The sequence below is a fragment of the Thermobia domestica genome, chromosome 7 (assembly GCF_964235325.1).
Source record: "Thermobia domestica chromosome 7, izTheDome1.hap1.1, whole genome shotgun sequence".
Classification (NCBI taxonomy): Eukaryota; Metazoa; Arthropoda; class Insecta; order Zygentoma; family Lepismatidae; genus Thermobia; species Thermobia domestica.
In genome coordinates, this window is record NC_137460.1 from 55,171,026 (window position 1) to 55,315,204 (window position 144,179).

A 144,179-nucleotide genomic window follows, 5' to 3' on the forward strand; every position below is an offset into this window, starting at 1 on the left:
AACTTGCAGTAGTTCAAACCAGAAAAAGTCAGTATAGAGTGATTGTTTTATAAATAAGATTTGCTAGGTTCTAATCATGAAAGCTCTGACATGAAAAGAATTGTAAACTGTTCTTTCGAAAAACTCCTTTAGAGATTCTACTTCTTTCGTTGAAATATAATTTATACAAACATAAGAGAAAGTAAGTTGTCTCCCATTTAGACCTCTAAACTTTTTGGTTCGGTAGCTTAGAAATTTCTGGTAGTAGTCAAAGAATTCTTGGTAGCGCCGGAAATTGAACTCAGGATTTCCTCAATTCGTACTCAGGCACATTCACCACTAGACCAGCGAGGCGGTCATATAGTGGCGATCACAATGAGAGCTTCGGATTTATTCTCCCAACCCGTCTGGTCAGCGTGGGAGCAGTAGACCAAGTCCTCCCTCCGGGGATAGGCCTCATCCCATATTAGATCGAATATAGCTGTGGTTTATTTATTATTATTTATTTGTGTTATAAACGTCTTCTCATGAAACATTTCAACATAGTGTTACGAACACAAAAACACACTAGCTATATATTTTCACAATAGCATGCAAATTGTTTGCAAATTTTTTTGTTAAAATTATTGAAATTATTATGAATATTTTGTAACGATGTAAGACATATATTTGTGTTCAATAATAACAATAATAACAATAATAATAATAATAATAATAATAATAATAATAATAATAATAATAATAATAATAATAATAATAATAATAATAATAATAATAATAATAATAATATAGTCTTGCCTATTTTACGACGCTTATTTGCAGAAGTATCGTTTTCTGTGCTTATCTCTTCCTCTTTCAATATTTCATCCGAATCATCATATCCGTTGTTATTCGGCAGGTACTCTTCATCTGAAGAAATATCAAGGCATTCAGCGTCAGACTCGGCCTCACTTATGTCATTGAAATTTGCAAGTATTTCATCCAGTGTCATCAGTTTCTTGCTCAGAATGAGTGTTTGAAATAGCACACCAGTCCGAAAATAATGAGATTCTCCTAATCAACAGACTTTCTAAAGTATTACTAACTCCAACTAAACTGACAAAATTGCTGAGAAGCTGCTCTTGAAAAAGAGGTGGAATGGGAGATTGTTAGAAGAAAGAACGGTCGCAAGATAAAAACGCTAGCCTGCAGTGTTGCTACAATGACACAAAATATCACTAACAAAAGAGTTGGGTCAAAATTGACCCACGCCGCCGTTCTAGTATAATTGTTTGTTATTTCAAAAAGCAAAGTGTGGATAAGACTGATACTTAGTACAAATATTTCTTCAAGAGAACGAGTAAAAGTCACAAAAATTCGATCCGATTCGTAAGAAAATAGAAAAGTTGTAAAAACGTAAAGTTTGAAATGGGTCAAAAATGACCCAGCCGCCGTTCTAGTGTTAAGATACACTAGAAAAATGGGGCACATACTGGTGTTGGGGCACGGAAAACCTTGTTCACATGGCTCATGACACAAGACGGTTATGTGTGCATCTCTCGAACTGCCCATAAACAGGCAAAGCAACAACACTGATTGTTCCTTAATATGTCATATGATCACTTCGAATAGCCAACAAAGCCTCGCACCTGCGTGGCATGGCTTCAATCAGATTATCGATGAGTTCTTGGGGGATGTTGTGCCACTCATCCAGAAGAGCGACTTCCAGCTCTGGAATGGTTGTTGGATTCGTCTGCCAAGCATATCCCAGACATGCACAACTGGAACGAGATCCGGAGAGCATGCTAGCCACTTCATCCGAGCGATACCCTCAGCATCTCATCCACTAACCGAGTTCTGTGAGGACAAGTATTGTCATCCATAAAAAGGAACGAATCACCAATGGCACCAGCATAAGGAAGAACAAGAGTTTTCATGATGTCATCCCTATATCTGAGAGCCGTCAAAGAGCCATTTCGGATGATGTGGAGCTCAGTACGCTCACCAATGTTGATTCCTGTCTACACCATCAGTCCACCACTATGATACTGGGATCTTTCTCGCACAAACATGGAATTGTGTCGTGTTCCACACTCTCTCCAGATGAAAACACGTCGATTATTAGGCTCTACACTGAATCGAGACTCGTCACAGAACAAAACATTTCCCCATTCATTGTGTCCCCACTCACGATGTTTCTCCGCCTACGCTCTTCGATCAACACGGTGTCGTGCAGTTAATGGGACACACACCATAGGCCTACGTGCGTAGAGACCACCTTCTCGAAGGCGATTGCGGACCGTTTGAGTAGATATTATGCGTCCTGTTGTTGTTCGGAAGGCTCGCGGTAGCAGAGTTGTATTCTGGTTTCGACGGGCTGTTAACAACAGATAACGATCGTCTCTGGCTTTAGTTGCTAGTGGACGGACCTGTCCTTGTCTTCTTCGAACACTTCCAGTTGTTTGAAATCGATTCCACAATCGGGAAATCACACTTTGTGCCACTCCTATGGCATGTGCCACCTCCCGCCATGACTGACCAGCTTCCAACCTCATTAGGGGCCGCGGTGGCTCAGTGGTAGAGCGTTCACCTCTGGTGTTTGGGGTCCCGGGTTCGATTCCAGCCTCTGCCAAGTGAACTTTGTGGTGTACAAACACCGTGTGCGTGGGTTTTCTCGGGGTTGTCCCGTTTCCTCCCACTTTCTTCATTCCACCCTTTCACTCATCTCTCATCATCACCGTCTCCTTTAGCCTAACCGGCATAACCGTGGGACGTTGAAACTTAAAGATTTTTCCCGGTCCGCATACAATTATAGCTGAATTTGCATATCATCGCTAATGGAGTTGTCACCATTGATTTCAGCGACTGCGAAAACTATGGATTTGAAACTAATATCGGTCATTTTGGATTACTTTTACTTGTCTCGGTATCCGATCCCCCCGGTGACCCCCGGCCCGAATAGGGTGAATTTGTAAGTTAATGTGATCAGAGTTTTCAGCGACCGCGAAAACTACGAATTCGACAGTAATATCGGCCATTTTCTACCACTTTTACATGTCCCTGTAAGCGCCCCCTGAGACCTCCTGGTCCGAATTAAAAAAAAAAAAAAGATTCGTCTTGATCTGGGGCCTGGGCCAGGGTAGAGCGTTCGGACTAAAATTTGGTAACTCTCAGTCCACTCGTCTGGTCCCCAGGCCGCATACAAACAGACAAACACAAACAAACTATTTATTTTATATATATATTAGACTAGATAGATTCTTGCAAATTATGCCAGATTTTCATATTATCTTTCCGAACTAATTTTAAAGACCCGCTCCTACTTATCTTTATATATATATACGCAGTATCTCTATATTTATATCTATCCATATCTATATATGTATATAACAAACGTAGGAATTACACCCTCAATAACGCTCCTGGAGGACCCCTTTTTCAAAAAAAAAAAATGCTGGGGAAACACTTGTAGAAACTTCATTTTTCGTGCCAGACGATTACCGAGACCTGGTGAACGAAAAAAAAATAGCTATCGAATTAAAAAAATAGTTCTCCATAATAGTATTCACTGAGAATATTGTTATAAAATTTAAATTTTATGGGTAAATCAGTAGACTTTGAATACATCCACATCGTATCCACTAAGTTGCGAAATTGTGTACCTCCAGACATGGGCGGCCGAAGAAAATTTTCTAGGGGGGCATCTTCAATGTTTGCTATGTTAGTCTGGCATTTAATGTGCATGATTTGTTATATTACGTATACATTTTCGTGAGCCAGGGAGGTTCATTCTTATCAAACACGGAGATTATGAAGGAGCAGATCTACTGCACAAAATATAATAAAAACATCTCTTTCGGATTTCTATTATCCCGCAGTCCAACCCCGAGACGGAAACATAAGAGATAGGCTTTTTGTTTTTAAACAAGATAACGTGCCTAGCGAATGCTTTACATTCTGAAGATTATATTAGTGAAAATTAAACGAATATAATTTTACAACTTAATATACATATCACTAAATGTTGAGCTCCCCGTTGCTATGTGGTTAGCGTATGCGCCTTTCTCGAACGAGGTTTGATTCATGGTAGGAGCTCATGTGTTTCAAATCCGACTTTAAACTGTACGTTCACGTCTTGTAGAGCTTTGCTCCTGAAAACGACGCTAAACTATAATCTAATTTAATATTACTAAATATTAAAAAATAATGACTTACCAAGGTGACGTCAATTTGGCAGTCATCAAATCCATTTTATACTTTCACTTAATCCAGTGGATATTAATATAACAATTACAAGACACACGTCATCATCTTCTCATGTATCTGCATTATTTGATTCATCCATAGATTTGTTATTTGTACGCATCATTCATTTTTGCATTTTCGGGAGGGTTCAGGGTTCTTTCTTCATTTAAAGAGTCGGTTCTCTGTATTGGAAAGAGAATCAGGGGAAGAAATATATATAAAACATGCCGCTTCCGACGCAGCACTGAAGCATTTCTTTTAGCGGTCATACCCCCCTCCGATCTCAAGTTGTAAAGTGAGAAGGGACAGAAACATCCCAGACACTCAGGGTTCAGTTGACAATAATAAAACTATGGGTAAGTAAACATCTTGTACAGAGTCACGTTTTGCTTATTTTTGAACATTTCTGTGAATTCAACAATACAACAGCGGAAATACTAACTGGTTTTATTACTCCAACCATCGCTTCAACTAAAGGTAATTCCCAACGCTCAGTGAGCCATCTAAATTTTCGTTCTTTTTCTGTTCTCCAGAGGAAAGAATGAGATTTTGCCAAGATGCTAAAGTCAAGATGCTAGATGCTAGATGGGAGTGAATTATGCTAGATCTAGCACCAAGATGCTAGATATGGCTTCACTGGCGGGCTTCGATATCTACAGAACTATCTGCCAAAGCATACAAAAAAGCACAAAGCACAATAGTTTCGATAACATCTGTGTAGTCCTTCGGTAGGCTACACATCCGGTAAGAAGCTCAATCCAAAGAGTAGTTTGCACTGCACCCGTAGCCGGCTAACAAAAGACTCGTAGCCGGCTTGTATAGATAATTGAGTTCAAATTTTCAAGTATCCATTTACTGAATGCCCATGTCGTGTATGCATGCATTATTTAATAAGTAAATAAAGTACACACACAATTAATTATGTCAGTGATAAACGGTGTTTATTGAAAAAAAAAACCTCTCCAAACAATGAAGATTAATCTTAGACTGGAGAAATGGTTATCCTTCGTTTTCATTATAATTTGGCCATGAAACAAACGCCTGACAGATATACAACCCCTATATACAAGTATGTGATGTTGGAATATATAACTCGTAGGGTATGATGCTTTACTTTTCAAAAATTTCAGTACTTCTAGTGAAATGAAATCTTTAGTTTTACGTCTTACGGTTATGCCGGTTAGGCTAAAGGAGACGGTGATGATGAGAAATGAATGAAATGGTGGAATGAATAAAGTGGGAGGAAACGGGAGAACCCCAAGAAAACCCACGAGCATGGTGTTTGTCCACCACAAAGTCCACACGGCGCGATCTGGGATCAAACCAGGGACCCCATGCACCGGAGGTGAACGTCCTACCACTGAGCCACCGCAGCCCCACAGTACTTCTTGTGTACCCCTATAAATGCAATAAAGAACTAATGGCCATTTTTTTTACAAAAATATTCAATTAGAACTGGACAATTTACATAAAATTTGGAATCGACAAATGAAAACGGCACGTTTCTAGCACTTGTGGGTTCGAGGTCTCATTGTTGAAAGGATTGGAGACAAACATATAAACTTTTCTGTGAGGAGAAACATATACGCGTAAATCTAGTATTTTAATATATAGATAATAATTGGAATAATTTTATTTTCGAGTGCTATTTTTTAATATTCGCAATATTGAAATTTTTGAACTTAAATTTTTCCCGTGTTTGAAAAAAAAAAGATATCATTACTAGTAAAATTAATCTAATACAAACATATTTATTTTTTTCAAATTTTCCAGAAAATCGAAAAAAACGTTTTTTTAAAAAAAAACAGGTTCAAAATTTCCGGAAATTTGACAAAACTAGTTCAGATACACTTGTACTTTGCCCAGCATTAAACTCTGATCTTAGTTCCGACGCAGTTCGCCGCCTGTTCTGTTTTACCAATCTGCCCAGACTAGAACGTTCGACATCTGTAATGAGGTGGGGGCACCCAACCCCTCGACATTTGGACGTCTTTTCCCCTTGGTTTCGCCACTTGGTGAAGACAATTACCACAGCACTCCTCGAACACCTGACAAGTCCTGCAGTTTCCGAAATACTCGTGCCGAGTGTTTCTGAGCGAGCACTTTCTTCAAAATAATATTAAAAATTATAGAAAAATTTTCGAGACATTCGAGTCGAGTCGAGATTTTTAGCAGCTGTCTCGACTCGACTCGAAAATTCGAGTCGAGAAATACGTTTGTCTCGACTCGTCTCGAATTTTACAAAGTGTGTTTCGACTCGAATCTCGACTCGAATTCGAGTCTAGTCGAGTCGAGATTCAAGACATGTCTCGACTCGTGCGCATCCCTAGCACATACTATTGACAGCAGCTCCAGAAGGGGCACACTCGAAATAAAAAGGCTTTAGTTCCGGCAAGGAACTGAATTTTCCTTCTCTAAACTGAATGAACTTAAAAACTTTTGAATATCAAAATATAAAAGTGTAAAAGGTAAACGGCTTGCAAGGCTTAGGCTTTCTATTGATGAACTAGCCTTTAGACTTCTGCATCTAAACTGATTGTTGAGCAATAGTGATTACGAAGTGAGGAAAGAAGCAGAGGCGGTATGCTTTCATAAAAATTATGCTTGACCATATCGGCGATCTAAATGTGGAAGAATACGGATGGTACCTTTACCTAAACATCGTATTTACAATAACATGGCGATCCAACGCGGCCTTAAGTGGGTTAAAACAAGAAAATAAATATATGTTCATATGTTTTTCGTCTCGTTTGCAAGGCTTTGTAGGCAATCTCATCTCTTCTCTAGTATCTAATATTTAATGATTCTTTCCAACTTCATTTCCATTTTCAAAAAGTTCCTCTGGTCTCGGCTCGTGCTCAATACTAATTTCCTTGTATAGTTGTAAACACAGAATTCTAGACAAAATGAAAAGAATAATTTTGAATTTGTTGGATTAAGCACATCGAAAAAAAAAATTTAATAAAAGAGAAATTAACTTTTCAAAGCAGTAGCAACGAAATCTTTGATAGTGCAAACATATTTGTTGACTCAATGCTAACATCGTACTTATTACTGTGTAAAATCTTTCTTTTTTCTACCTGCAAATTACAATATAAATAAGTTATTTTTACCGGTATGCCATACCGGCCGATTTTCTAACTTTCGGATGCACAACCGGCTCATACCGCCTCACTTTAAGCACTGATTAGGCCTTTAAATGAAATGAAATGAAATCTTTGAGTTTTACGTCCTACGATTATGCCGGTTAGGCTAAAGGAGACTGTTAGGCCTTTAAAATTTTTAGGTGAGCGTTGTCCCGCTTAGGAACTTGAATGTGTAAAATTGAACCTAACACCTTTGGAAGGTTCCAGCATTATTAACGAATTAAATCATGAATATAGAAAAAAAATGGAGCTATTTACGACAAAATGCTTTTTTTATTATTTTTGTTTGTTTCCTTGTTTGTTTCATTCTCATGGTTGTACTTTTTTTTTAAAAAAAAAAATAAGAGCCACATATAAAATATTGCATACCCGTAGCGATAATGTTTATTGTTCCATTCACTGAGTGTTTCCTTAACATCCTCCCGATAACTCACATATTGACAAATGGTACCAGTAATGCATTTTCCTCGCCGTGCGCATGCGTATACAAACTTGAGTAACTCGAGCTGCACCATTATCGTGCTAACCATTGGACCATTGGTATGTCCATTCAAGTTGCTCATTGCAACAGTATCGTATGCAAGCGGTCCCATGGTGTAATGGTTAGCACTCTGGGCTCTGAATCCAGCGATCCGAGTTCAAATCTCGGTGGGACCTTGTTTTTTTTATAAGCCATAAACTAATAATTCTAATATGGATCTATTCCTTTACTAACATAATACTAATTTAATACTTAGACGTTCTTTTCATTTATTATTATTATATTATTATTATTTTAAATTTTACGCTTGTTCAGTACTATAAGACTTTTAAATGTGGAAAATTGGGGTAATGTGGATCACCTAAGGAAAATTTTATGTCAAAAGGAAACATTTTTTAATTTAATGTCAGCTATTACATTTTGATATGAACCTTATTTTCTCTTGTGTACACGTAAGATACGATTACTTACCAACCTTAGCCAACAGAAAAACAAATGATACGTAGAACACAAGAAACTATATTGATCCGCACTTCTCGCATCTTAAAATGATAGGATCATTAATTACAAATAGATAATGAATATAAATAAAATAAATAGTTTATTTTATAATTATAGTGACATGATTCATCTTAATATATTAGATAAAGTTCAGGTTATCGTAACAAATAAACCCGATTGTCTTATTTTAATTCTTAAATATGTACTAGCTGAACCTGCTCTGTTTACTCAGCGCATCGTTCTGTTATGACCATCAATCTCCTTCCCACTGTGCATCTCTCCTTACTCACACAAGTAAAGGATAGGAGACTCACAAAGGAAGTGAATTGGCATGTATAAATATTGGAGTGAGCTTGTAGCATATTTGTAAAGTAACACGATATCAAGTGAATTTCTAATAAATCCATATCCGTCCGAGTACGCCTCATTGCATATCTTGATGCCTTTGAAGTTGCCAGCATGCAATGGGTTTTGTAATTTAAGCAAAGCGCCTGAAACGTCCGTCAACCCGCCACACGCAACTTCTCTACTGGTTGCCTAACACCGCAGTTTCACCCTGCAAGAATGTTAATTTTATGGGCTTAAAACGGCTCCTAAAATGTTGCATAGAACAATAACGACACGGTTTTTGAAAATTTGAATGAGAACTGGACAGTCTATACAAAATTTGGAATCGACCAGCGAAAACGGCACATTCTAGTACTTTTGGTTTCCGAGATCTCATTGTCGGAAGGATTGGAGACAAACATATAAACCTAGCATTATAATACAGAGATTCATTTGAAAATCTACAGTAAAGAATCATTTTATTGGTATGATCAGTGATTCCCACGAGATGACCCCAAACAATGACTTCCAGAAAATAGTATATTTTGCGCGTAAATAATTAAAAAAAAAAAAAAACGAGAATAATGAAATACTAACAGTTAATAGAAAGTAAATGAAAAATGAAATGTTTCAATTTAACGTCTTACGGTTATGCCCTTTAGGCTAAGGAAGACGGATGATTAAAGCAAGTGAATGATGATGGAAGAATTAGTGGAATGAAATGTGGGAGGAAACGGGAGTAACCCGAGAAAACCCACGAACACGATGTTAAAATGAAATGAAAGCTTTGAGTTTTACGTCCCACGGTTATGCCGGTTAGGCTAAAGGAGACGGTGATGATGAGAGATGAGTGAAATAGTGGAATGAAGAAAGTGGGAGGAAACGGGAGAACCCCGAGAAAACCCACGAGCACGGTGTTTGTCCACCACAAAGTTCACATGGCAGGGGCTGGGATCGAACCCGGGACCCCAAGCACCAGAGGTGAACGCTCTACCACTGAGCCACCGCGCCCCCCACGAACACGATGTTGTTCACCACAAACTTACTTGGCCGGGAATCGAAGAAGAGACCCCACGCACCAGAGGTAAGTGCGCTACCATTGAGCCACTGTTGTGTGTTCTGATTGTTGACAGGTCCTGAGACTAATGTGTTGTTTTCTTCTTCTTCCTCCTCTTTTTAGGTTTGGGCCTGAAAATATTTCTTACACGTTTTTCAATCTTCGACTTCCTTTTTTTTAACTCCCAATATTTTCTATTTTTCAAATTGTCGATCAGTCGTATTCTTCTTCCTACTCTTCGCTTTCCATCAATCTTTTTGTATATGGCGGTATGAAGACAATTTCTTCGCAAGATGTGCCCAATTCAATTGGCTTTTCTACGAAGGATGCTGGCTAAAAGCGTCCTCTTCTCGTATCCGTTTTAAAACATCTTCGTTTGTTACTCTCTCCGTCCATTTTTTCTTCTCCATCTTCCTCCAACACCACATTTCGAAGTTCTCTAAATATTTCTTCTGTAACTTAACGTAATGTCGAAGTCTCTGAACCATACAATCCAATACTCTCTATGTATAGCATTTAGCCAGCGTCTTCCTTAGTCCAATATTAAGTCTGCTACTTAAGAGTGATCTTTTCTTGTTGAATTTCTCTTTGGCCGTGACAATTCTTGACCTGATCTCTTCAGTTCATAAGCGTTTCTGGTCAAAATACTTCACACTTCAAAGATATTTGCAATGATCGACCTCTTCAAGTTCTTTTCGTTCTACTCTGAGCCGTAAGGGCGCGTTTCCACGGAATATTCTCATGACTCGATTGTTCGATGTTGATTTCCATTCCATATTGTTTCCAGGTGTCAACTGTTTCTCTTGGCCTAATTACCACCCATGTTGTCTATCACAGGTTCATATGCTCTAAAGTCAAAGTTGAGATCACTCGCATCAAAGGTGAGTGCTTTACTATTTAGCGACTGTGTTTCTTCTAATGAAAATGGATGTAGTTCATTCTGACTTTCAACTTTGAACATATTGGCTTGAAGAGCTCATGGCCAGAGATGAGTTTTCCCATTCATCTGAACAGTGTACCTTCCAGGCAAAGCCCCCTTCTCACCCTCAGAGTTACGATAAATTAAACTGGAATTACACGTCACTTTTGTTTAGGCCACGTCCTTTAGCAATCACGTCTCAGTGTAGCTCTTCTCATGATTTGATTTTGCCTCACCCCTGAACAATATTTTCTGGAAGAAAGCCTGCATCTGAATGCAAATATGTTACAAAATAACACGTTTGTTTTTTGTTTTTTTTCTGCAGGATACTGTAACTTTATACATCAGTTAAGACATTATAATTAAGGTAATTTCTGCTTCTTTAATTTCTTTAAAGAATAGGAAAACAAAATACAACATTATAATCATAAATACAGTTTTATATTATTTGTGATTATCTTCAGTGTGTTATGAAAAAAAAATAATAATAATAGAAGTTAGTTTTGAACTTTTGTAGCTAACATGTAAGATCTACTGTTTTTAAATAAATCACATCCCATTCAATTGCATCATTAACAGTCAAAGAGAAACCTCCTACATCCTTTAAAAGAAAGAGAGAGACATTCTTTTGTTTAATAATTTTATAAGCAATTATAAGACTAAAGAGACTGGATAGTTTCGAAATGTTGGTATGAAGAAGTTTGTAGAAAATAAGCTGGGTCGAACGGGAAATGAATGGGTCTGATAGGGGATAAAACAATAATTTTACATGTAACTAAAGAGTAGAAGAGAAACTAGGTGGGACATTGAATAAGAAGGATATATATATATATATATATATATATATATATATATAACAAGAAGGACATGATAGAATGTACAGTGGAAGAAAAAAGTGGGAGAGTGAAGGAAGCTATGCGGTATGTGGATGCCTTGTAGTTTGCGACAAGTGTTCTGCCAGTAATGTTAAAAATATGTATGATGATGACGGCGTGATGGGATTCTGTTTTTCTGCTATAATTTTCTCTTAAAGATATCCGATTTACGGCACTTGTCGACATGAAGAAAGGCTAGGGAATTATGTGGGAGGTGTAATGATAGAGCATTGAGTTTTATCCCATGGTATATGGGATTTTGATAAACATATCTATGTTCCTGCGTTTTCTTGGGGTTCTCTTTTCTTCCACTTTCTCGTTCCGTCAATTATTTCATCATTCATTAATTTAAATTTATCATCCCTCTTTTTCCTTGTAAGAATAAACGACACCATGAGTAATTGTACGGGCGTCTCTGGCGGGGGACGAGGTGGACGCGTCCCCTCCCCAATATTTTGAAGTACAAGATATTCAATATTTTATTCTAATTTAATTTATTTACTCATGACAGTATAACATTATTATATTTATTTAGAATATAATATTCGGGCTGTGGAACGATTATTACAGAGTTCTTGATATACCTCAAGGTAAGCAGAAAGGTGACAAATGGAATCGAAGATAATAAACAGGTTGGACTAGGTAGTACCATTTAAATCACTTTCTATGATGTCCCCCTCCCCCCAAATTTCACATGCCAGAGACGCCAGTGAGTAATTGGTAATGTATCAGACCATTGTCAGCCCATGATTGGCCCGCAATTATATATTCGTCCCACTATCTGCATGCTTTTAGAAGAGGGTTAAAAAAAATCATTTCAATTATATGAAAGCCTAATTGGTTTCTAAGAGAGTGACTCTACTTTGTAAGGTCGAGAAGCTTAAATACGAAATAGGCATCCAAACGAGATGAGTTTGAGTCTTGGTTTTCTTCCACATTTAACGTCTAGTGTTTGGTACTGTATGTAACCTCATTGTCTGATGCATAGAACAACACACATGCGCTTTCTTGCTCTCCATCGACTTCCTTGCTTCCTGAAATAGCTTTAAAGTAAATTTAGAGTTCCACTGACTACGACGCCAAACTACAGAAGAAAAGAGTGGCAACGAAAGAAAGCGTGCACATGTGTAGTGAATTCTGTGACCAGCCTTGCAAGCACACATGTCTGACACAGAGAAAGAAGGGTTTTTCAAAGCATACTACGATCAAATACGGGCTTCCGTCACCGAATCCGAATTAAAATCATTTGCTGAATTAAAGACCGATGAAGACCGATTTTCGTTCGTTTTTAATTTGCCTAAAATTCATGAGATCGAAATAAAACGCTTCTTCAAAGAGAAAAATAAGGAACTAGCAAAAAGTTTGAAAGAAGATGGGAACAGTGCATTTCAAGCTGGAGATTATAGAAAAGCTCTTCACCTATATTCGAAAAGTATTATTCAAACACCAACGGACAAAGGTAAGAATTGTGATGTGCCTACATTTTTCTTTTTTTCTTTTTTCTTTCTTTTCATTTCTTTTTTTTACAAACTGAAAATCTACCAAGAAAATGCATAGCTTAATTGTGTTTTGCTTTCGTTATATTTACTCTGTTAAGATACTCATATGGTATGTCTCTAAACCCGTTCATGAAGAAAGCACTATATATAATTATGTTCACGTACGTGTTTTTCAAAAGACACATCCTACTTGTATTTTGAAGAATATAATAAGGAAGTGTAGAGCAGGAGCGCACCCACAGGAGTCTACAGGTCGGGACTTCCCCAAAAAACTTCCTAACTTAACGTATATTTGTACACTTATAAAACTATAATTGTTTAACAGTGAATGATTGATGTAGCATGACATGAACATTTGATTTTACTCTATCTGTACACTTTAAGAGAAATCTTTAAGTTTTACACCGCACGGTTATGCCGGCTAGGCCAAAGGAGACGGCAATGATGAGAAATGAATGAAATAGTGGAATGAAGAAAGTGGGAGAAAACGGAAGAACCCTGAGAAAACCCATGTAGACTTGGTGCGAGCTGAGATCGAACCAAGGACCCCATTCATCAGAGGTGAAAGCTCTACCACTGAGCCACAGCGGCCCCCTATCTCCCTAATAGCACAAGATGTGCCAGGCATGTGCCATTTAGGTGTCCCAGCTACTTTTTAGGTACCCGACATTTGGCACATATGATATTCATGTGCTAAGTATGTGCTTCAGCTACCTATAGTTTTAGGTACTTGTTACACCTAATTGATATTTGCAACTATGTACCACAAATATAGCATTTATATACCGGACTCAGTTTCGCACTCTAACAGTCATTTGTTTTCATGTCGTCACTTGGGACATATATCTGTCATGTTCTAGGTACGTCCTTACTGTTTCAGATACTCTAACAGCACAAGATGTGCTAGGCATGCGCCATTTACGTGTTCTAAATTCATCTCCCACATTTGATGCATTTGTTCTTTTTCTAAGCGATTGTGTACTAGAAGCAACAAACGCATCAACTTGATTAGATGGCAACTGTCGCCGATCATTTGAAAATGAATATGGAAGAAACATGAAATAAAGTAAATAGCCACTCGTAATTTTGTTATAAAATTACATGGCAAGCAGATTTTATCTGATCCCAAACGGTTATCGTCGAATATACGCGGTTAAAGGAGCACTCTGATTAGCCAAATTTAAAAGACCTCAACAATTTATCCCTCTACAAGCGACGTTCTCTTCGTCACCTCCGTGGTTAAGTCGGAAAAGCACGCGGTTAGTAATCCAAAGATTGGTGGTTCGCGCCCTCCCTGGGGTACATTTTTTTTAACTTGTTTTAAGTGTTTTCTAGACTCACCTTAATGTAAATACATTACGCATATAGACGATTTAACATATTTTGGGGGAGTAATTTTGTGGTTCATTGACGCTTACGGCATGGGGAACATAGTAGGACGTTCTCCAGGTACATGTCAGGCATGTGCCTAGGGGCGGATATAGACTGTGACTATCACTTGCCATTCATGTGATTTCTCGCTCAGAGGTGCATAAGGCACATACTGGACACATTCCCGTGTACAATACCTGAGAGAACATGATAGGGAAGTGCCTGCTATCAAGGGCGCCGATCCTGCCCCCCCCCCAAAGCTCATGTGGGCCCCCCTACTGTATTTATGGATATACAATATTTGGCATAATTTGAATACAATTTGTCTTAACATCCTCATATATATGCGTCTGAGTGTCCCCCCCATTTACAGAGAAATCGGTGCCCTTGCCTGCTATGTAATTGCGGTGTTAGGGCTGTACTCTTTCTCTCATAAAAGAAAAGGAAAAAAAATAGTTCCAAGTTTTTTTCTGTAAACATAGGAACAAGTATTTTACAATGACTTATCGGGTACAGAATACTACAAGACCAAAACTCGTTCAATACTACACAGACGTAGTGGCTTATAATTTTTGACCACCACCCACCAACAAAAATTTCTGGTCGCGAACCTGGTGTGAGTACGTACAATTACCCTTTTGTGTACGCCATTACATAATAAACCTTCTTTAGTTTCTAAATAACACATTTTAACTCCATATAAACTAAATTTTGCTAAGACAAAGATATTCTCAAAAATAATCTATTAGAAAATGTTGTTCCTAACCAATGTGGTTTGACACCTAATCCTTATAGCACTACTATGCAATCTGTACATCTTACGCTTGAAAGGTTCCGTACAGGAAAAAGATAATAGTTCAACAAATAAGATTCCATAAGGGCTGCGGTGGCACAGTGGTAGAGCGTTCGCCTCTGGCGCGTGGGATACCTGGTTCGATCCCAGCTCCCATAAAATGGGCTTCTGGGTTTTATCCAGGTTCTCTCACTTTCGTCATTTCACCATTATCATCCATCTCATCATTACCATTTCTCTTAGCCTTGATGTATAATTGTGGGACGTCAAATTAGGAAAAAAGTTTCCATAAGACCAGCATGGAGCTTTGAACTGAAATAGGCTATGTCTTCAATAACTTGTCATTCAATGAAGTGGTCGCCTTCATGACTTGTCATGTTTAAATTACTGTTGAAAGCAACTGAATGATAGATGTAATATTCTAACTTTAACTTTTTTTTAATAACTTGGATTATTTTTCTTCTTTATTCTTTATTGATTTTGCTCTGCTAATAGTACTTATTCTAGATATACAGTCAGCGACAAAAGTTTTTTCCGTTAGTTAAATTTACTTTGGGAATAATCTTGGTATGGCTGGAAGTAAAAAAAAAAAAAAAAAAAAAAAAAAAAAAAACTTCTTTTTAATTGACTGCCAAGGTGATTTGAGGGTACTGGTCCCTGGAGGCCATAAATTTCTTCTGACCTTTTGCTAGATTATGGATAGACATATCACATTTTTGTAGCGATATTTTGTTTCTCCCGAAAATGTACCAATGGGAGCCGAGCACCATATGTGATGCTCATGGTCTCACAGTAATTTGTGACAATGAGCATCATATATGATACTCAAGAACTTGGATAGTTTAGTAATTTGTGATATCAAGCATGAGCATCATATATGGTGCTCAGGCCCCACAGAGAAATAAGGTGAGCACCACATATGAGCATGGCAGTCAACCTGTTAATTTACTGAAAACTGAACTCAAATTGTTTTTCCATTCCGAAGTTATTTACAAAACTAATTGAATCAAATGGGAGAATTATTTCGCTGGCTGTACAAGCAGGCCCGCTGCTAGGGCTGGGCAGCAAAGCCCTGCAAACCCAGGCCCGAAGACGGCCCCGCCCCGCCTGGCTGGATCTGTATTCTGTGCTCGGCTCGAAACGACCCGGCCCGGGCCCGGTCCGAATCTCGAGCCGGGCGGAGAACGGGCCGGGCTCTCACCGGCCTGAGAACAACCAAGTCTGATAAGTAAAGTCAAGCCTTCAATATGCAATGGAAAATGAGAAATGTGCCGTCATAACATTACAATATCTATTTGTCCTTCTCGAACGAGAAATGCGTGTGAAAGTTTACCCAAGGTTTGCTTTCTATGTCCTTCTTCTGTCTGTCTATTTGTAATCTGTGCTTGCTCTGTCCAGCCATGTTTATTATACAGTACAATAAAGCTCATGGATAAAAGCCTTATACTACACTCATTAGTGCGTTACGATTAACAGAGAAGATACGTAAAACTGCTATACCGTATGTAATACTAATACTACAACTACTACTGCTACTACTACTATTACTAATACGATTACGAATACTAGTGCTAATTCCACTATTACTGCCACTGCTACTACTATTACTACTACTACTACTACTACTCATTACTATACTAATACGACAGCAATTACCACTACTGCTATTACTAGTAATACGAACACAAAAAAATGAAAATGAAAGTTTTGAGTTTTACGTCCCACGGTTATGCCGGTCAGGCTAAAGGAGACGGTGATGATGAGAAATGAATGACATGGTGGAATGAATAAAGTGGGAGGAAACGGGAGAACCCCGAGGAAACCCCCACACGGTATTTATCCACCACAAATTCACTTGGCGCGAGCTTGGATCGAACCTGGGACCACATGCACCAGAGGTGAACGCTCTACCACTGAGCCACGTTCCAGGAACACCTAAGCGACCCTAACGTCTTGGTGATTTATTTGAACATTATATTTTTTTTAATCATATTTGTAGCATCATACTATAAACAATACAGGAACATGTAACACCATTTGGTAATATCTGCCATGCTAATTGAACATTACTACAAATTGCGCTGATCTCATGAACACGCCAGTTCACGGTTTCATCCTCCTTGGTCTAATGGTAGCGTTCTAAATTCTACTTAGTAGGTCAAGAACTCATACGTTCTTCAAGGATCATACGATCTTCATCATGAGACCACCCCGAAAACTCCCACGCACACGGTGTTTGTCCACCACCAAGCAAGCAGTGATTGATCCGACGACTTCTAGCAGGTATACGGACAAAATCTCGCGGCCGAAACATCGCCGCCCAAAATCTCGCCGGCCAAAACCTCGCGGGACAAAATCTCGCCGGGCCAAAACCTCGCGTGGCCAAAACCTCGCCGCCCAAAACCTCGCGGGACAAAATCTCGCCGAGCCAAAACCTCGCGTGGCCAAAACCTCGCGGGACAAAATCTCGCCGGGCCAAAACCTCGCCGCCCAAAACCTCGCGGGACAAAATCTCGCCGGGCCAAAACCTCGCCGCCCAAAATCCCGCCGTGCCAAAACCTCGCCGCGAATGAAACTTTTCTTTAAAATTTACCCAATGTATTTCCTAATATGCAATTCCACGTTACAAATAATAATAATAATAATAATAATAATAATAATAATAATAATAATAATAATAATAATAATAATAATAATAATAATAATAATAATAATAATATACAAAACATCGTGTGCGTGGGCTTTCTCGGGTTATTCCCGTTTCCTCCCACTTTCTTTATTCGATCATTTCCTTCATCCTGGTCATCTACGTCTCCTTTAACCTATAGGACATAATCAAGGGACGTCGTAAAAACTCATATATTGTTTCATATTTTCATAAATATTATTAGATTTTTGTTAAAATTTTAAGTTTTTGGATGTTCCAAAGTTCACGAAACTAACCTCGTTAGTTGTCATTACTTTCCTTATGCAGACTTTCTTTCCCTATAACCAGTTTAAAAACATCCTGTCGCCCTACCTTCACATTGAAATCCTCTAATACAGAAATAGAATTTTCACATGGTATCGCGGGACTTGGTCAAATACCCGTGATACTTCTTCTGAAACAGCGTCTTTTATACCGTCATCCTTATCATCTGTTGGAACATTTACATTTTGGTCAGGCGAGATTATGGGTATGGCGATATTTTGGGGCGCGAGGTTTTGGCCCGGCGAGATTTTGGCCCGCGAGGTTTTGGGTGGCGAGGTTTTGGCCAGGCGAGGTTTTCGCCCCGCGAGATTTTGGCCCGCGACGTTTTGGGCGGCGAGGTTTTGGCCAGGCGGGGTTTTGGCCCGGCAAGATTTTGGGCCGCGAGGTTTTGGGCGGCGAGGTTTTGGCCAGGCGAGGTTTCGGCCTGGCGAGATTTTGGGCGGCGAGGTTTTGGGAGGCGAGGTTTTGGCCAGGCGAGGTTTTGGTCCGCGAGGTTGTCGCCGCGAGGTTCTGGCCGCGAGATTTTGTACCCAAACCCTTCTAGCACCAGATGTGAGTGCTTTACCTACTGAGCAACCGTTGCCCCTCGCAGATCAAACATCGGTTCACATTCTATCCAGACCGGCCATAATAACTAATATTTCTCCTATTTTTTCTGTACTTAGAAGGTAAATTCTGTACCACCAGACATGTCAATTCTGATGCGAACTCGTAGCAGTTGTAGTAATATTAGCAGTGCTTGTAGTAGTAATAGTAGAAGAAGTAATAGTAGTAGATGTGTAATAGTAGTAGTAGTACAGTACTTTACAGTCTTGAATAAAGAGCCAGTTTCCCAAACACATTACGATTAACATAGGCTGACAACATAAGTTTCCGATCCGTCTTTCACAGTGTCCGGGCCGGCCCGGTTCAGCCCGGAAATGCACGTGCTCGGTTCGTCCCTATAGTATTTGTGTCCGACTCGGAATGTGCCCGGCTCGGTTCGGTCGGGTTAGGGACCGGTCCAGTTTGATATACTTAAAACGGGCAGGACAGAGCCGGGCCGAGTCGGGTAATCCGCCGGGCCAAACGGGCACGCCCGGCCCGTACAGGGTTCTGCTGGACAGTCGGCACATATTCTTCTGCTACCAATTTTAGCCCTCCACTGAAACTTTCAGTTATTTATTTAGACAAGTAAAAAATAAGCTGTCAAAAAGTTCTTATAGTTTATTTTGTTGCAAGCAAAGAAAAAAACACAATCCGATTTGGTTGTGGAGCGAAAGAGCAAATTCATTTAAAGAGTTTAGTATTTTTGACATTCTCCGAGAAAAGGCGACTTTTTTTTTTAAGCGTGATTAATTCGTTGTCGTGGAAAAGTTTCTGTTTTCATCCACTTAACACTTTCTTGCATATCTGAAGAGGGAATTGCTTTAGTTATTTCTTCTTTTCAAAAATGTAAGTAACAACGCATTTATTGTGCTACTCTGACTGCTCCGGGTTTCCTTCTTTCTGGCGAGAACCACGCCACTTACTGAAGTGAAACTGATATTAAAGGTATCCTCATTAAGGTGCTTATTTTGATACTAGCAAGATGACAGCACATAGTATGGCTAATGAGATATATAACCTTGTCATTAACACTTAAATTTTAATTTCAGTTCAACTAAAATATGGTCCAAATGTAGGAGATGTATTAGTCGATAAATCGAATCGAGCTCAACAAGTTAGCCTGCTCGAGGGTAAACTTTCACATGTGGATTTCGCGAAATTAAATAAAACGAACTTTTGTGGTACTAATAAGGATAATTAACTTATTTATTTATTTACTGTGAATGTAGCAAGATACACTGTTAACTAGCAGATTATTGCTTGTCATTTCCTATCGGTATAACCATACTATTTACACATATACTACTTGTAAATAAATATACGTCGATTTTATACTACTTAAAAATATTTCAGTTTCTTAAAAGATAATTTTATTCTTTACCCAACAGGAACTCGTGATTTAGCAGTTGTAGTAGCTAATAGATCTGCTACTCTGTTCCACATGAAGGAATATGACCTGTCTTTGGCTGATATACAAGAAGCGTTATCACTGGACTATCCTCCGGAGCTGCATCATAAACTATACGACCGACGGGCTCGTTGTTTAATGGGCATAAAACAATACAAGGATGCTCAGAACAGTTTTCAGAAGGCAATATCAGCGTTAGATTGTGCCAAACTTTCTATAGAGAAAAAGAAACAATGGCAAATAGACATTCAGAAAATACTTCAGATGATGGAGAAAGCAAAGGAGGTGACAAACGGTTAGTTATTATTTATTTAATAGAAATATAAAAATTCTCTTACTTATGAAGCACAATAGAATTCTTAGACTAGATATATATATTTTCTGTGTTAAAATAATTGGCGTAACTAGGATATTTTGTTAATTGGAAGAACTACCAGTTTCTTGGCTGTGGTCCAACGGTATTCTAGAGGAAACAGGAATGCTCTAGAGGGATGGTAAAACTGTAGCGTAGATAATAAATTAATGTTGCATTGATCGATAGATACTTAAACTCTATTAAATATTTATTATCACATTCACTCTATCATTAAAAGTACCACGTCACGTCAATGTCTTTACTGATAACAGTTCCCATCGTCCCATCCATTTTGTATAACATATGGCATAGTCATCTGTGGGGTATGTTTCAGAAGAAAAATAGCACATCCCAAGGATGATCTACTGCTGAAATGGGTTCCACGAAGAGCATGCTTGAGGTTAGGAACATCCAGAGATAACTCGGGGGCTAAATCTGATGAGTTGGATGGGTGTAGCATAAGTTCAAAACCGTGGACAGCCAAGGATGAAGTTACAATATTAGCACGGTGTGGTGGTGCACTGTCCATGTGAAGAATGAAATTATCGTTTGCCATTTGTGGCCGTTTCTCGAAGTCAATTTCACGAAGTATCCCAAAGTGTATAAAATTACTTTACTCGTCCGTAATTGTATGACCTTCCAGAATAGGACCAGACAACATCACTTTCTAGAAATCCCAGAAGATGGCGTACAAACCTTTTCATTGGATGCCACCTGATGATTTTTGTGTATGGAGGGAGGAGGCGAATCTGTTTATATAGCATCGACTTCCCTTTTGTTTCTGGGTTGAATAATTGAATCAGTAAGTCTCCTTGTCACAACACTTTCCAAGAAATTGCGTCTCTTTTTTGTGAAGTGTGTTAATTTGCAACACTTGGTCTCTTTTTATCGTCATTTGTGGAACAAAGCGAGAAGAAACTTTCCTTAAGCCCACTTCATTTGGAATTATTCGTTCTGCTGTTTTCATTGTTAGCCCAGTGTATCACGAATCTCCTGCATCGTTATACGCCTATCTTTCGTTACGAAATTTTCAACACGAGCAATGTTAGCCTCAGCTGATGCTGTTTTTGGACATCCAGCACTCTGCTCATCTTTCACACTCGTTCGCCCTGATTTGAACTCACGCACCAATTTCCTAACAGTGTTTTCTGTATGAGGACTATCACCATACACACCCTCCAATTGGCAATGAATATTGGCTGCACAACATCCAGCTGCGGTAAGGAATTCCACTATCACCCGTTGCTCTTCTACTGAAAATTCCACGTTCCCGGGCAGCATCAGAAACATGTCTTACTCGTTCAGGCAGTGTGACTCAACTGCTATCACCTAGTAAACAAAAGCTGCACTGCTTAGAGAGCAGTGGACGAAGGATGAAGGTTTCCGACGCTGTAGTTGCTTTGCTGAAATTACAAAAAATATGGACTTTAGAGCAAAATGTCACGTACTTTTAGTGAGAAGCTTGCATATTCGAGTTCTATCATATATACACTAATATTGGTCTTTTGACAATTCCAAAATTTAAGGGGTTGGACAATGTACCCATCCCGAATTTTAAGAGAGGTGCGTCAATGCATCTATGTCAGGGGCGTAAATAAGGGCCCCGCAAACCCCGCATTACGGGGGGACCTCAAGCCATTAGGGGGCCCCAAATCATCAAGTGGGACATAGAGAAGGGGCCCCACTCTACGCTGTTTGCGGGGAGGCCCCCAAGCCATTAGTTACGCCACTTATCCATGTCCTATGAAAGGGGAATGGACCCCCTATACTCAACTATATAAAGTGATAAAGTTTCATTCAAGAGGATACAAGAAGTAAAAAACCTCTCAAATTTGAATTTTAGGCAACTTTTTACCCATAAAAGGAAAACGAGATAGATCACCCAACCCTACAGAAGTACATACTATACTACCATACCAAGTCTTTAGTTTTTCTCAAATTTAAGAAGTGGTCCTACGCATCTTTCAAGAAATTTGAGAGGATCACCAACTAGTCATTGTCAACATTTAGAGAGTGTGGTTTCTGGTACTTCTAGACGATGACTCCTGTGTCTGGGACCATGGATCATCAGTCAGGACCCAGGGGCATACAAGTGTTCTTAAGTAACCGCAGTATTACTTTTACTACTTGCGGTTTTACAATATTGATTTCAAAATGTTGTAATATCGTGTTTGTTTCGAAGTTTTCTATCTTCATACCTACGAGGTACTTATCCTATGTCATTAAACCTAAAAGAAATGTATAGTCTAAGGAGATCAATCAGTAACGGTTTGAATCAATACAGCAAACAATATTTTTGCACTTTTGTGTTTCGTTACGCTCCGCAACTTTTTCGAAGCCTGGTATGGAATGTGTCCCTATGAGACAGTAATTTTCGAGCATATGTGGTATTCAGGTATCTGACCCTGAAGTCACGTAAGGGCCACTTAGATTACTAAACAACATTTTCCCGATTTTTTTTTTTTTTTTTTTTTTTTTTTTTTAATCTTGAGGCGTATAGATCATGTGGTATAATCGAAAACGTGATTGATTCTAACACAATGATGTATGAACTTTCAATACAAGGTAATTAGAATAGGAGCAGTAACTTCTTAAGTGAAAGCGATTTTAAAGGGGTTAATGAATATTAAAAGTTTTGCTGAAAAGCAATACATTACATCGATAATCTTCTCACCTTCTCTGGTTAATTACTCTAATGCGTTGTTTCTAGTTTGTTCTTTAATAAATTTATTTTACTTATACGCTTTCTTTCCTCAAGTTCCTAGACAATCAAAAAATGAGCCCACAGTGCCACTGGTAACAGGAGGACGAAACTCGCAATACCCTTCGTCATGTTCTATGATTAATATCGCAGAAGCCGAAGGACAAGGAAGATATGCAGAGGCAAAATCCAAAATACGAACTGGTGATGTTTTAGTTGTGGAAAACCCGTATGCTGCTGTACTTCTTCCAGAAAAGTACGGAACGCATTGTTTTACCTGTTTTAAAAGGTTTGTATCCTTTATTTTGCTTAGTGTACGTCATGTGTTTGTGCATGGCGAACTCTACTAAGGAGTTGAAGCATGTCCTCCAATCTTGAAACCTTCATTTAACTCATTTTCGACGTCAACAATGAAAGTTTGCATAGTGACGAAAGTCGGGTGACAATACAATATTCTGTTGTTGCGTTTACATATTTAAAAACAAAATAGATCTCTTGTTTGGTTTTAAGGATAAAAATATAAGACTTTTCTTATACAAATAGGTTTGCTCTTGAGTAAAGCGGGATTATCTAGTGCACAGGGGTTAATATTTGTAAGTTCACAAAATTTCAGATTTATTTCACGATTTTTCGTAACACATTTGAAAATATAATAAAATATTTTTAGAAAACATGGATTCTTTTTTTTTTAAAAAATAAACAAAATCAAACAAATTGAACTAAAAATGATTCTTTTTAAAAAAGAAAATTCCCTATTTGTTTACTTTAAAAAACATGGGAGTGCTCTCAAACACAACCACTTGGTTTACATAAGAATTGGAGAATTCTTAATGGATTATAATGACAACGCACTTTCATGCTTATTTTAAAGTCATGTATAATTCGAATTGTTATAATAATTTTCTTGAAAATAGAATTACTTTTTTATTTCTCTTTAAGAGAGCGCTTCTTTGAAATATTTTCTTTTCTTTTTTACTATCCAATACGTTTCTACTTTGTCGATTTTCTGCTAATGTTTTCTAATCGCTTTTTTAAATTATTATTTCACTTAATTTTCTGCATTTCTACATCCAAAATTCAAGTCCTTTCAAAATGTCTCTTTCTCTCTCGCTCTCTCTCTTTAACCGTTCTTCTGAACTAACCTTGTTTCTGCTCCCTATGTATCAAGAAACTTGATTAGTACTTTTCACAATTCAATAATCAAGTGTCTCAGAAATAATATTTTCTTCCTAAAAGCTTCTTTTGCAATTTCCATTTCTCTTTTGTCTTCATTTCACACTTCATTTTTTTAAAACTTGCTATACATCGATAATTAATTAGTTATTTAAATTTTCCTTCTTAAAAAATCCTGCAATTAATATGGATTCCTTCCACTGAAGAACTCACCATTAATCTCGGTTTTAAAGCAAGAAAATTGCACTGGCGGCTTTGAAGGGAACTTATATCGGTAAAAGTTAAACTTTCGCCACTACAAACGAAGGGAAGAAATTGTGCCTTATGCACTAACTCGTGTATACAACAATTAATACATTAGGTAAGTTTTGTCCTCTGAGTTTGAAGCTGTAAAAGTTTAACTTTTAAAATGTAACTTCTCTGACGAGCCGCCACAGAATGGTTGAAAATGTATAGTATTGAAAAATGATGCAAGTATGTAGTGTTGCACAATCAGTTGTATTTTTTTTTTTTTTTCAAATGGAACTATATCAAATTGTTACATATTTCAAATCTACATGTAAATCTAAAACTTACAATATCACACGTATCATGCAGAGTTAGAAACTAAGGACACTGTGGTATCGTTAATACACAAATTTTGATTGCCTCTACAGCAATAACAACGCAAGTAAGATACACGAGCAACACAAATCCAAAGCACTTTAGTGTCTAATATTATGATCATGTTATAATGGAATTCAGATGAATACGAGCAGACTTAGAAAGGATTGAAAATTGTTTTCGATTAATTTTGCATATCAGCCCCTTTCAACCTTCTAGAAATGGTAATAATAGCTGAATGTGGACTTAATTGACATCGGGAATGTTACTATTCATCTCAGAGGCCCTGAAAACTAGGGATCAACATTCATTAATAATGACCATTTTTTTATTATTTTAACATTCTCCCTTCCCACATCCCCCTAGAGAAGCTAAGAGAGGTCAACGTCACTGAAGGATGAATTTGAACTTAAATGGCATCGAGACTGTCACCAATGAACTTAATAACCCCGAAATCTATTGATTCGACACTAATATTGGTTGTTTTCGATTATTTTACATGTCACCCTTCTCCTCTCTCAGGAGTGGTGAGCTTGAACTTTAAACGGCATCGAAAGTGTCACAATACATCTTAGCGACCTCGAAAACTATGAATTAGACACATTTTCTATCATTATATACAGTGTTCGAAATGGGGGGGGGGGGAAAGCAGAGACGGCATGTTTTATTACGATTTTGACTCGACATACCAGCTATCTAAATATTGAAATACAGTGAGGGTATGTTGCCTAAAAGATCGCGTTTATATTTACATAATGACCGAAAATCATTGGAAAGCTTCTCTGTAGTTGCGGGGGCAGACATGGAGAGACTGATTTCCCGCCAACAATTTTCTAAAAAGAAATATATATATATTTCCTTATATTGTATTTTAGAGAATTATACACGAAAACTTCAAAAACCAGGTTTCTATATTAACAATTTCTGCGGAAAAACTCAGGAATCCCCACTCAACTGAGGAGTATTCCAAACCCCCGGAAGATCTGCCGTCACAGCAGACAATTCCTAAATCCACCCATGTTCAAAACATGACATATATATGCATTAAGGCAAGAAGATACACACACACATATACGAAAGAAACAATTCAATATGGCATATCAAAACATAAACTAGATGATCTTGTTTGTTTCGTGTTTCAGAGTTATGCTGGAACATACGCATACACGTTAGGATTGGGAATTAGATTTCTGGTCTTTCGGCACCCAAAGGTGTCCAAACTCGTGAGGTCGAAATGAGTTTGTGAGCGTGAGGTTGAGTGAGGTTAGGTTAAAGTGGTCACCTCTGTCGGCACCTATGACCATGTTAACCCGTCACGTATGAGGGATGACGTCCCTGTCGATCACACTACCCGCGGAATTGGGAAGGAAGAAAGGATTGGGGAAGAAAGGAAGCGGTCTGAGACCATTATGTTAGAAATATATATGAAAGAGTAGATTATGAAGATATTATAAATATAATTGAGTTTATATTTTTTTCTTCTAAAATACTATTTTTTCCGTAGCTTGGGAGTTCCCATTCCTTGTCCAAACTGCAGTGGAATTGCATTCTGCAGTTCTAGCTGTCGAGATAATGCCATGAAATCACACCACAAGCATGAATGCAGTTTGTTGGAGTTACTCCGAGCTTCTGGGATATCCATCACCTGTTACTTGGCCCTGAGAATATTGTCCCAATCAAATTTGCAACATTTTCTGAATTTGAGAGCCCAACTTGAGGAATCGCCGCCTAAAATATATAACCCTGAAGATTACAGAACAGTATACCATTTGGTAAGACATGAAGATCGAAGACAACCCGAAGATTATTTTCACAGAACCCTTATGGCGACTTTTCTGTTCAAATGCCTCAAAATGACAGATTTCTTCGAAAATTCCACAGAAAATTTAACAGGTAGGTTACACTTTCCTCATTCTTAGAATTGAAGGAGGCGATGTATATTTAACTCCTTGCTGAAGTTAGGTTTGTCTGTTGCACACTTGTTGGGCTGTATTCAGTCGTTCTTATTTGTATTGCATGGTATTTATTTTCATCTTTTATCATACAAATTATCAGAAAATGAACATATGCGCTGAACACGTCAGAAAGCATTGTATGTATACAGGTTTATACATTTAATCTTGCGTATACAATATTTGATACTTAGCTTAAATAGAAACAGTTTTCCACTATTCTAATTTAGATATAAAAATATACATCTTGTGAATATTAACTTACAAATCATTTAAATGTTTTTGAACTGCATACATTTTTATAACTTAATGTTGCTATTGATTATCTATTGAGAGATATTCTTCTACCGAATAGAAACAATGATCAAGAAGATAACACTTAACTGCCCTATGGAAACCTGGTTCAAGCTAAGGGCATGATTCATGAGAATTAAGATCACGCCATTAACAAAAAGGAATTATCATCGGTCTTCAAACCAGAATTCACTTGCACCAAAAGTGATTGTTCTTATTAAAATATTCTAGTATTCTTACGAAGTTCATCAATAGCACCTCCTAGTATAGCACAGATGAGCAATAAGGTAAAACACTCATTTTAAAATGTAAATACGACTGTCATATTATCCTGCATTTTAGCATTTCCAAACTGTTGTAATATGCATTACGAGAGTGACGCTAGACTTTTCCTAGGTGATCATAGATGCATCATGAAATGCTCCTTAACACAATCTTTAATAATACAATAAAAAATCTCTAATAAATAAATCTGTACTGGTAATGTATTGTATGTGTAATAGTGAGATGTATGCCATTTTCATTTCATTTCAGAAAAATCAATATTAAACTAGAAAGAAATAAAATTATGAAAATTAGTCTACCTTTATGAAAAATCTAATTTATGATAGAATCTCAGCAATTATATTCTATGTAAATTTATTATGAGGGTAATATTGCTAATCTCTTACTTTAGTGTATGTGAAAGGAATATCGCACGGAAAAAAGTAATATCTTCATCTTATGATCATATTGTTGTAGCTGGAGCACAATGGAATTTTGTTAAATTATATAATCAATTTTAACTTTATTAAAATGGACGTGTCTAATTTTGAGTAGTTCACAGCAAACACTTATCACCATTTCTGTCAAAGAGAGATGATTTTTGGTTGAAGGTTTATGTTAAGAGTTACCGGTATTCATTTCTAGAAAAAAAACATTCAACCCGGCTCAGGAGTAATCTGTATTGTGTGTCTATTATCGTGCTTGTAACTATTCGCTCTTCAGTTTCTGTTATATATATATATATATATATATATATATATATATATATATATATATATATATATATATATATATATATATATATATAAAGTCAATTTGGGTCGAGGCACGGAATGTGGATATGGAATAACTAAAACTTATCATTTGCCCTCCCCGCTGGCCTACTGACTAGTGCGCCTTTTGTGCAAATGGCCTCGGGTTCGATTTCCACTGGAAGAGCTTTAAAATTTGGATGCATTACGATGGTTTGGATTTCGCCTTGAACTTCGTGTCCACGTTTCATATAGCCCCGGTGCTAAAAAGGGACGCTAAATTATAACACTTTTGATTTGGGTGTATATAATTAAAAAAAAGAAATAATACAGATTATTTCAAGTTTTTGACGAATTCGACCGCTAGGTAACAACACGCGTGAACATGCCCAAGACGTTATTGTGGTTAATTTGAAAGTACCCTTTAGTGGGGTAGAACAGTCAGAAAATATTTCACATCTGGCTACCGACATGCCATTTGAAATATAGTTAGTGTATGAATACCTGAACCTAAAAAAACCCAAGACACAAATTTTTCTACACCTTCTACCTCCTATATGACGTCATCAAAATGGCTGTCAAAAAACAATAAAAAATAATGAAGTGATTATTTAGAATATGAATTCCAGCGTTCTTTCCTTTCATGCAACTCACAATGAGATGTAAACATTATTGATTACAACATTTAATGTGACAATGACACAGATCCTCACACAATCACCTATAAAACCCAATATGACTACCTGATTTTAAAAACATAAGCTCAAAACATATGAACTAATTTTATTCTAATCTTATTTTTGTGAAGTTCTGAAGTTAGTATCACTAAGAAGTAAATATTCAGAGGTGAAATATTCTCTGTTGTACCCCACAACATCCACACGTGAATGCGGCAACCATTATGTATGTTATTGCAAAAGGAAATCACGCGCAAAGCAAATGACAATATATGGTAGAGAGCTAATTAATTTCTAAAATAGATTGGCAACAACAAAATTTTAATAGGTATAATTATATATACCTTTTTGTCTTATTAGATCTTAAATTGTGTTATGTAAAATGTGCTTTTGAGCAAGTACATATCCGGAAAAATACAGTGATCAAAAAGTTGTGCTTATGATGGGAGCCCTACACATTGAAATGATGGTACTCAAAAGCCTTGGAAAATTGCTGAATAAAAGTGATTGGACTAAAGTATTGATAAGTGTTAACATTGCAAGTTCTGGTATTGCAGAGTCATATCTGTTCGGTGGTCATGTTAAAGAGAGCAAGATATGCTTATGGAGTTACCCTTTGTGCCTCGTTTTGTTTGCAAAAGAAATACCAGAATTATTGTGGTACAACTTCTGAAGAAACAACAAATGATATTGAATCCTGAATCAAAGAAAGAACTGCTGAGTCTGTGATATTTCGACATTAGAATTTGGTTATGGGACTAGAATTACTTCTCTTACAACTTGTGTTCAATATCCCTACCTCTGATTTTACACTTTTTGTCAAAACTTTGAAAGACTTGTGTCAGTGGACCTTTGCTCTAGATGCAATTCATTATTCCAGATGGTTGCCTGTTTTCGTGAGTACAAGAAATTCCAGTAAGACGTCCTCATGTCCACAAAGGAGCACCATTTTCAGCAATATCGGAAAACCGATTTCATGATCAGAATAATAAGTTTGTAAAAGGACTATCTGGAACCATTAAATTCTTGATAATGAAAGTGCCATATTGCAGTGTGGATGGTAGTAGGCTCTCATACAACCCAAATGATACCAGAATTTGAGGATATAGTCTGGTTGCGTTTTCGAGTAAGCGCTTCATAGGATTAACATAATGAAGATACAGTTTCATTCAATAAATAATCCTTAATAATGTTAATGAAGTGATATCAGTTTGATATAATTCCGTCTCAAAAAAGAATGGAAATCCCTTTGATGACGACGAATTAGTTATGGTCAGGAGCGTCATTTAGGGAGGGCAGGAGGGGGCAATTGCCCCCCCCCCAAGAGTTTGAGAAATGCATATGCTTTAATAGATTGTCTACTAATATACTAGTACAGAACGTGAGATTCTTATGTCAGTGGTGCTCTTGCCTCTCCCAAGCGAAGTCTGAAATGACGCCCCTGGTTATGGTACAAAAGTTCTTCTGAGTGAGGAGGTAATAAAAGCTGTGAAAGAAATTCATGAAGTAGATATTAAACTATGTAATGATTATATATTACACTGTCTTACACAATGTCAGGTTTCAATCCACGAAATTATATCTAGAAATCAGTCTTGAGAAGTAACGTAACGCAAGTAACGTTTCTTAGTAACGCGTTACATTTTTTCCAAAGTAACTGTAACGGTAACGCGTTACAAATTTTTAAGTAACGTACCTAGTTTGCGTTACTTTTTCGCGTTACATTTCGGATGAGTAACTACAATATATGTATATATATATTTTTTTTTTCGGAAACAAATGTTTCTTTCCTGTAAGTGAATTTCTCAGAATGGAACAATGGAGCATGAACGATGTCAGTGACCGACAATTCCTGCACTGTTCGCCTTTTTCCGTTTCGCCTTATGACCTCTAGCAATGAAATTAGCATGTAAAACCTGTTATCACTTTTCATCTTAATGCAAGGCGGAATGGGAAATCTCGATGCGCATTTTCCCGTTTCGCCTTACGAACTTTACGTTGGTAGGCTTGCAAATACATTCATAGATACAATTTGATTTGTTTATTTACATAACAAAATATAGTGCCACTTGCTGCTTTTGGAAGATGAGGACAGCTTCAGGGAAATCACGTGTACTGATTGCAAGCACCTGGAAGATTTTGTCTTAGATTTTGACAGCTCCAAATCAATACATTCAGTGAGTGAACTACGAGTGCAATGGTACTGGTAGTCTATTTTACTTTGAATGGTGTTGTTTTTATAAAGATGGAGAACGAAAACATTTTATCGTTCGAACATTTGAAAGAATACTTTTTCTTAAAAGCTGAAGATGATGGTGAACAGCAGTGGCGTATTTAGGGGTGGAGCTTCCGGGCTTAAGCCCCCCTGAAATCTTACTTACTATAGTAAAATATATTAAAAAAACTTGCAGAATTTTCACATTTTCAGGCAAAGTCCCACCGAAACAAAATCGTAAGTACGCCGCTGCTGAGCAGAATTTAAAAGTAAAGTGGTGCCCCGGCGGGAAATATTTATCAACAATTAGGGTGTCATAATGAACGACATTCAGTAAGGGTTTAATATGAATAAACGGTGTTCTGATGAGCAGGCCTGCTTTATTGATGTAATGTTGATAGTATGTAATATTAAGGTTCTTTTAGATCAGTTTGCATATCCTAAATTCCCGTTGATTATAGAGTTTGAAACAACTAGCTTTAAAAAGCATGTATCGATTTTAGAGTTATTGGCAATTTTGATTCACCCGTTCATGTGTTCTCATTTCGTCAGTTGTAGTGTAATGTTTCTCTATATTCTGTATTTGTAATTTTACATAGCAACATTGTTATTATTATATAATTAGTTTAGCAGAATAATAATAAGCAACTATTTTTTCTAACGCATAAGGATGAGCACGAGTCAAGCTAAAACTCGACTCGAATCCAAGTCGAGTTTCCAGTGGAGTCAAAAGTAATATTCTCGAGTCGAGTTCCGAGCCGATTCACTGTTTTTGGCGTCGAGTTTCGAGTCGAGTCGAGTTTGATAAGTGGCTCGCTCGTTTTAACTCGTTTTGAAATCATGGGCTGATTACACTGGAAAGCGAAAGCCATGAGAAATGTAAGCTAAGCAGTAATATGGAATACTTTTAGTGTTGCTCACGAGAGTGGACACTGCTCGCATCTCGTCTCGTCTCGATAGCGAGACTACAAGAGATCTTTTATAACAAGCTTAGCTCGGCTCGGCTTAACTAAGCCGATGGCTCGAGCCGGCTCGCTTGGGGTGAACCATCGGCTCGAGCTGGCTTGGTTGGGATAAGCCATCTGCTCGGTTCGACTCACCTGAGCGAAGGGCTCTAGCCGACTCGGTTGGGTGAGTTGTTGGCTCAGCTTACTTCTCGGTTTGAGTCGATAGTGAATGAGCTGTGAGCCGATCTGCTAGAGTCGTTGACAATTCTAAACCCGGGCCGAGCAGTTTTGAAGATATTTGGCCAGTGCCCTATAACTTTTCACAACGTTTGGATCGAGCCCGAATACTCAACCTAGATCCTCAACCCAAATTCAGAAGCTCGTGAACAATGTCCTTTACTCCTAGACTTCACGACTACCGAGATTGGCAATCAACTACTTTTTTAGTATTCATATATAAACCGCCTATCTTTCATGTTTATACAGTGTTATAATAATAATAATAATAATAATAATAATAATAATAATAATAATAATAATAATAATAATAATAATAATAATATAAGAAGAAGAAGAAGAAGAAGTTGTAGTAGTAGTAGTACCATTGATAATAATTATATTGTCTATGTAAGATACTTGAAGAGAGTACTCGAAACTATACACCAGATTTGACTAGACTCGACTCGAAACTCGACCTGAATTCGAATCGAGTTGGAGGAAATTTTTCAAGCCGAGTTCTCGGGTCGAGCTCAAAGATGTCTGTTTCTAGTCGAATCGAGTTTCAAAGAAAACTTACTCGAATTCACTCGTGCCCATCCCTACGAGTAACGCAGTATGGCATTTTAGTCAATGTTACATTACATTAAAATGTTCATATAGTTGTCAAGTAAAAATTTGTCCTTGCATTTACATAAATCGGTTCAGAACGTGCAATACTACTACTACTACTACTACTACTACTACTACTACTACTACTACTACTAATAATAATAATAATAATAATAATAATAATAATAATAATAGCGGTAGTAATAGCAGTACGGAAAACTGAAATAATATTTTTTCCACATATTCAAAGTTTCGGAACTAAAAGTAACGAGTTACTTTCGAATTAAAGTAACAGTTACTTTTTTGAGGCAAGTAACGCGTTACATTTTAAGAGAAAGTAAAGTAACTTATAACGCGTTACAGTTTTACAAGTAATTTACCCAACACTGCTAGAAATAATATTGACATTTCTGGTGTAGCAAAGAAGGGAAAGAACAAAAAAGTTTAAATCAACCCAGCTTATTACCAGACGAATATTTTGGAGCCACTATACCACCTATACCGCATATTATTTCATCTCAAAGTACCATCACATTTTGCGTAGTTATTCAGGATAAGGCGTTCTCTCATCTGGCGAAATCGACGGTGATGCACATGGAGCAGATGGCACGTAAAACAAGTATTCATGTAATCCCTTTTACAAACATTCCTGTGAAATCCACCATAGATTTTTGAGTTACCAGTACACAGCCATGCACACTCGAAAGTCTTTGGAAAGCTTGTCAAAGGGAATGGAACAGACTTGATCAAACTGTCATTGAACGCAGTCTCCTTTAGTGGATGTGGGGTGATAGCTAAGAGACAGTGCATGCATGTTGAGCACAGCCACTGGTGATGTCGCAGTATTCTTAAAGTGTGTCAAGTTCGTTAGTATAAGTATGAAACGACCTTCTGTGTTAACAATAAGATTTACACGTTTCAAAGTTCTTGACGTCTATTTAGTTATCTTTGTGCGAACAAATGTTTCACCATGGACAGCCCTAGAATAAAATAGCTAATTTAATTTATAGAATTATTCACTAATTTACAAATAATAATAAATACTCTGTGGAATAATATTTTCATATCTAACAAGTATATTTCTTTTTATGAAGGTCCACTATCACAGGAGGAACTCTTCATCGGTGGATTATTATTGCGGCATCTTCAATTACTTCAGTTCAATGCTCATGAAATATCTGAGTTGCAATTTAAGAAAAAGAACTCTTTGCAGGACGCAACTTCTGTGTTCTTAGGTGGAGCAGTATTTCCTACCCTCGCATTGTTCAACCATGCTTGTGATCCAGGTGTTGTGAGGTTAGAGAAAATTTTAATTAATTAGCTTATAAAAGTACCTAGATTTTATTCAGTGCAAATATACTCCCTCATTTAAGCTTTTCCAAAGCAGTATCGCATCGCAGTTTTTTACGCTAAGTCATAGAAATGCGAAATAAATGGAAAATTCGATAGCAAAATTGCAACAAATCTATGATTATAAACATGTTATTTCACAATTCCTGTTACACCATTTAAGAAGTGATTTGCTGTACTTTGAAAACAAGTTAATGTGCAGAGAAGTCGAAATTTGATTTTTTCTGAGTAGTAACTATGCAAAATATGGGAAAATCGACTTTGAGATCGCAAAGCACAAATATTATTGGTTTTACAGGAAGTGCTGTGTAAAATATTAATGGAATTCGCGCTTGAATCAGTCAGTAGTATTTACTTTAAAATGTTAAGAATGGTGCGTAAGAAATCTTTGATATTAATTTTTATCTTTGCTCGAGGGATTATTAAAAATTCTCTGCTTACTATGAAGATACTGCAGTCTATAGTCTTAAATTATTATTGGTTAGTTTACATGATATTACTTCCTTTAAAATTTATTTGTTTGAGTCATATGTCTTACAGTTCTGTCCTTTAAGTTAAAGGAAATGATAATGAAATAGTTTAACTTGCGTTCTCGGCATCAAACGGCAGGACGAAGCTACCAGAAAACTATGTCACCTTTTTCAAATTCAACTTACGTCTCATGTTTATTAATGATATATTCTATTGAAGTCGAATACATGTAAGAAGTTCCACAACTGTGAGACGAGTTAAAGATGCCCACAAGAGGATCATGACGCAAAGTGTCGCCGAAATTTTATTTATTATTATTATTTACAAACAAATGGTCTTACTTGGTGAGTATTCAAGTAAAAGAAAAAAAACAAAAACAGAGTAAATTCCTGGATATATTGTTTCAGTATCTCAAAATTCCAAACTTCTGACTGGGCATGAAAAATTTTCCGCTTGTTTTCTCTAGTTTTACGCCATGAATTCTTAATTTTCATCATCATCATAATTCTTACAGTAGACTGCAGAACGTAAGATTTTAAAATAAATCTTTTTATCAATCATTAATAGAACCAATAGCTAACATAAAATTAATTTAAAGATCTTCATTGTGATCACTCTGTTTCTTGGAATCAATTAACAGCGAAAACGTCTAAGTCTATGGTATCCAAATCTTGCACTCATACTACTTATTGAGGGACTAGTTTATATTACTGAAAATCTTATTTCGCGGGAGGGAATTAACTACGATTTTCACGCAATGGGGTGAATGTAATCTTCAAGGTAAAAGTATATTTAGCAAGTTTTCGACTTTAGCGTATAAGGTTCAGAAGTGTGAACACATACAGAGGTGCGTACACACATATATAGTCGAAAAAAAAAATCTTCCTTGTCTGTGTTTATTCATTTAGATTCCTCTTTAGTTTTACTATCTTGTTCAAAGTAGTGCTGCCCATGCCAATGTAAAAATTCCCACGCTTGTATAAATTTGTAATCGCGCTTTTCATACTACAGTAAAAGCTCCTTATTCGCGTTTTCACTATTCGCGGATTAAAAAAATGCGACTCAATTCCTATATTCGCGGCTAAAGATCTCTTTATTCGCAGATCTAATCAGTACGTACATACATAATAATAAAAAGGATTCCAATAGGTATCCAACCCAATATCCTTTGTAAACGCCGTCAAATGGACTAATAAAATGTAAAATAGACCTATTTGCCTAAAGTATGTTGTTAAATGATATCGCCGCTGTATTTGTTCGGACTTTGACATAAGCCGCCTTCGCCGTGATCGGTGTTTTTGAGAATGTAAACAAACAGAATGAAAGCAACCTTATTACTCAATGAATAAAGTATATTTTTTAATGCCGCCACATTATTAGACGTTCCGTCCTTTGGTAAGAGCCGCTTTGCGTGTTTTATTGTTTCGTCTTTCCATTCGTTACAAAAATTGTGATTGAGTAACACGTCTCTACCGCTGTCTTCCTAATTTATACAGTAATGTCAACTTTAAAAAATGAGAAACTAGTTTCGACACGAAAAAAATCTGTTACCGCTTAAAGTGAAAATAGAAATGCTTGATCGTTTACGCCTTGGAGAGTCGTTTGCATCCATATCACGCTCATTCAATGTCAACGAATCAACTGTACGATCGATAAAAAAATCTGAAGATAAAATAAGGTCGTCTGTAGCTTCAACTTCACTGTCAGCGAAAATTGTTCGTGATCCAGCAATAGATAAAAATGGAAGTGGCGTTGTCATTATGGATCGAAGACCGCAACCAAAAAAGGGTGCCCCTGAGTGGTCCAATGGTCCGGGAGAAGGCAAAGCGTCTTTACGCTCATTTTAAAGAACCTGATGGTAGTTGTAGTGGTGAATGGAGGATTTCAAGCATCGGAAGGTTGGTTCAATAAATTTAAGGAGAGACAATCATTGCATAACATTAAAATCGTTGTAGAAGCTGCATCTGCAGGCAATGCTGCAGCAGAACGATATCCAGAAGAATTTGCAAACTTAGTAGCTGATGGAGGATACAAACCTGAGCAAGTATTTAATGCAGACGAAACTGCACTGTTTTGGAAAAGAATGCCAAACAAAACATTCATTTCTAAAAGCGAAAAGTCTGCTCCTAGATTTACGGCAGCAAAGGGTAGAGTCACACTGCTGCTATGTTCTAATGCATCTGTAGATTGTGTCATTAAACCACTGATGCTTTACAGATCGTTAACTCCTCGGGCTTTAAAAAATCAAAACAAGGACGACCTGCCAGTGTTTTGGCGTGCTAATAAGAAAGCGTGGGTTACAAGCGCTATTTTTTGTGACTGGTTCCGGAATTGTTTTGTTTCTGAAGTTGAAACTTATTTTTTTTTTAAAAAAAAAACAGAATTTAGACTTTAAAGCAGTTCTAGTTTTGGACAATGCACCAGGTCATCCTCGCAAACTTGAAACTATGCATCCAAATATAAAAGCGACGTTTTTACCTCCCAACACGACGGCTTTGCTTCAACCTATGGACCCAGGAATAATCCAGGCCTTTAAGCTCTATTACATTAGACGAACCTTCAAAATCGTATTGGATAATATGGAATGTAATCCTGATATGAATGATATGGAATGCTGGAAGAAATTTGACATAGCAAAATGCATCGTAAATATAAAAGAATCACTGGAAGAACTGAAGCCACACACATTGAAGTCATGCTGGAAAAAACTGTGGCCTGCTCTGACTGCGGAAAATGACGAAGAATGTGTGCAAATTCAAACTTTGCAAACATAGCAGAAATTGCGAATGGAATAGGGCGAGATGGGTTCGAACAGATAGAATCAAGTGACATTCAGGAATTGCTTGAATCACAAGATGAAGATTTGACTGAAACCGACTTGGAGGAAATAAATTCACAGCCCATTGAAGAAGAGGCTTCAACAAGCACTGGAAACGTGACATTTAATTTGAAAAATCTTAGTGAAGATTTAAGAATGGCAAATGAGCTTTGTGATTTCTTTATGAAAATTGATCCGTCTATGGAACGGTCTTATTTTTAAGAGGCAAATTGCTAATGCCACTGCTGAATATCAGTCTGAATGGAAGGAGCTTTTAAAAACTGCCAAGCAAGAAAAAATTACAAAATTCTTCAAACCATTGCCTAAGCCTGAAGATAATAATTAATCAATATGGTCAAAAACTTCAATTACAGTAAATTGATTTTTTATGTTTTTTTTTTTTTTTTTTTTTTATTTTGCCACCTAGGAACGTATCCCCTATAAATTACCATTCCGTATTCACGGTTTCTGTATTCGCGGCATATTTATGGAACATATACCCCGCGAATAAAGAGCTTTTACTGTAATTCGAGTAAGCACATACGTCCACTGGATCAAGAAGAAAATGGAACATATATTTATTTGTCTCAGGTACTCAGGTAACACCACAATTCATGTATAATTTTAATTTTTAATGCAGATATGATTAAGAAATAATTAGCAAAAATTAAAAGAAACAAGTTTTAAAAAAAGTTGACGAAATAATGCAAGCAATGCAATTTCAGCCAGGTAATTATAAACGTGTTCGAATGCGGTGCGAATTATGTTACTTAATCACTCTTTACACTCCTACAGCTAAACTGCTTGATCACCTTAAAGTTCACACTTTTTGAATAGATCTTCGCGCTCTTTCTCAAGAGGAAGAGGCAGATACGTGAGGCTAGCATCTAAGCACTACATTTGATTCTTCTCTTGGTTTAACAACTACTTTTTATTTGACTTTTTCTTTTTTAAGTATTTCTTTAATTCTATACTTTTGTGTACCCAATAATACGGTATATATTTTGTAATACAATGCGTTCAAAATGTAGCGAAGATACATATAGAAACATTCCACTACAGTATATGTTGGAAATGGCTATCTTACCTTGAAGGAACATATTAATCCTTGCATACATTTTTGCGAACACTCGAAATAAAGATTGACGATTGATAAATTGTATGTACCTTGTATGTGATAGCGTCCCTCAGTATTTTGATAGTTTTAGGTCGATTCTGATACTGTTCAACAAATACTGTTGAATCTCTTTTCAAGGAATAGTTTCATATGTTCTCTAATACTTGTCACAGGAATACTAATTTAATGTAACATACCTGTCACAGGAACGAAACAGTGTTCAACCAAAAAAATATTTGTTGGACCATTGTTAACAACAATACCTGTATTAGTCAATACTCGAGAACTCTGACCGACCTTTGAGAACAACTAATTCAATGTAACAAGAAAAGTCTCTATTGTACAGTATGTGTCTCTATTGAGCTCAAGGTTAAAGTCTAGCTCCGTTTCTGTCTGTGTCGGACTGTCCGACACAGACAGATCGGACATCTGCACAACGTAACATACTCAAGAAGAAAAGGGATTATTTCAATCTTTTTTCAGCATAACAAGTACATACATCCACCAAGGAGCGAAGCACTGTAGTTATGTACTTTTATTTTTAAGTTTTTCTTTTTAAATCTTGGTAAGGAACCAATTTAAGAAAAAAAAAAAGTGTTTAAATGTGGTTAAGCAATGTTTGTAATATCATACACTCAAGGAATTTCTTTTTTATGATCAATAATAATCTGAGATATTGTATAAACAAATTTATATCCCAGATTTGGTAATTTTTCTCGTAACCCGATGAATGGATATATTTAATAATGGTATAAAAAACGCAATTAAAAATTTTCCCAAGCATTGGCGCTTTTACCATTGGCATGAGTTCGAAAGTGAGGACACATATGATCCCTTTGTGATTTAACCAATAATTATTATGAGAATATTATTTTTAGGTATTTCCTTGGAACAACTGTTGTGGTGCGTGCAATTAAAAATATGGAAAAAGGTGAAATGGTTGCTGAAAATTACGGGCCAATTTTTACTCAGACTGATCGAGATGAAAGGAAACTCACCTTACAGAACCAATACTGGTTTGATTGTTCTTGCAAAGCTTGTGAAGAAGACTGGCCAAAATTTTCTGATATGACTAACGATCATTTGAGATTTCGATGTACAGGTAAAAACTGTAGAAATGTTCTCTACGTTAACGTTGATATCTTGGATTGTATGGTCCCGTGCACTATATGTAAACACGTTACCAATATTCTAAAAGGGCTCAAACAACTACAAGACACGGAAGCTATGTTTCAAAGAGCAACTAAAGAAATGGAATCTGGGAATGTCAGTAGAGCAATGAAAATGTTTATTGAAGTCTTAGAAATATTAGACCAAATACTTGCTCCACCATTTAAGGATTACCATCTTTGTCAGCAAGGTATAAGAAGATGCATGCTAACACTGGGTAACCGAAGTATAAAACCTGAATAAGTTGGTTTCGTTTCTTGTATATACATGTTAGAAATAAACATTATGTAATCTAGAAATAAACATTACGAAGTTTTTAAATGTTTTCTTTATCATTTTATAACTGCTATAGTCTTAATTCTGCAGTGATGTTGCTTGTCATGATTACCTCGCCCTAATTCCTCTATTGAAGCGAAAACTTCTATTTTCGCTTTCAATATTGATAGTAATAGAGAAGAAACTTTTTCGCAACAACTTTGATATTTTGTAGCATTAATTAATTATCACGATTTTCGCATTTATTTTTTTAATGCAGCACCTTTTTACATATATATATATATATATATATATATATATATATATATATATGGTACTTTATATTTTTGGTAGTAAGCTGTATCTAATACCAAAATGAGGAAGTATCTTGATTAGGTTCACATTCTAGCTAATGTACACCCTCCATTCCAAAAGAAACCGAACTTTTGAAAACAAATAGTACCACTAGTGCCATCTGTTGTAATATTTTACCGGTAGATGGCGTAGTCCCTCATTGACAACTGGTATAAATGTCATGACATTTGGATGCACGGCAACAAAGTTATTGCGTTTCAACTGTCAGTGTGTTGTGTACATCGGTCGGAAAATGAGTTTCAAACAACGAGCTGCAATTGAGTTTTGTGTTAAACTGGGTAAAACTTTGTGTTAAACTGTAAAACTAGTGAAACGCACCAAAAGCTACAAAATGCATATGGTGATGAGTGTCTATCCCGTACGCAAGTTTACATACGAGTGGTTCAGGCGATTCAAATCGGGTAAAGAGACGCTGGATGATGACGAAAGATCAGGCCATCCCAGAACCGGATTATCGGAAGAAAACATCGAAAAAGTGCGTAAATTCATCAAACATAACAAAAAATCGTCGGTGAAAGTTATTGAAATGGAATTAGGCATTCCTCAAACAACCGCATACCGCACTTTGACCGAAGTTTTGGGCCTTAAGAAGGTTAATTCGCGATTTGTACCACACAAACTCACCGAAGACCAAAGAGTTGATCGAATTGCGCATTGCAAAGACATCGTTAAAAGTGCTCGGCAGGAAACCGCTTCCGATTAGAGTAGAGCTTCAACGGAGAATATGTAGCATGTTCAGAGAATGAGTTCATTCGTAGCTAAGCAGATGGCGTGGGAGAGCTGGGTTCGATTTCTAGCGAGGGCTCCTGTAGTTCGCTCTACCACCACGTAAAGCTGTCTCATATAGCCTCGCAACTGAAAAGGATGCTAAACTCAATCAACTTCTTTTTCTGGGGACGCTAAAGCGATTGCAAAAAGCTACTTCTTGATATATTTTACTGTTCTTGATCTACGGAAACCAGTACTGAAACCGAAATAGTAAATTTGAACCACTTCCGGTTTCGGTAGAGTTACGGACAGTCATGTTGTCTTGAGACGCTGAATACTTTGAAAAAAAAAGAAAGAATCGCTTCTCGCAATGTTACCTTTTTCGTTCTATTCTATGGCAATAAACACTGGGACCAGAATTAGTTAATTTTAACCATTTCCGGTTTGAACAGAGGGTTTACCGAGGAGACGGAACCTATTTTTTGTGACGCTGAATCTTACCGATTTTACTCTGATACCTGTCGACAAATGGACAGACGGACAAAGCTGTTCTATGAGACACTTGTGCATAGCACTCGTATTGGAAGTCTAAAAAGACAAGCTAGTTTTTTGGTACAGATTTTGTAATTCGAGAATAGGAGCTCGAATCTCTATTGAAACCGGAAGTAGTAAAAATTTACTACAATTTTCGTTTTCAATTCTGTTCTTAGGACAAAACTGTGATACATCGCGAAAGGATTTATCAATGAATTTATGAACTTCTTTGTCCAAGGAAAGAACTCACGTTCAGCTTTACTACCTCTATAAAAACCTCAAGCAGCAGAAATTTTATAATTTTCGGTTTCAATACAGATCCCAATATATCAAAAACGATAACAGATACCAAGAAACTGCCATTGTGATATGAATTTAAGTTCTGAAGTACAATTCAATCTCAACTTTAACCCCGGTATTAAAACTGGAAGTTATATATATATATATATATATATATATATATATATATATATATATATATATATATATATATATATATATATATATATATATATATATATAAAATCTTAAGCTTCGGATTTTAATATTGGATTTTCATACCCCAAAAGTAACCAGAAACAGTTTTCTGAAATTCAGCGGCCTAAGAATTGGTTCTCTTTCTCCTGTTGTCAGTCACTTGAAACCAGAACTGATAAATCCATCACATATGACTGTAATATTGGATCCCTATAGTTTGGAAGTCTAACGCAGTTTCACAATGTGAAACTTTCTTGTTATGAAAGTCTAACAGTTTCACAATATGAGACTCACTTGTAATTGAAGTCTAACGTAGTTTAACAATGTGCAACTCACTTGTTATATAATAGTTTGTATGAAGGATATTTATCATCTTCGAGTAACCATTTGATGTGATTACTTACTTTGACTCACTTTCGAATTCTAAACAAATTGTACCGAGAGTTCTTAACTGTTATTTGTACTCTTAAATATCAAGATTAAGAAGTATTTTTATAAGAGATCTCCTAACTATTAGTTAAGAGACAATTTATTTACACTGCATCATACTGCTTTCACATACTTGGTTAAAAAATTACACCAATCCAGACTACAAAACAAAAAAATAAATAAATATTATATTTCTTTCACATCATTTAATGAAATCTGGTTTTATCATAAAATTTATTATTAAATGCTAGGTAAAACATTAATATAGTGTTTGTACGAATATGCTGTTGCGCTTATAAACTTTACTTTTTTTTTTTACACAATCATCCTTATATCCAACAAATGTTCACAGACACTTACGAACACAATTAAAATATATATATTTGCTATTTCTCTGTCAACCAGGTTTTTCGACTTCCGTGTATTTAAATATCGCTATTAAGAAATGCAGAGCAGTTACCAACACAAATTGCAACGAACATACGGGAATAAATTGGTATACAGTGCTTGAAATATTAATGAATGGTTCAAAATGATGATATTAAATCATGAAAGTGTTACCTTAGGAACAGTTAATAATCCATCTCCGTTGGGTACGTAAGTAATGATGTTTAAATTAAACAAAATGGTCCCACTACATTGCAAAAACAAAACATAAGTACAAAAATACCACATCACATTCACTAACAGTGCTGGCTAATATACGTATAAAAAAAAATATACGGAATATCTAGTAGTTAGGATATTATGTACATTAATACGTGTTTTCGTTCAGTGATTTACGTTCGAAAATTTTTTTTCGGTTGACATAAACTCATACTGTCAAATATGAATCAAATAAATTACATCAGATAATGCAAATTGCAACACAATTCTCTTAAGTAAAAAATAAGATAAAACAACGAAGTGCTGCTCTTTCTATTTATCGCCAAGAACCTAATGAAGACAATTTATATACGTTTATATGTTGTGCGAATATTATTTCGTATATATTCTTATATATTTTATATCATCTTAAAAATTGGTTGCATAAATTATATTTACTGTTATTAATAAAAAACGCTTAACGTTTCAGGTAATAGATTTTCCTCGGAAAAAAAAATCGTTACATACATTTAATTAAAACCTTTAAATTTGGGGAAATTTATTTGCTCAAAGTTAAATGTATGCATAACAACATTCTTTGTAATTCAATTCAGCCATCAGACTTTTTTCCTGTACTTTTTTCTTTTTTAAAAAATGTATTTCAAGTACAACATAGTACAAAATTAATCTATTACTAAAATACACATCAAATTCATTTGTATTTCGTTAGATTGACAATATGTTGGCTTTTAAATTAAATACTGTCAAGAAAGGAAAAAAAGAAACACTTGGATAACAGAAATATTGCCAGGATAACATTTACACAAAGATTAAAAAAAAAATCCTTTCACACAATTCTAAACATATATTCACGGCCTTGCATTCCTTAAAAACTGCTAGTTTAACTCTCATATGAGTTTATCACACTATTTTACTTTCCATGAGCTGACTTAATTTTCTTTCTTTCTTTTTCTTTCTTTAAAGTCTCGAAAAGAAAATGTTTGCGGATTGGACTGACTTTTTGTTTTTAGAAAAATATATTCCAATAGTCCAGGAAAACTAAAACATAAAAGGAAGACTTTGGAAATTCATATTACTGTACATAAATCTACAGGAATGACGAACAAGCATGCAAATGTTGATACAACAGCACCCCACTGCCAGAATATACCAAATACAGTAGTAACACAAGTTTTACAATTGGTATGATTTACATACTACGAAAAAAAGAAATACAAAGGACAGTACAATGAGAAAGAAATAATTTCAATTTTGTTTTGTCAACGTTAAATTCTTTCACCTTAGACAATAATGTGGCTTGGCAAGACTTTCATGTCATAACGTTATCATTTATGAATTACCTTATATTGTAGTATAAAACGTAATTTTTCTCAACTCAATACTATTTTGTTTCTTCTTCACTTTCAGCTTGTTAAGGTTTCTTCCTTATTTTTCTATTTCATTAAACAACATACAGTCACACTTAATGAAAACTGGCTTCCCAACGAAAAAAAAAAAAAAAAAAAAATCTGAAGTTCCCATTCGAAGTATATTTATTCACCATTTCTTCTTATGTTCATCCATAGACACACCACCAGGCCCCAAAGATACAACCATTAACAAACCACCAATCACCGATAATGTCTGAAAACAAAATATACATACGCGGTTAGAAAACAATATTCATTTATATAGTTACAGAATCATCGCTGGAATAATAAGTTTCCTATAAGCACTAAGAGAACGAAAAAATTGGGAACACCCCACTGAGCCTATACATTTATCTATTTTCCACATTACACCCTGTGGGTTAACAAACACGAGATTTAACAGCTGACACTGACAGTTGGCTAATGGGAATATTGAGTGGACTTTATATTGAACATGACTGCTTTTTTTTTTTTTTTTTTTACCCGACAGTATATTTCCTTTAATATAGGGTATGACAGTTCCCCTTTCAAACGAACGTCTATTTTTCTCTTAGTGCCAGTGTATTGACTGATTGCGGTTCACCGTTCCTTTACAGATTTTAGGTTGTGAAGACTTGGGTCCACAACTTTTCGTGGAATCCGTGCCACGTGAACCCTCATCATGAATATAACCTGCATTTCCCGCACCAATGGCGAGAGATGTAACATTGTCACAAGGAAAGCTCCCACATATATATTACTGAATAAAGCCCATGATACATGATTTTCTATCTGCTCATTAGCTCACATACCACACACAGGCTTTCCAATGCTAATGAATATATATATATATATATATATATATATATATATATATATATATATATATATATATATATATATATATATATATATATATATATATATATATATTCACGACAGAAAAAATATAGGAGGTTTCGTGAAGCTGAGAAAAAGGAACACTTCAATTATCCAATAGGTAGAAAAAAAAAAAACAGTTGAGAATGCTCCATGAGCACTGTCAGAACGAACTTAAAAAGAATGGAGAGGGAGCGGGAAGGATAACTGTCATTGTTCCTACATGTAAAAGTAAATCCTTTTATCCGTACATTCTTCTCTTCTCGCAAAAATTAGTAAAATATCATCCGAGATATGGCTGCTTTGGCCAATATCTGGGGAACGGTGGCCAGTTGGCCAGTAGACAGTTAATCAGTGGCCACCGGTTACTATTTGGTATTAAAATATTCACCATCATCTTACGTATTGATCAACACCAATATGATCTTTGTGTGTCTTACGGTTCCCTAGATTTGGCTTCTTAACTCTCCCGTAATCGGAACTATCTTTTGGTCAATATCACGGGAACGGTAAGTCATAGAGAAATTACATTGGTGCTATTCAATCCCTAATAGAGTGTTAAAACATTTTCGTACCGATATTAACTGATGGCCACTATCCAACTGGACACTGGCCAAACCAGTGGTCAGTTAGACATGGTCGCCGATTACTATTCGGTACCACAATATATTCCATTCTCTTAGGTATATATCAACATCAATATCATCTCTCTACAACTTATGGTTCCCGAGCTATGGCTCGTTAAGTATCTAGATATTAGCCATTTTTTTGGCCAATATCACGGGAACTGTAAGTCATAGAGAAATCATATTGGTGTTAATCAATACCTAAGAGGATGGCAAACATTTTGGTACCGATATTAATTGGTGGCCATTGACCAAACCAATGGCCAATTGGACAATGGCCACCGGTTACTATTTGGTACCAAAATATTTATCATCCTTTTAGATATTGATCAACACCAATATAATCTCTTTATGACTTACGGTTCCCGAGATATGGCTCCTTAAATCTCTGGAAATCGGCCATTTTTTGGCCAATATCTCGGGAACGGTAAGAATGACGCGAGAAAATTTAATCACTTTCTCTGATAGTTTTTGATGCTCTATCGAATGCAGGATTCAAAATTGAAAAAATCGCAAATAACAGACAGACGGACAGACATACAGAGAATTCAGTAACGAACTTTTTAAATTCGTTGATCACATGGAAATTACACCAATTGCTATATGAACATACATTCTACTCTAAATATAACTCAATGGGTAATTATAGTGTGTCCCAGAAAAAAATGTAACAACTTGTTAAAATAAGTTCTCGTAAATAACAAGTAGAACGGGACTCATTTCATTGTGTACTTGAAGCTTGCAGTTGTGAGTAGTGCTGTAGCTAGTAGACGTGTGGTGTCAAACAGTCGTGCAAGATGGCATCAAAACAACTACAGACACGTAAACAAGTCATTTACAAATATGAAAAAATTCCTGAACGGTCATATGCATCCATAGCAAAAGAACTTAAATTGAATAGGAACACCATAAGGGACATTATTCTCCGTTTCAAGGATACATTAACGTGTGACAGGAAGAAAGGGAGTGGAAGGAAAGCTGGTGTAAGTGACAGTGCATTAGTGCGAAAAATTGTGAGTGCATATCGAAGAAATCCAGCCACGTCTGTACGCAGAATGGCTGAAAGGTATAATACAACGAAGTCAACTGTGCAGAGGATTAAAAAACAGCAAGGTTTAGAGTCGTTTCGAGCTCTGAAAGCGCCGGACAGAAGCGAGAAATAACAAAATATTGCAAAAATATTGAAAACTGTATGCGAATATGCTTCGCAATTTTCGAGGGTGTCTCATTATGATGGGTGACGAAACTTATATTCTAGCCGACAGTGAACTGCCAGGACCAAAATATGTGCCAAAGAGTCGAATGAACGTTTCTACAGACGTGAGAGCCAAGCGCACAGCAAAATTTCCACTAAAGTTCTTGATATGGCAAGCAATTTGTTCCTGTGGAAAGAAAAGTGAGGCGTTCATCACTTTAGGGGCAATTAATCAGGATATTTACATATCAGAATGTTTAGAAAACCGGTTTTTGTCGTTTATTAGGCAACATAATGCTATACTATTTTCTGGCCCGATTTGGCTACTCCTCATTACAGTCGCAGGGTTTCAGAATGGTATGAACACAATAATGTGAACGTTGTGCCGAAAGCTGCCAATCCACCAAACTGCCCTGAACTTCACCCATTGAAAAATATTGGGCAACAATGAAAAGGAAGTTGAAGGAGAGCAATGTAGCAGCGAAGAATGTGCAAGAATTCAAACTGCAATGGAAATGTGCTAGTGATAAATTGGACAAAAACATTGTAAATCGCCTTATGTCGCGTATTAAAGCAAAATTCATTCGCTTTTTTATTTTTCCCTGGACGTATTGATTAGTGTTCTTTGGTGGTAGAAACGAACATACACACCCCAACATATGTACAGAACATCTTCTCACATAATTACAATTTTTTTTGTATTTCGACCCATGAATGTCTTGTTACATTTTTTTCTAGGACACACTTTATCGCGAAATACGAGTTTCTTAGTGTTTTCGTAAGTAGCTCACCAGTAATAAGCAACGACAATAAGGAAAGTGTAAAAAGGATCTGCATCAGAAAACCAGTGTTTCTCAGTATACGTCTCCAAGATGTGAATAACTTCATCACTTGCATTTCTACGCGTATGTTAATTCTTTTTTTTTTTCTTTTTCTTCAAATACAGAGGTTGTTCAGCCTATGTTTGCCCGATTTCGTTACTTCCCCCTCCCGGGCAGAATACTCTCCCGACCTGGCTCGTGGCGTCCAGCAGTGTTGTTTTTCCGCGTGGACGACAATAACGAACAAAACAGGACCATTGTTGTGAGTGTTGTGTTAAATTTGTTTCAAAGTGTGAGGGTTTCTGTTCTGTGATCAAAATGTCGCCCAAACTAAGCCGGTTTTGGGAAGGCTATGTTGCGGCTCTTTGTGACGCCCACTTTAATGTTTCTGTCATTAGAAAACAGTACAAGAAGAATGGTTGCAACATCAGTTTAAGTGGAATAAAAAACGTTATTAAAAAGTACAAGGGCAACGAAGCTCCACCATTTGGATCACCAACGAAGTTGCCTAGAAAGCGGGAATGCACCAAGGCCACCTCCACCATGCAGAGGAAACTTCGCAAAATGGCAGTGCAAGAAAATCCGTCAACACAAAGGTGTATGGCTAATCGTTTTGATGTGTCTATGGGGACTGTGAGCCGGATGTTACGCCAACTCAAGCTGGAAAAAGTCATGAAAGCTCGCGGCCATCTTCTCACGGATGCCCACCAAAAGGAACGAAAGTGAACGCTCGGAAGCTGTACGAACGGCATCTGGCAAAACAAAGGTGGATGTACGTCATACGCTCGATGAAGCATGGATTTACCTTTCCGACTGCGGCAAACCGAGAGCCATCATGTACGGAGAGAAAGGCGCCAAGAACTTCAGAAGGTGGGTCCGTGTCTAAAGAATCCTTCCTAAAAGGGTTCATGGTCGTTACTGGCTACTGTTACAGAGGTAAACTAAAGATTCGTAAGGTGGCGAAGATATGCAAAATAAATTCGCAGTATTTTCAGGAGCAGATCATGCGGCCGATCTATGAGCATGAGATTCCAACAATGTACGGAAATGACGCCAATCTGGTGCGCATTCACATGGACAAGGCCTCATCACATACCTCGCGATCGTCCCTCGCATTCTACAGGGAGATGGAGGAGGCAAGTGGTATACAGGTGATACCTTTCAATGAGGTACCTGTTAAATCTTCAGATGCAAGTCCTATGGACTATTGTGGATTTGGATTGCTGAAGCGGGCTTTGGGAAAACGGCGTGTGACAACTGTGGAAGGACTTTGGAAAGCTGTGCAAAGGGAATGGGACAAGATTCCCCTCCCAGTTCTTCAGAGAAGCCTATTACAGTGGAAATTACGCTGTCGGACTATTGTTAGGAACCAAGGGAAACACATCAAGCACTTACGGACCTGGTGCCATGGATTCTTCTAAATTTTTAGGTAAGTCGAAATTGGCCAAATGTAGACTGAACAACCTCTGTAATATACGTAAGTTATAAAAATCAATAAAAATTCATTTAAAAAATCGCAAAACATATGATACAAAACTTAGTGCATCTAAGGAAATATATACAACAATAAAAGTATGTTACACTTCATTTTCTTCAGCGCCTGAATATGTTTATTTGCCATTTTCTGTTTCTCTTTGTTCTGCTTGTCTTGAATTTTCTGTAGTTCATTCATCTTCAAGGATACGGTCTGGATCATTGCCTGGGCAACACTGACGTCTGGGCAAATAACTTTGTTTTTTCAGAAGTGGAAGTAGGAATGCCACAAAAATATAGGAAATATAGGAGTTTATAGGAAGAGACGCACAAATATAGGAGAAATAGAAAATATAGAAACATTGGAAAGCCTGCATATCATTAACGAATAATTATTAAACGTTAAGTGTCACGTAATGGAGAAAAAAATGCTTTTCTGCGCTTCGAGTGATAAAATTGTTTTAATACAATTATTAAAATAAATATATAAAAAGTACAGTCGAATCAGAATCTCTTCACAAATGGCCCCTTCACAAAAGAAGCACTGCACATACATAATTTTTTGCCCATAGGCTGGCTGTAAAAATCTATGTATAGAAACAAGATTTCAGAATGATCCCTATTAACGAACTTATATATTAGAAAGTATGCTCCACCAAAACCTTTCAGTTTTTAATCCAGATGAAAGAAATTACGCATCTTATATTTGCTCTCAGATTCCTTTCCCTTTCCAGAGAGAAGGATAAAATATAAATTTTACATTCAACGACTGAGTCGTATCGCCCATCTTCCTACAGATGTTCGTACAAGGGATGAATCATACTCTCTTCTTGAGGCTTATCGCGACCGGCTCCAAGAACTCGACCAGAAATATCAACAGTTTGAAATGATTGAACAAGTACACATATTTTAATTAAGCTCCGCCAGGCTCTTGTACACAGACTGGATTGATCGTCGAAGAAAAGGAAAAAAGAAGTGTATTGGTGTTCCCTAATGAACTCAAAAAGGAATATTTGGATCCACTAACCTAAAAGTAAATACAAATTACTTCTCGGTTAAGTGTAAAACGACCAAATTCCCTTCCAATAATTTTTAGTCATCTTCCATAACGCTTTTACGTATGTTTTTTCAAGATATTTAAAGCGTATGAGAACCGTAGAATATGAATTGGATGGTTAATAGTAAGAAATGTTACCTACCATATGCGTAAAGAAATTTAGTGATAGAAACTGGTCCATTTTCAAATGTGCACTAGGGGGACACGGTGGCTCAGTGGTAGAGCGCTTACTTGTAGTGCGTGGGGTACTAGGTTCGATCCTAGGCCAAGTAAGATTGTGGTGGACAACATCGTGTCCGCGGATTTCTCGGGGCTCCCCGTTTCCTCCCACATTCTCATTCCACCAATTTTTCAATCATCATTCACTTGCCTTAATCATTCATCTCCCTAGGTCTAACGGGCATAAGCGTGGGACGTTAAACTAAAAGCTTTTCATATGTATGCTAGTTAATTTAAAATAATTTGATTTTGAAACAACACTTCTTACCAAAATTTAATTATTTTCGGGATATGTCATAGCCGTGTTGTAATTTGCAAGCTCTTTGGGTAATTTTCAATTTCGCCTGCTACTTCTTCGAACCAGAATTTGTGAATTACAACACGGCGATACACTCCGAGAAATATTAACATCATTATAAATAAATACTGTGAAAGCCTAAAGCATTAATTACCCAGAATTCACTACTCGCTGAAGCTTGCTAGTCAAGTAAGATTCAATATTCATGAAGAGAATACTTACTTGGAAAAAGTCGTATTTCAGGAAATCTCTCATAGGCTTGTACGTTGGTATATTCCACCAAGCATTCAGGTAAAAATTAAGAGCTGTCAACCAAATTACCAATATAAGCGCGCTAAGTTTTGTTTTATAACCAATTGTTACTAGGATCATTAAAATAGATCCTACTAGATTTTGCAGAACCTGAAACAAAGACAAGACAAAGATTCATTAGTTGTACATCTTAGAATGGTACAAGAAACAACATAGAATTCATAACTGTTGCAGTATTCAATTTTCTTCAACTATATATATATATATTGTTTGTATTAAGTTATTCAGAAAAAGATGGTACATCTTTCCTTATCTCCTCAAATACTGGAGGATGCAGTTCACACACCAGAAGAGTATCAACACTGTTGTGGAACATAGTACAGTGGTTCGTAAAAAAATTTGAGTCACAGTGATTTTATTCAATAAACTCACACCAAAGGAACTTTGAAGGAAATATTGTAATGTAGTGAGGGTGTAGGAATCAACTTCAAAACTCTGGTTTGAAAGTTTCCATGCCGGAAACTAGTATCTCCCAGATGGATGAAGGCGGAAGACGCGTATCAGAGAGAGGATAACTACGATCTCTATCAAGTACGGAAGCAAATCCACACATCAGTTAGGAATCTTGCCTGACAGGTCAACATCTTATTTCAACTATTTCAAACAACTTATAGAAAATAGAGAAAGTGGAAAAATGGATCCCCAGATCTGTCATTACATCACAAACAGGGGCTTGTGTACAATAGCAGTAACCTGGTTAATCATCATGATGAGCGGATACATGTAACAAGAAGTGGAGCTTCTACATGTTTCCTGAGTCAGCTACATGCAAAAGGTACTCACATATCAAGAAATTAACTTTTACACAAGTGCAACTACTGCGTTATCATTGCAATTAAAAACATCAACAGTGAAACTATAATAAGTAACTATTTTCATGTCAACACTGATACCAAACACACAATTCTCGTACTTCTTGTCTTGCATTATTCTGATCAAGTTTAGCACTTCCCAACGTTACCTAAATACATTAAAAACTGGCTTTCACATACTATCCACAACAGACCACAAATACAAATAGTTTCTGTAACATATACCACTTATTTTTTCTTTATTCTCAAGGTTATCATTAACTAGAATGTTTTCATCGCCTTCATTCCTAATAGAACAATAATCGCACACAAAGCGGGCTCTGGTTGGTTAGTTTGGAGTTTAACGTCCCGTTTAGCACCAGGGCTATGTGAGACACGGATCTCAAAACTTGACGTGGAATCTAAGCCACATGAAATCCTTTCGAGAATCGGAGCCGGGTCTCTCGCGCCAAAGCCACATACGCTAACCATATACCTGGGACGAATTCGAACGGTAGTTACTCCTCAAGAAAGAAGAACAAACATTCAAATATAAAACTGACGCAACACAATATTTTGTTGTTAGTATGATACACGAAAGATTTTCTTCCTGGTTCTATCATATGAATACAGACAATCATGTGATGGGGTGTTGAATATGATGCCATGTTTAAATGACCAACTGTATGATATAGAGGCCGTTTTTTGTGCCCAACCCTGGTTAGCATTCATTATTATTGCATTAGTCTTACGACAATAGTTTTCGTACCGTTATGAGATGCCCTTTTCATGTCCAATCCTATACCACCATAAAGGCCACATACTCTCGGCTTAAGCTAACAAAATACCTCCTATCTATGTCACTTCCCGAACGACTGCATGCTTAGAAATAGAAATGGTGGAGACAGTATATCTTTCAAAAAAAGACTGGAAGCTTTGTGAATCTCTGACACAGCTGTATTGCTGCAGATGGAAACTATTTTGAACCAAGTATGTATGTTTACTCCATTGTGAAATTCGATAATCTAGTACGAAAACACTAACTTCCGAACAACCCAGTACATTCGTTCTTGTTATTATAATATTGTTATTTGCTTATTCTCGCAACATGACAATTAGTGCTTGAATCATTGTCGTATTCTACTGACACTTCCTCAACTTGTGGTACGTTACAAGTTATTCACGAAATAAGTGAAAATCACCAATATCAATTTTATTTCTTTCGCACATAATTTTGTATACACTTCACTCACGATGAACAATAATGCTATTGCAACATTTAAAGTAAGTATTACAGCATCACATCTATCCTGATGGCCTATCATTTAAAGTTATCAAAGTCAAACAGCATTTAAATATGTATGTTACGCGATTCTTCAAAGTGAAAACCTAACAGAAGCTGAAATATTTTAATTTGTTCACCTGCAGACGTTACGTAGTACAGTAGAAAGATGAAGTCTAAGATACAGAAGGAGGGGAGGGGGGGAGTCACGCTATCAGCGCTAAATATATATTTTATAAATCCAGATACACTGGTTTCAAGTTATTATTTTAATCAAAATTTTCATCTTCTGAAATGTGTTTCTTCTATAAAGCAAACGAAAGTGGACTAGACAACGCGATATTGCAAATAGTGAGCATTCTTTTATTCTTAAATTGACTTCTCGCTATTGATAATCAGCGAATGAATCAATGAAGATATTTACCCTCAAAAAGCTTGTGATTTCGAGAATCATTAAGTTCATATATATTACACTAATTCTCAACGTCTCAAAAAAACATTGAATAATATCTAACACAACCACTTCGTTTTTCCATATTGAAGAATATATACATGAGATGTCCATGGATCGACAATATTTTAAACTTTTCAAACATCGGAAAAATGAAGTTAATACCGAATCTTAAGTTTCATGGCGATCTAATACTTATAAATACTATTGAAGTCTAGCGTCCCTTTGAACACAAAGGTTATATCTACTGTTCAATGTGGAATACGAACCACCGAATGCGTTCAAATTCCGAATCAGACACAGGAATTCGTGCATCAAATATGTACGAGCTCGAAACTAAACAAGTGGGGAGAGAGGGAGGCTATACAGTAAAGTGATCGCTGTTGTGACCATGCGAATTCAGGTATCGTTTGAGTACATGTTGTACAATTTAATTATTTACGGGCAATCCAATTATGGTAAGAATGTACCAATGAACGTTCAGTTTGTTCGTAACTATCGGTATTTTTTCTTAAATTTTGGCATCCTTTATTTCTCTGTTAATGCGCAAATAGTAAAAAGCCAGCAAATTTACAAGACCTTTTAATAGAGACAAAAAATATATAATTAGAAAAACATTAAAATCACTCTTAAGAACCTGATACATCTCTCTACATTACACATCTGCTATGAAATACTATACTGTTCCAAAAGACTGCACTATGTTTATATATATATATATATATAAACACTTACATGTATACAGGATACACAATATATATATTTACATACATGTAAGTTTGAAAAAATTAGAAACGAACAGTAAAATTTACCAAACAAAACTGTTAAAATTTTTAAATTTAATGTATTAAACGAGTCGTTTTTATCATATTGATAAACGCACTTTGGAGATAGACCATGAATACATTGAATAGCATATTTAATTTATTTCGGGTAAGTTTTCGTCTCTCCTTTCTACACAGATTATTTACCAGTAAACTTTATTATATCGAAAAATACGCGCTGTCGATGTGTTTAAGTAGGCCTACGATCTCAATTTCATAGGAAAAAAGTTCAGGTGAGTTTTAGTATGACGCCCTCTCCTCGGGAACTATCAAATCTATTAACTTTTACTAATTTATTTTCTAGTTTAACATCCACCATTATATACTGAGGCTAAGGGAGATTGTGTTGATGATAATTAGAGCAACCCACATTATGGTTTATTTTCTGTTTAATTATGCTTTATTTTTTCCAGATTATGCTTTATTGTTAATTTCAATCATTGTTTTACATTAATCGTGTATAATGCATAATATTTACTATACATTAACTATGCTAAATATCTTGATCTATTTATTCATATTTTATGCAACCAGTTTCTTTCATATTTAATTAACTTTCTACTTAATGTACTGTAAAGAGATTTTCTACTCGAGTCAGGTTTTTTTATCACTTGTGTGCGCCTTAGAGGTGCATATATACAGAAAGGGAAAATAAAAGATGCCACCAAAAAATACAGAAAGTGTTCAAGAAGTACATATAACAATATAGTGTGTTCTGTGCACTTTTTGTACATTTCGAATCTACACTTCTCTGATTCGAGGGGGGCATACTAACAATAAAATATTTAAACGTCCCTTCAACTTTTTCTCTCAGAACTCCGCAGTTACACTTAGAAGAAAACTATTTTACTTCTTCTTTTTCTTTCTTTCTTTTCTCCACTTCAAAGGATTACACCGAAAAATTTACAGAAATAAAAACTAGCTTTTCATTGTTGCATTGTTATGTTCTCAAAGATTTTGCATTGTAAATATTGTTTTTTTTTTTTTAATTAATATAGTGTCTTGCAGTTAAATAGAATTTTCCAAGAATTCTACTATATATTTTAAATTATGTTTTATGCTTTATTTTCTAAAATTATGCTTTATTATGCTTTTAAACTTAGTTGCTTCTGGACCCTTAGACAACCACAACTATGTTCTAGGTACCAACCATATGTGTAAATTACTGTTATGCTTTTTATGCTTTTGGGTCGCTCTAATGATAATGAATGAAATGATGGAATGAAGTAGTGAGAGAAAACTGGAGAATCCCGAAAAAAATCCACGCATACGATGTCTACCTTCCTCGCGCAAGAGGTGACCGTTCTACCACTGAGCCCACCGATGTCCCTCTATGATCTTTTGTTCCCCGAAACAATCTGAGTTACTTTGAACACTAACTTCCAACGGCGGTTCAAGATAAAGAGCGCGAGTTTAACAAATAAATATATTCTTTGAATACAGTATAATTTATACATAACATGAAAAGTTACAGCATTCCTTCATATTTTTTACACGTTAAAAATAAATAAATAAAAAAAAAAAAAACTCACCTGCATAAACGACAGTTCCAGTCTCAGCAGTGTGATGAACATAAAAACGAGCAATATTCTTCCAGTCAATTGTAAATATGTTTTGGGTTTATTATCCCCTGCAACAAAAATTACAATTACTAGTATGTTTCTATACATAATAGAAATATTTGTTACATTTAAAAACCTGTCTAATGTATAAACAGGTATATGAATTACCAGAAAATATAGAAAACTCTCCCTTCTCTCACACACATACACAAATAAAGTACACTACGCACACTTTGGCTAAAACGCCTCAGCACATAGAAAGGAAAAGAATTAGGGAGAAAATAAAATTAAAGAACAGAAAATGAAGCTTTCAGGTGGATGCCAGATTGGAATACAGGACTAAGTGTTTTTTGTTCTATTTTTCTAGAGACACGTGTTCTATATGTATAGTTAACAAACTAACGAAAACAACAAAGTGCAACTTAACTTATTGATATGACGCTGGACTAGTTTTTGCCTATAGTGCAACTTGTATTTGTCGCAGAACTGAGGTGAACTCGTGAATAGTTTCCAGAGGAATGGTGGACCATTCTTCACGCTTTGTAGCACTCCGTTGCATCAGCAATGATGGAGGAGAAAGCCGCAGCGTTGCTTTCAAAATGACTACACATCTTTCAGTTGGGGGATTAAGAGAATCAGGGAGGATGTTTAAGTTCATCTCGATGTTCTCCCAACCATGCCTGAACAAATCTGCCTCTTTATGTTGGTCAATGTCATCTGGGAAGATGGCGTCGTTATTAGGGAACAACAACTTCTAAAAAATGAAATGAAATCTAAGTTTTACGCCCCATATTTATGTCCTATAGGCCAAAGGAGACATAATTTTAACGTAAATGAATATGAATTGATGGAATGAAAATGGAGGAAACGGGGAACGAAAAAAACACGGACACTATCTTTTCACCACAAACTCACATGGCCTGGGATCGGACCACGGATCCTTCGCAAAGGAGGTAAGCACCCTACCACTGATTTACTGTGATCCCAAAGAACATCTCTATCATAACTGGATTACATCTGGTCATGTACATCATACAACCTTCTTTTCCCATTTATGCGCAGTCGACGTTTCTGACGGGTCTTCTCCATAAAACCTTGTCCACAATTCCTTTTCTGTTAAATGGCGTGAGAGACCCTTGTCCGATTCCCAGCGGGAGCTCATGTGGTTCGAATCCCACGTTAAAACTGTAGGTTCACGTCTCATACAGCCTCGTGGGACGCAAACAAAATCAAATCAAATCAAAATCCTTCCCTGTTAAAACTTTTCTTCTTGAAACCATTTTAAAACATATCCATCTATTTCCTTCTTAATCTTCTTCTACCTCTCTTCCTATTCACTTTCATTGTCATCACTCTTCTAACTACATAATAGTCTCTTCTCAGTAGATGGCCATGTCACAGCAGTTTTCTTCGCCTCAAAAGCTTTGGTTATTCCCCTCACACTCTCATTCTTCGCTCTGTCTCTTCTTGTTATACGACACATCCAATAGAGCATTTTCATTTCGGTAACACTTCATTTTTTCCCCTGGCTTTACCGGTCATGTTTCTGCTCCATGTTACTGCTGGACTAAAATTGTAGTAAATAATTCCTTTAATATGATTCTGCATTTACACAAGATGCCACAAATTTTCTTTCAGTTTCGCCATATCTCTTGCACTGGCAGTAATTCGTCCTTTGAGAGTAATAGGTGGAACGGAATACTAAAGCACTGAAGCATACTCTAATACAGACTTGTCGCCATGTTGAAAGATAGATAGTAGCAGTCCGGGATATACTCTCTTTTAGCTATCACCATACAGAAACCTGATGAAAACAATTAGAAAGATCAGTAATGGAACCATATTACTTTCTTCCAATCATCCGTGAGCCACATTTTATGTTCTCTGCAGCACGTTTTTCACGCTACTGCGTTGGCGGAGGCGATCAGAAGTTTTGAGACGAAACCTGACCAAGAACGTTAAAGCTATGCAACTTTCGTCTGATTGACTCTAAAAATAGGTCGTTCCAGGTCCCAATTGAATTCTACAGTCAATATTTCGTACAGCTCTACAGTTCTTTGTGACAACCTTATTCAATTTTAATTCTCGAGGATCCCTCACATCCAAGGTTTAGTTTCCGTCCATTGATTCCCTTTTATGACGACGTTTTGTCACCGTTCTGTATGACGTCATCACCTTGGAAAAATTTTGCTCTCGATACACCAAATACACTGGCACTCTTGGATACATTTTACCAATTAACCACGCAAGTTTTGCAATCCCACCCACAATTAGCAATGCAAGTTTTGCAATCCCACCCACAATTAGCAATCTTTGAAAATCAGAGAGGTCTCCATCAGGGAATTAATACTTACCGAACATTAGTTCTCTTACAATCTCATTAAATTCATACCTATAGAGAATATGATGTGAGACAAAATATTTGGTATTCTTCACTGATCATACATAAAGATTGGTTAGGTTGTAAGTTCAGCTTCAAATCATTCTAGAAAGAATATGTGGTAATTCATAATTTAAATTGAGTATAAAATACTTCCCTAACTAGATAATCTTTCAAACATACAACTTTCTATGGAAGGTTTTTTTGTAATAATACAGTACATCTTACTATGGCTTTCTGCTCTATTACACTCTCTCACAAACTTACCTAATGTTGGAACTCCAGCAAATAAACTTTTAGCCTCAGCTCTGCTTTCTGCCAAAACTAACAACAAAGCACCAATCAATGCCAAATTTCGGAAGAGGAATTGAAGGTCCCACAGAATACTGTATGCAATTGTCTAATTAAAAAAAAAAAAGAAAAAAAAAGAAAGAAAGAAAATGCTTTTAAGTACAATCCAATAATGCGAAACACAAAATGTTACTTTCGATTTATCATTAACAACTTATCCAATATGTAAATACAAAATTTATAATTATACTACCAGTGACAAAAAGTTATCATAGTATTGGGTTGGTATAATTGAAATACCAACTGATACCTGGCTAGTAAAAGTAGTCTCTGGTCATCGTTCAGCCAACGACGATTGGGTTCTACGACGACAAAAGTCTAGAAAGATTCCTATCCAGATGTCTTCAAAAGCATGTTGCACTACCCGCACATCAGGGAAGTACTTCCTTTTCAAGAAGTGATCGAAATGCCCGACTAGATCGGTAGGAGAGTACAGTGGGTAAGGAAAGGTTCCATAAGGCTACACATGGAAGTTTGCACTGCCTTTTAAACATGTGAGTGTACACTTGTACAACATGAAGACACCATCTCTCTTCACCATTGCTGGATTCTTGCGAACAATATTGCAGTGCATTTTAAGGAGTTCTGGATTGTAACGATCTGCTGTGATGGTTTTGTTTAGATGAAGGAAGACATAGTGAAACATCCCTTCCCTCCCCCCCCCCTTCCACAACATGTTAACCTACCAGCAACAATACCTTCATCGGTTGGAAAGTTTGTTTTGAAACCATCCTGGTTGTTGATCCAACCACTGTCCTGGTCGTTAACACATGTTGTAACAGATCCACTTTTCATCAGAAGTGGCAATGTTATTACTACACACACTTATCAAGTAACTACATGATCACGTTCCTGGTGTGCTTCATAACAAATTAAAATTAGGTTCAAAATAATAGAAACTAAATTTCTGAATGAAAACCTCAAGAGTCCCAATTCTTGTCCAAATCACCTCCATTCGAATTTAACTCGAGTTTTTCTCGCTTTATATAAAACACATTCCTTTCAACATACGAAGCTCTCTTAATGATTTAAAGACCTTAATACGATCAGACATCCCTAGATGTTTGAAAAGACTCAAAACAGTAGAATCTTGATTTTTAGTCTCCAACATGCTCCTTGATTCCACTACCAATGTATTATTGGCTATTTCTATGTATGCTTATCGTGAAGAGTACAAAATTCTCACAAAGCGATGTTCATAAATAACTCGGACCTCACTAGACGGAAAAACACATAATCAAACTGATCACGTTTTAGTAGACAGACGACAATCTAGCGGGCTGATTGACACTGATTACTACCTGGTAACTGCGATAATAAGAGAGATTATCGTTGACAAAGGAAATATTCAATGTCTGAAAACGAGAGATTTAATTTAAAGAAATTAGAAGACAACCAGGTTAGAGAGGAATACCAAAATTGAAGTTTCGAATACATTCTCGGCTTAAGAAGATTCGGAGTGCACTAGTGTTGAGGATACTTGTATTGAAATCAGGAATATCATTAAAATTTCAGCAAAAGAAAAACTGGGACACGCTGAAATATGTAGGAACAAACGATTCCATGGTTCGATCAGGAATGCATTAAACTAGCGGAAACAGGAAACAACAGGAAACAGCGTTGCCTACAAAACCGAATGAAATAACTACACAAAATTTCATAGACATCAGGCGGAAACTTCCTAAACTTTTAGAAGAAACGCGAATTTTTGAAAGCTAAAATTAAGAAACTTGAAGATAATAGTAAAAATAAAAATATTCGGGAATGTATAAAGGGATTAACGATTTTAAGAAAGGCTATCAACCTCGTGCTTATATATTAAAGAAAGCTGACGGAACAGTTCTCACTAATACAGATAGCATCTTCAATAGATGGAAAGATTTCTTTGACGAATTGCTTAACACGCAGCCAAAAACTAGTGTGCGTGGAGAAAGGGAAATACACAACGCAAAACCGTATATTCCAGAACCTAACCGAATAAGAAGTAGAAATCGCTATAAAGAAATTAAAGAAATACAAATCTCCGGGTGTAGACGGAATTCCGACTGAATTAATTTTAGCTGGAGGCAAAAAACTGTGGAACAAGATACACAAACTTATTCTCCTTATCTGGAACAAGAAGAATTGCCACAAGAGTGGAAAGAATCAATCACTGTTCCAATTCACAAGAAAGGTGACAAAACTGACTGTAATAATTATCGAGGTATTTTTCTTCTGTCAACATCCTATAAAATCCTTTCAAACATTCTATTAGCAAGACTGACCCCATACGCAGATGAAATTATTGGAGATGATTAGTGCGGATTTAGACGAAATCGATCAACTACTGACCAAATACAGGGTGAACCAAAAGTAGGTATACAGTACCACACCGATCAGCTCATTGCATTTTGTATCATTTCTTATTGTTATCCATCAGGTAGACTTAGTTTCTTTATTATTTGTTCTTAATGGCTTTTTACTTTCACCTTAAACTCGTAATAGCTGAAGGAAATAAATCCATAAACTAGAATGTTATACTTCATCAATTCAGGGGTGTATACCTCCTTTTGGGCCACCCTGTATTTACCATTCGACAAATATTCGAAAAGAAGTGGGAATACAATACCAAGGTACATCAACTATTTATTGATTTAGGAAGGTTTGCGACTCGGTTAGGAGAGAAACATTGTACAACATTCTTACAGAATTTGGAATACCGAAAAAGCTAATTAGATTAATTAAGATTTATTTAAATAAATCCTAAAGTTAAGACCAGGTAGGAAAATTTTTGTCCACGAGCTTTTATGTCGAGAATGACCTGAAACAAGGAGATGCGTTGTCGCCATTATTATTTAACTTTGTCCTATAAGGAAAGTCAAAGATAGCAAACAGGGCCTAGAGTTGAATGATATTCATCAGGTTATGGCGTATGGTGATTATGTGAATTTAATAGGGAATGATAGGAGAACACTAAAAAGGAACGCAGAGGTCTTATTAAACGTTTGCAGGGACATGGGTTTAGAAGTAAATGCAGAGAAAACTAAATACATGGAAGTGCGTCGGGATCGTAATACAGCAAATTATGGATACGTTAAAATATTAAATAATACTTTTCATAAAGTGGATAGTTTTAAATATCTAGGATCAATATTAACAGAGGAAAATACTCACGAGAAATCAAATGTCGACTAAAAGCAGGGAATTCGTGTTACTATTCGGTACAAAATCTTTTGTCCTCGCGAATTCTGTCGAGGAATCTGAAGCTTAAAATATACAAAATGATAATCATGCCTGTTCTATAAGGTTGCGAAACATGGTCGTTTAGTGTGAGGAAAGAACATAGACTGAAAGTATTTGAGAACAAGATCCTGAGACGAATATTCGGGCTCAAGAGGAACGGGAATGGGGAATGGCGGAAACTTCATAACGAGGAACTACATAATTTATACGGTTTACCAAACATTGTTACGGTCATCAAATCTAGGAGGCTTAGGTGGGCAGGTCATGTAGCTAGATGGAAGAAAGTAGAAACGCTTTCAAAGTCTTGACTGGAAGACAAATCGGAAAACGACCATTAGGAAGACCTAGGCGCAGATGGGAGGACAATTTTAAGATGGATCTCGCAGAGATTGGAATACAAAGTAGAAACTGGATGCAGTTAGATAAGGATAGAAATCAGTGGAGAGCTGTTGTGAACACGGCATGGAACCTCCGGGTTCCATAGGCCATAGAGTTAGTTAGTTAATTAATAATAATAATAATAATAAAAAATAGGAAGTCACTTATCAAGTTTATTGACACACTTATCAAATTTATTAATAATCATATTCCTGGACACCCAACACCCATTTTCTCAGTTTTTCCAAAGAGTATCTATTTAGTTTTCCTATTTTAAAAACAAGTTTTACTTGACTTTTGTTTCCTGTTCCGCAGGTACACACAAATTTACAAACTCTTAAAAAAAAAAAAAAAAAAAAAAAAGTTTAGAAGTAAGTTAGTGTACATTTATTGTGAATGTAGAAGTCGCAAGCACAAAGTAATCTATCTACATAAGCAGGGCTTGAAAAATTCACTGGTGAGCACTTTCTTACTTTTGGCAAGTAAAGTCCAATCAATAAAAACCTGAATTCAAGAATAAATAGCAGATGTCACTCTTTTTCATTATTTGTAAGAGATATACCAATAAAATAATAAAAATGCATTGATATGTTTACTGTGTCGCAAAGTGATTTTTGTTTATTTGTATACACACTGTGACTGCAAAATGGTTTGCGAATTTAGTGGATTTTTTAAATGGCGAGTACTTGCAAGACTTTTCAAACCTGTAATAAGTATGTGATTTGTTCCCCTTTCTCCTAATGAGTAGAATTCAGTTCATGAAGTAAGCCTTGTAGTTGCTCACCCATTTCATGTAACTATAATTATGTGATCCGCATATCTGTAGTACTGTATGTATTTATATTCTTTCTCTTTTTCTCGAAATATTGCATTCCAAATGGCTCATGATGATCTTACCCACAGAAGCAGCTCTCAAAAACTTATCAATACGATTAACACTACAAAGCTAATTACACATAATTCAGTTCAGAAAAATGTGCCAGATAAAATCTTCATTTCATTGAAATATCAAGTAGTTTAATAATATATGATGCAATTTTAATGTGAAATGTTTATGTGTATTTCATGATTTAAACTTTTATTTAAAATTACATATAGTAAAAACTGTCTTTAACGGAAATAAAATTTCCTTATTAAATGGAAATACTACAGGGTCCCATGACTTTAGTGGTTAAAAACGTGTCAAATTCCTTTCATTAAACGGAAACTGTGCTACATGAAAAATGTTAGACATTGTGTAAGAGGTTAGGTATGCACATTACGTTGTCTGTAAAGAGGATTTCGTTCTCTGTTACTTACACATTTAACCTTTAGTTGAAGAAGCCTGTTCTACTATGGAAGGCTTTAGATACCACTTATTTTTTTGAACGAAATGCAATTTTCAAATAGCATGTAATCATTCCCTAATTGGTGTAAAGACACAAAGACAGTAAGTTGGGCGAAAAACGTAGGCTAAAGACATTCACGGTGCTGTTAAATTTTAAAGATATTGTTACAATTTATCTTATGCCGAAATAATGACATATTTATTGTGGTTTCTAGCACTAAAGTGTTTGTGGAAAGTCGAGAGCTAAACAGCAAGTGTGTACAATATTGTTTCTATTCACTGGGCATTTTGTTAGTATTAATTTATAGCAGAAATAAACATTATATCTGAATAAGGTACGTACAGGATTTTATCTCATTATGTCCATTATATGCACATACATGGTTTTAATATTTTTTAACTATTGGTCTATCATCATTGAGAGGACGTCTATCTTTAACGGCATTTTTTGCGAGTCCTGTACGAGTCCGCTAGAGATAGGTTTTACTGCACTTGTTTTAAAATGACACTTTCGAATTACTCACCTGCAGTACTACTATAAAGAATAAAATTCCACAAGCAATTGTAACTTTTATTCTTAAGAGAACCATTACACACCCTCCCAACTGTCCAATAAGATTAATAAGCACGAACAGAGTAGCTAGAAAATAACCACAGCCCCACGACATGTCCATATACTCTCGCTGTTCGGACCACTGAAACCACATCCGAAGTCCATCTTCAAGGAATGTTGATATAAGGCACAACCTCGCCACTGTTGGTAGTACGTGCTTCCCATGTCTTAAAACCTACAACGTAAAACAAAGTTGAACATTTTAAATACAGTACTTTAGGAAAATTGATATTCAAGTAATACAAAAAATCTTCACAAGCTAATTCCTAAATTCAGCAAATTTCACTAGAACCTTTCTATCTAAACTGTGCCCTTCCTGATGCTGCTGTCAATATGTGATTTCCCGTACCTACTTTAAAAGAGGAGGGACAAATTTGCTGCGGCCGAGATCTTTCAATTGTTTGATGCGGAAGCATTACCACAATGAATTATTTCACGGAATTCAATGTGCTCTGTCTTGTTAGCTACTTTAAGTAGCCTACGACCTTCACTCATCAAGACGAAACGACTGAATGACAAACTGGCAACACAACTCAAGTCATTCACTTCTTTTGCTACGCAAAGGGAGGAGTTTCATCCGTCAGAGGATGGCAGGGGTGGGGCTGAAGTATAGTTTGCATGCTTTCCGAGGGCACAGATGAAATAGACAGGCTCTACCTTATTTCCTCAATTAAAATTTCGAGTAACCCATTTGCTGAGTTAAAAATTTAAATAATTTCATGTTTGAAGAACTATTCGAATACTTAAGAAACAGAAAGGGTTGACTTTGCATCCAAACGGAAAGATGAAAGTTATCCTTACTGTTTCGTTGCTCTCTGAAACTTTATTAGTATTCTATTTTAATGTGTTGATAGGCTGGAAACTAAATTTATTCTTTTCGTGTAGGTTCCTTTCCCTAAGAAAAAAAAGTTTATAACAATATGTTTCAGTTTCCACTTATTGGATATAAAAAGTTGGGATGTTAGCTTTCTTACTAAAGCATAAAAGACGAAAATTGTATGTTGTAATCATGTTGTTACTGTATTGTGTAGCAGTTGTTAATTAGTGTGTTACAAAGTACAATTTTCATCTTTAATAAGAAGATTAACTAGAACATCAACTTTATTACCAATAAGTGGACAGTACTACTATTTCTTCGTGGAAGTGAAACACCTCGCCACCTGATAACATATTTTCTTTTCTAGAAGCTATGTTTTTTACAGATTTGATCCCAAGACTAATTTACTTATTTTTTACTGAGTTCGGTTTACCTTGTATATTTATTCTGTCTGTCCGTCCGAAAGAAAGAAAGAAAGAAAAAAAACTCAAAAACTACTTGATGACACTATCAATTTTGGCCAGGATTTAGGGTAGGGGATCCCAAGTTGAAGAATCGAGTTCATTGATGGAGGTGATCCATTCATCAGAACTGACAAGAGACCAACCATTTCCGGCTTTAACATGGATCATTATAAAGCAAAAAAACGACGTAGCGACAAGCTATTTCCTGCTATCGATTAAGCGTCTCAGGAATACACTTCATCCTTAACTCTCTACTAAAACAGGAAGTGACACAAATCCACTATAACTTCCAATTTCAATACTGACCTACATAAAGCTAAAACGATAAGACGAAAGAAGAAGCATTTAAAAAAAAAATCAATTTAACGTTCTAAGAATAGATACTATCTTCTATCTTAATCCTCTACTTAAACCGGAAGCAGCAGACATCAAACTTGATCGCCATCGAGTAAAAATGGTAACAGTAAGAAGAGATTTTCGGCAAACAAGTAAATCTCAAGAATATATTTCATTTTCATTCTAACGTCTTTATTAAAAACTTCGAGGTAATGAAAATATGCTACCACTTCCGGTTTAGATATTCAGAAAATATTACGCCATACGAACTCCTCCGTGTGGTGTACATGTGATACTGCTGCTTGTTCGTTAGAAAAGGAAGAAATCTATTTACATGTTACAGCCTTAACAGCGTATTAGATGTGTTTGATATAGCTGCTGTAGAACAACATAACAGTAAGGACAACTCGCTTCCCACCGGAGAGATGGCAGGGTTGGCAGAAACCATAGTTTTATTTTACGAAAACAAGAAGTTTTTCTTTGTAGTATATATATGGATAGAAATTAATATGTTTGGCTTTAACTCTGTTGTGCAACAACGGAATTATGAAGAACGGGACCCACAGCTTAAATATGTTGCCAGAACTCACACTGTTTCCGTAAGTTACGTTTTTACTTCCTTGTAAAACAATTTCTTCCATTCCGATAATAAAAGAAATCACAATTCTGGACATTTTGAAAATGTTTTTACACGATTCTTTTAAATTAGAGAAACTGATTTCTCACACTGTTATCAACGCAACCTAACAATGTTACCTAGTATTCAAAGAAAACAATACAACATAATCAGTTTTTAACTCGTATCTAGACGGCACCCAAACCTTATAATTAAGAAAGAATTGATTTTAGGATCTTAATTTTCGTCTGTCATCATCGACTCGATTATATCGCAGTTTCGATTGTTCAATCGTGATACTGTCAAAATAACAGTAGTTACTGTGAACTAATGAAAGAATTCCACGTGCTTGTAAATTTCGATATGTCCTGCATATATATTTGAGCGTATAAAAAAAGATTGGAGATGCAGTCTTTATTAAAATAAAATTAAAAGGCAACGGAGATTAATAATATACTTGTTGGTTGGATTTGAGTGTAGAGTCTCCATCAGCACAGAGGTTATAAGAGGTGAAGATCTACGGCTTAATGTAGAATCCTAGCCACATGACCTCCCATTGGGAACTGTAATACGATATATTATTGTTTTATGTGTTGCAACTGCTTTTAATGAAACTAACCCAGTTTCCGATCAAAATTATTAGTATATGAAACCATGTATGTTTGTTGTATGTACATTTTCAATATCACATATCTTTATTTTTTTCTCTAAAAATCCTATGATCTTCCATTTTTCTCTGAAAGAATCTGGCAACCCTCAGCTTACAGTGTAGCCCTAACAACAACTCGATCTGCTCCCTAAAGCAACTATTCTCTATCTGGACTAGAACATGGAACTTCTTGCTTATTTACAAAGGCGACGAGTCTATTCAATTATCACGGACAACTAACAGAAATACGCTGCACTAATTTTGCATACTTGTGACTATTTAAGAGGTCACTTCAGAAGGACAAAAAGATACTTAACTGCACAAGTGAAATCACCGCACAGTTACACACATTATTAAAATAAGTGGACAATTTCAAAAGACTACAGACAATCTAATTTAGTCCAAGTTGGTTCACTGCATCAGAAATATAGCGTCTTAATTCAATTTACGTATCTATAAAAGAAGTGAATATAGATACGAATCATCTGAGTTCACTCTGGCTCCGGTCATCCATCAAAAATTATATTACTTCCCAAGAGGTCATGATCTAAGGTAATTTATTCTAAAGTCGCCTTCTGTCTGGAACTTAATCCCATGTAATATCTCCAGCAAAGAAACTGATTTTCATCAATTTCAATACTTGATGTCGCGATTGAAAAAAATCTAAGTTTTTATGTCCCATGGCGGCTAAAGGAGAAGGTGATGATGAATGAAAAAGTGGGAATAAATGGAAGAACCCCGAGAAAACCCACGGACGGTGTTTGTCCACCACAAAACATGTTTTGTTATTAGTAGGCTGCGCTACATGACACCCCTGAAATTACTATATACCAACGGACGACATTTGTTTGCAATATTACCAACAGCATTGTTGTGTATTACAAATAAGGCATGCTAGGCGCAATAGTATGAATGAAAAAAAAAAAAAAAGACGCTCTAGGTGGTTACAAGCTACTATTCCATCTTATCTGCGTCACGACGGAGTAAAGCAGGAGAGCCTGAACGATAGCGCGTCGGTAAGAAGCAGGCGCATTAGTAAAAGTGGATATGCACTTTAAAGGCGATTTCTTTGTTTCAACATTTGATAATATGACTATTTGTTCTCATAATTAAAAGTACAGCCATTGCTCATGTCTGCGTAAGTATACCAAATAAAGTGGGCTTTGTAAAGTTAACGCTAACATTCCTATGTATCAACTACTGTATGAGCAACTTATTAAGAATAATATTCATACACTGTTACTTAAAACCAATTTCGACTTAAAATATTACTATGTTCATCGCACCGTACTACTAAGCAAAAACTAAAATTTGGTAAAACTTACAATACACGCCCCAGCTGCGTATCAGTAAGTAGAACCGCTTTGCAAGAGCATAATGGAATAGGGTCGAGTTAACTTAGGGAAGTTTGAACCCATTTTGATAAATGATTCGAGTGTAATTTCTTGTGGCTGCATAAGGATACAAGCTGGAGTGTGCAATGTAAAGTTCACCCTTAAATGAGTTTAAAATATGGCCGGAAACAGACCATAGAAACGAATGATTAGTAGATTTTGAGTTTAGTGTCCCATTCAGAACCAAGGCTATGCGGGAAACGAGCCTGAGTTTCCAAGACACCGAAACGCATAGGATACAGTGTTATGGGTAAGTCCTGACTTTGGCCATTTCATTCATTTTTTTTTTTTTTTTTTTCAAGTCTTCGATTCAGTGATTTGATCTTTTGGTTCTGGTTCTGAGAACTTACCTGTTAGTCCATATATATAGCTTAGTAGCTAAATTGGTTCCTTTCTGTACCAAAGTTTAATATTTAATTAACATAGGATTGCCAAGCGAGTGAAGATAGTTTAGAGCCCCGCAGGGCACGTTGTTTTCTGTCTTCGTTACGAATCGGTTCATTAAACGATTCATTGAATGAAATGGCCAAAGTAAAGACTTAACTGTTTATGTTTTAAACAGCCAACATATGTCCTACTTTCTGGACAGGCCTTTACGTAGTCAATATTGCAAGTCCGTAAATAATTTTTTGAAGTAGCACTGTAACTAACTGCGAGCTATATACTAGCCTTTCATTGGTACCGGTTATAGACTGACAGTTTAGAAACCAGGTCATAGCAATGACAGCTTTTAATAACAATGCATAAGGAAACAGAACTTAACTTTTCAATTTTAACTAATGTAAATATTTCTAATTCTGAAATAATTAGTTATATGATAGTGGCCTGACAGAAAGTAGGCCTGTTACGCTTTTCCACCTACACATTTCTGTACAGATGTACCACTTTCTTCGATACAATTCGCTTATATACTGTTTAGTTCATAAGCCATATATAAAGACAACTTAACACTACAACACAATTGCTTTATGTATATTACGTGTCGAAGCTCTTGAAAATGTGTATATCACTAATAATACAGAAAAATAATGCATTATCATCACTTTACACTTTTTCGGTCACTTGACACTCGGCTAGCTTAAGAGTAAATTTAGTATTTGAACAGAGTTCACTCACTTAAAAAACAATTTATATACCCTAAACTTCTTGACAATTAATGAGACATTACAAAGCTAAATCAAATATTAAAAATATAATTGAATCACACTAAACACACAGAACCAATAGTCCTTTGCACGGCACCAAGAAGCAGATGTTTTCACTGAGTCTTCACGAAACAGCTGTAACAGATTATGTTAATTACGTAGATAAATTCCTCTGGTATTTATGAATAATTATTACGTTATGTAAACTCATCAAATAGGGGGTTAAATACCTGGTCGGCAATATCTTCCGCCTTTGCTACCACTTCATCCTGCCAAGCCATCGTGCCAGTGCACAGGCAATGATGTGGAGGCTTTGCTGAACTGGACACTTCCGGTCAATCATATCCCTATTATGTTAATTATTAAAATGAACAAAACTATAATTCTAAGTGTATAATAAATAAATTAGATAATTTTTATATTTTGACAAATAAATTACCATTGTCCTAAGTTTTAATAAGAATATAATTATTCATTTGACTACATTAGTAGCCGGTAGATAGTTCTTTTATTTTTTTCTGAAGATTCTGAAGATTCTAATGAAGATTTGGGGTCAAATCCGCACTCAAAGGGGGAGTTTTTTTCTCGATCATTAATAACTTTCTATCCCTATTTATTTCATAATCGTAAACAATAATTAGTATCATTCTTAACGAAACTTAATTCATGGAAACAAGGACTAGCAGTGTTGGCATGTGATTCAGTATAAATATATATGTTGAAGTTAATTTCTACATTCGACTCTAGTAAGCATTCAATATGCAAATGTTCTGTCAATTCTATTCCACAATATTGTAAAATTTGTCCGAATGTAAAGAAACCTGCAAATGAAATTTCTAGTTTTACGCCCTGCAATTATGGACTTTAAGCTAAAGGAAACAGATAATTATGAAAGAGAATACATTTGAAATAATTGAAAAATTGAGTATGTGGGAAACCCTCAAGAAAAAACACGGACATGATACAGAGCTAGGCCTATATTTTGTGTAAGCCTTTGGAAAATTTGTGGAGCGCAACGCAAAGCAAAACATGCAATATATATATATATATATATATATATATATATATATATATATATATATATATATATATATATATATATATATATATATATATATATATATATATATATATATATATATATATAATTACTAGGTCGATTATCGCAAAGTAAGACACAAATTTTACATTAAGTTGACGCAGGGGTGCACTCGCGGAGGGGGCAATGGGAGCCCGGCCGACGACATCCTAATCTCCAAATGGAATTCGAGTGTTACTTGTTTATTAAAAATGAATACAAAAGCAAATTGCGAAATCTTATAGGCTAATAGAACAATTTAAAATATCCATTCTTCACACGGAAAGAATAAGGTTTAAATGAATATAAGACATGAAAAATTGAATATTGTAAAAAAAAGGAAATTTGAGTATTAAAAAAAATCAAGAACTCAATTCCCAAAGAGCGTAAGTCAAAAAGAAGTAAGTTTTTCAGGAGACGAATATTTTGTGTGTTTTTCCATCATTCTATTTCTGTAAAAGAAAAGTAATCTACGTAAAACAAACTTGTAAGTAAAAGAAAAGTAATCTATATAAAACAAACTTGTAATTGCTTATTTTTCGTAAAATAGCTGTGAAATAATCACCTATAGCAAGAGTTTTATATGTGTTTTTAGGCATGGGTCAGAAAATAACTTCAGAGAAAACCGCTGACAAAGAACATTTTGGAAAACGTTTTTTTCTTTTGCCTACAATTAATTTGACTTATGGAGTTTTGGCATGAAACCCTGTTTAATATACAGAGATGCTGAAATAGAACTTAATAGAACCAATATTTCAAAATCGACAAAAATTGACTTAGGCTCTTTTGGAACCCACCCCTTCAATTGTTCCCTTTCCCCATTAGAAGCTCAATTGTAAAAAAAAAAAAAAAAAAAAAAAATCTTATTTTTAATTAGGACTTTAAATACCGAATTCCACTCCTCTAACTTGTGTGAACTCTCACATTTGGCAGTTTCATAATAAAGAATCGAAATTCATAAGATAGAAATTGTTCCCTTTTCCCTATTTAAGACTGGAATTTTCGAAAACTGAAATACAAGTTCGGTTATTTCTAATGGGAAGTTCGCGGTCAAGTTTTATCTTCCTGATATGAGATACTTCATTCCTGTAATAATAATAAAAAAAGGATACATATTTTTAAAAAAATCTTTATCATTTTTATTCATCGTAAGAGAGTTTCCCTGTCCAAATTTTATGTTTTTAGCTATAGTATACGGCCTTTTATTTGATAAATAAGTCACTTTTATATAATGGTACAGATATGAAAAAAAAAATAGATTCTAAACAGCGTCAACACATCCCCAAATGAAATAGTGCAATATTGATCAGCGGCACAGCCATAAATATATTATGGAGAGCACGGAGGTGCGCAGGCTCCTTGGTGCGTGGGGTCCCTGGTTCGATCTTAGTCCAAGTGAATTTTGTGGTGGACAAACACCGTGTTCATGGTTTTTTCGGGGTTCTTCCGTTTCCACCACTTTCTTAATTCCACAATTTCATCCATTTCTCATCATCAACATCTCCTTTAGCCTAGCAGGCATAACGCGGGACGTAAAACTGAAATATTTCGATTCATTTCATTTCATCATAGAGAGTACTAAATTCCGTAATGAAGAAATGATGCGCTTACACATGCACGTACACATACAGATATACCAAGCATTATGTGGCCTCACTGGCTGAAATGTGAGTCATGGGCTTTTACGACACCAAGTTTAGTATTTTATTTTAGTGCATAGAAGTGAGGCGAATTCAGTAGCGGCGCTAGACTCTAATAGCAGGGGGCAAGAGGGAACTAAGAAAATATTTGGGGAGGCGAGGCAATCACATTTATTTTGCTTTGAATATTATTATTATTAGCGATTATACATATTATTATTTTCATCGGTTGTACATAGAAAAGTATGAGGCGAAGAAAAGGCGAAAAATGGGGTGGGTTGTCGCCCCTCCTCGTCCCCTGTAGCACCGCCACTGGGTGATTGCAGGAGAGACAGATAAGAAAGAAGTTACATTATTTTCCTTTTTCTTTTTTTACAAAGTATTGAAATACTGATGAAATTTGCTAAGGAGTAATACCTATGTAAATTAAAATTCCTGACGCTAAAGCGTTGAAAGATTATGCCCCGACAGATGATTCACTTTCAACTGGGTGATGAGTGGCCAGTGCATCGGTTTCCAGGCGCCATTATTTCTGGCTTTCTGGATTGGAGTTCGCTACCCCTTAATTCAGATAACTTCCCAATTGCCTCAGGCACGTAGCCAGGATTTCGCAATAGGAGGCCCATGACGAGATATTGTGGTTATCACACCAGGGGATCGATCATTCTAAACTGTTTTGATGGCAACATAAATGGTTCGTTTAGCTAGGATTTCGTAATTGGGGGGAGGAACGACATGAAATACTGAGGTTGCCACTGGCGGATCCAGGGGAACGAAGGGGGCGACCGCCCCCCCCAAAGGTCTGTTTTTTCTTCTAGCATTTACCGTTGTAAAATACAAATATGGTCTTTTCCCGACAGATTCAATCTGTGTGACAAGCCTAGCAGAGTCTAATCAAAATGTGTGATACTTAATAATACTTAATACGACATATTTGAAGTGTGAATACTTCTGTCCCTAGTTCCTTGAGGTGGTCACTATAAGCCCCAAAGGAGCGAGAATATGATTCATTCATTGGACGAACAGCTGTAGAAAGGACGGTGACGTCTCACTCTCTGAACTAAAAAGCTATATTTTAAAATTGTGTCGTAGAAAAAGGATATATAAATGGAATTCGGGTCCTGAAACTTCAAGTATCTTTACCTTGAATAAAGAGAAACAAACTCTTCAGCGCTTCTTACCGAAAAGCTCTCTGAATCTGAGACTTTTCGGTTGGTTGATTTTGATTGATATGTATTTACGTTGTTTGTCAAATGCGATGCTTTACAGAACGAGAACTAGAGTTTAAAGTTGGATCTTAACCACTGTAGTACGTTCGATGCTCACTCACCGGGAATCAAACCACACAACCTCATGCATCAAAAATCAAAGATACGTTCGCTAGCTACTAGATCAACAAAGAGAGCCGTGACTTTTGAGGTTCAACACGGAAACGATTAAGAAGGAACCAGGGATTCATTGTGACTTTTAATGGCATTTCTTCTTTCCTTGGGAAATAACACAAACTACAAACTGTTATATAAAAGACTAAGTCCTGAATGAATAACTGATCGCACAAGCCAAACCGCTCAAGCTAGAAACTTGGAATTCGGACAGTAGGTAAGATTTGTGATGTAGAGTATTACTAAGGAAGGATTTCTTGGAAATTCGAAGAAAGGAAAGGAGTGGCCATCTCTCCGAATCACTTAAGGATGGAGACTTGAAATTTGGTATTTGGATTTCACATTTTAAATAATTTGACACGCGTTTCAACGTTTTTTGGTACTTCAGTAAAATGGGAGAAAAGAGGTGAAAAGAAAAGGTTACGGGGATTGCAATTATTATAATAATATATCAATATCTAAGAATCTTTAAAGGTTAGAAACATGAAATTAGGTACATGGACTTCTCACTCAAAATAATCCAATACGTATTTCAGTGTTTTTGATATTTTACCTAGAAGGAAAGAAAAGGGATGGAAATAATAATAATAATAATAATAATAATAATAATAATAATAATAATAATAATAATAATAATAATAATAATAAAATAATAATAATAACAATAATAATAATTTATTTATTTATTTATTATTTATTTATTTATTATGGATGATAAAGACCACAGCCAAAGCCATAATGGTCATATATACAATTATGTACAATAAAATGTTACAAGAAAACTACAAGCAAAACAAAGAGAAATTAAAATACATGAAGTCATCACAACCAAATACAGAAAAAAGTAAATAAAGAAATTTTTACACCAGTTGAATATAAACTAAATTATAAAATAAAATTACAAACATATTTCAATTCAGTAAATATTAAATTAAGCAGGATGTATTACTAAGAATTTACATATGTTGATAATAAAAATAAACAAATTAGAAAAATATTACTAATAAAACACATGGACAAATATAAACAATATAGGTAAAAGAAAGAGAATGAAAATTCAATAGACAATATACAAACTAAGGTTGAATTTTGTATATTAATTAAATAAAACAATCCAAAAACTGTCTTCTAAGCATTGTAAAATTCGAATCAAAGAAATCAATTTTAAGTGACTTTTTATTTATGTTGTCAACGCAAATAAATAATGGAGAACCAACTAATTTACTATTATACAATATAGAACGGTAAACCCTAGATTTATACGGGGGAACTTTAATATACAAATATTCAATTAAGTTCAGTCTAGCATGTATTATATCATGAATAAATTTAATTTGCCTTAAATTGCGTCGAACTTGAAGAACAAGTAAATCCAGTTTAGCAAGAATCTCCCTATTAGTCAGATCGCATAATTTAAATTTATATTTTAACCAAGCCAAGAAGGAAATCTGGACTGACTCCAGAACTTGAGTAATACTAGTAAGATTACGGTTCCAGATTAAACTAGCAAATTCCAAGTAGGATCGAACATATGCACAATATAAGATTTTGCATGTTGCGATGTCTTTAAAATCTCTAGCAACCCATTTGATGAGTCCCAGATTCCTTCTAGCCTTGGAAACCATGGTAGAAACATGATGATCAAATAATAATTTAGAATCCATCGTAACACCTAAGTCTTTGTTGATTGAAACAGGTTGAATTGTATGCTGATTTATTGAGTATGAAAAATACGATATATTCGTTTTCCTGGAGAACGATATACTTTTTATTTTGTTCATGTTCAAGGGAAGTAAATTTTGTACAGACCATTGATAAACTGAGTTAATATCGGCTTGTAATTTAAGGTGATCCTGATTACTTACAATTTCTGAAAATACACTCATGCTCAAAAATTAAGGATAATTGCAGATTATGGTACTACACAACGTGGCACTACACAAAACTGGCGCTAATGGCATAGGCACATAGTGAACACAACATATGAACAAACGAAACATATCGGTACCACGGTATTGGTGATATCCACGGTATCCACGGTATCCACGGTATTGGTGATAAGTTGAGAAACACATATGCTATACAACGCTCACTGTTTCCTGCGCATGTACCCCACATCAATATGGGATATGATCACCATGCACACGTACACAGGCCGCACAACGGGTTGGCATACTCTGGATCAGGTGGTCGAGCAGCTGCTGGCATATAGCTTCCCATTCTTGCATCAGTGCCTTTCGGAGTTCCTGAAGTGTCCTAGGGGTTTGAAGACTTGCAGCGATACGACGACCGAGAGCATCCCAGACATGCTCGATGGGGTTTAGGTCTGGAGAACAGGCAGGTCACTCCATTCGCCTGATATCTTCTGTTTGACAGTACTCCTCCACGATGGCAGCTCGGTGGGGTCGTGCGTTATCATCCATCAGGAGGAAGATGGAACCCACTGCACCCCTGAAAAGGCGAACATACTGATGCGAAATGACGTCCCGATACACCTGACCTGTTACAGTTCCTCTGTCAAAGACATGCAGGGGTGTACGTGAACCAGTCATAATCCCACCCAACAGCATCAAACCACTACCTCCATACAGGTCCCTTTCAAGGACATTATGGGGTTGGTATCTGGTTCCCGGTTCACGCCAGGTGATAACCCGGCGAGAATCACTGTTCAGACTATACCTGGACTCGTCCGTGAACATAACCTGGGACCACTGTTCCATTGACCATGTACTGTGTTCTTGACACCAGGCTTTACGGGCTCTCCTGTGAACAGGGGTCAGTGGAATGCACCTTGCAGGTATCCAGGCGAATAAACCATGTCTGTTCAGTCGTCTGTAGACTGTGTGTCGGGAGACAACTGTTCCAGTGGCTGTGGCAAGGTCACGAGTAAGGCTACCTGCTGTACTCCGCGGCCGTCTGCGGGCACTGATGGTGAGATATCGGTCTTCTTGTGGTGTTGTACACTGTGGACGTCAGTACGGTAGCGCCTGGACATGTTTCCTGTCTGCTGGAATCGTTGTCATACTCTTGAGATCACACTTTGTGGTACACGGAGGACCCGTGCTACGACCTGCTGTGTTTGACCAGCCTCCAGTCGCCCTATTATTCTACCCCTCATAACGTCAGTAGAATAATCTGCATCCATGGACCATTTTTGACCTTGAAAGTACTTACACTTTTGGTACATATTGTCGTTGAAGTAATGAATATTGTAATTACTCTAAGTACTCTCATTGAAGTAATATATTGAAGTACAAAGGTTCAATTGTAATTGAATTACCTGGGCTTTTTTTTACCGGTACTTTAGGTACAATAACTGACATGTAATTATGCTGTATCGGACTGTAGTCTCATTATTTTGCGTACGTAACACTGAACGTAATTAGTTTTCGTACTAACAGTTTAATTACTGTGTTACTTTTTGTATGTATGTATATAACGTAACATTTCGCGTATGTAATTTCATTATCGGACTGTAATTGAAGTTCATAAGTACCCGTAATGTACCCTTTATTTGAATCAGAGTTGTGATATTACGTTAGGTATGATAGTATTCTTGATAATAATATATGTGTAAAGCTTACTTACCTTTCATATTCACCCTTTTTGGATGTTTTGCGCGGAACTTTCTTATTTGAGCACCATTTCCAAGGTTAAACCTGCTTAGTTTAATCGGTTTGGTCTCTCTTATATTTATATATGAAATTGATTTTTTTAATGCGCGAAATATTTTTTTTTGCAATTGTTTGGTAGAAATTATCATATTTTGTGCGATCTTTACGTAATTCTAGAACTATTTTGTGCGATGTTGACCTCTTGCATAAATATATATTTTTTAATGAAGAATCATTTCGAATTGTATATAGACTTAACATGAGTTTTGAAAAATCATATAAATGATTATTATGAGGTTGAAATAAATAAAACAATATTTTACAAGCTGCATTTTTTTAAATTGAAATTATATTGTTAGAAAGTTAAAAAAGAATTGCATATGTAGTTATTCAAACAACGAGTCTCACCTAGAACAATATACATTTATTACATATATATAAGTAATTAATATTGTACATTATGTGTTTGTCAATTACCATTATGAGTACAATTTAAGGTGCATACATTTGGTAATGAAGATATTTATATACATATAATATTGTTGTACAGTTGACTAATAATTAATATGATACGTACACGTAATTTTATATCATATACAAAATATTATCAAGTTGAATCAACAGGTATGATTATTACAAACATTTTCATTTTTTCACATGTGTAAAATTAAATTTTAATTGGTTGTAGGTCAAGATTTACATACATCCGTGCATTATGACTCATTAAGCAAGACTAACGTCGATATCCATAGGGTAGTGTTCCATAGTCTGTTTTACTGTGGGGATTTAACCGTCGTCTCTTATTGTTTACTACTCTATGCGTCTTAGTTTCAGGTCTTGTAACTATAGTAAATCCAGGCTTACGAGTAATCTTACGTGGATTCAACAATGTTTTATTTTCAATTTTTTCCTGTACTAAATCATAATAATGCTCAAAGGTAATTTCTTGACGTGTCCTAGAATCTAAAGTAATTCCTCTAATTTTATACACGTAATCGAATTCTCCCGTTTGAATACTTTTCATTCTGTAAGCATAATTCTTTGCTCCACATCCTATAAACACGTCTATTTCCCACCCTTCTGGAACCTCGTTTGTTAATTCTCCTAAGTAAGATCCTATCCTAAGCTTGGATTTTTCATGTCGTGGTTGAACAAATATAATACTATCTGTGTCACAGTACAGTACGTTGTTAGGTCCAATGGTGGTCAGGAGGTCGTGAAGTTTAAGCCTTGCCCATGATGTTATGAATGCTGCAAGCACAACATTGGAAAATTTGTTCGGTTTGTTTTCATTTTCTCTGTCTTTATATGTTACAATTAAATGTTTCTCTTCTATAGGTATTACAGACTGCACCTCATATTGAGGTGCATATAGATACGACATGAATTTTTCGGGAGTATCGACGATTACAGATTGTGAAAGATCTGTCCTTTGCCCCCATTTCCCGTACAGCGAATTCAAAAATATTTTCGAAATATATCTTAGTCCGGGATTGTGCTCTATGTTCTCATACTTTAGTTGTATTCCTTCATGCCTAAAATATTCTTGAATGTACTTTTCCTGCTCTTCTTTTGTAGTGCATTCTGCAGGAAAGCCTGAAGCTTCCTGTTTCATTTGAAGGAATGTATTTACATAATTACGAAACAAACTATTTGAATGCCCGTCTTCAGATCCCATAAGCTCAAATTCCCAAATTTCTTTTATTTTCAGTATTTTGTATCCGCATTTCATTGCTCTATGTAATTCAGGGGTACAAAACGTACTTGTAATGGCGCGATCACTTTCACAATGTGTACATTCGTCAATATTATTTTCCTGCATGCATGATCGACATAGACCAAATAATAATTTTCCATTCCATGTGTAAGGGAGGATTGGAAAATATAAATCGGATGGTGGAAGAACAGTACATTTTACGAGACCATGGATCTTTTCAATGTCTGGAAAAAATGGTCCCTTGTGAATGTTTGGCTTACCTATTGGGAGAGGTTTACGAGCCATTACCCAGGGGTAAAGACTAGTAACATCTAGGTAAGAGATAGTCTCGTCATCATTACATTTATGTAGTGCCTTATAGCATTCTACACGGCCACCATGGAAACTTTCTTTAGGGACAAGATGATCAACAAGATCATCACATTGATCTTTAATAAAATCTTGTATTGTTTTGTCTGATTTTACTTTGGCGTCCCATTCACATTCCCATATTTCAATAACATTAAATTTTCGTTTCTTCAAGTACTCGATTTTTGTGATCGTTGATTCATATCGATCTTGCATGGTTGTACGATGATTTGAAGATGAATCAAGACTTGTATGACGAAGATTAACATAACAAATTTTACAGCCATGCCAAAAACATCCATGAAATTCAAATACTGTGTTTGTTTTACTCTCGTACCCATCGACTTTGTATTTACCGAAACGTCTTTCCAATCCATTTGCGGAATATTCGATTTTTGTACCTCTGGTGCATTCCATATATCGTAACCACTGCAACGCTTTTAGGCTTTGTCGGTCACGATGATCAAATCCAAGGGGTGGAATAATTGGAATAGTATTTTCCGGTAGATGCATTGAACGATAAGTTAACATTGAAGTACTTGCAATAGTGCTAGCAGAGATAAAGCATTGGAGACCACCAGTTTTTTCTTCAATTAAATCAGAGAACTTAATTACTGCCTCTGCTAAAATTCTAACATCATTTCGGCAGTAATCGAACATTTCCTTTTGCAGATCGTACTGCATGTTGTTTTCTATACATTCTTTGTGCCAACTTATTAATTCTTTGCGTTCTTTTGGACTTCGTGAATCTGGGTCAAAGTAATGTAACTCAGGAATCTTTCCTACATAATTTTGGTTTTCCTCTGTATTAAATAGGTATGGAAAATATCCCTTCTTTAAGTTTTGATTTAAGCCTAATGTCTTTGGGAGTGCAGATAATTTGATACCCATATACAGGAAACTATCCCTAAAAATAATTTTATTTGATAGTCTCATCTCAATAATTTTGTGTCCCTGTGCTATTATTGAAGGTGAAAGATTTTGACTTTCGATCAATGTCTTAGCCGCGAAAATCATATCATACTTACTGCCGTTATGAGATAACGTCACAATTGATTTAAAGGCGGGTCGATCCATGAGTACGTGACGTATAAAGTCTTCCATGCTCTTAAATGAAAACTCACGGATTCCATCTTTATTTCCGCAGTTTAGGCATGGATCATCTAAGGATTTATTCTTACAATCCGAACAAAGATGCATTACATATACCAAAGTAACAATGTGTTCTTGTTCATCACGATCATTCTTACCGAGTAACATCGTCTCTACATCAAATATAATATACAAAAATGCGTTTACATGAGATGGTGTTGCTTTTTGAACGAAACATACGTGATCGCGCTCGACATGATTATAGCACGTTTTACAAAATCGTTCATCACATGTATGTGGAGATTTGCGTCGCCGAATATCATAAAGAGCACAAGATTTAACACAAACTTTGACGTTGTTACATACACTCTTTCCATTTTCTGTTACACTTTTATGATTTATATAGCATTCTTCCGTAGAAAACAGTCTGTGACAATCTGTACATTCGCGTTTTATATTGTCTGAGGAAGACACTTCATGATATTTCTCACAGTAAGTGCACTTGAATACACATTTGTGATCTTGTACATGATGATAAGCTTCCAAACAATGATGACAGTATCCTTGTTTCCCTAAAAGTGATCTGATATTTGTAATCAACTGATAATGTTGATCTTCATATAAAATATAAATTTGTTTTCCAGCGTGGACTCCAGGATATATTATATTAAATTCACGAGTCATAACATTTTTCTCGTAAACAATAACTTGGTAATCAGGTAACAGATGATTTTGAATCTTTTTCACGTCATCTAAAGTACATCCATTCTTATTCACAATATCTATATCTACAGTGGAACACAAAGCTACTGCTTGTTTCAACAAACGCTTAGGATTTGTCTTAAGACGATATAATTGTTTATGATTATGATCGGCTTTAGCTTTCCCAAGAATAATGCACTTGGGAAGACAGTACACATTCTTTTTCATAGGAATCACATTTTGTTCTAGGAAAGTAATTAAATCAGTATGTTTCTTAGTACCAAGGGTTCGTCCTCTTCCTTTACGAGGGTCAACGATATGTACTTTAAAACTAACCTCATCTGCGAAAAGAAACTCTTCATTACTGTTTAATGTGTTCTCAACTATATAGAAAAGAACATCAGGGTTCAATTCAGCTTTTGGACGCCATGACATGTATATGGGTTTGTTCAGATTACAAGCAGAACTTTCAATAGTTATGCCTACATACGTGTCATTGTCAACGTCACTAAGGGTATTGTCTATAACGAAATCAAATAGGTTTCGAATATGCGTTTCCGGATCTTTGATAAGTTTAGCATCAGGCCGAATCGTTACTTCCTTTCCTTGTAAACCAAAGTAAGAATAGTGTTTAGATGTACTTTTGACAACATGAAAATCAGATTGTTTACCACCAGTACCATACAATGAAGATGTTGATGGAATCGTACCAAAAAATACTGTGCCTGACGTAGGACTAGGTGAATTCACAGTGCCCCTCATATATTCAACGAAATCGGATAGAGTTAAATCAGAAATTTTATCATCTGATATCAATTGCATTAGTTTTTCACGCGCCTGTTTTCTTATTTCTCCATGTTTAAAAAATCCAGCTTCATGGAGATCAGTAATATCTTTTGCCGTCTTACAACTGTTGAGGACAACATCTTGAGTTTCATAGTAGTAAATATATAACGCACGCCGCAATTTATAATATTTAACATTGTCAACTCTAACACCAGTGGCATGGCATCGCGTCACAATTTCCCATGAGAAAAAAACCTCTTCAGCGTCAAAGTAGTCTCGAGCCTCTATGAAATCCAATATGGTATTGATTGTAGGAATGGCTTCCATCTGTAAGAATAAATTAATCACCTACTTAAGAACAATATTTTAAAACAAATGGTAAGCAAGAAATATATCCTATAATAATCAAAATATTTCTCAAATTCGTAATGGTAATAAGAATTGAACAGTAATTAGAACGATAATAGTAATCAAAATATTTAATACAAAATGGAAATATTTGTAATTTTAATCAAATATAAAAATAAAATTTGATGCAAAATAGAAATGTATGTCTAAAATATCAAACAATAATTTACATTAATACTTGATATTGAACTGAAAGGCTCACTCTTGATTCGTAATGACAATGAATCTATAAGACAAAGACAAATAATTTGTTGTCGCTACATAATAATAGCGTTTAATCAGAACACTAACATAGACGCTAATTTAAGTCAATTCTCTTAATTACTGATTATATTTTATCTTGTTACATTAGATTTCTGATTTTTTCAAAACGTAATAAGACTTCACTGACGAAGTGTATCAGTGAAAGTACTACGATAGAAAATAAGTGATTTGTTATTTACCGAGGATGACTGAAGTATCGGGAAATGCTCCTGAACTTGCCGATAAAGGGTAACTTCGACGTTCGGTGAATTACAAAATATCACAAAGAATGAATAGTAGATATTACTGAAGTGTAATCATATACTGAAATTTCGGCAGAAATTTGTCCCTTTTATACACTCACAAGATCACGAAAATATCCGAACATTCCCGAAGTCAAAACCCGAACATACCCGAAGTGAAGACCCGAACATTCCCCCAAGTGAAGGCCCGAACATTGTCCAAGTGAAAACACTAACATTAACGAAGCGAAGATACAACATTTCAAAAAGGAAAGTTATTATCGAAGGTAATGATTTTCATCAAAGGATTATCAGTTAAAGCAATTGAAGTGTACTGAAGATAACAAAAGTATCGGAAACGGACCCGTGGTTTCCGATAAATTATAACATAATGGTTCCCGTAAAATAAATGCTATATACAGAAAAAATATGTGAAATAGAGAAACACCAGATGACATATTCCTAATTAGTATTTATCATTCTTTAATTTAATTATAGTAATAGCATTTTCAATTTAAGTTAATAATAGTTCAAATTGATTAATACATTTTATTTTTTAGTTTCATGTGGTTATATTCTGTTTCCTGTAAAAATGTTTCTGATTTTATAGAAAATGTTTTACTCTATCATAAACAAAAGACTATCCCGATAAAAAATTAAACGTACATTAAAAATTGTAAATTTTTACATCTTTATAAATATAAATTGAAAGATTACTGAACTTCAACCAAAATAAACAAACAGTTTAATACTAACAAAATATAAGTTATGGATAACTATAGTGACACAAACGATAGTAGAAAATTGTTGTCAACGTTGTAACAATAAAAGTTACTGAAAATTTTTTTCACATTACACAGAGAAATTAACGTATATTGTAGTACAAAAGATAAAACTCAAAAAATTAATAGAAAAAAAATGACATGAAAAAAGTTCAAACGAAAAGTGACTACTAAAAATGTTATAAAGTTTAAACAGAAAACTTAAAAACGTGAAAACAAAAGATGTAAAAACAAAAAAGTAAGTAAAAAGAAAAATATATCAAGAGTTCAAACGAAAGGTTAGTTACAAAATGTTATAGTTTAAACAGAAAATTTAAGAGAAAAAACAAAAAAAGTTAAAAGAAGAATGTTAAAAGTTAACACAAGAAAGTTGAAATTAAAAATGTTCAAACAAAAAAGTGAGTACTAAAATGTTAAGAAGTTAAACAGAAAAGTTAAAAAGTGAAATCAACAAATGTAATAAGAAAAATAAGTGAAAAAGTAACAAAAAGTAAAACAGAAAATTAAGACAAATAATAAAAAGTGAAAACAAAGTGTAAAAACAATTGTGAAAAATGTTAAAAAGTACAATCAGAAGTTACAAAAATTGTAAAAAATGTTAAAATAGAGAAGTAAAAACAAAATAAAGGAGAAAATGTTAAAGTGTGTAAAAAATGTTAAAAGTGAATAAAGAAGTTGAAAAGTGAAAATAGAAAGATAACAACAAAAAGTTAAAAAAGTTAGAAGTTAAAATAGGAAATTAATTCCTTTATTGGAGACAAGAAATTAACACTAAGAACAAATAATAATAGTAATTAGTATAACAACAAAGTTACTGTAAACTAGCTGAATGAAAAGACAAATTGTTGAATTTCATTTTTAGAAAATAATACTTGAAACTATTTTAGCTAAAAGAAGATTAACTACATTACATATTTTAGACAAATCTTATCGGCAAGTTAACACATTCATTTTGAATATAAGTAATTTTGTATTGTGTTCAAAATCGAAAGATTTTTAATTTGTTTTGAAATTACGGAACAAATAGGAATATAATTAAGTTTGCAACTACGTTCGGAATATTACTTTAATTGAAATGATGTAATAGTTATTTCGGAAAGAAATTAACCAGTAAAGACTAGGAATTAAATAAAGACATTTAGTTAAATGTAAAGATTTAAGTTCATAGTGTTGCTACAGGCGCTAAGGAAAACTAGTAACTTGGAAGCAAAATATAATTTTTTTTATCATTTATCTATCGATTTGCAATTTTGACACAATTTTCCGTTTATAAATTTCATTTGTAAATTGTACAAAATAAAAGTATCAGTACTGTTACTTACCAATCAGTTTAGTCAAATCGTGGTTACAGGGAAACTTGATTAGAATGCAACAATCTAATATCTGTTGTGTAACACTGTAATAGATTCAAAGATTATATTATGACTTCATGTTCTATTTAAATTACAATAATCTATATTTGTCTCTACTTTAATTTTTAATTATCATCAAAAATATTTTTTATGTTCTCTTCCATAGTCTTGTTAGTTAAAAGTAGGATATTTATATTTAACTGTTTAGTAACCCTATGTAACCCTATGGTGAAAAGATTCACTTATAGCTAAAGTGAGCCAAACTGTCAATACAGCTGCAATTAAGTCACTACTTCGTATGGTTTTCAGTGTATCAATATTTCTTTCAGTTTTACTCAACAATTTGAAAAAGTTTAGCAATTGTGTATAATATAGGGCGCTGAAGAAATGAATTCTAAAACCAAAGATATTACTACTAGTTTTTGATACATAGTTTGTGCAACTACATGGCTGTGTTTTGAAAGTTCCATGTAATTATGTACCAGATTCTTCCTTAGATCATAATGATGTTCTCTTTTCTCCACATGACAAATCGTTAATTTTCTCTTAGTCATTAGATTTTCTCACTATTATGCAAGTTAAAGATATATATAAGTACAACATTATCTTAATTTCTGAGCTTTATTTTATCGAATTATTGTTTACGCTTAAATAATATTTAAGTCATTTTCTTGGTCTTTGTACTGTGTAGTAGACTAACAAACAAGTTTATCGCCTTATTTAGTTCATTGTTTAAATTATGACTTATTTCAGCATGTGATATAGATTACTCCAAACATAATTATCTTTGTAGTAATTACTCAATCACATGTTTCGGTAAAACACTTTTCATAATTCAGATAATAGTAGTAATAGTAGCAATCTTAATGTTAGATGTAGTAATAAATACAATTTTGGTCTATAACAGTAAAACATTTTAAGCATATAGATACATTTCTATGAATAAATGTATCTTCTAAGAATATAATGTAATATTTCTTCTAACAATTATTGCACAAGAATATACTATTCTTATTTTCAATACATATATTTTAAAAGATTACCATAAACATAGTGTTGAAAGAAAAGCATAGCAGTCAAATTTATACAAGATATATTAAAAAGTTATAAAGATCAACCATAGAAATGTAATCATGAAGAGAATATATATAGTAGCAATAATATTCTTAATAAAAGGTATACAAGACAATTAAAATGCTATTCATATGCTCATGATATGCTAAAGAGGGAGAAAAAATAAAGTGAGGCAATCAATCATTGTAATAGAATTATCTAATAAGAAACGAAACTGTTCTACAAGCTTTTAATCATAAAACAAACGAATATGTAAGCATAAAAATTAAAGAGTATGTGAAGAAAGAGGTACAATGCATAGAACTGAAGGAATTAGCTTCCAAAGGAATTCCACGACAGGACATTTGCAAGACACGCAATAAAACATTGAATATCAACCTAAGTGGGAAAGACTGAGAGAGAGAAAGGAACGTAATCTTTAATATCAGATTTACACAGTGACACATAATTAGTAGAGATTAAAGAAGACGAAAGAATAAAGAATGAGAAAGTAAAACGATCTTATATATTCTATGTATAATATCATGTCAATTTACATGAAGATGGTAAGAAGTAAGAAAGGATCTCGACAATAGCGAAACGTTCACCAATGCTTTCCATTTCTCTATGCAAATATATTATGGACCAATTGACAACATTGTGCGTCAATGATCTGGTCATATTTCGATAATATATAAATTATCTCACACTATAAAAGTTTTCATCTCACTACGTTCATCTTAAGATTTTCTTTTCCGTAACCTATCATATTGTTCTCGTCAACTTTTGCAACGATATAGCGTATGACATTCTGTTTTCCCTGGCAGTATACAGTCTCTTATTATAGTTTCTTTCAAACAGTTTCTTCTCTGAAACTGCCTGGTTCGCGACCTAATTCTCTTCATTCTTCTCCACACCCATAGTTTCAACCTTGTACTCTGTTTCACGTACTTGTTTTCATACCACACGAATCATTTCTCTTTATTCACGGAAGCACAGAATAAACTTCCTCCTAAAGAGTTCTTTTGCCATTTTTATCCATGCTTTTATTCCACGTTTGCAATGTTATTATTACCTATGTATGAAAATCTAGTCATTTGTAATTGCAATGGACAACGCTCATACAAGAATTATAGTAAAAAAGTGTAAAATATGCAACTGAAATAATAGAAAATATAGTGAATTAAGTCAAATATCTGAAGCTTTTTTTAGTATAATCATGTATTATATATGTGTTCAAAAATTATATTAGAGGGAAAAGGTATATTCAACAATACCTCCTATCGGTATTTTTAATTTAGTGCCCTCCAAAAGTGTGCAAGCAGAATTATTACTATGCCTCTTTCAAAGAAAAAAATAACGGAAAAGTGGGGATCGATTTCTTCGATCAATTGAAGAGGCTGTGTTACCTTAAGAGTAGAGCACTCAATTCTAATGCGTGGAACCCCCCTGCTTCCATACTAGTATACATCAAATGGTTTTTGTGATGACGTGTGCTCCTCAACTATGTGTTTTAATTCTCAAACGTCCCACAAATCATGAACGTAAGAATAAAACTTCCAGATTTTATTGTACAGTCGCGCTTTAGAAAATTGTATCCACAGAGGACAGATAGACACATATATGTATAAAACATCAATCTATCTTTTGTAAGCTAAAATCTGTATGCCACAGTGTTCCCGAACTCCAAGTGTATTCTAATATTCAAGGATTTTAAGGTACAACTCATCACTTCCCTTACTGTTACATGTTATTTAACTTAGCTCCTCTCATTTGTAACTCCAACAATAAGTGATTTCAAAGCAATTTGTGTCTTATCACATACTTAAGTAATGTATATATTTATTTTTCACAATTAATTTCAATCATCATCTTATTAAACGCTTGCAGAGACATGGGTTTAGAAGTGAATGCAGAGAAAACTAAATACATGGAAGTGCGTCGGGACCGGAATACAGCAAATTATGGATGCGTTAAAATATTAAATAATACTTTCCACATAGTGGAAACTCAAATATCTAGGATCAAACCGAAAGCATATTCACGAAGAAATTAAATGTCGACTAAAAGCAGGGAATTTGTGTTATTCAGTTCAAATTTTTTTTATAAAAATTTTATTGAAGCTTAAAATATACAAAACGATAATCATGCCTGTTGTTCTGTATGGTTGCGAAGCATGGGCACTTACTCTGAGGGAAAAACATAGACTAAAAGTATTTGAGAACAAGATCCTGAGACGAATATTCGGACCCAAGAGGAACGGGAATGGGGAATGGCGGAAACTTCATAACGAGGAACTACATAATTTATATGGTCTACCCAACATTGTTAGGGTCGTCAAGTCTAGGAGGCTTAGGTGGGCGGGTCATGTAGCTAGAATGGAAGAAAGTAGAAACGCTTTCAAAGTCTTGACTGGAAGACCATTCGGAAAACGACCATTAAGAAAACTTAGGCGCAGATGGGAGAACAATATTAAGATAGATCTCGCAGAGATTGCAATACCAAGTAGAAACTGGATGGAGTTAGCTAAGAATAGAAGTCAATGGAGAGCTTTTCTGAACGCGGCATTGAACCTCCGGGTTTCATAGGCCATAGAGTTAGTTAGTTAGTTAGTTAGTTATTTCAATCATCAAAATAACCTGCTGTTTCAAAAGAATGATAAAACTTTATGCTAAGTTGGAACTCTGTTACCCTGATGATAATGCAAAATATGTCAAGCATGTCGGACAAATTCTAAACAGTTTTTCTATTTACCCCGTGCACCATGTTGTTATCCTAATAATGAACAGCATGTCTCAGTCTGTATATCACATTAATAGACTTCACTATATGCCCTGCCTGCATAACCGGCAGCCTTTATACAATAGATATTGTTACCGAATTAAAACTACTACCCTTATTGTAACAGCAAGGCGTCTCAGTAACTCAGTCACGGTAATTTCTAATAGGAAGGTTAAGCCAATAGTTGTTATTATCTGCACTGCCTCGTGTCTGACGGCAAACATGACGCTAGTGTACAGGAAATTTGCAGACGTCCTACAGAATTTCAAAGCTAGTAAATCTTGCCATAAACTTAAATACTATAATCAATATATAAGGCTAATTCTAATAATAAGTACATTAATCACACTATTAGATGCCGTTACCTGCGCTGCCGAATAAACGTTTATCTCTTATATTCCGTAACAACAAGTGTCGCTACCTACCTTGTTTAAATGACTACAAGTTGTCCCTGACGTACACTACGTGTTATTACATATATATCTCCTCTTACTAGTCACTTCTCATACAAAGTCGCTCGGCGAGAAACAAATATGTTTTCTATATTTAAAAAGTGCCTTTAAACCATGCAATCAACGTGATTAATATTAGACAACTTATTATTCTCGGTTCATTTTAGCACACTGCAGTACGCAGTATTAGTACTGTGTACTAATTTCATACACAAAATTTCAATAAAGAGGATTCTTCGTTAACTAATACCGTATCATGTTCTAATTACTTTTACATTATCCCCATCTAAAATTCTTGATCTAAAAAATCTATGACCTAATGCCTCAATAAAATAGTATGGTTATGTCTCATACGAAATGTCTTCCTTTTCTTTCGAAGAAACATTATGTCTGTTTCTCTCTACCACTATTATTTCTTCCCTTCATCAATTACTTATAAGTATTCGCTTTTATCCGTCTACTTTACCCTAAACCCTAGATATATAATACTAGCAAAACAAAATAATCTCACTGATAATGTTAGTATAAAAACGTCCCAACCTGTATGTCACATACGCACGTAAAATTACATTCTTGGTACTAATTCTTGTTCTCCATACTGTCTAATATATTCCGATAATTTAATGACTAGCATGGGCGCTTTTCGTACACGTAGGCCCAAGTTTGATTCACGGTGCTTCTTTCATATAAACCATAGTAATCGTTTTACTTTTTAAATTAGTTTCGCATCTTTCATAGCCAGGAAGTGTAAGCCTAAGGCGTTAAACTGAAAAACCATATGCTCTATACCTACAAAAGGCACTTGTCCGGCATTCAATTAATGAAACTGAGACGTGACTTTGAGCAAAATAACATTTTCAAATACTCTCCTCCCATTTACAACACAAAATTCCTATCTATTAGTTTACAACCGCTGTAAATCACGAGGTGAATATATAATGTAAAACACAAAACTTACCAAAAGAAATTAATTATATACCGTATTTTAGTTCACGTAACGGTTTTAAACACGAATAAATCTTCTTTGTGGCTACATGGTTAGCGTACGCGCCTTTGGCGTGGGGATTGAATTCCCTGCTGGAGCTCAAGGATTCTAATTCCACGTTAATCAGTAGGTCCATGTCTCACATAACTATGGTGCTAAAAAAAAAGGGACGCTAAACTTCAAATCAAATACGATTACTTGTACCTTCAAGAAACTATAAGAAAAAATCTAAATTTTCTCATAAAATGATTACAAAAGTATCACATACCAAGCTTTATTCAGCTCCTGCATTTCACAAAGTTAACATTTTTTTTTCCAGATGCGCCTCAAAATGAAAAAGATTGGGAACCACTGACATATGCTAACAATTATAAAAGTATTATTTGTCACCAAAATTCAAACTTATGTTCAGTTCAATATTACTAAAGATAAAATTCAAAGCAGGTGTAGGTTACCCAGTTCCTTTCCCCTACTGTAAATGTTAATACCACACACAAAAATAATAAACAATTAATACTATATTACATAAATAATCAGTTTCACCCATCATTTAATGGTCTTTTCATGTAACATTAACTTCTTATATTCTGAAGAGATGCTAGGATTCTATGAGCAAGAAAATAATCGCATATTTATTTTGAAATTTATCTGTCTCTGTGTCTATGCAACTATTGTTTTAATATGTAAAATAATAACTGCGTTTAGCCCTGACGGAGAGGTCCAAACAATCCAAAATTTCTTGCTATTTTTTATTGTATTTGGTTTTCGGCGCGGAAGATCATGATTCGATTCCCGGCAACGTCACAGGTTGTGTTCAATTTTAGTGCCATATAAGTAAAAACTCCATCGAACAAAATATTTAGCGTACGGTTCTCCACCTGGGAGAATACTCATTCGATTCCCGGTGCAATGAACAATCTTGATTCCCTGTAGCCTCCATATTACATTACACTACACCTTAGTTAATTTATAATTCCATAAAAATACAGCGAGTCATATGGTTTTTAATGCCGGAAAATCCGCAATCAATTCCTGATAAGAAAAAAACACTTCCGTCCCCTATACTCCCAACAATTACAAGTGTTTTGTGTGTATTTCATTTCCAATGTCCCTTCTCATATGAAAAAAAAAACATAAACATAAAACAAGAAAAGAAACACAAAGCCAGTACTTACAGATAAATTCTTCTTCTCTGTTAACTTCTATAGAATACAATCCACCAACTCAAACGCATCGTGCTTTTATTTCTTCAAATGAAACCACTGGATTTGCATCAAAGTTTATATACCAACGAAAATAAATCCAGAAGATTCTACGAAATTCTAGAATGATTTTATTACTCTCACTCTCCGAGACTCATATATTACATCCTCTGTGTCGCCCAACCTCCCCTGCGGGCACTTAAACAGATGGTGGTCTCTTTTCTTAAAGAACCCTTGTCGTTCTGAATTAATTTTCCTGTCGCGTCCTGAACCTTTCGCGTTGCAGTTTACCTGTTTTCCCAAACAATTAATCTTTAAAGGATTCCGTTTCCGTTTCAAAAAAGTCTATCAAAATCAAACGGTTGACATTAATTATACACTTCAAGAACCATGCGTGAATTCTTTACATTATTAATTACTTCCTTTATATTAAAATGTCCACCCTACCCAGAACTAAATTAACATTATTTTCTCATTTAAACCCAAAACAATTTATTTTCAGTAACTAATGTTGTTTTCTTTAAATTTGTCGCTATAATTCAAAGCACTACAAAGTCTGCCGATTCAATTCATCTAATGTCACACCCTCATTACAAATGCATTTACTTATCACTTTATATATGGGCGAGCTCTGTTTGGACATTCAAAATGTTACAAAGTACACAAAAATAATTAATCAACATAAAGTACAAGCACAGCCAACCATTTCGTTCAATTTCCTATTTAAACCTTTATCAAAAATAATTCATCCTGTCACTTTAACATGCTCTACAAAGGAACGCATATAAAAAAAAGTGAACAAAAAATATGTAGGTCGTTATTACGTACGCAAAATAATGAGACTACAGTCCGGTACAGCATAATTACATGTCAGTAATTGTACCTAAAGTACCGGTAATAATTCAATTACAATTGAACCTTTGTACTTCAATGAGAGTACTTAGAGTAATTACAATATTCATTACTTCAACGACAATATGTACCAAAAGTGTAAGTACTTTCAAGGTCAAAAATGGTCCATGGATGCAGATTATTCTACTAACGTCATCAATATGTGTTCTGTGAGCCATTTTCAACACACAGTCACCATTAGCATGTCTGACAACATCTGCACACTTACACGCCGCACCGTACTCTGACATGCACCAACACACCTCTGCGTATTTGGACTGCTGCCAGCGCAACCGTGCGACGACCGCACCGCATGCACCGCACCGAATGGTCAAATGCACCGCATGGTCCTACCCCGAGGTGATTTCCAACCGAAAACCGCCCACCAGAGCGTTGTTTCACCATGTATCTGCATTATCCTTAATTTATGAGCACGAGTGTATCTTCAGATCATCAGCGTACAGTAAAAAAGGACATTTCAAATAATTACCAATATAATTCACATATATTAAAAATAATAATGAACCCAAGTTGGATCCTTGAGGAACATCCGAAGAAATCTTGTACACTCATATATCTAACTACAAATTTACGATCAAACAAGTAAGAAGCAAACCAATGTATCAAGGATTTAGGAATTTCAAAGGAATGAAGTTTGTTAAGAAGCACATGATGAGATATTTTATCAAAGGCTTTAGCAAAGTCAAAATAGATAGTATCAACTTGACCACGATTATGCACAACAGGAGAAACCAAACTCAAAAATTTATTCAAATTTAGTTCAGTTGATTTACCCTTCAAAAAACCATACTGATCAGGTATAATAGAATGTTCAACGGAACTATAAAGATAATTGTAAATTAGCTGATCAAAAATTTTTGGTATTACATCAAGAATAGAAATAGGTCTATAATCAGTTACGAACCTTCCATCAGTTTTCGGAATTGGAGTTACAACAACAGTTTTCCATACATTAGGATAGAAATGAGATGCTAAACTCCAATTAAACAATGATGTCAAGATTGGTGCAATTATTTCAGATATACCTTTAATTATACAAATCGGAATTAGATCAAGACCTACAGAAGCTTTAACATTTAAAGATTTAATAACATCAATTACCTGTTTAGTAGAAAAGAATATTTGATCACTACAAAATTGACTGGCCATAAAAGTAACATTATCATCATTCACATTAATATCATCTTTATGATAAACAGCTGCAAATTGTTTGGCCATAGCTTCAGATATCAGTTGAGGATCAGAGAGAAATTCGTCGTCAACTAATATTGCCTTATGTCCATCTTTAGCATTTACTTTATTATTCGTTTACTTCCAAAATCTTTTAGGATTATCTTTTTAAAATATTCTCAATCTTATTATAATACTTAGTTTTTATCAATAGTAAGTTGCTTATTAAAATCAGAACGAAATTTAGAGAATACATTATAATCTTGGAAAGATTGGGTTCTTTTATACTTCTTATGAGCATTATTCTTTTTTTAAGCAAGTAAATTAAATTACGAGAATACTATCTCGGATATTTAGAAATTGATTTGGTTACTAAAGGAACATTATTCCTAATTGCATTCAATATAACATCATTAATATTTTGAGCAACAAGATCAATATCTGGATTCAACAAAATATTGGCCCAGGGAAACCCTTGGATTTCTTTATATAAAGAAAGATAATCACCCTTTTGATATAACAGAAAGCTATCACTTGGTATCTCCTGTATTAGAGATAATAATTTAACAGTAATCTCAATCGGATCATGATACTGATCAGGCGGAACCAAAGATACTACTGAATTATTAGATTGAACATAATGTCCCTGAAACAACGTTCTAATTCATATAATCTAAAAATTAAATAGAATTTTAGCCTTGGTTTTCGAATAATAGTTTATATCATTTGAAAGATTTCTATTGGTCCAGTCAACTTTGGATATATTAAAATCACCAATAATCACTAATTCATAGTTCAAAAAGTTCACTTTGGAAACAATATAATTAAGATAATTCGTAAAACTTGTAACTGAATAAGTTGGATGAAAATAACATTATGCCACTAATATTTTTTTCCATTAGACGTATCAATCTCAATCCAAACACACTCAATTTCAGATTCCAAGTCAAATCTCCTTTGACAATTTATATTTGTTTTAACTGCTAGCAAAACACCACCACCTCTGCTACACTGATCAGTAATATAATTCCTATCGGAGTGAAAACATTTATAAGTTTCAGGAAAATAGTCATCAGTATGTTGTTTATAATTAAACCATGACTCAGTTACAGCAATAATATCAAAAGAACAGTCGGCAACAGAAGAAAAGAATATTTTACTTTTTGTTCTAAGTCCTCGAACATTTTGATACAAAATATGGACTTCCATATTGAACTAGTTGTTGTTATTAACATTATTAATTTGATTTTCAGAATTAGTTGTTAAAAGTTTGCCATAAAATGGACCAATTAATATCCCACTGGGCCAAATCATAGGATCATTAATAATCCCAAAGCCAGATTCAAACACTTCAACATGAAAAGAGGCATAAGTATCATACTTAGTTTTTAATCTAGTACATTTGACATAGGTTACATTTCTATCACTCACAATAGACCCAACATCACTTTCTTTTACTGATGGATCAAATCTAGTAACAAATAATGCCCTTTTTCTACTTTTAGCAACCAAATCAATTTTATCAGAACCACTACCAGAAGTCAACTTACGTTGATTTTTATGTAAGCCGGTACTAAAATTCCCTCTATTATCTGTCTCTCTTGATCTTTTATTCTCTAATCTCCTTTTATTACGTGAAATAACTTGAACCTATTGATCTTTGTTCGCATCAAACTCAACTTCTTCCTGATTAGAGTCTACAAATTGTATATTCTCATTTCTAGTTAATTCAGGGAAATGATCAGGATCACTTATATCTACAACCTTGGGATTTTTACGAGAAGGTTCAACTGATACATTCCTCAAACAATTACAGGATTTATTCACAAGTAATTCATTAAGTTTTTCATTTTGAGAACTTAATTGCACTATTTCTTCTTTCAAACTTTCAAATTCCCTTAGAAATATTCTCTTCAAATCATTCAGTTTATTTTCAAAAATTTTCTCCAAAGAATCTTCAAAATTTGACTTTTCAAAATCTCCAAAGTTACCATCTTTATGAGATATTTCAGAAACCCTTTCACCCTGTATACAATTATTACATAAAAATTCAGATAGCTGAATGGAACTACTGTCCATTTTCGAATATGATTCAACGCATGCAAAATGACACTTTATTAAGCAAGTATTACATTTGATGGACTTTTGTCTACCATAAATGGGCTGACTACAAAAAGGACAATTCTCGCCAGTAGGAGCCATAATATATTGTCTATTGAATAGGTTATATAATCAAATACATATACACAAGACAATTCTATACATTCCTGGCCCTAATGTGAGAACTAAAAGAGATTAAACAAATTAAACAAAATGAACAAAATTACACAAAGTTACACAATATGCACAAAAATTCGCTTCTCGACCTGCATTAGGATCTAAAAAAGAAGACCACACGACCCAGCCTACCAAGTGAGATGTATATAGAGAAAAGATAGTAGTTCCCTTTTAGCCACTGGGAGCCCTTCTGCGACACACTTCCCACCATAAAGGTTGGAAGGCCGACTTACTGCCCGCAGTGTTACCAGCCCAACCACGAGGAGGCAGGTACAGTCACTCATAGATGGAAATTGGCCAGAAAAGAAAGGAAGACCTTAAAGAAAATGAGCGACCACGGGGCCCAAGGCCGATAAGCAATATAATAATAATAATAATAATAATAATAATAATAATAATAATAATAATAATAATAATAATAATAATATTATTATTATTATTATTATTATTATTATTATTATTATTATTATTATTATTATTATTATTATTATTATTAAATGCCCATATCTCGGGATCCCTTACAGTTTTAGACATGAAAGTAGGTAGTTTAATTTTTCATTTAAAATAATTAAACTTGTATTTGAGCGTTTTTGCCACTTAACGTAGAAGGGAAGAAAAAGAGGTGCGGGTGATTCACTAAAATGCCTTTCGAGGTGTTAGGATTTCGTCAGAGAGTTTTAGCTCAATCCAATTCTATATGATTGAAATGATAGCTCAATTCTATATGATAGCTCAATTCTATATTCTAAATGAGACGAAAGGAACAACGCAATATTGTCACATTGCTATACATATTGTGCGAGGTCGTATGTAGAGCAAATTGGCAGTCTGGAATCGAAGCTCTACCTAGGCGAAGGTTAGTATAATATAATTTTATTGTTGTTGTAAGCATAACTATAATTATACTATGTTTCTAAGAACTGCATTTAAGAAATTACCTAATAGAGCCAATTTCCTAGTCCTAGTCTGGTCTAATGCTTTTTTTCTTTACATACTCAATTATACCACTGCAATAGTGGTGTATTCGGACAAAATACCGTATACAGAGCATCATCCGAAAGAACATTTTCAACACTAAAAAGGTTAAATACATGGCTATGATCTCGGATAGGTGCAATTCGACTTAGCGGCCTGGCACTACTATATACGCATCAAGACAAATGTAAATTACGATCGTGTCATCGACAAACTTGCCAGAAACAAGAAAGGACGTAGATTTGAGTTTGTGTTGTAACTTTCACAGAGATGAACTGCAAGGTGACTAAGGCCGTGGTGTGGTTTTCACCCGTAGTGGTTTTGGCCCGTAATTAATTTCAATTCGTGGGTATTCCCCAAAAATCATGAGTATGAATCTATCGTTGAACTCCTTCTATGTATCTGAAAGGCAAACAAAAGCAAGAAAGATGAACCAACTCGAAAAAGTTTTTGAAATTGTATTTTTTAAATATTTAACTGAAACAAAAGGGCACAACAACAATCGTAAAAAAATGTTTACCGGTATATAGACTATATTATGTTTTTAATAAACAATACATATGATATTTCTTTGTTTAACGTCCCACGGTTGTGCCACGACGGCTAAAGGAGACATGGACCTACTGATTATAGTGGAATCCGAACCACTTTTTTCGTTCAACTGTACCCCACTTTGGCGATTAGATCAAACCTTATTATATCTGAGATTAAAAAAAAAAAACAAGTTTGTTTTTGTACTTTATTCTCCATTGGTGATTTCGTTTAGAGGTGAGAATTTTTCAAAATTAAATTTGAATTTGATTTTTTTAAAAAAATATCTGATATTGTCAAATAATATCGCCAGTCGGAATATTAAATGAAATATAGTTTGTGTGCAGTAATGAACGAAAACATCACTTTGGTTTTACATTTCATATCTTTTTTCCTTCATTTTGTTTTTTACTAGTGGAAGCAGGCGCGTCAGTTGATGTAGTGAAAACGAGTGCGTTTTGGCAATGATACGAGTTTGAATAGCACTTATCATGGTATCGTGGTAGTAGCGCTCCACTCGTAAACATAAATTATAGCTTCTGTAAACTATGCAGAAATACACCGGTGGTGGAAAATAGTAACACCGGTCAACTTTCATATGCACTCACTTACGTAAAAGTTTCGCAGAAGGGGTCCAGAAGTAAGCAGAACACAAAATTTACAGGAGAAATGGAAGATGCAAGTACTTAGACCTAACACAACCTAACTAAATCTAACCTAATGAAGTTAACTAGCTTAAACTAACCTAATATTAATAGAAGTAAGCGAAATTCTGTCACTTTTTGAAAATTGTGTTGGACCCATGTACTAATATAATCTAACGTAACATAACCGTAACTAACCTGAACCAACCAACCTAAACTAAACTAATGTGAATATAAACTACCGAAATTGTAGCATTTCTTAGAAAAAATAGCTGGACCCTTTCTGCTAAACATTGTCTCACCTATTTTAACCGTCGTTAAAACATTTATAATGATTTTACACTAGTAACCCTACAGTTGTGAACATACAATACAGATGTATTACTTTGTATTTAATTATGTTGCTTCCAAAAAATTTGTTCCTTATAAATATGTCTTTTCATGCAAAGTATTAAATTTTACTTGTAAATCTTCTAAAATGTGGTGCGCCAAAAGTATACCAGCACCCTTCTGACTTATGCTTTTTTTTTTTAGAGGTATCCAATTTAACAATATAGCGCCTGATATTAATATCAGTGGGATGTGCAGTGTAGTTAGCATAGTGATTCTTCAACTTTATACTTTTATTAAATAGAACTATTTCACAATGTTGATATACTTCATTCGGTCAGACAGGAAAAATCTTCACGTGTATGGCACACAAGGGTTAAGATTTCCTACAAGATATGTCATAACATTTTTCCGAAGATAAATCCTAAGATATTTCCTAGGATTGATCTCGTAATGTATAGCGCGCCTTATAGACGGTGTTTTCAAAAGAAACAGATGATGAAATGATATGAATCTTTAAATATGCTTATAAGATGCTAAATAACGTAGATCTTTGTAAATAAAGATAATAGGCAGTAAGAACAGCTGAGGATCAGGTGAGAATTAACGAATTTACATTAAATGGACCAGAACCGTGAAATTTATGAAGAATAGAGAGAAATGGCTGGCGATATTGTTGGTAGAAAGGACAAGAGAAAATGAGATGATTGATGGAGCCTGTATCTAGACCACACTTACAAAGTGGAGTAGTGCGTTTTCAGAGCAGATATAAGCGTTGGGGAGTATACAGAATGTGAAGTCGGTTACGGGGTAGAAAATAGAGGTAAGAGGGAGAGAAAGTATGTTGAATGAACCAAGATGGAGAGCGGAGAGAACAAGGATGGTGCCAGTACCAACGTGCCTTTTTACATGAGGCATTATAAGCAGTCCAGCGTTGATAATGAAGTGTAATAAGTCGTGGAAAAAGGTCAATAGGCGAGACTGAAAGATCTATGGAAGTGCCGTGCAGGGCGCCGAAACGGGCTGCGGCATCAGCTAGAGAAGTCCCAAGGATGTCGACATGACCTTTGGACCAAATTAAGCAAGTAGTATAGTTGAGGGAAGTCCGACGGTATAGAAGAAGACGGATTTCATAAAGAATCCAGGAGGATTTCGAAGTCCAGGGGGAAGATTGTAGAGATTGGAGGAGAAATTTAGAATCAGTGGCGATACAGATAGATGTATACTGATCCTGAAGAGAATGAAGAAGAGTCGCAAACAAGGCATAAGCTTCAGCGAGAAAGGTAGAGACATAATGGGGCAGTTTAAAGCTGAAACATTGGTAAAGAGAGGAATCGTAAAAGGCTGAACCCAATTGCAAGCCCTGGCCAGAACCGTCGCAGTACAAATGCAGAGTGTGCGGGGGGAGAGGAGGAATGGATGAGGAGGAACAATGTTGGCAAGATACGGGATTAAAAAGGTGGGCTGGAGGGTATTGGGGAAAAATAATAGAAAAAGATTGGGAAAAAACTGGATAATCATGCAAGTAGCAAGGGAGTGTATCGTGCGCTGAATGTGTAACAGATGTGGTGCAAGATCTAGGTAGCTGGTGTATATGAAAGGGAAAGATGCGAGATACCGAGAACGTTTACGGCCTGTAAGTAGTAGTCCCCCGCGTATATTGCGCCGAGTCAGCAAAAATTTTTGTGACGTCATAGGTCAAAGGTCAATGACCTTGGCCCGGGGTCAATGACCTAGGGGTACTTAGGACCACCCCCTCTAAATTTTGGCAGGGGTACCTTGGCCCACCCCCTAAATTTTGGCAGGGGTACATAGGACCACCCCGCTTAAATTTTGGAAATTGCCAAATCTAAAAATTTGGTATGGTAGCCTAGGACCATAGTATGTACCTCTATCAGTATTGGGTGTCTATGTCGTTCCCTTTTATGGGTAAAAAATTGCCAAAAATTCAAATTTCGGGGTTTTTTGACCTAATTTATCCCATTTGATGAGGTGTTATTACCCTATATAGTTATATGGGCGTATACAGGGGTCCATTACCTTTCATAACATATGGGTATATTAATGCACCCCTTTAAATTTTTGGGAGGGGTACCTTGGCCCACCCCTTAAATTTTGGAAATTGCCCAATTTAAACATTGGGTATTATAGTATAGGACCCTAATATGTATCGTGATAAATTTGGGCGGTCCACCATGTTTCCTTCTAGGGGTACAAAATTGCCAAAATATAAACGTAAGCAATACGTTATACCACGTGTTTGGTTTTCGACCTAATTTATCTCCTTGGATGAGGTCCTATTACCTTATATAGTTATATGGTCATGTATAGGGGTCCATTATCTATCATAAGACATGGGTACATTGGTGCACCCCTTGAAAAATTTGGGAAGAGTACCTTGGCCCACCCCTTAAATTTTGGAAATTGCCAAATCTAAAAATTTGGTGTGGTAGCCTAGGACCATAGTATGTACCTCTATCAGTATTGGGTGTCTATGTCGTTCCCTTTCATGGGTAAAAAATTGCCAAAAATTCAAATTTCGGGGGTTTTTTACGTAATTTATCCCCTTTGATGAGGTGTTATTACCCTATATAGTTATATGAGCGTATACAGGAGTCTATTATCTTTCATAAGATATGGGTACATTGGTGCACCCCTTTAAAAATTTGGGAGGGGTACCTTGGCCCACCCCTTAAATTTTGGAAATTGCCCAATTTAAATATTTGGTATTATAGTACAGGACCCTAATATGTATTATGATAAATTTGGATGGTCCACCTCGTTCCCTTTTAGGGGGTACAAAATTGCCAAAATATAAACGTAAGCAATACGTAGTACCACGTGTTTGGATTTTGGTCGATTTTATCCCCGTTGATGAGGTCCTATTACCTTATATGGTTATATGGGCGTATACAGGTGTCCATTACCTTTCATAAGACATGGGTACATTAATGCACCCCTTGAAAAATTTGGGAGGGGTACCTTGGCCCACCCCTTAAATTTTGGAAATTGACCAATTTAAACATTGGGTATTATAGTATAGGACCCTAATATGTATTATGATAAATTTGGATGGTCCACCTCGTTCCCTTTTAGGGGTATAAAATTGTCAAAAATATAAACGTAAGCAATACGTTGTACCACGTGTTTGTTCTTTTGGCCCATTTATCCCCTTGGATGAGGTCCTACTACATTATATAGTTATATGGTTATGTATAGGGGTCTATTTCCTATCATAAGACATGGGTATATTGGTACACCCCTTGAAAAATTTGGGAGGGGTACCTTGGCCCACCCCTTCAATTTTAGAAATTGCCCATTTTACACATTTGGTATAATAGTATAGGACCCTAATATATATTACTATAAATTTGGGTGGTCCACCTCGTTCCCTTTTAGGGGTACCAAATTGCCAAAATTTTAGTACAACCACGTGTTTGGACTTTTGACCTAATATCGCCTTTGATGAGGTGTTATTATCCTATATGGTTATATGGGCGTATACAGGGTTCATTACCTTTCATAAAACATGGGTATATTAATGCAATCCGGGAGAGGTACCTTGGCCCACCCCTTAAATTTTGGAAATTGCCCAATTTAAACATTTGGTATAATAGTATAGGACCCTAATATATATTACTATAAACTCGTTCCCGTTTAGGGGTACAAAATTGCCAAAATATAAACGTAAGCAATACGTTGTACCACGTGTTTCGTTTTTTTTACCTAATTTATTCCATTGGATGAAGTCCTATTACCTTATATCGTTATATGGTCACGTATGGGGATTCATTTCCTATCATAAGACATAGGTACATTTGTGCACCCCGTTTAAATTTTTTGGGAGGGGTACTTTGGCCCACCCCTTTAATTTTGGAAATTGCCCCTTTTACATGTTTGGTATTATAGTATAGGACCCTAATATAGATTAGTATAAATTTGGATGATTCACCTCGTTTCCTTTCATGGGTACGAAATTGCCAAATTTTAGTACAACCACGTGTTTGGTTTTGGCTCAATTTATCCCCTTGGATGAGGTCCTATTACCTTATATGGTTATATGGCCATGTATGTATTGGTCCATTTCCTATTATAAGACATGTGTACATTGATGCACCCGAGGGAGGGGATTCGGTATCATAGTACATGCCTCAACATGTATCATGATAAATTTGGATGGTCCATCTTGTTCCCTTTCATGGGTAAAAAATTGCTAAAATATAAACATAAGCAATATGTTGTACCATGTGTTTGGTTTCTGCCCCAATTCTTCCCCTTTGATGATGTTCTATTACGTTATATGGTTATATGGACATGTATATGGGTTCATTTCCTATCATAAGACATGGGTACATTGACGCATACTTTAAAAATTTGGGAGGGGTATCTTGGCTCATCCACTCGGTTTTAGAAATTGTTTAATATAAGCATTTGGTATCATAGTACAGGACCTCAATATGTACCACTATAAATTTGGATGGTCCACATCGTTCCCTTTCATGGGTAAAGAACTACCAAAAATCAAATTTTGGAGGTTATTGACCCCGTCTTATAAGGTTTTAACGCGTTATATGGATATGTACAGAGGTTTATTACCTTCATATGTTTATGTTCCCTTTTAAATTTGGGAATTATCAAATAACAAAATTCGGTAAACGTTTTCTAGGACCCATTGGTGTCCCTCTTATGGCCAAATATTCAAAATTTAAAGGTTATTGACCGGCTTTATTATTGAATAAGTACAGGATTTATTACTTTTTTCATAAGACACAGGTGTGTTTGTGTACCAATCTTAAATTTTGGGAGGGGGTACATTTCTTATTGTCATATCAATAATTGGTAATTGTTCTTAGAATTGGGTGGTATCTCTTTCTTTGGGTAAATTATTGTCAAATATGAGTATGATCACGTGATCAGTTATTGACCTATGATGGGATTAGGAGCCCAGGACATTGGTACATTTAAACTTTATAGGATAATTTGAGAATGCGTCATTGGTATTGATTATTACAGCCAAATATAAACGTAAGCAATACGATGTACCACGTGATTGACCTTGATGAGGTAGTGTACAGGGATACATAGCTAACCTTATTGAATCTTATGACTCATAGTCTTAAGGAAATACATGCTACAACACTGGCAAAGTTATTGTTGATGCAATTTGATTGGTGGATCACTATCTTTCGTGCAATCTGATTGGCTGATCACTATCTTTCGTGCAATCTGATTGGTTGCTGATGTTCAAATCTTTGCTGCATTCAGTTTTATTTTAACATTTAAAAAGTTTGAAACTTTGGTTTGACATTTTTTCGTTTGAAATTTTTCGTTTAAAAATTTTTGTTTCGAAATTTTTTGTTTCAAAATTTTGTTTGATTTTTTTTGTTTCAAAATTTTGTTTGAAAATATTTTGTTTAAAATTTTTTGTCTGTAAATTTTTGTTTCAATTTTTTTGTTTAAAATTTTTCGTTTCCAATTTTTTTTTCTGTTTCAAGATTTTTGTTTGAAAAAATTTTTCGTTTCCAAATTTTGTTTCAAATTTTTTGTTTGAAAGTTTTTGTTTGAAAATTTTTTTGTTTGAAATTTTTTTGTTTGAAATTTTTTTGTTGCAAAATTTTGTTTGAAAATTTTTTGTTTAAAATTTTTCCGTTTGAAATTTTTCGTTTCCAAATTTTTTGTTTAAAATTTTTTTTTGTTTCGAATTTTTAAACCGAACCGGAACTGTTAGAACTAAAACCTTTGACAACATTGTGGTGCACGTCAGAACATGGGGTTGTACTTGAAATGAAAAAAACACTTCATTGAAATGGATCATTTTATTACACTCCACATACATCCATACCAGATAGTGGTTCTGGATATTGTCGATACAATGTATTTTGAACTTCGTGCACTAGTTTGTCTTTAGCATATAATTTTAATTCCAATTGAAGTCTTTTAAGGTCTATTGCGATATCAATTGGTGGAAACTCAATGTCCATTTGATCACAAATAAACTGTTTATCAATACAGTTATGCACCCACGAACGATGTTGACAACCATCACAATATCTAGATACATGTTGTACAATATGCATAACACATTTTTCAAAATAGTACTTTTTCAGGAATATACTTGTTTTGTTACACACTTCCACTGCATGTTTCACACACTGAAATACGTTGATAAATTTGTTCCATTCAGTTTGTGTTAGATACACCATGTTGCGAGGGACATGAAATGTACTCTTTTTACGTAACAGCACCATCTTCTCTTCGAGGACCACTTCATGATTTGAGCCTAATGATTTGACTATGGTCACATTTAGCTCATCGTTCATTTGGTCGATTCGTGCCATTCTTCACAGGTCAGTTGTACACCAAATTGTTCTGCTTTGCCCAATCGAATCACTGGTTCAAATGTTCTAGCACTGATACCAATCATCACATGTTTTGTTTATTGGATAATAGCTTGCGAAGATGAACTCTTTATCGTTAGAAGTACACATCTTTCCTCCTGAAAAGCACTTGCTCAAATGATTTCGTGGGATGACACTGTATTTGCTGGTTTATAGTTATTGCTGATGTCGAATGTGCTGACGTTTGAATTCATGATTTCATCACAGTTGCTGACGTCATGCCGACCAACCAAATTCATACAACTACAGCTGACGTCATTGGAAAGAAATGTGCTGATTCATGATTTTGCTGACGAATCTGGCTGTGTACTAAATTCAAACTGATGACTTCGACCCAAGAATCCTTTGTAACATAAAGATACAGATCCAGTATTTAAGAAACGCAGCAGTTCTTCTTGTTTTGATGCTTCCATGGGTAAATATCTTGCTGGTAAAATTATATTCTTATCATTTTCAAGCTTCACTACGATTCTTAATCCAAACTTTGTAGGGATCATTTGGCTAGCTAAGATTCTATAAGGTACATTCTGTTGTAAATCAGTAATCTTGGTAAATGATTTCATCACATCACGTGTGTTTAGAAACTGCAGACAAGTAGCCATGATGATGTTATCATGAATACTAACTCGAACGATGATGCAAAACCGATGTCGTTGCATGATCATGTTCTGACGTGCACCACAATGTTGCCAGAGGTTTTAGTTCTAAACAGTTCCGGTTCTTTACTAATGAGTGCACAAACTTAAAAGATGTCAAACCAAAATTTTCCAAACAATAATTTCAAACAAAAAAGTTTACAAACAAATATTTCGAACAAAAATCTTTGAAACAAAATTTTGAAAAAAAATTTTTGAAACGGAAAAACTTGGAAACGAAAAAATTCAAACAAAAAATTTCAACAAAAAATTTTAAACAAAAAAATTCAAACAAAATTTTGAAACAAAAAATTTCAAACAAAAAATTTGGAAACGAAAAATTTCAAACAAAAATTTTAAACAAAATTTTGATACAAAAATTTTTTTAAATTTCAAACGAAAAATTTTTAAACAAAAAATTTTGAAACAAAAGTTGTCAAAGAAATTTCAAACAAAATTCTGAAACAAAAAATTCAAACAAAAATTTGAAAGCAAGAATTTTCAAGCAAAGTTTCAAACAAAAAATTCAAACTAAAAATTTTACGTTTCACGGTTAACCGTCAAACTTTATCCGGTTTTTTAACTATTCGATTAACAAATAAACGGTTTTCAAAAAAATTCAAACAAATTTGAAACAAGAGTTTTTAACAAAAACTTTCAAACAAAAAAAATTTACGTTTCACGGTTAACCGTCAAACTTTATCCGGTTTTTAACTATTCGATTAACAAATAAACGGTTTTGATCATATTTATCAGTGAGTGCAAAATGTTGAACGAAACCAAGATTTTTAAATGTTAAACAAAACTTAAAACTGAATGCAGCAAAGATTTGAACATCAGCAACCAATCAGATTGCACGAAAGATAGTGATCAGCCAATCAGATTGCACGAAAGATAGTGATCCACCAATCAAATTGCATCAACAATAACTTTGCCAGTGTTGTAGCATGTATTTCCTTAAGACTATGAGTCATAAGATTCAATAAGGTTAGCTATGTATCCCTGTACACTACCTCATCAAGGTCAATCACGTGGTACATCGTATTGCTTACGTTTATATTTGGCTGTAATAATCAATACCAATGACGCATTCTCAAATTATCCTATAAAGTTTAAATGTACCAATGTCCTGGGCTCCTAATCCCATCATAGGTCAATAACTGATCACGTGATCATACTCATATTTGACAATAATTTACCCAAAGAAAGAGATACCACCCAATTCTAAGAACAATTACCAATTATTGATATGACAATAAGAAATGTACCCCCTCCCAAAATTTAAGATTGGTACACAAACACACCTGTGTCTTATGAAAAAAGTAATAAATCCTGTACTTATTCAATAATAAAGCCGGTCAATAACCTTTAAATTTTGAATATTTGGCCATAAGAGGGACACCAATGGGTCCTAGAAAACGTTTACCGAATTTTGTTATTTGATAATTCCCAAATTTAAAAGGGAACATAAACATATGAAGGTAATAAACCTCTGTACATATCCATATAACGCGTTAAAACCTTATAAGACGGGGTCAATAACCTCCAAAATTTGATTTTTGGTAGTTCTTTACCCATGAAAGGGAACGATGTGGACCATCCAAATTTATAGTGGTACATATTGAGGTCCTGTACTATGATACCAAATGCTTATATTAAACAATTTCTAAAACCGAGTGGATGAGCCAAGATACCCCTCCCAAATTTTTAAAGTATGCGTCAATGTACCCATGTCTTATGATAGGAAATGAACCCATATACATGTCCATATAACCATATAACGTAATAGAACATCATCAAAGGGGAAGAATTGGGGCAGAAACCAAACACATGGTACAACATATTGCTTATGTTTATATTTTAGCAATTTTTTACCCATGAAAGGGAACAAGATGGACCATCCAAATTTATCATGATACATGTTGAGGCATGTACTATGATACCGAATCCCCTCCCTCGGGTGCATCAATGTACACATGTCTTATAATAGGAAATGGACCAATACATACATGGCCATATAACCATATAAGGTAATAGGACCTCATCCAAGGGGATAAATTGAGCCAAAACCAAACACGTGGTTGTACTAAAATTTGGCAATTTCGTACCCATGAAAGGAAACGAGGTGAATCATCCAAATTTATACTAATCTATATTAGGGTCCTATACTATAATACCAAACATGTAAAAGGGGCAATTTCCAAAATTAAAGGGGTGGGCCAAAGTACCCCTCCCAAAAAATTTAAACGGGGTGCACAAATGTACCTATGTCTTATGATAGGAAATGAATCCCCATACGTGACCATATAACGATATAAGGTAATAGGACTTCATCCAATGGAATAAATTAGGTAAAAAAAACGAAACACGTGGTACAACGTATTGCTTACGTTTATATTTTGGCAATTTTGTACCCCTAAACGGGAACGAGTTTATAGTAATATATATTAGGGTCCTATACTATTATACCAAATGTTTAAATTGGGCAATTTCCAAAATTTAAGGGGTGGGCCAAGGTACCTCTCCCGGATTGCATTAATATACCCATGTTTTATGAAAGGTAATGAACCCTGTATACGCCCATATAACCATATAGGATAATAACACCTCATCAAAGGCGATAAATTAGGTCAAAAGTCCAAACACGTGGTTGTACTAAAATTTTGGCAATTTGGTACCCCTAAAAGGGAACGAGGTGGACCACCCAAATTTATAGTAATATATATTAGGGTCCTATACTATTATACCAAATGTGTAAAATGGGCAATTTCTAAAATTGAAGGGGTGGGCCAAGGTACCCCTCCCAAATTTTTCAAGGGGTGCACCAATATACCCATGTCTTATGATAGGAAATAGACCCCTATACATAACCATATAACTATATAATGTAGTAGGACCTCATCCAAGGGGATAAATGGGCCAAAAGAACAAACACGTGGTACAACGTATTGCTTACGTTTATATTTTTGACAATTTTATACCCCTAAAAGGGAACGAGGTGGACCATCCAAATTTATCATAATACATATTAGGGTCCTATACTATAATACCCAATGTTTAAATTGGTCAATTTCCAAAATTTAAGGGGTGGGCCAAGGTACCCCTCCCAAATTTTTCAAGGGGTGCATTAATGTACCCATGTCTTATGAAAGGTAATGGACACCTGTATACGCCCATATAACCATATAAGGTAATAGGACCTCATCAACGGGGATAAAATCGACCAAAATCCAAACACGTGGTACTACGTATTGCTTACGTTTATATTTTGGCAATTTTGTACCCCCTAAAAGGGAACGAGGTGGACCATCCAAATTTATCATAATACATATTAGGGTCCTGTACTATAATACCAAATATTTAAATTGGGCAATTTCCAAAATTTAAGGGGTGGGCCAAGGTACCCCTCCCAAATTTTTAAAGGGGTGCACCAATGTACCCATATCTTATGAAAGATAATAGACTCCTGTATACGCTCATATAACTATATAGGGTAATAACACCTCATCAAAGGGGATAAATTACGTAAAAAAACCCCGAAATTTGAATTTTTGGCAATTTTTTACCCATGAAAGGGAACGACATAGACACCCAATACTGATAGAGGTACATACTATGGTCCTAGGCTACCACACCAAATTTTTAGATTTGGCAATTTCCAAAATTTAAGGGGTGGGCCAAGGTACTCTTCCCAAATTTTTCAAGGGGTGCACCAATGTACCCATGTCTTATGATAGATAATGGACCCCTATACATGACCATATAACTATATAAGGTAATAGGACCTCATCCAAGGAGATAAATTAGGTCGAAAACCAAACACGTGGTATAACGTATTGCTTACGTTTATATTTTGGCAATTTTGTACCCCTAGAAGGAAACAAGGTGGACCGCCCAAATTTATCACGATACATATTAGGGTCCTATACTATAATACCCAATGTTTAAATTGGGCAATTTCCAAAATTTAAGGGGTGGGCCAAGGTACCCCTCCCAAAAATTTAAAGGGGTGCATTAATATACCCATATGTTATGAAAGGTAATGGACCCCTGTATACGCCCATATAACTATATAGGGTAATAACACCTCATCAAAGGGGATAAATTAGGTCAAAAAACCCCGAAATTTGAATTTTTGGCAATTTTTTACCCATAAAAGGGAACGACATAGACACCCAATACTGATAGAGGTACATACTATGGTCCTAGGCTACCATACCAAATTTTTAGATTTGGCAATTTCCAAAATTTAAGCGGGGTGGTCCTATGTACCCCTGCCAAAATTTAGGGGGTGGGCCAAGGTACCCCTGCCAAAATTTAGAGGGGGTGGTCCTAAGTACCCCTAGGTCATTGACCCCGGGCCAAGGTCATTGACCTTTGACCTATGACGTCACAAAAATTTTTGCTGACTCGGCGCAATATACGCGGGGGACTACTACTCTGTATGAAGGTGTCGGAGCAGAGTGAGTTTAGGGAGGAGAGCGGATCGGGTAAATTGGAAACGTTGAAGACAGAATTTGTCGGAGAGGTGTTTCAACTGAATTGCTAAGGGTGGAACTCGGGTCTCGGAATAAAGCGTAGTAGCAGCAGTAGTGGAAGGAAGGCTAACAAGCAACGTACAGAACAAGGCACGATCAGATCCGACTCAAACTTCGCCCAGAGAACACATAATAGAAAAGAAGAAAAATGCCAAATTAGAGCTGCCCCCATCCAGAAACACCGGAGATATGCTCCGCAACATAACTCACCACGCAACAATATGATATAAGGTAAACTTCGCAAGATACCCGTTTATGTCGGAAACGGAAAGGATGTGCAGCACCAGGATATCAAGATATTTGATATGCTATAACACTGACTTGGCGGCCATCTTGAAAGCCGCCATCTTGGATATAGCGTAAGGAATTGAAATGAGAAGCGGGGTGCATGATATATCAATGTAAGGTAAAATGCAAAAGTAAAACCAATGATGTAACAGCGAAAAACATATGTATGATGGTATGGACGGGACGAAGTGTAGAAAACTCGGGCAAAACAAACGTGTATTCGAAGGGCAGAATAATAGAGCAAGACTCCACGATAAATTTTACGCGACAAGTAACAGTAACAGTGTCTGTGCATGGAAGTGCATCCGCCTTGTTAGATTATGCCTTCCGAGGATATTGGGATTCCGTTTGGAACAGCGAAAACCACAATAGCAACCCGCAATACGATCACTCGTTTGGAGACTACATAATCTACAAAGGACTACCTCTTATGGAACAGCAATTCGGCACCTCACTCCGGAGTGTAGGACATATCATCTTGGATTGGTGATCAAAAGCGCAACCTACCTGTGATTGAAGCCCACTCCTGGACAACGTTTTTTACGTTTCTTGTTTAATTTTCTTGCTGTTTCTTGTGAACAAGAGACATTTCGGCCCACGTGTGAACAAGAGACATTTCCGTGCCGGTGGGAAAGGCCAGCCCTGTTCTAGCTTACATTTCTTTACGAATGTATCTTTTCCTTTGCACGGTTTGCTACACTGTTTCACGACGCTCCCAAACAGTCACAATATCAGAGAAAGGCACCAATATCCTTTTAGATTGTATTTAGATGTTAGTAGTGCGAAATAGAAGAACTTTTGAGTATTTCCAGTCGATTGGAAAAAATCCAGTTCGCAGGATGAAAGTGTATATGGCGCTGAGAAAAAGTAGAAAAGCAGGTGATGCTTGCCTGATGAGAACATAGGTAACAGAATCAAAGCCTGGGGCAGTGTTCCTTTTACGGAGCAATGTTTGGCGAATATCCTCTGGTTGAATCGGAGTGGTAAGTTGATTATTAGGTTCTAAAGAGTGGTTGGTAGATGGGCACAGAGAAGCAGAGGTTGGATCTGTACGTTGGTTTATTGAATTTTGTAGGCGCTGCGGTATATGCCAACCTGGGAGAGGTGTAAAAATATCTTGAAAAAATGAAGCAAACGTATTAGCTTTGTCCATATCAGTAAGGACTGCCTGATTATTCTGGACAATGGGGTATGGTGTGCGGGATACTGTACCGGTGAGTTGATGGAATTTGCGCCAATACTTACTGCGGTGTGATTCACTTGCAAGTGTGTTGCAAGTTTGAATCCAATGGCGTTTCTTATATGCAACAATATAAATGTGCGTAATTCTAAGGTATTGTCAATGAAGTCGAAGCGCTTCAAGATTACCCGTAGGTAGATGCTCACGATGTGCTCGGCGAGAAGCAGATATGAAAGGCAAAAATGCGGAGGCAGTTTTGATTTATGTAATTGTATTTCTGTTGTTGGAATGGAACGGCATGCTGCATCTTGAATAGATTCAGTAAGCGCAGCTATTGTGTTATCAAGATCATATTGTGTAGTAGGCATGAGTACGGTTTTAGTAGCATTGTCCAGATCGGTGCGATATTGTTCTCAATTACCTCGCTTGTAACAGAATACTTTCTGAGGAGATAGCTTAGGTTGAGAGTGAGGAGAGCAGTAAAGTGCAAGTTTGACAGGCACATGATCGCTACCAATGGAATCAAGCACATCGATATGTATACTCTGCGAGAGAGATGTTGATGTGATGACAATATCAGGAGTAGTATTGCTGACGGGGCGTGTAGGCTTCGGTAACACATGGAACTCTGCAACTGTTTCAGTGTGAAGAAAGTCTAAAAAGTTAGTTTTGTCCCGCTGTGACCGACTATGAATGTTTAGATCCGCCATGATAATGTAGTGCCTAAAGGTAGAATCGATGTATCGAAAGAAGTCGTAGTTGATTGGTTTGCCTGGACGAAAATATATGGTAACGAAGGTAACAGTGCGGCCTCAAAAATAAATAGTCGTGACATTATGCTCAGGAAGGTGGAGTGTGAGCGGAAGTGGAACCGTGACTGCTCTTTAAGGAAGGCGTTGGCTAACACCTATAGCTGTACCTCCGTAGACTCTTGGGCGAGATGGAGCATCATGTCGGAGCACTGGCGCAAATCCCGGGGGGACATGTCCCCCCAATGTTGGACCTGGGGGGACAGTCCCCCCAATAATCTGAATTAAAAAGTGCTTTTTGGGATAAGCTTGATGATTTGTGTCCGACTGCTACAAAGGAATGTAAGATTAAATTGATTTCTCTTGGCTTTTCCATTTTTAAAAAAGAATCGTAATCTGTAGTATTTCAAACTGAATTTCGTGCTGTAGTGCGTTAATAGTCTCATCAATATGTATTAATTCCACTTCCGCTAGTTGGGCACAAATTGCAATAAATGCCAGAGGAGGATATACCCCTCTCCTCATGCTGGAAAGTTGTCTCAGCTGTAGGTACGGGCACGAATTCCGGGGAAATGGGGATACATGTCCCCCCCCCCAACATTGGAACTGGAGGCTCTCCCGATAATCCGATTTGAAAAGTGCTTTTTGCAGAAAAGTCTGATGATTTGTGTCCGACTGCCACAAAGAAAAGTGAGATGAAATTTGTTTCTCTTGGCTTTTACATTTTTAATGAAAAAAATGAAGGCATGGGACTGCGTGACGTAACCTGATATGAAATCTTATCTCCTTTTCTCCCCTAGGCCCTAGCACACGAAGAATATACAGACTATCCAATGTCAGTAGAACCCATCTTTTCAGTAAATGGAAATTTAATCTGTTTGTAGTATCAGCCTAGGCATCTACTCATGCTTCGTAAGCTAACTAACTCTATAGCCTATGGAACCTGGAGGTTCAATGCCGCGTTCATAAAAGCTCTTCACTGACTTTTATCCTTAGCTAACTGGATCCAATTTCTACTTTGTATTCCTATTTTTGCGAGATCCATCTTAATATTGTCTTTTCATCTGCGCCTAGGTCTTCCTAATGGTCGTTTTTACCGCTACCACTTGGTCTTACCGCTACCGCTACCGATTGGTCTTGCCGCTAACACTTTGAAAGCGTTCCTACTTTCTTCCATCCTGGCTATATGTCCTGCCCACCTAAGCCTCCTAGACTTGATGACCCTAACAATGTTTGGTAAACCGTATAAATTATGTAGTTTCTCGTTATGAAGTTCCGCCATTCTCCATTCCCATTCCTCTTGGGTCCGAATACTCGTCTCAGGATCTTGTTCTCAAATACTTTCAGTCTATGTTCTTCCTTTAGAGTAAGCGATCATGTTTCCCAACCATACAGAACAACAGGTTGATTATCGTTTTATATATTTAACGATATAAATATATAAAACTTTATGACCAGACTTAAACTTTATGACCTTTTGACTGCTATAGGACCTGAACGGGCACTTTACTGTGATACGGACAGTATTATGTTTTTTCAACGGAAAGATGAGGAACCCGTGTTACAGTTGGGTGATTATCTTGGGGATTTAACAGACGAAATAGATGAAGGTTGGAATTTATCACTCTCATAGCTTTAGGACCCAAAAACTATTGTATGAGGCTTAGAAATGCCTCAGGGGAATTTCGGCACATTTACAAAATTCGGGGGATAACACTGAACCATAGAACCACTGAAAAAATTAATTTTGACAGCTTCTGTGCGTTAGTGCGGGAAGAAATTGAATCTGTAGTAATAGAAAATCCTACAAGTATTATCCGCAAACGTAGGTTCCAAATCTTTTCAAGACGGGAAACCAAAACACACCGTATGGTTAACAAAAAACATAAACGTATTGATGACGAAGACGATATTCTTTTACATGACGTACAAAAGACTAGGACCATACCATACGGTTACCAAGAGACTTAACGTTTGACCCACGAACGCCAAATGCGTTTGAGTGTGTGCGTGCTATTTTGTTTGCTATGCAAACTCTTTGTTAAAATTCATATTGACGCTCGTTGTTAAATAATTGCTATGCAAACTTTGTTAAAATTCATATTGAAGTTCTATTTATTTATGTATTGACTCATATTGATTACTCGAACAATCTATGATTGTGATGATATTAATATTATAGCCATTTTAATATATTCATTTTATCATTCTAGTCATTTTAATACTCTGGTCATTTTAAATATTCTAGTCATTTTAAATAGTCTAGTCATTTTTAATTTTGTTGAGTGAGAGTGTGTGTGCCAACGTATAAAAAGGTGAGCTTTCTATTCCATGCATTCATTTGATAACGAAATGTTAATTTTTAATCATCCCTCTACCATTTTAATTGCCGGTCCTTCAAGGGCTGATAAAACTTGTTTTGTAAATCGTTTACTTAATGAACGTGAACATATGTTTACTACATTTCGTGAAATTGTATGGTGTTATGGTGCAGTAATACCACTTAGATTCCCATGCAAATATTCGTTTCGTAGAGGGAATTCCAGATATGAATACTTTTCACATTGCAGAAAATTCTTTATTAATATTAGATGATTTAATGTCTGAAACCAATGGAGATGTCGCAAATTTATTTACAAAATATGCACATCATAAAAAATAACTGTAATATTTATAGTACAAAATTTGTCTCCAAAAGGAAAATATGCACGTGATATTAGTTTAAATGCACATTATATTATAGTATTTAAAAATCCACGTGATAAATTACAAATTCAACATTTAGCTAGACAAATCATGCCACGACAAAGTAAATATATCGTTGATGTATTTGATGAAGTAACACATTCGCCTCATACTTATTTATTATTTGATTTAACACAGAAAACAAATGATGCATTACGAATACGTACAAACATATTTCCCGATGAAACAATGTACGTGTACACAAGCCTAAAAGACGATGAAATCGTAGTTTACGTTTAGTTGTTATCAAGATTTTGAAGGTGAAACATTCTAGCACACTCCGTGCTTTATGTAAGTGTAAAGCAGCGAAACGTAAACATATTTTGAAAAATGCTTCAGGTGATTTAACACGAACCATTTCATATACGAACTATTTCGTATGCTAAAAATACAATAAAAGGGAACATTCCTTTAAATTTTCGTCAGAAGCAACGATTACGTAGACATAAAAAGATCTTGCGAGTTCTTTCGCAACAACGTACAGCATTAAACAAGAAAAGGAAGATATTACTTCAGAAAGATGGTGCGTTCTTACCCATGTTACTAGGTCCAATTCTAGGAGCTGTAGCAAGTAGTATTTTTGGAAGATAAAAAAACATGTCAGGCTTACGTAAAATGCTTTTAGTTCCTGTGAATGCATTGCATCAATTTCAATCAAATGCTAAGTCTATAGATACACATCAATCGCGATTAGGTGAGGAAATGAGTAGTATTTTACAACGTCGTGATCTTAGTGTTGAAGAAAAATGGAAAATATATCAGCAAGCATTACATCAGTATTTACAATATTCATCTACACAAAAACCTGTTACATTACCTATTGTTGAAAAATAAATTCAGGGATCAACACCATCATCTGAAGAAAAGAATTATTCTATTTTACCTGTTGTATCGGACATTTTACAATCAGTACCGAAAACACATCGAAGGAAAAACGATCTATTAATTAAACAATTAATAAATTCGAATAAAATAGATTGGGATCAATCAGGTACAGTAAAGATACATGGAAAACAAATTCCAGGTTCAAATATAGATTTAGTGAATGATGTTCGTATGCGAAAATATTCAAGACAACCAGTAGGAATTCAAGAGTTTAAAATTTTGTTAGAAGAACTTAATGTTCCTAAAGAATTTATTTCTATTTCTGTGAGTACACCGAAAGTTATTAGTAGTAAAAACTGTAAAACAGATTTTTTAAAAGGTTGGAAAGAATATAAAATGTAATAAAAATGACAAAGTTATCAAAAATATATTATGATTATTCAAATCCTGCTTCTATATCTAGTATTAAAACATTGCAACGTAAAACTAAATTATCACAAAAGAAAATAGAAGAATGGTTAGCATCACAAGATGCGTATACATTGCATGCACCAGCACGAAAAGTTTTCGATCGAAAGAAATATTATGTTAGTGCACCGAATGAAACATTACAAATGGATTTAGGAGATATGCAAAATTTTGCAAAATATAATAATAATTATAAATATATTTTATGTTGTATTGATATTTTCTCACGGTATGCGTATTGCATTCCATTAACTACAAAAAAGGGTCCTGAAATGGTTAAAGCAATCACAAAAATTTTTTAGAGTTAAAATTACCCGTCTTTCATGTTCAAACAGATTTAGGCGGTGAATTTTATAATCAACATGTAAAACGTTTATTTTACGAAAATGAAATGAATCATTATTTTGTGCATTCGGAAATTAAGTGTGCATTAGCAGAACCTTTTATAAGAACATTAAAAGAAGGATTGTATCGATACTTTACAGCAAAAAATACTTATCGTTATATTGATGTTCTCGATAAAATTGTACATAACTATAATCATTCATATCACAGAAGTATTAAAATGGCACCTGCAGAAATAAATGATTCAAACATTAATCAAGTATGGAATACATTATATGGAACATCAAGCGCGAAAAAGAAATTAACATGTAAATTTCATCCGGGTGATTATGTTCGTGTTAGTAAATATAAACACAAGTTAGAGAAAGGATATTTACCAAAATGGTCGCAAGAAATATTTGTTGTAGATCGATGTATTAAATAAAATCCGGTAACTTATAAATTAAAAGATTGGAATGGTGATGAAATTAAAGGAATATTTTATGCACAAGAATTACAAAAAGTAATAATTAATTCAGATAAAAATTATTTAATTGAAAAAGTACTTAAACAAAAAAGGGATGGATTTATGTAAAGTGGTTAGGATATCTGTCAAGTATGAATTTATGGATTAAAGCAAAAACTGTTCAGTCTTCAAAATGAATTCAACGTTTAAACACAACTTTTCCGTTACTCTTCCTTCAAATGCAAGTAGTAAACTTTTTGATAATACATCATCGTATAGAGTAAACCTTGCACAACCTATTGATTTAAGGGATGGTGAATGGGGTGTTGCATTAACACAAATTAATATTCCTTGGAGTTTTTATAATGTAGGTGAAAACGAAAAAATTACCATAAATACTGTAATTGATGGTAAACATGAACGTCACGAAATAAATATCGTGCCAGGATATTATTTTTCTATAAAAAGTATTTTAGATATGATACCTGAAAATGTACGTATGATAAGACAAAAATAAAAATCAAGTATTTATATCATATTTTAAAATCATCCGATCAATGTATGATTGGTATTACAAAAGGGTTGCAACACATTTTAGGTTTCATTAATGAACATGCAACAGATTTTTCTCCTGTTGTATACTTAAAACCACCAAACACACAAGAAAGAATACTGCCACGTGGAAAATTTCCGTGCAATTTAGATTATAATATTCCAACTGAAGTAAATGCTTGTGTTGATGTTGTAAAACAACAACAAGACGTTGGATCTTTACTTCGAAAACTTAATGTTTATGATGAAGAGCACACACACATCAAATATTTTGTATTTCATACACCACACTATGTTAAAGTAGAGAAAAAAGTATTTTGACACGATAGAAGTAAACTTAAAATATGAACAGGGGCAAAACTTACCGTTTCAATGTGGAACTTCAAACTTAACACTACACTTTAAGCAAAAATGATTTCTGATAGTATTGATGATAGTTTTTACATTACACTCGTTTCAAATGCTAGTACTGATGTATATCCAAAAATACTCCGTCACATTTTATTAATCAATTAAATAATACTCTTCGCTTATCTGAATCCGATTGGTGTGTTGGTTTAAGTGAAATACACATTACGCTAACATGTCATAATGTTATCGATGGTGAAAATGTTATTTGGTTTACATTAAAAGATGGGGAACCTCAGAAAAGTAAAATTACACCGGGATATTATCCTACCGTGTACCATTTAATTGAAGAATTGAATAGTTTCCAAATTCATAAGATTTAATGTGTCAAATACAGTATTCGTAGAATGTGATCAACGTGTTAAATCACTTACATTGTCACCAACATTGCTTTACAATTAGGATTTCCCGAAAATAAAGATCTTGTTTTACATAAACGCGGATTTAAACAACCTTACGTTGATATTGGTTATCCACATCAAATTTTTGTGTATAGTGATATTGTCCAATATCAATATTTAGGTGATACCAAAGCACCATTATTACGTATTGCAACAGTTTGCAATGTGAAATACGGAGGAGTGCAAACAATTACATTTCAAGATATTCATTATTTACCAGTTTCAAAATTTTGTTTTAACAATATCGAAGTACTACTAAAGGACCATGGATGGCGAAATTTGCCATTTCGTTCCGGGACATTGACGGTAACACTTCATTTTAAACGCGCTGCTTCTAAATAAAAGAAACGAAATCTAGACGCATATGTTATCAACGTGGTCGTGGAATACCTTATTTTTCAGGACCAGTTTATCAACGTGGACACGGTATCGGGAGTTTCTTTAAAGGTTTAGCACGTATTGCATTACCATTCCTTAAACAAGGTGCCAAAGCATTAGGTCGTCAAGCATTACAAACAGGTATACAAGTTGCAGGCGATGTATTAGAAAATCGTCCAATAAAAGAATCCGTTCGCGCACGCGTAAAAGAGGCTGGTGGAACATTAAAGACAAAAGCTGTTAATATAGTTGGTCAGTTACTATCTGGTAGCGGTAAGAGACGGCCACGAAAACCTAAAGCTCCTTTAATACGAATTGAACCACCAATCAAACGTAAACGTTCTCGTACTGTTAAACGTAAAACAAAAAGAAGGAAGACTAAAGATATATTTTCATAATGGCTTTACTTAATTCAAATAGCCATGAGTGTTATACTTCAGAATTTGACTTATTTTCCGTTCCAATGACACAAACTGGTATAGAAGCAACTTCTCATGTAGAATATCGTCCTATTTCTACACTAACTTCAGAAGGACCTATTGAATTTGTTATTCCTGGTGAAACAGGTGAATTTATTCATCCTGCTTATCTTTATCTTTATGTACGTTGTAAAATTACAAAATCAAATGGTAATAATTTAGATGCAACGATGTAGTTGCACCAGTAAATAACTTTTTACATTCATTATTTAGTCAAGTTGATATTTCATTAAATGATAAATTAATTACTTCATCATCTGGATCTTATCCTTATCGCGCATATACTGAAACCTTGTTAAATTATTCAAACGATGCTTAGCAAACACATCTTACATCTTCTTTATGGTACAAAGATACCGCAAAACAATTTAATTCATTAGATGAAACAAATACAGGGTTTAATAGACGTTCTGCTTTTGTTAAGAATAGTACACCATTTTAAATGTACGGACGTATTCATTTTGATATTGCAAGTTTAGGTCGTGTGCTTCCAAACAAAGTTGGTCTTCGTATTAAATTACACCGAACAAAAGATATGTTTTGTTTAATGCACGTTCCAAATACATCTTATAAAGTAGTGCTTCAAGAAGTTACGATGTATGCACGACGTTTTGACACATCTTCACATGTTGGTATGGAAATAAATTCAGGTATGGTGCATGAAACGGCCAAATTACCTCTTACAAGAGTTGAAACTCGATCATATGCAATACCTCAACAAGTAAATTCATACAATCTTGATAATCTGTTCCTTGGAAATGTACCTAAAGCAATCGTTATCGGATTTGTCTCTAACGCAGCCTTTAATGGTAAATCAGAAATTAACCCTTTTGAATTCGGAAACTTTAACGTTAACAAGTTGCAACTACAAGTTGGTTCAAAATCATTTCCTCCCATCCCCCTCACCCCTGATTTTTCAAATAATTTATACGTTCTAAGTTACCAGACTCTGTTCTCCGGTAGAGGAATATTTTATAAAGATGATGGTCATACTGTCACCTATGATGAATATCCACATGGATACACTCTTTATGCATTTATTGTATCCCCTACTCTTACATTGGATGATACTACATGGGATGTTGTGCGCGATACTCCCGTTAATTTAAAAGTATCATTCAAAGAGTCATTAACACAACCAATCACTTGTATTCTGTATGCTCAATTTGACTCACTCATACAAATAGATAAAGATAGAAATGTATATGGTGATAATTCATTTTAAATTTAAATCAGTTGAGTAGCATGAGGGTTGTTTTTCACTTCTCCGCTTACCGTGGGGAGGACGACGATGAACTTATTGTTAAAGAGTTAGCAATAGCTAATTCAGATATACCATTCATACAAAGCTGGATATTTAAACCTCCGTGCGCTACTACTGAACTGTGTGAAACAATAATAGAGGCAAACAAATACTTGTGTGATAATTTTTATGGAATCCAATGGCATGAAGGAGATGTCGAATACTCACACCTTAAAGAAATTCTTCGCAAATATGGTACAAATATTTCATCTGTTTACACTTTCGGCAAAGCTCGTCAGGACTTTCTGCAGGAAATTCTTCAACGTGATATTATCAATCTCGAGGATTTGGACTGTCCACGGTACACATCTCTAGGATTTCATGTGTCAAAGTGTGCACATTATAATCATCGCTTTGGACATTATAAGTGCAGTGTGCATGAAGCTTTATTATACAGTGAATATGTAAAAGTGTATGACTATGTTTTGTTTGTGAACAATACCAGTGATAAATATGTTCCTACACCGTTAAAAAAATAAAAAAAGTCATGTATACAGATGAAATTTCAAAAGTGCTTCTCAGTGATAAACAAACTGGATCATAGGTGAATGGCATTTATTCCATTGATACAATTCCACAAGTAGTGCAAACTCCTGTTGGACTAATCATTAATCTTGATACATCAGATTCCACAGGAAGTCACTGGGTTGGACTATACATAAACAAAAATCATGAATGATTTTATTTCGACAGTTTACGAATGTCTGTGCCAAAAGAAATTCATTCTTTCTTATGTAAAAATAGTAAAGTTTATTATGTAAATAGTCAATCATACCAACACGAAGAATCCGTGCTGTGTGGATATTTTGTACTATTTTTCATGTATCATATAGTACGCAATAATTCATTTGAAAAAACTTTAAGTTTATTTCATAAGACAAAATTAAAAAAGAATGATAAAATTGTATATAACCACGTAAATATTTTTTTCTAAAATAAAAAAATATTTATCTGAAATAATAAGTTTATTGCTTGTATATATTATGTACATAAATATAAAATCAAAAAAGATTTTTTAAAAATAAAATTTTAAATTTTACTTCATGTGTTTCATTTCACAAACATGAAAATAAAAAAGTGAAGTTACATCATTGAAGACGTGTTAATTAATGCTGTTGATCATTGAAACTTCCACCAAAAATTACGTTGGTCATTTCCATATGCACAACCTGATTTTTTCTCAAGTTGTATATTTTGTTCATGAAAAGAACAATATTCATTCATAACATTTGCACATAATTCATTTAATGGTGGGCATTGTTTTGATTCAAGATCAATAACATTATCTAACAAAAATAGTTTCTTAATCCAAATGGATTTCTCTGAACCTTTACAATAAAGGCTGCATCTTGCAAACATAATTGATATACAAGGTTACGTATATGTGATACAGTATATCCGTTTTTATTATTCCAAGTTAGTCCATGTAAGTTTGATGTTAACCAATCAACTTGTTTCTGACCTCCTAAAGATAATTGATTGTATTCAATCGGAAAATTTTACTAGACAATGGAAATTTACTGTATCATTACATGCAATTAAACAAAATTCACGAATAATAAATTCATTATTTGAAATCTTAAAACCTTGTATGTCGATGATGTATTCATTAACACATGGTGAAATTTCATGTTTACGATTCAATAAAAACGGAATTATTTGTCCTACAAATTCCATGTTTAAACATTCTCGCGTTTTTCGTATAAAGTTTATACTTGAGATTTCACTATGATGTTCTTCAAACACTTCAAACAAATCAATAAGAGTTATTTCATTGGATAAATGCTGTACAGCAAAAGTTCCAGTATCATGAAGAAGCCAACACCGGTGTTGAAGATTCAACATGCATTGTATAATATTTAAACGTAAGTATACATTTATAGTTCTTAAAATGCACAGTTCACTAATATTATTGTCACTACAAGATACACAAATATAATCACCACCACCACTGATATGAGAATACATGTTTTTTCAAACCCTGTGACTTCAGTTTGCATACAGTATTTTCACTATTTACATACACACACAATCACTTTGCAAAGCCTTTCTTTTTGTCTTTACTTTCAAAAATTTTAACTAATTCACTCAAAAAATTAGGGTCCTTTTCTTCAATTAAGTCAAAAAAGGCTTCATAAAAGAGTTCTTGTGTAAATATACCAATAATATGCGTTTTCGCATACACATAAAATAAGTCGTCCACTTCGACGTCCAGCAGAGATTTCAAGGCGCGATCTTCTAGTTCCTCTGGACTCAAAAACAAACAGTCATGTCCCATTTGATTAGCCAGTGCTTGTGCATATCCGCCACAAATTAATATTCTATCAGTGTCCCAATTCAAAATAGAATCAATTACACAATCACGATCCACTTTTTGACTGGAACATGAACAGCTTAAACTCCAAAATCTTGAACTGGATCGGCTTAACAGCGATGGTGATGCAGGTGGCGTTGGCGACACCGTTGGAGATGGTGTCTCTTGTTCCCCCAATTCGCCTTCTTCATCCGAAGATGATGAATAAATTTCATCATCCGAAGATGATATGTAGACTACTTCAATAGAGTCTGGGGAATTCGGCCTGTTGTCTGTCTTTAACTTCTTAGTTCCCGCAGGAGGCGATAATAGTGTCTCCTTGTCGTTTAGTTCGCTAAAAACTAGCTTTTGTACGGGAGCCATAGCGTAATACATAAAACACTCTCTTGAAACTCTGTATTTAAGCATTTACGTCACAACAAAATGGCTTCCTAACAACAACAAGTTTATACAAGTCTCCCTATCACGTGATCATTAAAAGAAAAATCTTGGAATTTTTTCCCTTGCGTACGTGACTTTTCAAGGTCAAACGCAAATCCTGTCAACAATAAAAACTTTTAACGCACACCTGTGTTCTACCGCTTCCCCAAACAAACATAAACTTTTCTTAAAAATACCAAAAAACATCTATTGTTCAAGTATATGGTCAAGGTTAACGCAATTCCTGTCAACAATACAAAATAAAATAAACAATATACGCTTCTCTCATCCCCACCAACCACATTCTTCAACTACTTCTCTGTCAACAAAGGATAAAGAAAGCCGACATATCAATAACCCTAATTTATTACATATACAAACATCTGCGGCATCCATTGTTCCCACCTGCGTACGTGAACATTCAAGGATAAACAACATTCCTGTAAACAAAGACCTATTGTCAAACCTACCCTAATTTGCATACGCGATCCACGTCCTACCTCTACTGGCTCCCTTCTAAAATTTTCACGGTAGGCTTGCAAATGAACTATAATATGGTTGGATCGGGCCCCCATTACTTCAGTCACCCCCCTAAATTTTTGGGCTGGCTACCGGCCTAAGTTGTAGGTCTATGTCTTATATAGTGTTGCTGCTGGACGAAACGCTAAACTAAAATTATATCAAATCACAATATTATAAGTCTCATTTAGTGATCCTAATAAAATTCCCGCCATAGATATGTCATTCTATCTCAATATACGTACAATATGTTTACAAAGAAGTAAGTTGTCCTCCGGACAAAGAAAAAGAGAAACTTTTCTAAAATGCATGCTCTCATTGTTATGCCCTAAGGACTCCGCATCCTTTGTGCCCATTCTCTTGTACTCTAAAAGCTACTATAAGAGAACACTTTTTATATTCGAGTTTTAACCTGACCGTCCGTTTGAGTGGCAGGAAATCTCAAGATCTACAGGGTGCGGCACGTAAAACCGGCCCGTCGTAATATTCTGGTATATTGTGTTTTTGGCAACACTTAAACAATTTACCTTCCTACCAAGAGATGGCGTGTCGAGGTCGGGTCGACTTACGTGACCTGCAGCAGTCACGTGCAGCCGCAACCAGTGAAACTTGTCGAAACCAGTTGAGAAAAAGGCCTCATTGTTTTAAGCCGGGTGAGTGTCAGTGTGTGATAATGCCGTATTCGGTACCCGAGCGTGTTGCCATTGTTGAAGGGTTCATTCTCACTGGATCTTTTGTGAAAACAAAGAATTTGTTTCGGGAGAAATTTCCAGGACGTTCTGTGCCAGCAAAAGCACCATTCAGGAATTGATTGAAAAATGGCGGCGTACAGGATCGGTTCAAAATGCTCCCAGGAACAGACGACCATCTGTCTGCACACTTGAATTAAAGATGCAGGTGGAGGAGATAATGACAAGAAGTCCTCGAAAGTCAACCAGGAGATTGAGTCAACAGGTTCATGCGAGTGAGAGAAGTTGCAGACGTGTTTTAAGGACTCTGAAGTTAAAACCGTACCGGATAAGTGTTGTGCAAGAACTGAAGGAGCCTGACCTGCAGAAGAGGGTGCATTTCTGTTCATGGCTGTTGAGCAATGTTGCCAGTGGTTTCTTGGATCCACTAATGCTCATCATGAGTGACGAGGCGTGGTTCCACCTGTCTGGGTACGTAAATTCCCAAAACAACCGGTATTGGTCGACAGAAAATCCACACGCAATCCACCAGGTACCCTTGCATGATGAGAAGATTGGTGTTTGGTGTGCCATTTCCGCCACACGCGTTATTGGGCCCATATTCTTTGAGACGACAGTGAACAGTGACGTGTATAAGGGAATCCTGGAGGAGTTTTATACACACTTGACCGAAGAGGAGCGTCAGTTATGTTACTTTCAGCAGGACGGTGCAACATGCCACACAGCAGCTGCATCATTGTCCCTTGTGCATGAGATGTTTACACCAGAGAGGACAATCAGCAAAGGCTTGTGGCCTCCTCGGTCACCAGACTTGTCCACGTGTGACTTTTACTTATGGGGACTGTTAAAGGGAAGAGTATACGAAACAAATCCACACACAATTGAAGAACTCAAGACCAGGATCCAGGATGTCACCAATAGCATTACAACACAAGAACTGACAAGAGTATATATGAATCTCCTCAATCGTGCTCACATGTGTGTTGAAGTGGGCGGAGGACACTTTCAGCACCTGCTGTGAAGGCTGCTATGAAGGTGAGTAGTCATATTCAATACATTACATTTCATTTATGTGTTGTAGTTAATCATATTCAATACATTACATTTCATTTTATGTGTTCACTTTACGTGCCGCACCCTGTACTTAAACAATCATCACCAAATTTCGTGAAAATGTAGAGAATCAAAAACTAGGAAAAGGTTTCTTTTTGTAGTCGATACTCAAATTGGAAGTGCTACAAGTTAATCATTTCCGCTTTTAACTTTGATCGGTATAGAGTAAAAATGGTAATAAATAGAGGGATAAAGTTTCTACAATAAATTAACCGTCCTCATAATATAGTACGTCTCCATCTTGAACTCTCTACTAAAACCGAAAATGTTAAAATCCACTACGACTTCCAGTTACAATATTGATTTACATAGAGCAAAAACTATACGACATGGCAGACACATTCGCCAATCCAAAAATGATGGTCGCCAGTATCTCTCACGTACAAATTATGGGAGCCCCGCACGGCGGGCCTTTGGTTTGACAAAGAATGAGACTACATCAATGCATAAAGTTTCAAAATCAAACAATTAGATTCAGGATAATCAGTTTTGAATTAGATAATTCATATACATGTTAAAAATATCTTACCTTAAGAGTCTTCATCCTGGCAAAATTAAAATACCGCTAATTTTACAGTAATTATGTGATATCTTCAAATAGATAAAAGATAATTGAAATATGGAACAAGAGCACCCTAGACAATATTATTTTGCGTGAGGTACCGTTATCACGAGTCACCTAGTGGCTTTCCGTTTCCAGCTGTTTAGAAACGCGAAAATAAATGCCGATTTTCAAACTGGCTTTAAATTGAAAGCAGATAAGTGAGTCGTAATAACGGTTTCTCATGTAAAATAATATTGTCTAGGGCGCTCTTGTTCGACATTTCGATTATCTTTCATCTATTTGAAGATATCACATAATTACTGTAAAATTAGCGGTATTTTAATTTCGCCGGGATGAAGACTCTTAAGACTTCACGTTTGTATAACGCTCTCTCTCTCTCTATACTTAAGTACCAGTTGTTGATTGCACTTGTCGGATCAAAATCCTTAAATAAAGGGCCATTGATGGAAATAGTCAGCAAATTAACCAGTGTGACAGTTTTTTAGTGGATTCCTGTAGGCAGTCTTAACTATGTTGAGTCTGCTGAAGCCTCTCTCACATGGAACACTACTCACAGGTAAAACTGCACAAAATGTGACAATTGCAAGCAAATTTGGGAATGTTACAACGAAGTTTTTCACTGTAAGTCTTTTTCAGTATCTGATTCACTGAAACCATTTTGATTGAGGGTGGAAAAGGAGGGGCAGATTATAACGTTGTGAAGACTTCACATTCCGTGTTTTCTCTCACTCAGTGACAATTCTTCTCGTGGGAAACAGAAACAACGCAGCTCTGTGAGTTTAGGCAGAAATAATTCCTACTGAACACTGGTCGCCAGCTCTAAATTTCTAGTCGCCAATGGCGACCATAAATTTTTCCCCTGCTATAGGAGATACCGAGAAGCGGTTTTTTTGGAAGCGACTTAGAGTTTCAAGATTTGGTACCATATTCCCTCTTAACCTGCTACTTAAACCGGAAGTATTGTAGAGTATCCATTTCCGGTTTTAACGTTGATTGTTGTAGAATGGAAATGGTAACAGACAACGAGAAGCGGATTTCTGTAATCAATTAAGTATCTTTATATTCCATCCAGTGATGTATTTTGAAGATCTGTGTATGCTTATCGCAATTTAAAATAACACGTTAAAAACACAACAGCATTTCTCACTACACCGTATATGTTGATATCAACAAACTTAAAAAGTTCGTTACTGAATTCTTTATGTCTGTGTGTCTGTCCGGTCCGTCTGTCTGTTATTTGCGTTTTTTTCTTCTTTAAATTTTGAACCCTGCATTCGGTAGAGCATTAAAAACTATCAGAGCAAGTGATTAAATTTTTCGCGTCACTCTTACCGTTCCCGAGATATTGGCTAAAAAATGGCCTACTTCCAGAGATTGAAGGAGCCATAGCTCGGGAACCGTAAGTCATAGAGAGATGATATTAGTGTTGATCAATATCTGAAAGGATGATAAATATTTTGGTACCAAATAGAAATCGGTGGCCACTGTCTAACTGGCCACTGTCCAACTGGCCACTGGTATGGCCAATGGCCAGTTGGCCTGTGACCACCAATTAATATCGGTATCAAAATGTTTACCATCCTCTTAGGTATTGATTAACACCAATGTAATCTCTCTATAACTTACCATTCCTGTGATTTTGGCCAAAAATTGCCAATTTCTAGATATTTAAGGAGCCATAGCTCGGAAACTATAAGTTGTAGAGAGATTATATTAATGTTGATCAATACCTAAGAGGGTGGTAAATATTTTGGTACCAAATATTAACTGGTGGCCATTGTCTAAATGGTGCGAACCGGCTGAATAGCACCACTGAATAAATCCCAAAGTAAAATCGGAATAGGAAGGTTCTTGTTCACGAGCTTTCACGTTGAGAACGGCCTTAAACAAGGAGATGCATTGTCACCGTTATTGTTCAACTTTGTTGTGGAGTACGCTATAACAAAAACTGAAGTCAGCAACCAAGGCGTAGAGCTGAATGTATTCACCAGGCTATGGCGTATGTCAGGAGCGGATCCAGGACGGACTCTGAGGGAGGCGGTTGGTTGTAATACTGCTACTTAGAGCTACTTTTAACAGCTCCAAACTCCGGGATGGATTTTATTTATATATAAAATAAGAAAGTTTAATTTTCTATGGGGGGCCCGCCCGTGGCGTACGTTGAAGATGTAAATTTAATAGGAGATGATATGAGAACAACCGAAAGCAATGCAGAGGTCTTGTTAAACGCTTGCGGGGACATGAGTTTAAAGGTAAATGCAGAAAAAACTAACTACACGGAAGTTCGTCGGGATCGTGCTACTGTACATTAAGGACGCATAAAAATATCAAATAATACGTTCGATCAAAACCATATTCACGAAGAAATTAAATGTTGACTTTAAATGTTGATTAAAATGTTGATTAAAATGTTGATTAAATGTCAATTTATTACTCAATTCGAAACCTTTTGTCGTCCCGAATTATATCGAGGAATTTAAAACTTAAAATATATAAAACGATAATTATGGCGGTTGTCCTGTATAGTTGCGAAACATGGCAGTTTACTGTGAGGGAAGAATGCAGACTGAAAGTATTTGAGAATGAAATCCTGAGGCGAATGTTCGGACCCAAGACGAACAGGAATGGGGAATGGTGGAAACTTCATAACGAGGAACTGCATAATTTATACCGTTTACCAAACATTGTTAGGGGCATTAATTTCAGAAGGAACAGGTGGGCAGGTCATGTTGCCACAATGGAAGAAAGTGAGAACACTTTCAAAGTTGTAACTGGAAGTCAGATGAGAGGACAATTTTTCTCGCAGAAATAGGAATTCAAAGTAGAAACTGGATCCAATTGGCTGACAGAAGTCAGTGGGGAGCTTTTGTGAATATGCTATTGAACCCCCGCGCTCCATAGCTATATATATATGTAATACGCAGGAGCGGATTAAGAGCGAAGCCAATGGAGCCCAGGCTCCGGAGCCCCCAGACACAGCCCCCCCCCCCCAAAATCCCTCTCTTTAATACCAAAACATAGCAATCAACTTATTATATTATAGGCTTCAGAGTCATACGTATTTTTTCCTACTCGCTACGCTCACAGTATCGCTAGAGTTAAGTCTTCTTCCACCGGCGTCTTCACGATACTTATTTTGTGAGGGAGTGAGATATTTTGGGCCTTTATTACAAACCAAATTGTTAGCTTGTGGTGACAATTTCTTTGAACTATCTCTGTCATTACTTAGAGCAAATCTAGGAGGTTTTCCAAATCTCCTTAACAATAAAACGCTCCTATTCAAATCAATTTGGTCTCTCTGAAATACAGCATAGTTCTCGGTGTTTCGATAAGCTTATGAGGCTGTGGGAGGCAGCAAAGAAAATTTATGCGCTGGAATTATTCATTGGAATTATGTGCTGGAAAAGCCTTAATCAGTTCCTGGTAATACATATTCGCATTTGTATGAGTGCCGTTTAGGTACAGTACATTTATCCATCGCCCTCGTTTGTATACCAGTCCGAACCTATTAGCCCGAGCGCTGTTATAATAATTATAATTCCAATTTTCCCCCCTTCTCACTCTCGTTTCTTCCCTTCTAGGTCAAATATATAGGCCTATATAGTCTAATTAGTCTAATTATATATATAGTCTAATTAGTTTGAATGAGAAGTCCATTTATCAAATTTTATGTCTCTAACCTTCAGAGATTCCGAGATATAGACATTTCAAGATAATAATTGACACCCCTCTTTCTCCCTTTTCCTATCTAATTTCCAAAATATCTTCCTTACTGGCACCTTATATCACAAATCCTATGCCCTGCCCAAATTCTCATAAGCCTTTTTTTTTTTTTTTTTTGTATGTTGATAAACCAGTCACACTCACAACTCATATATAGTTAAGTAACAAAATGATCGAAGTGAGAACTATGGGTGTTATTTCCTTGTTCGAAGCAAAGGAAATTCTGATCACCTGGTAACACTGACGCTAAGCTGAGGAAGTTCAGTTGTTATGTGTACACGGATAATATAGTGTTTAGTAACTATGTGAAGTGAAATAGCTTAATCATTCCTGAATAAAACACCAATAGTATTTTTCAGGGAAAATGATCAAGAAGTTGTAGTGTAGAGTTAATTCGGAAAATAAAAGTCAAGACTTGAAAGATCAACATGTCGAATGAACTGTGGAGAGAGTGTGCAGCCTGGTTAACAAGATGTGAAGTGTTACGAGAGGATCACAAGGCGAACTGGCCCACTGCAAGTATTCAAGATCTTGCGTATACCTTACGAGATGGCGTATTGCTGTGCAATTTGTTAAATACTCTAGATCGCGGGTGCATCGATATGAGGGAGGTCAATCAAAAGCCTCAGATGGCCCAGGTACTTGTAGTTTTAGTTTCCTGCATGTTTATACTAATTAAAGAAACAAAAATATGAAGGTTCTAGAATACTGGCCCGCAATACAGGTGAAGGTGGGTTAGTAGCCAGGTTGGTTACTCTCTTAATCAGAGCTCAATACTCGACTCACTAATGCCGAGCGAGTGAGGAAAGGTTGGTAACCAGGTTGATTACTTTTTTATTACGGCTCAATGAGGATGCGGGCCAGCTTTCTAAAATATAATTTTTTAAAAAATCTATCGGTACCCTATGGAAGATCTGTACATCAGTGTACATATCACTTATTTGGATAAAGTTTAGATAAGACTGAGAATGTGGTTGCTGATAGAGCATCGTTACCTATACCGTGCAGGTTTACTTTTGGCACACCACTCGAAATAACTGTTGAAAGATAGTAATTCTTTCACTAATTTCCTTCTTATTCTCTACTAAACGATTTATGCTGGGAGACGTGAAAATATCTTACTTGGCATACATAAATTCACGGGGACCATTACAATTCTTTGCGTATAAATAAGGCGTCCGGATGTATGGCATAAAAACGTGCATAAAACAAACCAGCCAGTGCTAGATGGCCATTAAAAAGCACGAATGCTATCTATTCGAGTCAAAGCGGGGCGAAGTTGATGGTCCCGAGCGGGTGTTTGAGGGGAGCATGGACGTCAGCAACAGTGGGTGTACGCGCAGCGAAGGTAATGAAATCAAGTAGGTTTTACAAAGATGAGTTTCAGTGACACTTGTTATGGTTTCATACTAGTAGCGCTCCATTTGTAAACATAAAAATCATCTATAGACTGCCGGTGGAAAATAATATCTACTGTTTGCCCATTCGGCAGAGACCTCCAGTTGGCAGAGTGCCAAGGAGAGTCTATGTTAATGAAAGGAAAGAAGTGTAAAAGAAGAAGAGGAAGGAAGCCATTGGTTATTGGCGAGGGTGGTTTGTTTGAACAGTGTTACCAACCCGGCATCAAAACTATAGCTGATAAGATTTTATGAATAATAAAAAAATGAAATCTTAAATTTTACGTCCCACTGTTATGCCGGCTAGGCTAAAGGAGGCTAATGATGAGAAATGAATGAAATGGTGGGATGAAGAAAGTGAAAGGAAACGGGAGAACCCCGAGAAAATCCATGTAAGTATTTCTTCACGCCAGCACTGGTTGACGGTATTGGCTCTATCATATTAAAATATACACAAAACAACGCACGTACACACACACAACACACACGCGCAAGCATAAACACGAAACAGGTGAGAGAAAGAACTAGAAAAAACAGTAAACTGCACAAGCACAAACGTGTGTCTACTGTAGAGAAAGACAATAGATTATGTCCTCGCGCGAGTCTTTTGCGCAATCAACCGAATATGGAAGCCCGTAAAAACACAAAGCAGGTTGCATTTAAAATGCGCGCGCTCTATTCACTGCGTGACATCATCGCCTGACTATAAAGTACTGCTGATCTGGATCCAATTTATGTAGCTTGGCAACTATGTTTAAACTTCCAGCCTTCTTTCTCTCGCCCCCAGAGTCGCTCTCAGAGGAGAAAACGAACACTTGTTGTCTGTACCTACACATACCTATTTTTTGTAGTGGATTGTTCTACTTCTGTCATGCGCAGAAGTGTCGAGAGACCTAATGTCCGCGGGTAAACAGTAATACAGTGATATTTCATATGCTCTCATTTATTTTATCCGTCGTAAAGCACTTGTAATGATTTTACACTAGTAACCCCTCACTTCTAAACCTAAAATACTGGTGCTATACTTTGTATATAATTCCATCGCATGCAGAAATTTGTTCTTTATAAATAAGTCTTTTCATGGAAAGTATTGAATGTTAGGTGTAAATCGTGAAGTGAAATGAAGTTTTGAGTTTTACGTCCCACGATTATGCCGGCTAGGCTAAAGGAGACAGTGATGATGAGAGATGAATGAAATGGTGGTATGAAGAAAGTGGGAGGAAACGGGAGAACCCGAGGAAAGTTACGCACACGGTGTTTGTCCACCACAAAATTCACTTGGTTTGAGCAGGGTTTGAATTCGAGACCCCAAGCACTAGAGGTGAAACTCTACTACTGAGCCACCGCGGCCGTACGTGTAAATTTTCCAAAACGTGGTGTGCCAAAAGTAAACCAGCATAAAATATACTCCTCCTTTTCAGGAAACTCGACTCGTACTATCCTCAATAATTGTATTTTATGAGCGATGTTGCATTCCTCCATGTGTAGGACTTTCATTAAGATAGTAGTACGTACATGATGGGTGTATATATATATATTAGGGTGGTCCATAATTTTTGATTTCCGAATTTCTTTGGACTCACCCCCCTAAAATGGTTCCATATGGGACTGAATTAAGTCAGGAGAAAAGTTATCGTCATTGAATAATATTAAATGGTGCCCCACGCGACCTAAAATTTTGAATCCGATTACAGTGCGTAGTATATGGGAAAAATCTGGAGTAAACTCCTGTAATTCAGAAAGTGAATGCAGAGATACCTTGAATAAAAGAAATAAAGTATGAAACATACCTAATTTTGTATAGTACTGTTATAGCGGCCATCTTGAAATCCGCCACCTTGGATTCAGATCAAAATTTTCAAATAGGAAAAGGCTCATGTTGCATATCGTTTTCAGGTGGCGTTTTACCAGAAGCACAAATCTGGTACTATTTTAAAGATAGCTTTACTGGTGTAAGAATTATTACCTGTGAAAAGATTTCTCCTTTTCAGAGGTAATAATCCTTACACGACTAAAAGTAAAGATATGAATTTGGCGCGAAAAGAACGAAAGGGATATACATGGCTTTGAAAGGAAGAGGAACGCGAAAGAAAATGCACTTCTGAAAATGGTTTGTTTGAACTTTCTACACCAAAAGACATGGAGCAGTTCAAGCAATGAAGAGGAAAACCCAGTTGAGAATGTTAGAGAAAATGTAAATATGGATGCGTGTGTACCTGGACCCTCTAAGAGATGTGAAAGGTGAAAAACTAATTTTATTATTCAAAGACTAATTTTATTACTTTGCTGCTCGTGATCAATAAAAGGTCACTGTTAGAGCAGCAATACATATTCTGACAGCGGCGGCAGAAGCATTAGGCCATAATGTAGAGGAACTAGTAATAAATGGGTCTTTGATTCACCGATGCTGAGAGAAAATTCGTTGGGAAGTTGCACATAACCACAGAAAACAATTTCAGAGTGCATCAAGTGCGTTAGTTGTGCATTGGAACGGAAAACTACTGCCGAATTTGACTGGCAGAGAGACTGCAGACAGGTTATCAATAATTATAACAGGAGATGATCATGAGAGGCTAATTGGTGTTCCCATTTTGTCATCATCAAGAGAAGAACATGTTGCTTCTACTGTAGTACATTCGCTTGAAGAATGGAACTTGGTAAAGTTCGTGCAGGCAGTTTATTGTGACACTACTCCCTGCAATATGGATCATGTCAACGGTGCTTGCATTCCGCTAGAGCAGTAACTCAAAAATAACCTTCTATACGTTCCCTGTGGACACCACATTTATGAATTAGTTTTCAGATGTGTATTTGATATGTGTTGTGTTTCGTTTGCATCTGGACCGGACGTTCTCCTATTGAAGTGTTTTCAGAACGAGTGGTCTAAAATAGATTGCACTAACTTTATTCCAGGAATTGATTATGATGATGTAAGGAACAATATTTCTGATGTAAGAAATGAAGTATTGAATTTTGCTATCAAACTTGTAGAAGCAGAACACCACAGAGACGATTACAGGGAATTTTTGGAACTGACTGTCATATTCTTCGGTGACTTACCTCCTTGAGGAGTTTTCGTTCGTTTGCGTGGAGCAATTCACCATGTAAGGTGGATGGGAAAAGCAATCTATTATTTAAAAATATTTCTCTTTTGCCAACAATTTCGTTTAACGAATCAAATAGAAACGGGTCTTCGTAGAGTATGCATTTTCTGATTCGGTTATATGTTCAAGCTTGGCTTAAATGTGATCAAGCATCCTATTCACCATTACAAGACCCGCAGTTTTTGAACGGTTTATACAGTTATAGACAAATAGATGCTGAATTATGTGTAGTGGCTCCTTCTAAATTTTCACGCCAACTCTGGTACTTGACGAAGGGACACGTAGCATTGGGGTTTTTTGATGATGGAGTTACCATAATGGAAAAACAAAAAATGGTTGAAAAAAATTAAAACTGTAAGGGGAAACCGTGAAGCAGCAAAGATTTTTGACGCAAGAGGTGATACCATAAAAATTCTTGTGAAAAGAAAAATTAGTGATTTTGTTACAACAAACACACAAATTTTCTTCGATAAATTTAAAATACTCAAAGGGTTTCTTGAGTGTTATTCGATTTCATGGTCAAATAACAATGACTATCTTTAAAGAAAGACAATAGTTAAATTCATCCACGTAACAAACGGTGCAGCAGAAAGGGGAGTGTAACTAATAGAAGACTACAACAACGTTCTTACGAAAAATGAGGAGCAGAAACAGTTTCTTTTGCAGATAGTGAAGGCCCACAGACAATCTTTTTTTAGATGTGACAAAAGTGAACTATGTAGCAGATAAGATAACTTACCAAAAAGCTACTACATAAATGAGGGATATTTCAATTTCATCCAAGTTATATTTTTTCTTTTTCCTCATAATGGTCTATGAATCATCTTGATGGATTTGTAGTTCAAAGCGAAACAAGAATTAGTTTCAGTTTATGTAAAAGACTTGTAAAATTATTACAAATCTGTGTTCCATAACGACATTAAAATAACATTACATCGAAGTATTTTGTTTTTCACACGTAATATCTCTTACATGAATATAGGTAACTTGAAAATAATACCAGATTTGAACTTCTGGTAAAATATTACCTCAAAAAGATATGTCACATGACCCTCTTCCTATTTAAAAATTTTGACCTGAATTCAAGATGGCGGACTTCAAGATGACCGCCATGGTAATGCTATAGAAGATTAGGTTGGTCTCTTCCTCTAGTTCCATTATCCAAGATATCTTTCCATTCCCTTAAGTCGTTTCTAAATTACAAGAGTTTATTCCAGCTTTTCCCCATATACTATTTATTGTAAACGCAATCAAAACTAGGTCGTTTGGGGCACTATTTAAAATTATTCTAATTTTTCTCCTGGCTTAATTTGGTCCCATATGGAACCATTTTATGGGGTGAGTCGAAGGAAATTCTTAAATTTATTTTTTTTCCTTATAAATATGGACCACCCTAATATATATACAGATGGAGATCAGGAAAATGGAAACACCTGAACGAAATTGCAACTTACCAGGTTAATATGGCGTCGGGCCACCTTTCGCCTTCAGAACAGCCTTGATGCGACGTGGGATGGAGGCATAGAGGTCGTGAATGGTAGCAAGTGGAATTTTACACCATTCCTCGTGCAGGGCATCGGCCAGTTCTGTGAGAGAGGATGGAGGTGGAAATCGTCGCCGGAGTCGTGTTTCCAAGACGGACCACAGATGTTTAATTATGTTGAGATCTGGGGATTGGGTGGCCCAGGGGAGGAACTTCATCCAGATGTTCCTCAAACTACACTGCAACAACGCCAGCTGTGTGAATGGGTGCATTATCATCCTGGAAGATGGTTTCATTGTCCGGGAACAACATCCGGACCATAGGATGCAAGTGGTCTCCTAAAATTGCGACATGATCGTTGGCAGTGATTCGTCCGCTGTGACCACAGGACTCAATGAAAACCATGATAGGGCGGCCCACAGCATGACCGAGCCGCCGCCATGTTTCACAGTTGGGCGGAGACACTGCAGATCATACGCTTCTTTGAGCGTTCTCCACACATAAACACGGCCCGTGGTTGGGAATAGGGTGAAGGATGTCTCATCCGACCATATCACACGTTTCCAGTCCTCAACGGTCCAAGTTGCATGGACGCGGCACCATTTGCGGCGTGCGAAAGCGTTATGGTACCTGATGAGCGGTTTGGCCCGTGCAACACGACCCCGTAAGTTCATGTCATGTAATTCGCGGCGGACTTTGATTGTCAAAACAGGGTGGGGGAGGTGCTGATTGAGTTCCTCCGTCACTTGCTTTGATTGTCAAAACAGGGTGGGGGAGGTGCTGATTGAGTTCCTCCGTCACTTGCTCCGCAGTGGCACGACGGTTCTGCGTGACAATGCGCTTTAATACCCGTCGTGACCTGTCACTCATGATTTTCTTCCGCCCACTGTTCCGCTTCCCCGATGTGGTTTTCCCGTGTGTTATGTAGGCCGTCATCACCTTCGACAGTGTCCCACGCGACACACTTAACACAATAGCGACTGCCATCACACTCACTCCACATAACCGCGCACCAACAATTTGCCCTCTTTGAAAATCTGAAAGGTCTCCCATTTTACACTACCTCCGTCTGCTGCAGCCACTGGACACTGCTGTTCCACTGCGCCTGACGTAGTATGGAGACCGACCTAACACACCACCACCAGAGGACCGGCGCTGCGGGCGCCACGACACCATTGCCAACCCATACATCTGACGTTGCCAACTACAGGTGTTTCCATTTTTCTGATCACCATCTGTATATAACATTTCTGGACAAAATTCGATCTAGACCGCATTTAATATAATGTTATATACCTTTAACCCTGATGCTTATATGAGAACATGGTTTGTGCCTTATTCATATTGTCTTTATTGCAGAAACTTCAGAGGACATCCAAAGCATTACAATCTTTCTTTATAGATCTTAAAGTTACAGATTAAAATGCATAGTGAATATTTACAGATATGGATACAGAAAAGAAATATATATATATATAAAGATATAACTGTAATACATAATCTAATATATATAAATTCTCGATTGTAATTCCAATGCAATACAAAGAATAACGATTACAACACAATACAATAGATAACTACTCGTACTATGCATGTGTATTCATTTTTCTCATAGCTCTTCAATGTTATGTTATTTTTCACTTTAACTGCTTTGTAATTTCGTAAAACTCTTCTATATCATATATTGGATTATCTAATAAGAGTGATCTGAGTTTACTTTTAAAAGTACCTACTTCGGCATCTCTCAGTGCTTTCGGGAGAGAGTCGAAATTTTGCGGACGTGCCAATAAAATTCCTTTGTGTTTTGGTATAATTGTAATACACTGTTATTATATTATTTTTGTATCTTGTGTTATATGAATGATACCTGGAATGTTCAGGGAAGTTATCTCTGTTCTCTTTTACATACATTAAACATTGAAAAACAAAAATAGCAGGAAGAGTCATTATTTTGAGTAGCTTAAAGCTAGGTTTGCAGTGATTACGAGCAGCAAGACTACATAACAATCTGACAGCTTTCTTTTGCAGCTTTAAAAGCTTATAAGTGTTACTAGATCCACCCCAAAGAATAGCACCATATGGTAAAAAGCTGAGGATTTGGGCAAAGTAAACAATTCATAAGATTTTCAAACTAACGCAACTTCTTAATTTTCTCAACATGTATATACCCATTGTTACACTAGATGCCGTGATTTGAATGTGATTATACCAGTTTAATTTTGAATAAAGTTCAAATCCCAAAAATTTAACTTTAGAATCTTTTTCTGTGTAATCTAGATTGTTATATGTAACATTAAGATCTTGTATTTTACTCAGATTTAAACACAAAAGGTTTGTGTACACCAATCCTCAATTACAGTTGTTATATCTTGGGTTAATTGTTCTCTTTTATCAACTGATTTAGAACTTACACAGACTCCAAAGTCATCAGCGAAAAGATAGCCTTTAGCGGGAATAGTAGCTACTTTGGGAAGGTCGTTGATATAAATAAGGATTAAAATGGGAATCAGAACAGATCCCTGTGGTACCCAGAATCCACTTGCAAGTATTTGGAGTTCGAATTATGGAATTTACGTTTTGATATCTGTCTGATAAGTATGATTTAATAAGGTTTAACGCATCATTTTGAAAACCATAGTATTTTAATTTACGTAAAATAATCTTATGAGATACCGTATCGAACGCTTTTGACAAGTCATAAAATCTAACTTTAGTAAAATATTTACTTTCTAAGTTGTCTAAATGATCTTTAACTAAAGAAGTTATTACTTCTTCTAATGCCTAATTAGAAACATACCAATTATAAATATGCATGTATTCAGATTTCAGAATGTGTTCACGGCAGTGATTTGTAATACTGATATGTACAACTACTTCATCTACATCGCCTAATATATAATATACCCTACAACAGGTTCACCTCAGAAATCAGATTCATCTACTGTGATATGAGTTTCATCTTCCTTTCCTAGAATAAGCCTCAGATCTGCCCACCTCCCAATGTTGAAGACAACCAATGGCGTATTTAGGATTTTGTTTCGAGGGACTATGCCCAACACAGGCAATTGCCCACCTAAATTTGAGAATTAAATATATTTTAATTTATGCATAAATTGAAGTTATAATGGCAAGAATTGCAGACCGATAAATCCTATATAATATGGTACAAAAATTTAGGAGTGAATCTAACCCTTTATTCTATTCATACAAGAAAAAGGAAGCATCCTCTTGGACTCCTAATTTCCCGGGCTAATTATTCCCCCGTTTTGATTTTCTTTAATTCAAACATTTCCTTCTTTTAAAAATAACTAAACGATGTAATTTTTCCTTTGTTATAATAACTAAAGTTGCGTCATGTTGATATGCACGCAAGTTGGTGTGAAACACCAGTTTCGCTGATCAACTCCTCTTAGTTTTGTGTTACTGATCACGGCCCACTTCAAACACAACTGACAACGGTCGATAAAGTATGATAGGCGAAACGAAAACAGTAACATCAAGGAAAAGAAACAAAAGTAGAAAGGACGAAAGAAAGAACAAAAGAACGCAGTTCTCACATGGAATGAAATTTGACAAATACAGTATAATTTCTAAACAAAGAGCATAAGAAAATGGAAAATTAATGACATTCTTAGAAATCTTAAGAAGGATTATTGTTGTACGTGGAATGCGAAAAACTAACAAATTTATTTCGGAGGGACCTTGAGCCCGATAGCCCCCTAAATACGCCACTGAAGACAATTCTGCTCCGCTGATCCTCCACAACATTGTTTTTCAACTTCATAACTATTTTGAGCATCACTTATATATATATATATATATATATATATATATATATATATATATATATATATATATATATATATATCAGTGTTGGGCAAATTTCAATTGAATTAACAATTAATCTGTAAATTTAATTGTTAATTGCAATTAACAATTGAAATAAGTAATTATTAATTGTTAATTGCAATTAACAATTGAAATAAGTAATTATTAATTGTTAATTGCAGTTGGCCATTAATAAAGGAAAATCAATTGCAATTGATCAATCGATTGAAAGTCAATTGCAATTGAAATTAATTGGCAATTGATTTTCACTGATTAATTTTCAACACTGTAGTTCAGAGAGGGCGTGGGGCAATGAAAACTTTAGCCACGACCAATTGACTCACCACCCGTCGTGACCCACGACCCACCGCCCACCATAAACCACTCTTACCCACTGTGACCCACAGACCCACCAAAACCCATTGTTATCAACTCTGACCCATGATTCACGCCCTCTTCTCTACTGACTAAAGAGTTTAAACTTGTAATAAAACAAGCCTATAAAATTATCACTCATCGGAGTTTGAATTTCTAGATCAATCGTTCAAGCACCGCACTAATACAATAACGGCGGATCTGACCTTTCTAATATAAATAAAATAGAGTTTGTTCGTGTGTCTGTCTACCTTTGTGCGGCCTGTGGACGAGACGAGTGGACCGAAACTTTTCAAACTTTGGTCACGGGTAGCTTGGTCTAGGCCCCAGACGAAGACGAAGAGGGTTTTTTTTTTTAATTTCTTACTAGGGGGTCTCCAGGGGACGTTTACTGGGACCGGCCTGGGAACCAGAAAAGTCGACCGAGAGTTACCAAATTTTGGTCAAAGATACCTTGGTCCAGGTCCCACACCAAGGCAAAGCGTTTTCGACAAAATTCGAACCAGGGGGTCTCAGGGGGGCGTTTACCGGGACATGTAAAAGTAGTAGAAAATGAACGATATCAGTGTCGATTTCATAGGCGGGCCGTGGGTTAACAAGGGGGAGTATACCGAAACGTAAAAGTAATCCAAAATGACCGATATTAGTGTCAAATCCATAGTTTTCGCGGTTGCTGATATCAATGGCGACACTACCATTAGCGATGACTTTCAAATTCATCCACCGTTGTATGCGGGCCTTGGGTCACCAGAAGGGGGGAATTCCGAGACATGTAAAAATAATCGAAAATGACCGATATTAATGTCAAATCCATAATTTTCGGGATAACTGAGCTCAATGGTGAAACTCAAGACCGCGTTTACTTTCATATTTAGCCCCCATCAGCTAAGAAAGGGGGGCATTATAAAGGGGATCACGAGACATGTAAAAATAATCCACAATGACCGATGTCAAATCCGTAGTTTTCGCGGTGGCTGAGATAAATGGTGATACTTTCATTAGCGATGATTTTCAAATTTAGCCACCATTGTATGCGGGCCGGAAGTCACCGGGGGTGGGGAATTGCAAGACATGTAAAAATAATGGAAAGTGACCGATATTAGTGTCAAATCCATAGTTTTCGCTGTCGCTGAGATGAATGGTGATACTTCCACAGGCGTTGACTTCCAAATACAGCCCCCAAAAACTGTGGGCCAGAGGCATTGTTTTTTCAAAATTGGAACCAGAGGATTATAGGGACTTTTACCGGCATATGTAAAAAGTAGTAGAAAATGTCAGATGTTAGTGTCACATTCATAGTTTTCGCGGTATTGGTTGGGGGTTGGTGTGGGCCAGAGGAGATTTTTCACAATACGAACCAAGGGGGTCTGATGGGGGGGGGGTTCACCGGGACATGTAAAAGTAGTAGAATTTGTGTCGAATCCATATTTATTGGGGTTGCTCAGACGTATAGTGACACCCCCGATAGTGTTTACATTGAAATTCATCCCCCATCGGCCTTCCCAATGAAAACACATGTACGTTGTTGGATATATATTCACACAAAATATATCCAATTTTAGAAATGTTTCTTAATTGTTCTCCCGTTGTTCAGTTTGTTTACATTGATATTTTATCTGATCCGTGCGAAGAACGGGCATAACAGCTAGTACGAAATGGTAAAGTGTTTGTTATAGAACAAATTACAATGAATTCAATTATATAGATAATAATTATAATTAATAATTATTTCCTTGTTGAATTATAGATACTTTTCAGTGGAAAATTGAATAAAATTTAAAAGTCTCAACTCAACGTAAAGTAGATCAACGTAAAGGAAAAATGTATAAAATTTTCCATATAATTAAGCTTACAAACTTAAATGGAAATTTAGCTTAATTACATGGAAATTTTTTGTGTTGTTTTGTGCGTCTATTTCCTCGTTTTCTGCGTCACCGGAAATGGGTCAATGTTATCCTACAAATATGACGGAACAAGTTAATGCTCTTTCGTCAGGAACGATTTCAAGGTCGTTTCCTTCACATCGTCTTGTGCGTGTTTCTACCGTTTAGTAAGCCTATTTCCACGTTTTGTGAATCAATGGTAGTGGGTCAAAATGGGCATTCAATATGGGAAGAAAAATGATCCACTCTTCCACCAGTATCGAATTTCAAGGTCGCTTTTTCTCATTGTTTAGTACGTGTTTTTACCATTTCTGCGCATATTTTCACGTTTTGTAGGCCAACGAAAGTGGTTCAAAGGCGACCTACAAACATGGCAGAAAAACATATTCATTCCACTTTCAAGGTCCATTTTGACCCTCTCCTACTGATGCACAAAGCGACACAAATCATGCATAAAAAATGTGAAGGAAACGACCTCGACATTCGATGGTGACGGAGCATTAAGTTATTCCGCTATACTTGTAGGCCATTTTGACCATTTTCGTTGTCGCACTAAAGTGGAAATAGGAGCACAAAACAGTACAAAGCAGGCACTATACGATGCGAAAAAAACGACCTCCAAATTCGATAGTGGCGGAACAATGGCTCTATTTCCTCACACATTGATGGACCATTTTGACGCATTTCTGGTGATGCTCAAAACGTGAAAGTAGGCGAACAGAACGGTACAAAATACACACTAAACGATGCGAAAGAACCAACCCCGAAATTCGATAGTGGCGGAACAGTGAGCCATTTAACTCCCACTTTAAAGCCCCGTTTAACTCACCTCGGGTGATGCACAAGACGAGAAATAGGTGCAAAAAACTTTTTAAAAAAGGCACTAAACGATGCGAAAGTAACGATCTAGAAATTCGATAGTGTCGGATCAGTGGGTCATTTTCGTCACACCTTGGAGGCTTATCTTGACACACTTGGTGACGAACAAAACGTGGAAATAGGGGCATAAAACGTAACAAAACAGGCACTAGTCAATGCGAAAGGAAGGACCTCGAAATTCGGTAGTGGCGGAGGAGTGAGTCATTTTCGTTACACTTTGGAGGCCCATTTTGACACACTTCTGGTGACGCGCAAAACGTGGAAATAAGGGCGAAACGGCACGAAACATTCACTAGTCGATGCGAAAGGAAGGACCACAAAATTCGATAGTGACGGAGAAGTGGGTCATTTTCGTCACACTTTGGAAGCCCATTTTGACACACTTCTGGTGACGCACAAAACGTACAAAACAGGCACTAAACGATGCGAAAGGACCGACCCCGAAATTCGATAGTGGCGGAACAGTGAGCCTTTTAACTCCCACTTTAAAGGCCTGTTTATCTCACTTCCGGTGACGCACAAGACGAGGAAGTAGGTACACAAAACTTTTTAAAAAAATAGGCACTAAACGATGCGAAAGAAACGACCTAGAAATTCGATAGTGTCGGAACAATGGGTCATTTTGGTCACACTTTGGAGGCCCATTTTGACACACTTCTGGTGACGCGCAAAACGTGGAAATAAGGGCACGAAACGCACGAAACATTCACTAGTCGATGCGAAAGGAAGGACCACGAAATTTGGTAGTGGCGGAGCAGTGGGTCATTTTCGTTCCACATTCGAGGCCCATTTTGACCGTCTTCCAGGGACGCACAAAACGTTGAAATACGCGCACAAAAGGGTACGCGATATGAAATTAACGACCTCGAAATTCGATAGTGGCGGAACAGTGGGTCATTTTCGTCCCATCTTGGAAGCCCATTTTGACCCACTTCCGGTGACGCACAAAACGTAGAAATGGGGGCACGAAAC

General features: G+C 35.8%; 3 protein-coding genes and 1 non-coding gene across 4 annotated transcripts in view; 3 read left to right on the top strand and 1 right to left on the bottom strand.

Annotated features, from left to right (window-relative positions):
• Positions 1 to 7,934: 7,934 nt before the first annotated feature.
• On the top strand, positions 7,935 to 8,006 carry TRNAQ-CUG (transfer RNA glutamine (anticodon CUG)). The gene has a single exon. It is a non-coding gene; the product is annotated as a tRNA-Gln (tRNA).
• Positions 8,007 to 12,569: 4,563 nt separating this feature from the next.
• On the top strand, positions 12,570 to 40,147 carry Smyd4-3 (SET and MYND domain containing, class 4, member 3). Its single transcript, XM_081764699.1, has 6 exons — positions 12,570 to 12,968; positions 20,120 to 20,434; positions 23,253 to 23,484; positions 26,476 to 26,864; positions 33,995 to 34,196; positions 39,535 to 40,147. The coding sequence occupies exons 1-6, from the start codon at positions 12,671 to 12,673 to the stop codon at positions 40,067 to 40,069; spliced, it is 1,971 nt and encodes a 656-aa protein (XP_081620825.1). The 5' UTR covers positions 12,570 to 12,670; the 3' UTR covers positions 40,070 to 40,147.
• A 2,515-nt stretch (positions 40,148 to 42,662) lies between these two features.
• On the bottom strand, positions 42,663 to 70,449 carry Surf4 (Surfeit locus protein 4). The gene is made up of 6 exons (XM_081764700.1): positions 70,311 to 70,449; positions 64,571 to 64,834; positions 59,036 to 59,168; positions 56,359 to 56,456; positions 51,389 to 51,568; positions 42,663 to 44,833 (listed from the first exon to the last, which is right to left on the bottom strand). Exons 1-6 carry the CDS (start codon positions 70,359 to 70,361, stop codon positions 44,747 to 44,749), a joined length of 813 nt encoding a protein of 270 aa, XP_081620826.1. The 5' UTR covers positions 70,362 to 70,449; the 3' UTR covers positions 42,663 to 44,746.
• Positions 70,450 to 130,493: 60,044 nt separating this feature from the next.
• The window catches only part of Vav (Vav guanine nucleotide exchange factor), a 112,925-nt gene continuing 99,239 nt past the window's right edge, over positions 130,494 to 144,179 (top strand). Inside the window, exon 1 of the mRNA XM_081764701.1 lies at positions 130,494 to 130,896. Within this exon, the coding sequence (XP_081620827.1) occupies positions 130,687 to 130,896 (210 nt within the window). The 5' untranslated portion in view covers positions 130,494 to 130,686. The remainder of the gene's footprint in view (positions 130,897 to 144,179) is intronic.

Excerpts from the sequence above, each read along its gene's own strand:
- Smyd4-3 (XM_081764699.1), top strand. The coding sequence starts at position 12,671 with ATGTCTGACACAGAGAAAGAAGGGTTTTTCAAAGCATACTACGATCAA. Across the intron at positions 20,435-23,252 it reads AGCAAAGGAGGTGACAAACG|TTCCTAGACAATCAAAAAAT; the intron begins GTTAGTTATTAT and ends TCTTTCCTCAAG. Across the intron at positions 26,865-33,994 it reads TTCCACAGAAAATTTAACAG|GTCCACTATCACAGGAGGAA; the intron begins GTAGGTTACACT and ends CTTTTTATGAAG.
- Surf4 (XM_081764700.1), bottom strand. The coding sequence starts at position 70,361 with ATGGCTTGGCAGGATGAAGTGGTAGCAAAGGCGGAAGATATTGCCGAC. Across the intron at positions 59,169-64,570 it reads TCTTTATAGTAGTACTGCAG|ACAATTGCATACAGTATTCT; the intron begins GTGAGTAATTCG and ends TTTTTTAATTAG. Across the intron at positions 56,457-59,035 it reads TGCTGGAGTTCCAACATTAG|GGGATAATAAACCCAAAACA; the intron begins GTAAGTTTGTGA and ends TTTTTGTTGCAG.